Below are 144179 nucleotides of genomic sequence, written 5' to 3' on the forward strand. Positions count from 1 at the left end.
TTAGGAATGTGCTTAGATGTGGTTAGGAGACATTCTGGGATCACGGTTCAGCTCACCTGTGTCCACACTACGTTGATAAAACACATCAGCTGTTTGCTGGCGCTGGGGGATGGCAGAGGGAAAGGGCTGCCTGTGGGACCCAGATTGCTGGCCCCAGGCAGCAGGATAATTTCTCTGCTTGCTTCGCACACTGTGAGCTACAAGACTGTAGCCCCAGGAGGGAGCTGCCTTTATACCCCTGGAGTCAATATCCAGATGTTTTGAGACTCTTACTTGTGGAAGTTACATGGCTGGAAACACAGTGGGGGATAAAGGGCCGAGCTGTCATGCACGTGTTTACATGCTTATGTACGTTTAACATGCTTATTTTCTTTGAGATTTGGGCAACCCTCTCCTTATCAGGGATCAGACAGGATTTTCCTGTACCTTCAAGGTGGGTATACACAGCTCATGTAAGGGAGGGTGATGGACTGTGCCAAGCCTTTCACCTGACGCTGTGATTAGGCTCGGCCCCGCAAGAGCAGGCGTAGGTGCGGCTCTGGAATGGGAGCTGGCTCTGCGCAGTGGCAGCGCGGAGCCCGGCTGTAGCAGCCTGCTACAATGAGGGCTCATTAAGTTACACGGCTGTCAGCTACGAATGGCCTCGGTGGGATGCTTTAGCCCAGGAAGGCGTCTGCACCCTCTGTGTGTGTGTGCTCCTCCCTGGCACACCCCTCCATCCCCGTGGGCAAGGGCCACGCGGAGGGGAAGCCGGAGCTGCTGCCTGCAGAGCACAGCCTGTGTGTGCTGCCCTGGGGAAGCTCATGGTGATCAGCCCTCACCTGGGATCAGGGGTGCGGGTGGGAGCGGCACACGCAGCCTCTGCATCCCTGTGACTGCCACTTCCATGCTTTTTATGGCAAGGGAACGAAACATTTCTTCCCATCTTAGAGAGGAGCTGGGAATTCATATGAATGTTATGAGAGGAGGACAATGATGACATTTAAGAAAAAGAATTCAAATAGAAATAAGTGTCATGCCCTTCTTTGATTTACATGGTGTTGCCAGGAGGGAAGGAGCAGTGGGGGATGGGCTGGGAACTATGGAGTTTTGGGGACAGGCTGCTTGCGCATGAGATCTGTTTGATCTCCACAGTCTCTGTTTTCCCCTGAAGCAGAACAAGATTGTGGGCAGATAAGAAGGGGCGGTAGAGAAATCCTGACTCATCTTACTGGTGGCTGTTTTGTAGAGGGGGATCTGGCATCAGGATCCTTCCTGTTAGGAAACAAAGAAACACATCTGCCATCATGGAAAACCACTTCAGGCTGGAAAAAAGGCAAGGGAGGGGTACTCTTTGGGCCCCTTTCCTTCTTTGCAAAGGCAGCAAGACAGGGCCAATAATTATTCTAGGTGGGTGATTTTTTCCTGATCCCTCCAGGAAACTGCACGCAAATATTGTTGTGCCCTTCCTCTTACTTTGTTAGGATATAAATAACTGAGGAAATGGCTTTATTTATCACTGTCACATAAGTGTCCACCGTTTAACTTTGAACTTTAGATAGATATTCAGTAGTTAGTGAAATTTTATACTATATCCTTGATTGCCTTGTATCATCATAAAAAGCAAAGACAGTGATTTGCACATTTAACTATATAAATAAAAATTAACTTGCAATAGGGATAGATACTTGCAACCAGGAACAATTCACCCATTGGTCCTCTGCCTTCTATTTGAAAGGAGCAAGGACATTTTCTCAACACACAAAACCTAACCAACCTGTGCTAGATTTAAACCAACAGCTTACAGTATTAGTTGGCTAGTCCAGGACATGAGTCAAGGAATTTGGAGGGAATGTTTTGAGAAATGCCTGTAATATAAATATTCAGCTTATTTATTTTTAGCAGGTTTATGTGACATTATATATTATATTTCTCTAGTGTGCACATGAAAACACAGAACCTACTGATAAAGTTTTATATATCCTGAGTTTGGGTGGGTTCCTAATTTCTTCTTATGTTTCCAAATGTCCCTTTTGGAGGCTAGCTAAACTACACTTGTTAAAAGGGAAAACAGTGCTATTCCCTTAGCTCTGAGCTTGATATCATTCCTTACAGACTCTGATTTCAGATGCCTGCCCGTTTTCTAGTACAGATTCCCAGCAGCAACTTTCTGATTCCTGGCAATGATGCCAGGTAAATGTGTCCTGTGCATGTGTGACCTTGTAAAGGCAAGAAAGGACTCGCTGCTATCTATATAAGTCACCAGAATTATTTTCCCTTTTGTTATTAATGAGAAGCCCATGAATAGTAAAATTTGGAATCAGCTGGCACTACGAGCTAGACTCCAGTTGCCCTGCCAGCAGCAGGTATCTGTGCACAAAAGCATCCTCAAAGCAGTGCTGAGCAAATTCCTAACACTTCACAGTTTCACCTTCTCATTTGCTGTGCCCCAGTTTAACCACTTGGCTATCACTCTGATCTTTGTACTCTCTGCTGTGCTTTCATTTCCTGAGTCCATTGTCAGGTTCAATTTTCCAGGTAAGAATTTCTTTAGAAGGGCAGAACCTCCAGTTCAATTGTGCAAGATGCTCTTTACCAAAGCCTCAGAGCTAGGTATGACTTTTCAACTGGTTTATGGCAATTTTGCTGACTTTCATATATTATATTTGAGCATAAGAATTGGACAAGGCCAGTGACAACCTTTACTCATTGTGTCCTGATGGGTTAATTTCTTTCAGATCAGAGAGGTTCATAGGTAGATCATAAATACTTGGTCTGTGTTCCTGAAATCAAAGGTCACTGCATTAAAGCAGTGAGGTGAATGTAGGAGTGGATCCAGTGGAAGTCATTCTTCAGAAAAACCAGCTGCTGAATGTCAGAAAGGACTTCCTCCAAAACTGGGTAAATCAATTTTTTTCATGTTCTTTGATCTTTTCTTTTCTTCTCTTGTAATGTACCACTATGACTAGTTTTGGCTCCTAGCACTGTTTATGCATCCTGCAAATGCAGATAATCTATTGTAGATGTGTCTTTTAGGTAACCATCTACCCAGGCAGGGAGCATTTCTAACTTGATGAAACAGATGAGCTGTTATGTGAGGCAGTAGCTCAACAAATAATCTTCCTTTTTACCTAAAGGAAACCAGTCCCATCATTATTCAGTGTTTGGATAGGAATTCTTAAAAAAAAAAAAAAAAAAAAAAGAAGCCTGCAGATGTTCTGAGAAGCACTTGGCAAACTCAGAAGCGGCATTATGATGTGGATTATTACATGGGAGTGAGCTAATATCACCTCTCCAGCAGGGAAAAGCAATTCTTTGAATATCTGCTCTTCAAATGGAGAAAGCAGGCAGTGCTGAACTAGCCCACAAGATAAGAAAATGTTGAGAGAATGTTCTCCATAATTCTATTTCAGATTTTGCTAAATTCTTCCTTTAATTAGGCTTTCATCTACAGTCATGACCCTTCCCTGTGTGGTTGCTGAACCACCAGGCTTCAATGCTGTCCCTGTTCTGAGGAAGTCAGGCTCTGAGGGTTAAGAAATTTCTGCCCCAAAAAGAAACAACAAAAAATGCAGTAACAAGTCATTGCTTCTGCACTTTCCATACCTCTTAATATTGTAAAATGGCAATTTTTTTTTTTAATACTAATCAGAGCATGGAAAACTATCAGGTAAGGGCTTTCCCATTTACAGTGGCTGCTGTTGCTGGTTCTCTGTTGCTGTCTTCTCATGCTAGGACAGATAAAGTTTTCTTTCTCAGTATTTTATGTTTTATGATTAAGCGGGTACAAAGCCCATAACTGTTCAGAATTTTGCCTTTGCAAAACAAACATGGAACTTTGGGAAGTATGTCACACTGCTCCCCACTCTCACTGTTTCTCAGATGTTTTAATTTTTCATTCTCTTCTCTCTTAGCAGTGGGTTGACAGCAGTAGACACTTCCCTCCTGTCCCATCACTACAACAGGTTTCTTGGTTTCCCAGCCAGGCTGATATCCAGGTAATATTTATAATTATGGCAGTAGTTCAAGCTGATGATGTTTGGTCACTAAAAGTGTCTGTAGCCATGAATCATACACTGATTTTTCTTTTTTCTTTTTTTTTTAAATAATCCTCTTACCTTCATAACAGCAAGGCCATTGCTGTTACAATTTACAAAGCCAAGTGTCTCCAAAAGAGCTATTCAGCTGAGCTGAAATCCAATTTATTGTGTCACAAACTCTAAAGGCAAGACTCCTCCTTTCTAATCTTTCTGAATATTCATCTTGTGTGCTGTGAGGAATTACAAGCCTGACTTTTGGATGAGGTAGAGAAGAGCAGGGAAGAGGAATAATGCTTCCTGACACTCAGGCTAGGACTTCTTCATGTGATTATGGGCCTGTGTCACCATCCTTACTATGACAGATGTGCAAAAACTGAGCCCATGAGAGGAAAGAAACAAGTTGGTTCCATTTCCTTTCTAAGCAGCTGTTTGATTTCTTTTGGAAATACTGTGATCTGAAAGCAAGGACAGAATCTCAACCAGTCCTCAAAGAACACAGCACACTTTTTCTTTTTGGAGGTGATTAGCAGATTCCTCCTTCTGGTGGTGTCTAAGATCAGTTCCCCGTGAGGTGCTTTCGGCACACCCAAGGAAGTTATTGATGGCTTTCAGGTAGAGGTGGTCCTCATGGGATCAAGGAGACTGGGTGGAGGCTGAGAGCAAGAAAATAAAGCTCCATAAATACATGTCACTTTTTCATCCTGTTAAAGGGTGAGATCAAGCCAGTTAAAAATAAAGTTGGTGAAATTGAAGTGCAAAGTGCAAGCAAAAGGAAATGAAGGTACTACACTGGGTGTGGTATTGAATCTTGTACCTGTTGGTGGGTTTCCTATATACACTGGGCATGTGACCGGTTTTTGTAGGTGGCCTGTCAGATCTCTTCAGCACTCAGCAGCCTACTGAGGTTTCTGGCTTCCTGGGTGACCATGGGCACTGAATATGAAAAAGATCATATCAAAAAGCTGCAGGAGCAGCGCATGTCCATGCAAAAGAAAACCTTCACCAACTGGATGAACAACGTCTTCGCCAGGAATAATGTAGGTAGCTCCTTCAATTTGAAGATTTTTCTGGGTTTTGTTTTATTTTATTTTACCCACTGTATCCTTTTTGATGTTATTTTTGATGTATTTTTTCCTGCAAGCAAGGAAGGATTTGACTAACCAAAGTGCTCCACCCTCTATCTTTTACCTCACATCTGTCTCCTTTGTCCATGGTATCAATCTTCTCTGAAATCAAGATTCATTTTGTAGACTGCATAACCCCATCATATTGTGATGTCCATTGTACATTGGTGATTGTCTCAGAGAAAAATCCTTATTTGCTTATTTTTCCTGTAAATAAATTATCTGCAGATGTCAGGGTTTCCCCAAGCAATGCTCAATTCTTAATTGTCTGGCCAAAAATTCTGACTTTGTTCTTTGCCTGATCAGTTCAGTTCGAGTTGCTGCTCAAAGGATCTGAAAAAGTAGCCTTAATTTTGGGAATTTCAGACATACTGCCATGCAAGTACAGACCAGTTTGTTTTCTGTAGCTCTCAGAGTTCTAAAAATCTTCAGAGCCAGTGTGCAGTCGATACATGTGTCAAGGTAATGCCAGCATATTCCAGTCTCCAGACTTACTGCAGATAAAGTTTCAGGCACAAATGATGTAGCTGTGGCACAGAAAGGAATGATGTCATCCAAAAGAATTACATTTTCTAGAGTCTGTAGTAGGTAGTAATGAAAACTGATGTTGGGGACACCAAGCAGGACCAGGCCACTGGGTCCACTGTAGCTCTTCACTGTGTTTCAGTACCAGATAAGTTTTTTCAGTGTAATGTTTTAAGTTTGTGATTCGTACAAAGGCAGCTGCAGAGCACAACAAAATTTCAGATTTATTTTTTGTAATGGTAGCGAACAAATGCAAAACACTTGCTTGTTTTGCCACCTGCAGAAAGTTAGGTTTTTATGGTGTAGGAAATTCGTTCTGTTTAGCTGTAGACATATATTTTCTTATTTTAAAAATGCCTTCAAGTTCAGAGATAAAAATGCCAGTCTGAAGTTCCTGCAATGTACTTGTTCACGTATCATAAGTGTCTGGGGAGCACAGCCTGCGAGAGCTTTCCAAGCCATATACGGTAGAGACGGCCAGAGCTTATCTGGGCCTTCCTGGCAGCTTAGTCCCAGCTTCCCAAGGCAAACTCTGAGGTGATTGGATCATACTACAGGACACTGCAGTGCTCTCAGTTGTACTGTTGACTACTTCGCTTTTAGCACTAGGGATGCTATGGGATTGAATTTGTTAAGCTGTCTATGACTGGTATCTTTGTGAGAAGAATAAGGCAACAAAGCTATTAAAACAGCTGGGTGAGACATAAAGCAGATATATGAAGCCTGTCTTTTTACAAATTCAAATTGAACTATTCTTCATTTATAGAAATGTCACAGAATATAACAGTTTTAACTTCTTTTTATTTCCGTATATCCTAGGCAGAATTTTAAGTTTTATTAAATATGCAAAAAGGAATAAAGTTGGCAACTAAACAGGGAGGTTTTTTTATTGAGATAATCAGTGGAGCAAGTTGTAAATCCTTGTGCCATAGTAGAGATTTAAACACTCTTAACTTGTTTTTTACACTTCCAGTGTTTTTTTCTTTCTCTGGAGAAAAGATTTCTTAAGCTAATTAGTAACTGATCAGAAATTAGAAGTACATGCCTATTGTCCGTCCTTTCCCCCCTTAACTTGTAAATTAAAAAAAGATAATAGCTTCTTTCTCTCTCTTTCTCTCTTTCTCTCTTTCTCTCTTTCTTTCTTTCTTTCTTTCTTTCTTTCTTTCTTTCTTTCTTTCTTATGAAAAAGATTTTCATAAGAAAGAAAGAAAGATTTGTAATTTCAAAATCACAGTAATTTATTCTTAGGTGTGTGGTATGGTTTTAATGTCACTTCTAGATGGCAAGTGGCATAAGGCCAAAAGGAAACACCCAAAGCAAGTTCTTGTTAGGTCAGAGTACAGACTGTGTCATGTTGAATCACCTAAGCACTGGGTGACCTCATTACTGGCAGCAATAAAGTACATTTTTGTAAATGATACTAACCTTTCACTTAGTGTGAGACTGGCTAAAAATATGGAGACTTTGGGTGGCAGTGCAGGTTTAAGCAGGACGTGGCAAACTTTGTTGAGACTATGGAGTATAAAATGAGTCATTGAATGGGATTATCAGCTCAACTTTTAAATGAAATGCACAGCTCAGAATAAGATTATTCTGATAAAATGAAAGATTCACTTGAATTGGAATAAAAAATGTCAGCATTTATGAAAGATTTGATTTTGAAAATGCTCAATTTTTTTATTTTTCAAAATCTCCTGCTTTTTTCTTTTTTACTCCATTGTGGGTTTGCATTTTTGTTTGGTTGTTGGGGGTTTTTAACTTCAGTCTACTTTCATAATTAATGTAAGTCCTCCTGCAAATCCATTTTTTTTTTAATTAAGACTCACCACTCTGTGGATATATGCACTGTCATAGAGAAGACTCAGTGAAACATCAAGAAGGTGTTTGTTTGTTTTAGAAGTAGAGGGTTCTCTGTGCCAAATGTTAAGCTGGAGTCTGTATTGCCTGGCTGTTCTTCGCAGGTAAAGATTGAGATAGAAGACATTTACACAGACTTGAAGGATGGCATCCCTCTCATGCAACTCCTGGAGCTGCTTTCTGGAGAAGCTTTGCCCAAACCAAGCCGGGGGAAGATGAGAGTGCATTTTCTAGAGAACAACAGCAAAGCCATCACATTTCTGAAATCCAAGGTATTGTTGATATTAGAGATCATAACAATTTATATATGTTATTAATTAATTATTGCATCATGTTCATTGTGGTTTCCCCCTCTAGTATACAATAGCATATCCTCTGAAGACAGGCCAGGATTTTATTAAAAGAATAAAAATTGATCAAATTTTAATTTCTTTGTTATTTGAGTTATTTTGTTATTAGAAACAGCTAATATTCCTCTCCTTTGGGGGAAAGAAATGTGCTCCTTTCCTTTCCCTAACCACCAGTTTTCAAAAAACATGTATTGGAACTTCACATTTTTGAGACCACCATCCCTTTGCCAGGCTTTTGCTGAAATTCATCATGAGCTGATACAGGAGCTTGCAGGCCTGTGGGCTGATGAAAAGGTGTAAACATTAAACCTCTTTGCTTAAGAAAAGGACTTGAACATCCTCTCCAGTAACAGTTTGTTACACTGAGAGCTGGACACGAGCACATTTATGCTGAATAGATACTGGTTTATTAGCAGGTACAAGTAAAAGTGATTGGCCCTGAGAATATCGTAGATGGTGACAGAACCTTAATCCTGGGCCTTATCTGGATCATCATACTTCGATTTCAGATTTCATCTATCAAACTTGATAAGGTAAAACTGTATCTTTGTCTTTTTGCTTGTGCAGTTGTGGGGTTTTTTCTCAAAGGGACAAAACAGTGACTTGGAGATAGAAAGAACATTCATGTTCTTCACCATCTTCTACAAATTTTTTATGGACTCTTGACTTCCTGTTGAATTTCTCTGTCAATAGTTCTCTCTAGATTTGAGTTCCATGATGCTGCTCTGAAGGAGCACATGTATTTAAAATTATTTAACATGAACTCTAAATACATGAAAAACAAGGTTTTATAAAGAACCTTCTATTATGAAATCAATCATTTCTAACAGTAGACCTGAATACATCACATTTTGTTTCTGAGATCTATTTCACAGCTAAGGAAGCAAATAAACTGAACTTTCCTTTCTGCCTGATTTCTACAGGCCTTACAGAAGAGAAATATTTTAAAAATTTCAGCACCTGCATTTCACCTTATAGTTTCTGCATTCATTCAAATCACTTTTTTCAAAATAGAAAACTTCTATTTTCATGTTAAATTTTTCTACCTTTATGACAGATACAGTCTGCAAGTCATGACTTTGGGGCGACCTGTGAATTGAACAAAAGTAATACAAAGTGACCTTTGGGAACATGTGTAAACTCACTGATACTGTTTTCATATATTGCTGACACCAATTTTTCTTTTCCCTGTTCTCTTCACAGGAAGAATTTGGAGGTAGAGCTGATGTTCTATTTGCCAATGAAGCCTTATTGCTATGGTGTCAGCATAAAACTGCCAGCTATTCCAATGTGAGTGTGAAGGACTTCTCCAAAAGTTGGAGTGATGGGCTGGCCTTCAATGCACTCATACATGCTCACAGGTAAGATTTCATGGATCAGTTCAGGCAGAGTTTCTCATTGCTCTGACACAAGTTGTTCCAGGGTCTGAATTACCAGGTTTTGTCAAGAAACTGACAGATACTCTCTGCCCTTTCTCACTGAAGATTCTTCTTTCTTAAATGGGTATTCCCTCTCTCCTTGAAAGAAAGGACCAAAAGCTCCTGCTTGGAAGTTCCTTTAGTTGGGTATAATATTGAATTTCCAGGGCAATATCTGAACAATACTGCCCATTTGGTCTCAGTCATGTTCCCACTGCTCTTTTTCTAAATTTTTTCTTTCAGGCAGTGGTTTTATTGTATGAACTTTAGAGCATGTGTATCTTCCTGTACAATTGTAATACAGTAAGCAACTTCTCAGTCTCTTTTTTTCTCCCTTCCCTGTCCCTTTGACAAAGAGTGAAGGAAATGGCCAAAAGAAGGAGAGAGATACCACCTATGGTAACCTCAAACACTTCTTTGTCCTCAACATTTCTGCTGTATCTTATAGGAGATACCATAGAGGGATGGTGGAGCTTCCCCAGCTGGGAGTCATCTCCCTTCTCACAGCTGTCTCTCCAGTGGGCTTTGGTTTTCACCCATTGGGGAAGAGGAGAAATAAGGGCAGACGTTTGCTGGGAGTGGTGATTCAATTTCACAGAAGACAATTTTCTTCCTGCTATGTAGGCAAGGGGCAATGCTCTTGAATGAAGTTCAGGGTCAAAGCAATTCCAGTGTTAATGTCACATAATATTAACAGATATGTGACTATTATCTTAGTCTCATAAACAGTTTATGGTTTATGATCTGAAAGAACTTACTACAAACATAAATCTTCCTTCATCTCCATGCCCTCTTTTTCTCCTTGCCCAGGCCTGATCTTATCCACTATAGCTCACTGCGGCAGGACCAGCCCATTAAAAACCTGAACAATGCCTTTGATGTTGCTGAGAAAGAGTTTGGAATCAGCAAACTGCTCGATGCTGAGGATGTGGCAGTGCCCTATCCAGATGAGAGATCCATCATGACTTACGTGTCACTCTATTACCACTACTTCTCCAGACTGAAACAAGGCCAGACAATACAAAAGCGACTTAACAAAGTAAGTGCATTGCTATCTTTGGAAGTTATAAGTTAAAAATGTAAAGCTAAATTTAATTTGGAAGTGTGAGGGGTTTTGTGCAAGCTCAGCTTCAGGATCATTTGAACTGAAAGCCATCTGAAAGACCTGGTACCTTGAGACTTGTACCTGGAGCCTGTACACTCTCTGATCTCCAAGAGGGTTGCAATTATCTCACTGAAAATCAATCTCTTTTTGACCTCACAGTTTCTGTTTGAGAACTGATATGGTTCCAAGGCAGCTTGAGGCATAGAGATCTCAATAATATTGAGAGACAATAAAGACTAGGCAAAAGCAGACCTAATCAACAGTTTTCTCATTTAATAGGAATGACGATCGCTTCCTCTATGGAACTACTTTGGATTTTGATTTCCTTTGAAAATCCTCATCCTTTCTTTCTAGCTCCTTAGGTGGAAAATGAAAAACCCCAACCAAACAAAAAGCCCAAACAAATGAAACAAAACCAAAACAATTTAATACCACCACCACCAACAACAACAACAAATAAAACTGAGAGAAAGCTAGCTAAATTGGCTGAATTTTAAAATTTTTATTTGAATTTTTATTAATTTTTATTAAATTTAGCTAAGTTAAATTTAGCTAAATTAAGGGGTTATTTTATGTTTCTACATACAATTCACCTCACATAAAATCATGAGCTATATTAAAAATTTCTTGTATCCCAATGATGGAAAACTAAAGGAATTTTGTAGTTGTTCCTCTGAAGACCACTTCCCCTGAGAGAATTTCTCTTCTATCTCCAGAGAAGTCTATTCTTGTCTTGAACTACCAAAGAAGTAGCCTGCAGAAAACCTACACATCCAGGATGGGTCCTATGAACATCTGGATTTGGAGAACTGCCTGTGCAGTTGAGAGGGGGAATACATTGCTTAGAGGGAGGAACAAAAAGCCACACTGAGGTTTCCCTGGTGATGACAAGGTGAAAAGGTTTTGCAAAGTAGGGTTTGGTCAGCTAAAAATGTGGTCTGGGTCAAGGATCAGATGATCCTGTAACATGGCTCCCCACAGCACCGAGCCTGCTAGTGTGGAAGGAGTGTCTGGAGGATGCTCTTTGTCAGAAAACCCAATGTAGTCCTGCAAGGAGCAGGGAGTTGGACCCAATGATCCTTATGGGTCCTTTCCAACTAGAGATACTCTAGGACTGTATGTATGAGAGCAGCATGTTCTCCAAAGAGATGCATTGGATGAGAGCAGGACTTGGAATTCAGTCAAAGTCTGGGCATCAGTGAGGAGAGTGGGCAGTAGGACTTCATAGTTCTACACATGGGTCACTGGATTTTGGCCAGGAAACATTATTTATCTTTTGATAAACATGAAATAGTCCTTGACTCCACAAGCATGTATTAGAGGAACTGTAAGGAGCAAGCAGGTCATAACTTTTGTATTTTATGAATAAGCAGTTTGCTTACTCTGTCTTTTTTCCATTCTCATTGTGCTCCACTGTGTTTTCCATTTTTTCATTTTTTCTCTCTCTACTTACCTACTTCTTTTTCTCCCTTTGACTCTTTCCTTACTTTTAGCCTGTCTCTAATATTGCACTTCAGACACACACCATCAGAAGGAGAGGGAAACAGGTGTTAATCTCTTCATGTCCTTAGTCCCCTCAACTAGATGGCTCTGAATGTACTAATAGGATTGGGAGGGAAGTCTGAATGTGTCAAGGAAGCCTTTGAGTTCAGACTAAGTGTGTGACCAGGATGTCAGAGAGAAACAGCTCTGGAAGGCAGCTCCTTTCCCTCTCCCATCTGAGGTAACCATGCATTTGCTGGGATCTTTCAGCAAGAGCTGGGTACGATGGCAGAGAATTCAGAAGGGAGCCCTGATGTCATGGGCTGCTTTTCCTGCACTGAAAGTTGGTGCTATTTTACTGCTCTCACAAGACTGCAGCACCTAGTGATTGCCAAGTACACTTTCTGGTAAGCAAAAGCAGATTACCACTTGGAGGGACTGGGTCTTTTCTCAGTGCCATCTCCCTCAGTAATCTGCCTGGCTGGGGCAGGCAAACTCAGCAGAAAGATGGAGACAGACAGCACTGTTCAGCACTATACCTGACATTTGCAGTCAATGAGACTGGTAAAAAAAAAAACCTGGTTTTTTTCGATTGTGAAACAAAAAATGTGAACCATGCTGCTTATTCCAAAATCCTTTCTTAAACAAAAACTGAAATGAAGCATTAAATAATATTGTTTTATCTGAGTTTTATGGAAGGCTGCTCTAGCATTTCACCTAGCCTCGGATGTGAACAGCTATCAGCACATCAGTATAAAAATGTGATGACTGCTGAAGACACTTTCTGCTCACCCACCGTGCTTCATTCTGTTTCTTATGTGGCTTGTCATTTTATATTCCCATCACAGATTGTGTTCCTCCTGAAGGAGATAGATGACTTGAAGCTTCAGTATGAGCAGATGGTCTCTGACCTCCTGAAATGGATTAAACAGAAGGTGGTGGAACTGGATGACCGTCATTTCCCCAACTCTCTTCAGGAAATGTGGCTGCTCATGGCCAACTTTAAAACCTTCCGCACTGTGGAGAAACCCCCCAAATACCAAGAGAAGGGCATGATTGAAGCTCATCTCTTCAACATCAGGACCAAGCAGAGAGCCAACAACCAACGGCCATACTTGCCCCCCGAGGGGAAGATGCTGCAGGACGTGGAAAAGCACTGGATCATCCTGGAAAAGTCAGAGCACAACCGTGGAAAAGCCCTGCAAAAGGAGATGCTGAGGCTGGAGAGGCTGGAACAGCTAGCCCAGAGGTTTCTGAAAAAGGCAGCCCTGCGTGAGTCCTACTTGGAAGACATGAGGAAAGTGATCGGGAAGCAGGACTTCTGGCCAGAGAGTGTGGACAGGATGGAGGCTGCCAGTAAGAAGCTGGAAGCCATTGTGGCAGATGTGCTGCCCAGGAAGGAACGCTTCTCAGCTTTGGATGAAATGGCCACCGTTATCAGCCAGGAGAACTATCATGGCAAAGATCAAATCTTGCAGAAGTGAGTGATGGCTGAGAAACTCTGTAGTGGTGGAGGTCAATATTAGTTGAAATCCTGTGGTGTGGTGTGGTGGAAAGAAATTAATTATAACAGTGAATCCTATCTTTGCTCCTCATGAGTAGAACTGTTAGGAATTTCTTCTACCTGTGAACAGTTTCAGCAGATAAGGCAAACACTTAATCTTCTTCAAAATTCTAACTTTTTTTCTTGAATGATCAAAGCCTTAGACCAATTTGGGGTGAAAAATATTTTTAAGGTATTTTTGTTATATATGAAAATGCACCTACAAATTTCTACCAAATATTCTATCTGCCATAAAAAATGCTTAGAGAGATACTATTTTTTTCCCAAATCAATACATTTCTATTTCAGTCTGCAATTTGGGGAGATGGTATCCTCAGATTAACCCCATTTTGGAGCAAATATTGAGAAATTATAAATTCTCTAATTATCTCAGATTATTATATAACCTGGTTTGTGGGTATTTAAGAATGCCATACGAATAACTTCTCTCATGGTATTTTAATGCATTTAGAAATTCAGACAAAATCAAGACCCTCTGTGAAAACTCAGGAAAACAGTTAAAAAAGAGTAAATCAAACTATGAGATCAGATTGTGACTCATTATAGGGTTTAGATTAATGTTTTGCTTTAAGCAACCATTTAAAGAGCACTTCTTTGTTTCCAAGCCTTTCCACTGTATCAAGAAAAAGCACTGTAGCAAAAAAAAAAAAAAAAAGATGTTTTATGAACATCCTTAAAAACAACTTCTAAATTTTAAGAAGTCAATGACAGTTGATGTCTAGTCAAGATTTCTGTAATGACATTTTTTTGACCTGTTTTGTGTTCCTGGCCTGTCCTCTTACACTGAGGTCAAGAGTCATGTGTGTTCATTTGGCTCCTCTGAAGCTGCAAGCACTGAGAATCCTCCTGTAATGCCAAGGTATTTGGTCCAAACTGGTAATTTCTTTCTCTTCCTTTGCAGGCAAAAGAGCATTTCCAAGCAGTGGCAGGATCTGCTGGATCAGCTGCAGAGACGAGAACAATCCTTGGGAACCATGCAGGAAATTCTGGGCCTCCTGAGGGACATAGATGCCATTACAGAGGAGCTGAAAGAGCTGCAGGTACTGAGTCCTCTCCAGCAGCAGACAACTTGCAGTGCTGCCAATGTGTGTCCCTGTGTTCCAGGGACTGGCTGGTGCCAACAGGAGATAAGTCTGTCAGCTATAGAAAAAAATACACAATTTTTACCTAGATGCCAAATTGAGCATTTTGGCTCATCATCACAGATAACTACACAAGGAAAAACAGGCTTTGCTATAGAGGATTTCCCTAATCAGAAAGCCAGGAATCCTATTACATGGAATGTACCACATGTTCAAGTTATATGATAATATAAAGATGTGAAATAATATTTTCTAAATTTTCGAGTGCAAAAGCAAAAGTGGAATAGACACACTCCTGTTTCCATTCTTCTGAATTAGCTTCTGGAAGTTCCTGCAGTAATTTTACAGATGGGAATTAGCTCAGGTTTACAGCCATATAAGCTCATGAGAAAGAAAAGTTCCACTGTAAATGCATTGTGGTGGTTTTAGCAAGGATTTCCAACTGTTACCAGAGTGTCAGAGCACAAACTCTTCAGCATGAGAAATAACTGGGTTCATACTGATTATGTAATGGAAGGAAGTATGTATGCATTCTTTGCCTTGAAGGCAGAAAAATCCTCATGACTACAGATTGCTTTGTATCCAAGCTGAAAGAGTCAGCATGCTGTATGAAGCTGCAAATTTCAAATTAAAGATAAGAGCTATCTCTAAGTTATAAATATTTCTGTCCTAGTGCTAGAAGGCAAAGAATATCTAATGGTAATAGTGTCATTGGAACAGCAATGGTCTGAGAATATGGGAAAAGATTGGTAAGGAGAGATAGTACCCTAGGATTAATAGTTGTATCCATTGATACAATTAGGAAAAAGACTGATAAGCACTTCTCATCAGTCACCAATTAAGTACTGTAAAGTAATTCTTTTCATTATTTACCTAGACTAATAGACTCCACAAACAGAAGAACATTGCAGTTAGAACATATTATAGAATGGGATATTGTGGGATAATTCTTCAAATGCAGACTGTAAATCAATCTGCCTACAGATGGGTCTACAGCAGAGATAATCATTGCACCCACAAATTCTGAGACACTGAGTGCTTAATCAGAAGAAATATCTTAGGTGCAAAACCAGCTGCCTATTTGATGAGCCCATTATTTACACTGCAGGCAGCAGATCAAAACTCTGGATTGTTGCCATTAGCTTGTGGAATTGAAAAAAAAGTATAATTTCTCTAAATAGGCAAGTTTTTAGCTTTACCTATCTGACATTCTAGGACATTTAGAAGCTATGAGAGACAACAGGAATCTTTCAGCTGATTTATTTGCACTGAGACCCTGGATGGACTCTCTGAAATTGTCTGTTTTTTTCTTCTCACTTTGTAGGTGCTGGTGAATTCCCAGGACTGTGGGAAGCAGCTCCTTGAAGTAGTAGATTTGCTGCAGAATCACAACTTGGTTGACTCGCAGATCTCTTCCTATGATGACAGATTGACGCACATCACCCAGAGAACAGCAGAAATCAACAAGGACAGCACAGTTAAATCAGAATTGCTTTATGCAAAAGTTCAGATGCTTCGTCAGCTGTACCAGAACCTCACAGCTCAGAGCAAGTCACGGTAGGGCTGTGCTTGTGGCTCTGTTCTTCCTATTTAGAATACCCAGTGTGCCGTTCTTTAATGAGAAGGCACAGCTTCCCAGCATTTGAAATTTTGTCATTTCTCCACTTCTAAAGACATAAAGACAAAAGCAACTCGAGTGTCTTGATTGTAATTGTGAAAAGATCACTCACTTTCATAGATGAAGAACACATTCACTCTTAGCATTTATTATAGCTTGCTGTATGAGAAGTCTGAATAGCAAATGGTTATCTCCTCATCTCCTGGAGAAAGAAGGAAATGTGATTTTGTTTCTTTTGTCTTATTCCATGAATAAATTAATATATGACAAAGAGGAACTAAAGGCATTCAAATTCTCAGTTTTTAAATTTTTCTTTGATCAATCAACCACTGCCTTCATGGAATCTTAATTCTGACAGTCACACGCTGTTTGTTTCCTTGGTTCAGTAAATCTCAGCTAGAAGAGGCTTTGAAGCTTTTTGAATTCTTCCGTGACTGCAAAGAGGAAGAATCATGGATCTCTGAGAAGTGGAAGCTGGCAAGAATGACAACATTAGGGAAAGATGTCAGCCAGATCACAGCCTCTATTCAAAAGAACAAGGTATCTTACTTTGCTGCTGGTGCCTTATCTTTGTATTAAAGCAACGTTTTAGAACATCCATGTCTTTCAGTTCAGTCAGTGCAGCATTTATAAGAATGCTGTCAAACTAATCCTTATCTTAAGGATAAGATAATCTTTATCTTATTTCAGAGTTTGGAATTTTAAAAAAATGTATAGAGTAGGCATTTTTTTTTTCCATACTGGACTAGAAGTGGGACTTCTTGTGAAGACATTGGGCTCCAGATTAGCTAACTTTTGATGGGCAAAAAAAAGATTGCTAATTTCTGTGTTTCTCACCTTCTTTTTCTGTCCAAGAGAGATGAGGGTAAAGAGAGAAGTGGTGAAAAAATCAGACATGGGGCTCTTGGAAATGTCTGCATCTCAGCAGCAGAGGGTAGGAGCCACTCTTTTCTCTTGGCTGGTGGGGAATGAGCTGTGCTGACATGTTTCCTGTTCTTGTGCTAGGCTCTTGAAGCAGAGTGCAATTCACACAGGGCCATATGTACAGAAGTGATGAGGAGGGGCTGGGAGCTCAGCCAAAAGAACCCCATGCGCCAGGATGACATTCTGAGGCAGACAGACAACCTCCAGAAGCTGTGGCAGCAGCTCCAAGACGAGGTGGCTGATCGCAAGAGCCGCCTGCAAGCAGCAGCCCTCATCAAACAGGTAAGAGGGTTCTGCTGGGGTGTGTGGTAGGTGGGACATGGATGTGGCTCAGTTCTGCCCCATGCCCCCACGTGGAAGACAACAGTGTCAGAAAATACTTCATCTGTTGGTCTTCAAAAAGATCTCTGGCAGTGAATCTCAACCCTCCTGCAAGCTGAGCACATAGGAGATTTGAGCAGCTGGGAGATGCTCTAAAGGTAAAAAGGCTAAAGGAAGTAACTCACATGACAGCACTAGTGCAGAGTTTTTTTAGAGGGTGGATCAGGTAGCTGTGTGACATATTTCAAAAATGAAAAAAATTCCAAAGACCACACAAAAGAAAAGTGTTGTAAGACCATGGACTTCACAAATCCTGCAAAGCGTTTCACCCTTCCATTCTGACCTACAATTTTACTCCCACAAACATTCACACATCTGCAAATAAAGAATTTGTATAAAAGCAACATTCTTAAAACATATCACATTATCTCAGATATTCTTATTCTCCCCTTCTTAAGATTTTGCTCAGTCTGTTGTTTCTCTTAAATGTTTGAACAAAACTGAACAGATTTTTCCTTCAGAAAGTCTAAATTCTCTCTTCTCTCTGTTAAGTTTGACACCATTATGTTGTTTTTATTTTTATTTGTACCTCATTACTATAGGCATTCTTTTTTTCCTGTTGTACCTTTATTCTATGTGTCAAACTCTTGTTTTACTCTTCTACAACCATACCCAGGCAAACTGAAAATTCCGGAAAAAAAGTAAACTTCTGTTGTAGACCAAGTTCTTTGCTTTTTCCTTAAACAATTAGAAAATATCTGTTAGTATTACATAGTGATGTCTACCAACATCATACATTGTGGGTTCCTTTTATAGCTGCTGTTATGTACCATGAAGTTTTAGCTTGTTAGGAGTTTTTAAACAGCTATATAGGCAATCCTTGAATCTCTTTACTCACTATAATTCTGTGAATTAGCTGTGTTGTGAGCATGAAATACATCACGTGTTTAGAGTTACCATATCCATAGCTGTCACAACATCTGGAAGTAACCTTGTGGCTACAGACCTAATGGAATTTCTCCTTATTAATAATTTTACAAAGAGCAAGGAGCTGGATATGATACTTCCAGCACGAATCCAGGTGTTTTCCTCCCTGTGTTCCTTCAGTACTTTGCTGACATCGATGAAGCAGATTCGTGGCTGCGAGAGAGGCAGCCCCTGCTCGCCAGCAAGGACTATGGCAAAGATGAATCAAGCGCCGAAGCACTGCTGCATCGTCACCTGCGCCTGGAGAAGGAGATTGCAGCCTATTCCTCCGAGATGAGGCGCCTCAAGGAGCAGGCTGACATTGCAGCACAGCAGGCTCCAGCTGCAGTAAGTAGAGGAGGGATTGTGTCACACTGTGTTGAAGAATGTAAATGAAATGGTTTTTCAATTATTTATTTTTTATTTATTTTACCCAAATAGAATATTCCAAATTAAGTTTTTAATTAGAATTAGGGAAAATTTTTAAGCGAAAACGAAGTTCCTTGTGTGGTCATAGCACATCTAGTTATGACAAACTGAACATTGGCTCTGTGATTTGTGTAAGCTCGAATTTTCCACGAATTCACTTATACATCCTAGATGGAAAACACAACCCCGAGGCTGTCATAAACCATGCTGTTGGAGCCACACAGGGCCATCCTGCCAGCTGGGAACCGCTGGAGCGTGCGGAGCACCGGGGCTGGGGCAGGACTCAGACCCAGTGGATGCACTTGTCAGAGGGGCTGTGGTGTGGGAGCAGCTCCAGCCCTTCCTGGGGTGGCTCGAGCCCTGGCTCAGCCCAGTCAGTGCAGGACAGGCAGGAGCCAGAGCTGTGTCCTGGCCAGCACGCCAGCTCTGGTCGGTTAGCTAGTATTCTTTGAAGCGCTAGAAATACTCTCATCCATGTTAGTACCCTCTACTGGTCCTCAGAAATACATTCTCAGTCTTTATTCTCATAAAATTATTAGTTTCAATAATCTTTTAAAAGCAGGCATTTAATCAAAATATCCTTAAAAATTCTTCTGGTACCCTAATGTGGTGAAGAACTATCCCACAACTCCAGGAGCAAGTCATACCATCCCTTATTTTTAAGGCAAATGAGCTGAAGTCAAGCTCTTCAGATGCCCCTCTTTTTCACTGACTAGAAAGGGGACTTTTGACCTGAGATCAGCACATTTAATAGCAGAATTCAGGGGAGGTGAATGAATGACACAATTCATAGTTTGCTTCTTTAAACGTCTATATTCACTCAATGTTTAGCCCAATACATTTGAGAGCAATGGGCATCTCTTGTGGTCTTTCCTTTACCTCATCAATCCAACATTAGAAAAATATTTCATTACTTTGCTATGAAATGTGAGAAAGAGGATGACAAGATGGTGTTGATGCACAAATAGAAGTATTGATTCACTAGGGCACTCAGACTTTGAAACTGGAAGTGTTCAGTTACTAAAACATCACCACAAAGGGAACCATGAGTATAGTCAGTTGCCTTGCTTTGTTGGCACTTCTGAAAACAAAAAAGCTCCTCCAACAAAACAACTTTGTTTTGGGCAGAAAATGAAAAAAATTACTGTATCAATACATTTTAAAATCAGCTGAATTAAATTTCTTCTTTAAAAAAAAATCAAAATATTTTTCAGGTTTTTAAATTTATTTTTCAGAATAAAACAGTGGAAACAGTTTCCAAAAAATACTGGAAGTTTTTGGTTTAAAGGGTCAGAATGCTGTGATTTGAACTGGCAAATCCAAATTTTCCTTCCAAGTGAAATTTTATCCAAATCAGAAATTCTTATCCATTTATTTTGTTAAATTTTTCTTAACAGATGACAAAGAGGGAAGCCCCAAGTGACTTAAACCAAAAGACGACTAAGCTACCATTCAGTCGAACCTGGGCAACATCTGAAACTGCATCCACTGGAACCTCAAGTCTGGATGATCATTTTCTTCCAGAGAATATCTGGAAGACCCAAGAAGAAATAGATTCACTTTATGAACATCTACAGACCATGGCTGAGGTATAATATTCCTTTCTGCTGTGCAGTTCATGAAAAAATCCTAACCAGTGAAAAATTGAAATTAAGTGCTTTTCTGGCTTCTGCTTTTCAGTTTAATAATGCACCTCAATCCTGTTAATTCCTGTAGGACTTCAAGCCTTGAGATTATCACTGGAGTTTTGTAACAAAACAGATTCTATGTGGGCAAATTTCCTATTTATATTCCAGTACTTTTAGTCCATGAAGAGCAGATTCTTTTGTGTAATCCTTTCCTTTTCTCCCCTTAATGTTTGATTGTTGTAGCTCCTAAATCACCAAGCTGTCTTGCCTGACACCAGAAAAAATAAACTGCAACCTGCATTTTGTTAATATGCTGCTCTTCACTCACACCTGCTCTAATCATGCTCTAGAGACTGACACAGACATGTTGTATGTGACTTTTACATATTCTAGAGACTGCTGCCTTATGTTTCAGCGAGCAGCAGCAGGTAACACAGCAGCCTTCCTTACTGCCCAGAGGCTGAGTGCTCTCCAAATGATTCTCTTATGCTTTTAAACCACTGTTGCTCTGGAAGAAGTATCATGATCTTAAAATTTCATGTTTTGTGCTCTTTCAGCAGTGTCTGGGGAAACTGCTAAGCCACTCATACTAAGAGTATGGTAGCTTAAATGGAAGGATCTTTTCTCTGTTCCTTCAAATGGTAAGGAGTTACTACAACAATAGTTAAGTCTTCATCTCTCTTACAGAACAGAAAAAAGGCTCTGGAGGAGATGATTGGATATTATCGCTTCTGTAGCTCTTGCGAAGAATTTCAGTCATGGATGAGAGATAAAGAGAACATTTTCCGCACTCTTCAACCTCAAGCAGACAATGTGGAGGTCATGCAGCAGAAATATCAGGTACCCCTTTTTCCTCTTCCCAGATGACACCTTTTAAATCAATTTTACCTTAAGAAAAATGATAAAGTTGAGAAATGATGTTTTGAGAGCCTTTTCATTAATTTCAACTTAGAGAGGCATGCATAGGCCAGATAATTCTTTTGACAGAGTATGCCAAATTACTGAAGCTGATGTGACTGTGTCCCTTTTTCTTACTGTGAACACAGTATCCTGTACAAATATCATGGTACACAAGGATTCTTTCTGTCATTTATCTTGCATCACTTTAAAAAGGTACCAAATTATTAAAAAATCCATCAGTGCACTTGCATCCCAGTGGAGTGGGACATATCTGCACAGTGTGCACACCAGGGAGGTCAGGGGGCTGCAGGGGAATTGTGTGCACAGGTGTGCATGGAGTCAGCAGGCAGGCAAGGGGAGAAGCCACCTGTGAAAGAGGGATATGAGTGGATATAAGAGATTATTGAGAATTGTGGCCCCAGAAATGGAAAAACCTCATGTTCTTTATTCTTGTATTTTTCCATTTTAGAGATTTTTAACAGAACTGGCTGCAGGCAAAGGCCAACTGGAAGACATTGAAAACTTAGCTGCTAAATATGGGAAGATCAGTCCCAGCAAATATTTTGAGATCCAGACTTGGATGGAAAAGATTAACATCAGGTAAAATGCTGCTGATAAGCAGAGGATTGTTTAATGGGCATAATTGGAGAGATGACCATTCATATCCCTTCTTGACAAGAGTGCCACCAACAGGAAAGGGGCAGCCCTCAGCTGACTGTAGGCTGGCCCTGAGCTCAGTGTCATGTCTCCTGGACTGAGGGGGGCTCCTAGGACCCTGGTACCAAACTGCTTAAACTGTAGAAATTTGTGTGTGCATGTTAAAGCACAATGTGAATTCATCCACAGGCGACGATGTTGTGTTCAGAGCAGGTCTGCAGCACTGCAGCTAATTTGGTTGCTTAAGCATCAGGGTGAGAACACACTTCACAAATGTTGAAAGGAACATCAAACCATGTTTGACTTCACCGGGAGTATTTAGTACCTGTTCTGAAGGTATTCCTGCTACTATGTCACTCAGTGGGAATAGGCAGGTCCTGATTTTGACCAGGGTTATTTAATTGCATCGTGTTCAGAGTGTTCTGGTCACCTGAGCAGGTCCCCATTTTTGAGATAACACTGATATGAACTTTGATGTTGTGAGGGAGTGCTAGTGCTCACCCCCACCCAGCCCAAACATTTAAGTCCTGATTTAGTCTTTATACAAGAATTTTTCTGAACAGAAAACAGATACAGTTCATTTATAACAATGGCTACAAATTGTTGTCTCACTTCAAGGTGGCAATCCATGGAAACACTGAAGGAGGAGAAAGGCTCTGAGCTGATTGGAGTGGCTGATGTGAGGACATTTCTTCAGGACTGTCAGAGCATAGGAGTGCTACTGCAAGACAAGATGGTCCAACTCAGGGATCTGGAACCAGGGAATTTGCCTGCTGGACTGGAGTCAGACAAGCGCAAACTGTACACAATTGAGAGAGAGGTCCTGGTGACAGAGAGGAAAATTGAATACTTGAGGAGTGTTGCAAAATCGTAAGGAGCCTTCTTTATGCTTTCACTTTCTTTGCTAGTTCTCTAAGATCATGCTGTAAATTATGGCTGTAAAGAGAAAGAGCAGCTTTTAAAGTTTCTCTTTCTAGAAATCCAAAGAACTCACTTGCCTGCTGGACTGAGCTGATTTCTCTTGAGTGTGGCTGGGTGACTGGGGGGGTATTTGTTTCTAGATTTTGCAGTTGTAGAAGGATGAATACCACAGGATTGTTTGTGGCTCTAAAAATCTTCTCTGCTAATGTTAGTTACCTACTTCAAAATGTGGAGGTATCACTTAGGTCCTAAAAGAGGGTAATCAGGGGAAGCAAGGGAGATGGTAGGAAAACAGCAGATAATTGTGAAAAGGAGTTTAAATTTGAAATATTTAGGTTTTTACTTAAGTTTTCAGTACATTCACAATGGGGATATGTTGCCTTAGCTGACTTTCTTTTTAATGGGAACTCTAAATACCCAAATCCATTCCTTTTAAAGAGTACTGGTTCAAGCTCTAAGTAAGTGTTCATACAGTTGAATGTATTTTATTGAAGGATCAAGGACACCAACCCTGCAGAGAGCAGGGCCATCACTGAGCAGGTAGAAAACATGGAGCGGCTTCTGGCAAAGCTCAAGCTGGAGATCCAAAAGAAGCGGGACATTCTGCAGTGGGCCCAGAACCAGCAGTCCTTCCTGCAAGACAGCCGTAGGCTCCTACTGTGGGCAGAGGGCATTCGGGAGAAACTGAGCAGTGAAGAAATGGGTCTGGACGTGGGATCTGCAGAGCAATTGCTGAAGGAACATCAAGACCTGCTGATAGAAATTGGCTCTCAGAATGAGAGGTAGAGACATTCTGGCAGGGTGGGCAGAGTGGGGTGATATGACAACAGAAAATGAAACATGTGAATCATGTACATAAATTGTGCATGAAGGTGATACCAAAATTTTATTCACATGCACTTGAATCTGCAAGACAAAAGAGGACTGCAAAACATAAAGTCTTGTCAGCTTTTGCATACTTATCCTGAAGGCTGGGGGAGGGGGAAGAAGGAGCTGTGTGTTTGCAGTAGTAGAATTCCAGAAGCTCTCCTGACAGTCTCAGAAAGTGCCATCTGTACTTTATTCCAGTATCCCATTCCTTCTCAGGCCTTATGCTTCCATTTGCCATCATTTTCGGTTCTTCTTCTGCACTGTTATGACTTTCCAGATACTGTTGACCCTCCTTTCCCTTCAGTGTGAAAGCCTGCTTATGTGGGCTTTCAGTCCAGATGGGGAAATCTCACCTACTGCCTCCAGCATGTATCCCTGAGCAATAAAACAGCTGCACTTTGTAGTGCATAACCCGCAGGGAAAAGGTAGTAGGGAGGGAGGGAAACTTGGTGTATCGGTGCTGCCAGGAGAGCAAAGAGCTGTGACGAAAGAGAATTCATATTCCCTCATGCAGTGAGGTCTCATTTTTCTTTTTGACTCTGGGAAGATTTCTGCAGCTTGAAGAGCTTGGGCGCAAAGTAATCCACCAACAGCCCAGTAACAACAGGAGCAGAGATGTCCACCAGACCATGGAGAGACTCGCCAAGGAGAACAAAGAGCTGGAGGAAATGTGGGAAAAGCGATGGAAAAAGCTGCAGGATGGCCTGGAATTGCAGAAGTTCAATAGGGAGGGAGACCGTATCAATGCAGCCCTCTCTGGCCATGAGGCCTTTCTCCGGGGGGATGACCTTGGGGTATGTACAGCAGCTGGTCTTGTTTCTCCTGCTTCTTCTCCCCATCCAGGGAGTAGCAACAACCTTCTTTATTAGAATGGCTTCTTTATTCTTCTGATCACAGCATTTCCATGCTTGGGAACTAGACTTTCAGGATCTTATTAACATTCTTATGTTCTTACTCATCTTAATGAGAACAAAGCTCATTGTCCCTCAAAAAAAAAAAAAAAATAGCTAGGGTTGTGATTTGTTGCTACTTGTACATGTCATATGATTTATATAAAATTGACTCATCCATTAAAAAATAAGGTTTCCACTTAAACATAATAATTTTTTTCAAGTAAAAATATAACCTTTTAAAAAAAAATCTTTTTCTTTCATTAATTTAAGAATATTAAAACATATGAAGCAAAAAGCAAATGCAGACAATATTCACAAAATCAGTGAAGAAGGAGGTTGTGGTCTCTCACCGCCTCTTATGTTCTCAGCTGAACCCAAAACATTGACACTTTGGGATCAACTGAGTGGAATAAAATTTTACAAGTTAGTCTTTGGTCTTGCATATCCCTAGATGGGCCAGAGTGGGGGCATAAATTTAGAATGCAGATTTTCTTAAAAGGTGAAAATGGAACCATAATGGAAACATAGAACAGAGAAACTAGATATGGTGCAAACCTGCTGTTTGTTTGTAGCCCTGAACATCCTTGGGCTCATGAAAAACTTACACTCTATTTCCTGCCTGAGAGAAGGAGTAAAGTAAGGTCCAACTTTTTTTTTTTTTTTTTTTTTTTTTTTTTTTCACTGCTACAGAAACAATAAGAGCAAGAAAAGTCCTGATCAAATTTTCTTTTTCAAATGCAGGACCATGTAGATGCTGTTCGAAGCCTGCTGAAGCGACATCAGGAATTTGAACAACTGCTGATGGCACTGAAGAGACGAGTGGAAGCACTCAATGAAAATGGGGTGAACCTACTAGAGAGGAGGCACTTTGCATCTCCTATGTGAGTCCAAACCCACTGCTTTTTTATTTAGCTTTAATAAATGATCCAGGGTGGTCATGTGAAATGAAAAATTTTCTCTGAGGAGAAATTAGTTGACCTGCAATCCACAATTTGATGGATAAGGGAGCCAAAGGTAATTATTTTCAAAAAATAGATTTCCTGTGCTCTTAGGACAAAGGAGCTTTAGGTTAAATGTGGCATTTGGTAGAACACTAGAATAATTTGGTTTGTATCATAAATTACACATAGTGATGAAACTTCCTTAAAGTGAACTCGTTAAACGCCTGCAGGAAAAGAACTCCTTAATTTGTCAGTATCACATATTAGAAATATGATTTGCTTTCAAAAAGTTACTCTAGACTTCACAAGCAAAATTCTTCAGGAGCAGCTCCTTTGTGTTTTTGTCCAAGCTGAACTATTACCTGTAATTTCTTTTTCTGTGCTAGAGCCACTAGGATCTAGTAAGGGGACTCCTTTGCAAACAAGAATTAGAAATAGAGGGTTAGAATGGACCTCTTGGATCAGAAGACTGTGTTCTTATGATCATAAGTGATAATGTCTTGAACACTCCATCCACAAATTTATAAAACTGCCCTTAAGATGTGATTTCTTGCCAGCACTACTACCATTAGAAAACCATTCTAAAGCCTCATTGCACTTACACCAAAGTGGAAGTTATTAGTTAATTATAAGTTATATAACAATACTGTGGAATACTGGGAGCAGAGGGAGGCCTCAGTCTTCCAGTGTAAGGCTGCAGTGCACTAATGTGACTCAGCCATACAGGAGGAAAATCCAGAGCAGCTGGCAAGCAATACCTGCTCTCCAGGTGAGCCCAACATGGGGATGAGACAGGGCCATATATCCCTTCTTCCTGTCAGCAAAGTTGTACAAACTAGATTACATTTATATCACAGTCATGACTGCAGCATAAGCAAGGGGAACCAATATTAGTGCAGAATTACACTTCCTGTTTTTCTTATTAGTATTGAAGAGAGGATGGTCACCCTGCAGAGAAGGTGGGAGCAGCTGATACAGAGCAATGCCCAGCGAAAACAGAGGTTGATGGATTCCCTACAGCTACAGGTAACCGATACTGCAGATTTGGTCAGGCATCTGTGAATTTGGAATCTTACACTTTATCTTAATATAAGACAAAAACTCAAACTGCTGAGCATTCCTACTACAGCTCACTTTTTCTTTGGCTGTGGGACAGAGCTTTGTTTTCCATGGAGCAGATGACGCACTGGCAATAAAACTTATAAAGCTATAACCATAGAAAATGAAAAAAAAAAAAAAAAAGGAAAAAAAAAGAGGAGATTCTGAATGAAAAATATCAACAGAATGCTTTCTCTACTGGTTAAATTTATTCTGCTCATTACTTACTATTGTTCTGGGCCTTAATAACTTAATACAGTTAATCAAAGTTTTGGCACCAAATTTAGTTTCTATGCTGAGATATGAAATTATACTGGAGGATTGGTCCTCTTCTGCTTAGAATATTCTATCAACAATGTAAAACTTCACTGACAATTACAGGCAGCATGTTAGTAAACATGGTAAAAAAGGGACCAAGAGATATTATGATGGCTTAAAACCTCATCTATAGTTCAAGATAATACTTCTTCACTAGTTAAATCAATTCAATCCTGTTTGTTTTCTGTAAGGAGTTTAATCGTGATGCTGCTGAGCTTTTGATATGGATGGAAGAGAAGTACAAGATTGCATCAGATGAATCCTATCGTGATCCAACAAATGTTCTACGCAAGCTGAAGTGGCATGAGGCTGCTGAGAAGGAAATGTTGGCTAATGAGGAGCACTTTACAACACTGATAAAGGTGAAGGCAGCTTTGGAGCTGTTTTCCATCTTGTACCAAAATTCATAGATGCTGACTGCTAATAAAGTGATGCACTGTGTTTCTCCAGAAAGGAAATAAATTGATTCAAGACAACCATTACGCTGCAGTTTCTGTCCAGGAGAAGATGTCAGAACTTCAGAAGAAGTGGAGGGAATTATATGGCAAGATGATAGAGCGAGGTGACAAACTGAGACAAGCTGGACAGCAGGAACAGCTCATGGAACTGCTGCAGGTCAGGAAGTCATGAGGAACAGAGGGGAGGAATGGCCTAGGAGCCTGGCTCTTCTGTTGTGTGGACAGCATCCCAATTGAAGTGGTTTTTAAGGTCTCCATTTTGTCCACAGTTCCTGGAAAGGAACCCCAATATTATACTGTCCAAGCTAACTTCAAATTTATGAGCATGATAACAGTGCTAGCAAAGCATCAGGCTGTTGAACTCAGGCTCAACACTGCATCTGTGTGGCCATCCTGTACTGGGAAAACAACCCAAACTCTGTAGGGGTCAGTGCTATACAAACATAGCTGCTTGTCTGGAGGCAGGCTGCAGGCGTGGCACTGTATTAAGCACACAGTCATCCAGTCAGCTTTTATAACAATGACAATGTGCTGTGAAGCTGTTTTGAGACCATTATGAATGGAAGTGCTGTTGAGTTATAGCTACAATCTGAAGTCTTTGAAGATTGTCTGACTCTTTTTATATGTTGCTGAAGATATTTCAAAGCGACTGTTTTCAATGATATGCTTTAGTGTCTCAGAGAGAAAAGTACTCCAAAATAGTGTGCAAAACAAAATATTCCCAGAAGATGTCTCTTAGAGACATCCAGACATCATATTACCAAGAAAGGACAATGGGATTTTAAAATTGTATCCAGGAAGCTGTCATAGGAGGGGGTGAGTGTAAGAAAATGTTGTTGAAAGGACAGTATGACTGTGTTGTAATTTTTTTCCTGGCAGGATGCCAAAAAGAAGATAGAAAAAATTGAGAAAGTTCTTCAGGAATCTGAGACAGGCCATGATTTGCGCTCCAGCCGTGATCTACTCAAGCAGCACAGACAGCTGGAAAATGAGACACGTGAGCTGGCAGAGAAAATGAATGCCATTGTATCTCATGCAAGGAAAATGGCCACCAATCACTTTGACTCCCAGAGGATTCTGGATGAAACACAGAAATATCTGAAAAGGTACAGCGTCCCTCTGGTTTTTGTCCCTGCCCACCTCTTTTTACAAATAGCATTTTTTATTCTACCTTCTAAAAAATTCTCTTTGTTGATTAAGTTTAACCCATACTCAGAAAAGGTTTTTCCTCCCAGCTGGAACACAACTGTGCTTTGATCTGCACCTACACAGCTGCCTGTTGACCCACCTCAACCTTTATGACTGAACATTGCTCCTTGCCTGCTGCACTCCTCCTCTAGTCCCTTTCTTATCCACAGGTCATCCACTGCTTTGTAAGAGGTACAGTGATCCAGTATTCAATACATCACAGGACAAACCTAGGACTTTAAAAGTGTAAATAATTTTTTCTCTGCTTACATTTAGTGTTATCATATAGGTCTGCTTGCCAAGGGATCCTTATATGTGCAGCCAGTACTAAACATTGAAATTTAATTGCAAAGAAGTGTCCAGTGCTTCAAAATCTCCATGATGGTGTGTTGTAGCCTAATTCCCTTGGCAGAATGAGGATAAAGCTTTGTTTTAACATATATTTAATGGATGACCCCTAGGTTTGAGTCTTTGCAAGCACCTCTTTATGAGAGGCGTAAGTTGCTGGAAGCTGCTGTGGATCTTTATGAGTTCTACCATTCTCATGACATGGAACTGAACTGGATCAATGAGCGCTTGCCTATTGCCCATTCCACCAACTGCGGGAAGTCCTTGGATGTGGCTCAAAACCTGTTGCAAAAGCACAAGGTAACTCCTTTAATCAAGTGCTTTTTAGCATGGTTACCCACTGCACTTCACCTCAGCCTACAAACCTGCACCGCCCCTGCACAGTCAAAGCTTCCAATGAGTACATTCACTGATCCCAGCTCTGGTCCAGCTAAAATGGTTCAGTGGATCGACACAAATCAGCAGAGTGGTGATGATTTTCAGAACAAATACAACATTCCTGTGAGAACTTCAACATTTGTTGTACTATGGAGTATTATTAATGTGAGAAATTGCATAGCTCTTCCCATTAAAAAAGAATAAAAATACTAGTGCATTTGAAACTACATAGAAAAGAGTAAATGAAATGAAACTATTGTAGTTTTCTGCTTATGGCTTCATTATAAATTCTCTATTGAAGTTTGTGCGTACTGGATTTTCTAGGAGAGCATGTAACAGGCATTTAGCAATTATCTTAAATCTCTATAGATTTTTAAATGGTCTGAACAAGCTACAGTTGCTGTATTTATAAGGACAGATTAATATTCATTTCTGGGGAGTTTGATTCTTTGCAGCAGCTCCTCACAGCCAGAGTGGTACCTCAGGGGTCCTGCACCAAAAGCAATGCTGGATTTTGCAGCACCTTAACTGCAAATTTCATGAGAACATTTATAAGACCAGTGGGGAGGATTTATGGAGCAGTAGTCCAATAGTTTTCATGGTAGTGATGACAGTGTCTCTCTTTGCATCATTCTCCAGTGCCTTCATCGTCTTGGATATTTTATTTTTCCATCACCAGCTCAGTATTTTTTTTTTCTGATTCCTCCAGCTTTATGTCTCATCCTGTGATCTGCTCCTTCTCCAAAACTCCCTGGCTGCTGGGCAGGGGTAGGGGCAGGAGCCTGGTAAAAAGAGGACTTTGGTGTAGGGAAGTTATGGGATGTGTGCTGCTTGCTTACACACCCTCCCTCCTCCCTTGATGGCAGTACCAAGAGCAGAGCATCATGTGTGTGGGGCTGGCACCAGGGACCGAGGCTGCAGGTGTGGTAGAAATAAGACAGTGCTGGTGTCCTCTTGCTGTACTCTGCCCACTGTCACCAGCTGCCAGTTTTGCTTAGGATTAGGAGCACACAGAATTTTCTTGTCCTCACATATCTTCCTTTATTCCTATTTTTTCTTTTACCTCATTCCCAGGAACTGCAGGCAGAAGTGAATGCCCACAAACAGCAAGTCCAGCGGGTCCTGGATAAAGGAAAGACAATGATTGTAGGCCAGCACCCATCAGCTCAGAAAATAAGTGAGAAATGCCAGGAGCTTCTGACTGCCTGGCAGGGCCTGGAGACATCCTGTGAGGAAAGGATGAAGCAGCTGCAGCACTCAGTTGGCTTCCAGGAGGTACAAATTAAAGCAAAGCTTGCACAGTAGCTTCTTCAGACAAACAAGAGGACCAAAATGTTAAAGTGAATAAAAACACCAGCTTTGCTGGGACTGGTGTTTTCTGCAGCTGCTTGAGGCCAGACTCATGGGAATGGAGGGCTGGACTGCACAGTTGAATGCAGCCCCCACTCTCAGCCTGCTGCTCTACGGGTTCCCTTGGGATCTATACCCATCCCATATGGCTGTGCACAGAATACACGTCTCCTTGCAGTAACTCCTTTCGCTGTGTCTTTACACTGGCTCAGGCTTCAACTTATTAATGTAATGAATCCTGAACTGGCCCTTCATACTGGAGAATTATGACATGGAAATCAGAAAAGAGGGGATTTCTTGTGCTATCCATTCTGTACCTGCTTCATGCAACAAGTTTCCAGGCAATAAAATGATACTGAGGAACAGATGCTCTCAGAGCAAGTTGGGGATTTTAGCTTTAATCTTTTCAATCGGCTTCTGGACCTTCATGCATAGCCTGTTTAAAAAAATAAAATTAAAAATTGCATGCAAATATTTATATTGATAATCCAAATTTTCTGTCATTGGGGGTCATTTAGGAGTGCAGTTACTCAGATAATACATGCAGTTTTGTAGAAATAAACAGCATTTGCATGGAGTTCACAGGCCCAGCTAAAGTATATTTCCTGGGGTATTCGATCATCTGGCCTTTATTTCCTCCATATATGAACACACTTGTCAGTACTGTAGGCTTTATGAAGCCTGATTCTTACAGTGATTTGAACTTCTCAGGCAGAGGAAGGAGAAATGTTCCACTGATATTATAACTTTGTTATCCTGCACTGAAGTCTTCCATCTGTGATCTCTTCATTATTTTATGGTTTCACAGAGAAAAGCAAATTAAATATTTAATAAAACATTACAGTAAGCCTTACAGTGCACCATCTATTTAGAATTTATTAGGTAGGAAAAAAGAAGTCATTAACGTTTTGAAAGTTGAAGCTCTTTTGTTTTGTCTTTAACTGATAGTTTTTGATGAATACATCAGACCTGGAGGCTTGGATAGCAGAAAAATATCCACTTGTGACAAGCAAGGACTATGGTAAAGACGAAGATGGAACACTGAAACTCATCAAGAAACATAAGGTATTTATCTGCTTAGATTCAGTAGGCTAGCCCGATCTTTTGGTCCCTCTGCAGTCATAAAATTGTTTGTCTTATTGGTAGTTGGGTGCCCAGCCATCGACAACATTTTGCATTGACATACGTGTACATATGGATGCATTGATAGAAGAGATCAGTGCAGTTTGCTAACTTGGCTGGTAAAATGTAGTTTGGGGGAAAAAGAGGATGGTAAATATTCTTATATTCCTCTGAGGCTAAATCTGACTATCTGCTTTCAGTTCCAATAGATGCATGCAGAAGCCTTGTAATTGTTTCCTAAAATCAAAGATACAGATAAAGTATTAATCCAGGATTAATATTCCATCAGGGAATTCTAATTGTCTTTATTCATTTAATTTGTTTGGATTTCTGTACAATTTTTTTAAATGTTGCTAGAAAATAATCTAAAATTAATCAAGCCTTGGAAATGTCATGTCCTTCCCAGAAATATTTATTTTTCAACCACTACACCCTAGGCTGTTCACAGAGAGTGGCTGTCTCAGGCAACTGACTCTCAATTCACTGTTTTTCATTGTCAGGCACTGGAGCATGAGATTGCCATTTACCAAGATTTGTTGAAAGAACTGGGTGAAAGTGCCCAAACTCTTCCTCTTGTGGGCTCCATCCAGTATATTGAGGTTGATGCACCAAAGGAACAAGTTCATTCAAGGCTCCAGGAGTTACAGGAGCTAGCAGCAGCAAGGTATATACCAGAACTCCCCCTTGGATCCAAGATTAGATTCAAAGTCTACTGCAATCCATACAGGATATCTCCAGTTACTTCACTGGAATTTATATTCATTGTATTATAAATAAGTTATTCATTATAATTATAATGTTGTTGTTGTTATTAATTTTATTTTACTTCTATAATGTTATAATTAAATTATATTATCTCCTATTTTTAATTATAATTAGGAAATTGCTTGTTTCCATATTATAATTCTGTGCATTTATGAGCTTTTCATTTTACTAAACAAGACATCTGCAATTTATTCAAGGAGTTTTGCTACATATTAAGGATTTGATATTTACCAATTTCCTCTTTGTCTTTAATCATCCTCCTGTAAAGTGACTTGAGGTCCCAGATTCTGGCTTGCATTTGTGGTATTTAGAATCTGCTATCAATAGGAAAAAATATTATTAGAATGTTCCCTTAATGTTACCTGAAAATTACTTGATTTTTACATATTGTAAGGGAGACAATAATGGATACACTTATTTGTATACCCAGTGACTGTGCTAGTATAGGAAAGCTTTTACTCTTGAATTAATAACTTACTTTTAATGTCACTTTCTTGCAGTTATTATTACAGCAATATATTTACACCACAACAGTTGTATATATTTACAACACGACAGTTGGCTTGTACCAAGGGCTTTAACACTTCTAGTTTGTTTTCAGAAAGGAAAAAATGTATGAACAACTTAGATTTTTTCCCCACAAAAATTTCACTCAGAAAAGGAAGAGGGCCCTGCAAGCAGAATAACAAATCTGAATACTAGAATAATTAAACCTAAAGAAAGTGTTGGTATTTTACCTTTCATTTTTAATCTTGTTTACAGCTGACAAAGTAAAATCATCTCTAGAAAAACCTGTGAATGAAAAGTTCAGAAAAAGAAATAATCTAGAAATATCAAAATACATCTGTGTGTTGAACACAGAAACATTTTGTTTTCATTTTTCTAAGTGTTAACCTGGGTCTTGTGGTGCCTTCTTGGTGCTCTGGTTTGCAGCTCTGATCTGCATTCTCTTTGGGCTGGACTCTTAACAAGTTACATCTCTTGTGATGAACATTTGAAATTGATTTTTTTTTTTCCTCTGGAAGCCCTGTAACATGTCTGGCTGAATTATAAAATAATCTAGACCATTGGAAATATGTAACAGGTTGGAGCAATTCTACCAAACAAGCAATATGAGAATTGCATCCAAAGGCTTTCATAGCATCTGCTTTCCTGATGCTCAGGAAATATTTCTTTCTCATTTTCACAAGCAATTAAATTATCTTTAGAAAGACAGATCAAGACAGAGCTGGAAAAAAATAAAGGGGATTCTTTCTCATGGAAAGAAAAAAAACCAGCAAAAACAATAACAACAAACCCCAACTAAAATCAAAACCAGAGCAGAGAAAGAGCTCAGATAGGCACAGTGCTCTTCTGGGAAATTCAGCTCATGAGATGAGCATGACCTGGCTGACAGCTGTCATCCTACAATCATAATTTCCAAATTTGAGAAATAATCATCTCTTTCATTAGAGAAAATGAGTTTGGTGGTGAGAGGTTTTGGGCATTTGTTGAAAGAAAGTTACTGATAGCCCTTCTCTTACATTATCAATTATATTATCCTGTCTCCTTCCCACAACAGAGGGAAGAAGCTGGATGAAACTCTTGTCTTGCATGAGTTTCTACGAGAATATGAAGATCTGGAAGACTGGATCACTCAGCAGAAACAAACAGCCAGCTCTGAAGGCTATGGAAACGATTATGAACATGTTCTGGTGAGTATTTTGAGTAACAGATAAAAAAATCAAATAAACATTATGTAGTGAGACTGTAAACAGATACTAAAGTTGTCCTTGAAAACTTAAAAGAAGAGTAAGAAATAAGTATAACTAATTGGGAGATGGGAAGAGAAAAGGGTAAAGTGGATGGGAAGAACTGAAGAACAGGCAGCATTGCATCGTTACCATGAGGGCTGAGCTGTCTGAAACAACTGCATGCTAAATGTCTACGCCTTCAGAGAGCAAATATTTTCTATTTTTATTAAGTAGATATTTCAGTATGGTATCCATTTAGGGTGTTTTTCTTTTTTTTTTTTTTTATAATTATGGTTGCTGACATACAGACCTCTCTAGGTATACCTCTTCACATGGCATTGAAACCAACCCAATGCCAGCCTGTTAGAAATCACTACAGTTCAGCTGTTCAGAATCTTCATTTTTATAATTTATTTCAAAATAGCTTGTGTCCTAAACCTTAAAATCAGACTACATTATCCATTTACAGTACTGAATACACATTTGTATTCGTTAAGTAAAACCACATAATTTTATAATTGAAATTCATTGTACATAGAATGTTTATTTCTATCCCCAGTAATAATGTTTATGCCTCCCATCTGCATCCCAAAACTCATGTTTTGCTAAGAGTTTGAAGCTCCTCATGGTCTTTGAAGATAGAATCCAGTCATTCTATGAAGTTTCTCCATCTCTAAGTATTATCAGCTTATTACCTGTTTTTTGGCTGTGTTCTGATGAGCAGGTATGTTTGGGAAAAGAGAGCACTCAAAAGCGGTTTTCTCATTTTTCTTGTTGTCCCTTCTAAAGCAACTTTGTGCCAAATATGATACATTCCGACATCAGTTGGAAGCAGCTGGGAAGAGAGTTGTGGCTTTCCAGGAGCTGGCAGACAACTTGCTGAACCAAGGGTATTCTGAGGCCTGGGAAATTCGACAGATGCAGAAACAACTAAGGTAGGAGCCTTGTGTTAAGTATAGAATGCTTTGTCCTTTCCATCTGCTCTCCAGGAGGAGGAAGTAACAAGAAACTAGGAAGGGATAAGGCACAGCCTCCTAATTCTCTAATTGCAAACTATGTAGTTTGCTCACTGATACAGAGTTGCTTCCAGCCTCATTTAAAAATAAACATAATTGACTTGCTGTTTTGGCTTCTTGTAAATTGCTTTAGAGGCGCTTTACAAGGTGAACTTCCTTTGCCCTTTGAAACGGGATTACCAGCTGAGAGGCTTGGAGTTTAGGTGCTTTTTATTGCTTCTTGATTTTGAGTATGAATCCCATCACTCTGCAGAAAAACATGAAGATGCTCTGAGCTTCTTAGTTCTGGCATCAGTCCAATGGCCCAAAGGAGAAGTGTGTCTGCAGGCAGCTGTGGTCACCACAATACAAGAGAGCTATTAAGCTATTAGAGAGTGTCCAAAGGAGGCCATGAGGATGATGAAGGGCCTCAAGGGGAAGCTTCTCATATGAGGAGGGGTTGAGGTCACTTGGTCTGTTCAGCCTGGAGAAGACTGAACCTGTAGTGAGGCAAGACCTCACTACAGTCTGCAACCTTTTTGTGAGGAGAAAAGGAGGGGCAGAGGCTGATCTCTCCTCTGTGATGACCAGTGACAGGACCAAGGGAATGGCCTGAAGATGAGACAAGGCAGGCTTAAGTTGGGTATTAGGAAAAGTTTTTTTAGCCAGAGGGTAGTTGGGCGCTGGAACAGGCTCCCCAAGGGAGCAGTCACATCACCCTGAGTTCAAGAAGTGTTTGGACAAGGCTATCAGATGCATGGTGTGATTCTTGAGGTGCTCTGTGCAGGGCCAGGAGTTGGATTTTAATGATTCTTGTGGGTCTTTCCAACTCACACTGTTCTATAATTCTGTGACTCAGTCCTCCAAGTACCGCATATAAAACCTGAAAAGTGCAATTGGAGGGAGAACTCTTAAATAGGACCATTTCTTTAAGTTCCTGGAGCAGACAGGAGGACAGAGTAGGGTGAGAGACATGCTGCCATTCAGAGAATCACTCCAACAGAATTTAAAGGCAGGGATTAAAAACTAAGCAAGAACAGGTTTTGTTTTCAGTATTTCTTTAGACTGTTGGTCTCCTTTATTCCTAGATTAAATATTTTACATTGTTCTTTTCCCTATTCTACCTTGAAGGAACTCTTGGGAAGAACTGTTGGAAATGACCAGATTACGAGGTGAGCGGCTGAGAGATGCCGAGGCGATTCACAAATGTTACCAAGATCTGACAGATGCTCTGGCCCATATTGAGGTAAAAATTCATAGGAAAATCTCATATAATGCAAACTTTATTTCAGCTTGATTACCCATAGCATTAAAAAAAAAATCCTAGGTAATCCTTAGACACTTGACTGGTTACCTTATGAGAACCATTGGTAAAACCAGGTAGAGCTGGAGTTGCTGATCTGTGGGAAAAGCTGAGAAGATCAGGGCTTGCACTAAGGTGCCCCACAGTGCAATGCATACACTGATGTTGTTCGCAGTCATCAGGCCTGAGAAACTACTGCCTTACCATGGTGGTTCTTTGTACACTGTTGTAGTTTTATGTGTGCTGAAGAGCTCTCCTCTGAAAAAGGCATTTGTTTGGATTACAGTGACCATTAGCCTGGAAAGTTGTCAGGCAATCATGTGATCTGATGTGAAAAGCTGAGCCAAAAATCTTTTCCTCTCATTCCAGTGCCCAGTACTGGCAATAATTTCAAACAGTCCCAGCAAGAAAACTAGGGGGAGGAATCTCCCGAAAAAATCTTCAGCCTTCTGTTTTATCTGAACATCCTGAAGAATTTCACAGAGAAACCACATCCTTGCTGTAATGAGAGGTGTGGTTTCCCTAACGCAGATGTTTACAGGAGGCAGTGATCCAAGGGGTTCCACTGTTTGCAAGGCAACAGGCTTTGTTTGGTTACATGTGATGAATTTTCTTGTTTGTGCTGGCAGAGGCTGCCCTATTCAACCATGTTATTCCTTTGCTTCCCCTGTCATGAAGAGAAAATCAAATGTAATATTCCACCATTTACCAGCTGAGCTTTTCAGAACCTGGTGCTTATTTAACTTCAATGATGAAGTAGTTAATGCTGAGACAGTGCCAAGTAATGGTTCAAAAACACTTCACAGACCAGCTGCTGGTTTATCCCCATGCTGAGTTTGGTCCAGGCAACCACTACACCCTTCTTGCAATGCATTTTGTTAATAGCTTCACACCAGGGAGGGAGAGCAGTTATCTTATCCATCCCTTCCTGTGTACCCTGGTCAGAAGCCTACCAGGGAAAGCTGTTCTCAGAGGAGCATAGTAGTAGAAGATCTGCTTAAGTCACCAGCTCCGGTGCCGTTGTAGTATAGGCAACTACAACATGCATCTCCTTTTATAACACCTTACCAAGAGGCATTGTTGGTATCCCAAACTAGCCTATGATTCTGTTGCAGAAATGCAGTTCTTCAATGGTAAGAAATGTTCTGCTAATTTTCCTTAAACTGACCTGGAACAAATTTCTAATAATTTTAGCAACAGTGCTGTTGGCCAGCTGAAATGCCTTTTCTTTTTACATGCATTTCCAGTGCGTGTCTGGGTAACAACTACATCCATTCAGAACCTTTTCTTAATTAATAAAATATGTACATTTCCATTAATGCCGTGGTCCCTCCATTTCTCTCATCTTTACAGTAATCTCTCTTGTGCATCTATAACCAAAATTTTATCAAAGATGGTTCACAGAAAGACCACCTGTATCTCAAAGAATGGACTGGAACTGTTGCTTGTTAATGCTACTTTTAAGAATTCACTATCCCTGCAGTAGGTATTCAAGACTAATTCCCAACACAAAGACTGTAAGAAAAATTTTCTTGTATTGTCTGATCAAGGAAAGATGCAAACCTTCATTTCTAACAGTCCATTTGAATAGTTTAGCCATTAAGATATTTAGCAGTGAGTTACTAGGAGAGATTTTTCTGGCTTCCTTTTATCTGTCATAGTTGAGTAACTCAGAATGTCCTCAAGTGTGCAGTATGAGTTACAGTATCCAAAGTTATTTAATGTAGGCGTGTAGTGAGTTTTGCTTGGAAACAGGAAAAAAATCCTAAACTTTCTCTGATTTCTTCTTTCTAGGAGAAGTCCAAAAGTATTCCAGATGATGTTGCTAAGGACATGAGAGGTGTGCAAACCCAGCTCCGGAACCACGTGGCCTTGGAGCATGAGCTCTCTGGGAATGAGCAGCAGGTAATGACAGTCATTTGTGGTCTTCAATGTGTAGCCAATGTTCAAGTGTCCAAGATAAGCATAATAATCATTTGGTATTGTGAACCAAATTATTACAGTCTCTCACAGAAAGCCTGGAAATCTGAAAGCCTGGAAAGTGATTTTCCTTCATTTTCTGGCATTTTTTATATAGTCAAGGTCTGATGGCAGTGATAAAGTAGGTAATTAAAACTTTTCAAATAAGGCACATACTGTAATAACTACTGACTATTGAAGAGATTCACAGGGATATTTTTGATCATAGTTTCAAATGTAGGATTATGCCAAGCTTTGTGATATGCGTATTGTCTTCTTCAAAGTATTCCAAGTAATTACAAGGAAAAATCCAGAATCAGTTTTATGTGCAGAGAACATTAATATCAGTTCAGATTGGACTGTGAGGAAAAAGGATGGAGCTCACAATACAAATATGTAAATATAATGTAAATAAATGTCAATTTTACAAATATGTAAAATTTTATGCAAACAGGTACCTTGTATATGGGAGACCTGGTTGGCTTCAAGAAACCAATAAAACTAATATGAGTTTTCACTCCTTTGTTTAATACATGTAATGTTATACAATAGTATATACAGTGTAAAACACAGCATGAGATTACTGAGATTACTGAATTTATCCCAGTATTACTTATCAATGGCCTCAAATATTTTGGCCTTGGGGCAGTAACATTAGAATTGATCCCATCAGCTTCTCATTAATTTTAAGGGTAAAAAGGCACAAGACTTGCATGAACAGAATGTAGTCATGGTTAAGCTATATAGTCAATGAGGAAAAAATTGGTTTGCTATTACTTGCATTATAATAGCAATTATAATATTACTTTCATTATTCATATAATAAATGGTGTAGTAAAAAAGGGAAAACAAATCTGCCTCTGAAAAATCACTGTTGTGATGAGCCTTGGCAAACACTGGATGTCACTATTACTCCACACAACAGACATTATAGAAGTTTTTGTTTAATATGAGAAAAGTTAAGTCAGAAAATGTTGCTTGAATTGTATTTTCATGTACAGGAAAGACAGCCCTTATCAGAACTTTTCGAATATTAGCAGGATCTCCATGATGCTCTCCTTCTTACTCTCTTCTTTCACCCCTGTGTACAGCTGCAGGAGCTGATCCACTCTGCAGATGGTGTGCTGCCCCATTGCTCCCAGAGGCAGGTGGAAGAGCTGAAGGCAAAGCAGCTGGCAATAGTGACCAACTGGAAAGCCCTGAAGGCCAAAGTGGAGCAGCGCAGGAGACTCCTGGAACAAGCCTACAAGCTGTATGGGTTTCAGGCAAATGTGAGCACCTCTGCCCTTTGTCCCTCACTACTTGGGGAAGGTTGCCTGCAGTGGGTGTGATTCAGAGGTGCACTTCCAAGCTGGAAAAGGCTGCAAATGCTTTCTGTGTTGTCTATCAAGCATTTGGTGCTCATGGATATTTAGAAAGGTGTTAGAGGATAAGGATCTTTTTTATAGGATAAGGATTTTTTACCTTCTATAAGAATAGAAGCTTCCATTCAGAGGTGTAAGGAATAATTGTCAGCTGTCAGAAGCACTCACTGCTTTGCAGGAGTAGCAGTAATCTTCAATTTCCACTGAGTAAGAGTGACAAAAAGAGATGTTACTCTCCCATTTATAATGCATAAAAGTTTGTTCTCTCTCTCAGGGCATGCAATAACCCTTGGTTAACTTACTCACTGATTTTTGCACTAAGCTCTCAAGCTGCTCAAACAGTGACATGGATGTACCAGCATAGCATCATAAACAGCAATGCACAGTATCTTTTTCTCCAAAGAACTCAGCAGGTCACTGAGCTGTGATTTGCCATGGAATACTTTGCAAATGTAGTCTCAGTGAAGGTAGTTGAGCTACACCACTGCAGATCATTATTATTGCTGCAAGCCCTGTAGGTGCTAAACCAGCATGAGTATCCCCTTACATCATGAAGGGAGTTGCTAATGCAGATTTCAGTAATGCATTTACATTCTTTTATTCTTGACCTGTTCCAAGTAACGATTGTGTCAATTCAAGATACTTCTGGTACTTCCCATTCTGCTTCCATTTTTAGTGGGAAGCAGGGAGTGTCCAGAGGATGTTCACCTGGAAAAAACTTGCTGCAAGTTTGTCTTAGGGTTGTGATCTGGGATCAAGACCACAACAGAGTGTACATGGTTGTTTTTTTTTAGTATGAGAGGCTTCTGCACATTCAATTAATCCACTCTTCTAAGTGTTTAAATCAGCATTACCTGTCATATTTTATATGGACTGATAGGAAGAACAAGGCAAACTTTTAGAATGTATTCTTCTAACATATATTGGATTCTTGAAGTCTTCAGCCTGGAGGCATTTTCATCAGGAGGTGGATCTTTGTGGATTTGACCATTAAAATGTAGTCACTCAGAGTTCACTTCTTTATTGATTTACTTCATAACTTACATCACAGATTTAGTTTTTGACTTCAGGTAAAAAATGTCAAGTTGTCCCCATCCTGTGGGAGTGTTATTCTAATTTTTATTCCCGGAATGATGCAAAACACCTTTTGTTTGTATTTTGTCTGAAATGTGTGATGCATCCTGTGATCTGAATGACAAGTCTATAGCTCATGTCTTGCTCTGCCAGTGTGTCCTTTGATCTTCATTACTCTTGACATCATAAAACAAAATGACAAAGCCATGTCACCATATTTTATGCCTCAGGCAACTCCCTGTCTCTTTGATGTCAGGCTGATGGCAAGAAGTATTCCCAGTCCTCCCAATTTTCACCTCCTTATGTGACAATAATTCCTGAAGTGAAAAGCTGGTTCTGCAATTTGGTAAGCCTGTCTTCCTGCCCAGATGGGGCAAGGCAGGATCATGCAGCCATGGCTAATAACTGTAAGAATTTCTGAAACTCTACAGTAGGTTAGAGCAGCTTTGCTGCAGAATATCACCCAAACTACTGAATGCAAAGAGGCAGCTTTGCCTTTCCTCTTTCAGCTGTGCCTTTTTCATTAAAAAATATACACAGATTAAGTGAAACAGACAAACAAAAAATCAATTTCCATAAATTCTGAGAATTCTGCACAATCATTTAGTGTATCTCCTCACACTTCATCAACTACAATTTTAATGTGATTAAATAGCAGAGCTGAGCCTAACTGGCAACACACAGCACAGCAGAGGGCTTCAGATCTTCCATGGAACTTTGTCAAGGAAGATGAGTGTAGACACAGACTCAAAGTATTTCTGAATGATCTGAGGCTCTTATTGTGAATTTGGGCTAGGAGCTGCATGATCAAAGTCAGGCTCTGCTTTGGAGTTTCCTGCAGACTGATGCCTACTCTATCCTTAAATATTGCTGGCAGTGGTAGTCCAGTAACCTCTTTTTGGCTCTTGACTTGTTCCATGGCATTGTATATCCTGAGGCTTATGGATTTTTTCCTAATGCTTAGCTCAAAGTCTCAGGGAGTTTTAGACATTTGCAGTGCCAAGTGTGATGTCAGTGTCCACAGTGACATCCAGCTGTGTGAATGAATTAGTTCTACAAAGGGAAATGATGCCAACATGTGTGCACTACCATGGGCCCCTTTAAAATGACCACAGTCTCTTTAAGGAGTCATTTAGTAGCTGTGTTCACTGGCTTTAAAAAAGCAGTGTCATGCCTTTGAAGGCTAAAGTCAGGACCCCAGACTGGCCAGTTTCAATTTTGTCGTGCTTTTCTGAATTTTTTTCCTAGCTGTCTTTACAAGATTTTCATGATGTGAACAAAAATCTATGGGCAGAATGGAGCAGCCAAGAATCTATTTCCATTACATAGTTTCCTTCAGTGAAAAAGCCAGCAACCATTTAAAAGAGAAACAAAAAAATTTAGTTTTCGGCAATGAAAGAGAATTTTTATTCAGCACTTACTATAAATAATAGTATTTTAAAATACATTTTATAAACCTGAAAGACCATTTACTACCTAAAAATTTAATCAACTAATCCACACTTGGTTAAACTAAAAGAAATTTAACCATCATATATAATCCCTTGTATATCCCTTGCAGTCCTAGTTTTCATCAACTGACACATAAGAGCAAAACTCCTACTGCAGATTCAAATAAGATGCCTAAAGTAAGAGAGTGTTGAAGATATAGAATCAAATGGAGAAAAAGACATACAGAGAACATAAAATTATTTTTACTTGCACAGTTTTCTTCAATCACAGTTAAAAAAATAAACTTCAGGGATTTGTTTTAGCATTTTCATGCTCATAATTGTTTCAGACATTTAAAGTTATTGCAAATGTATTTATTGGTTCATCAGATTTTGAAAGTAAACTAGCATGACATACTTGTTCCTCCCAATCTCAGTCCTATAGTCCCACATACATTATATGCTTATGCAATTTCTTCTGATCTGTGATTTACCTTTTTCCACTTCTATTAGAATGCATTTTTTTTTCACCTGAAAATTCTCACTCTTGTTTTAGAATATGTGCATAACCTAATTTTCAAATAGACTTGTATTAGCCAAAGCTTTCACAGAAATGTAGGATGATACTGGTTTATCCTTTATGAGGGAATAACATCAGAAAATACTTTAATAAAGATGGATTTAAGGGCAATAAACGATATTATGCTGTCACTGATGTGATATGACAGTTTGATTATTACTACAAACCGTGTAACAGTATATAGGAATTTCTGCAGTTGTGTTATCCATCCTTATAAAATTCATAGAAATACTGCAAGCACTAATGAAATATTTTATTTATCTATGATTTTATTACCTATTATTCACTTAAAGTTGAAGAGTCAGCCTTAGATTTTCCTGCCTGCTAACCTAAACTTGAGCTCTAACCTGAATTTTCATGTTTTCTGGGGTTCCAGGTGTGGGATTATTTCTTATGGACAGCAGAAATAATAAGGGAAATGAGAGCCAAGGAGTCTATTCGGGACATATCCACTAGCAGCCTGAGACTCACCCAGCATCAGCAGCTACTGGCAGAGATCGAGGCACGAGAAGAGAAGTACAGTCATGTTGTACAGCTAGGACAGTCCCTCTTGCAAGATGAGGAAATGCCATCAAAAGAGGTAATTGAAACTCCTCTGAGCTCAGTCGTACCTATTCAGCGCCGGACCCCAATGTAACCGTGATTCTGTTTTGTATCACAATGTGAGATACAAGGGTACACTTACTTGTCCCTCTGCATGACCCACATTTGTCTCAGTATGTGACCTATCTTAGACACAAAAACATCTGTTCTATTTCTAACTACAGCAACAGATGTGTGGAAGCATCTCCTGAAGGTCCCCTGCAGCAAATCTGGACTTCTTCAAGAAGTTCACCAAGTTTTGAGCCCTGGAGTCAATTCTGCCAACTTCCCAAACTGGATTTTCACACAAATGCTACACTTTGTATTACAGTGGTAGAGCCACACCAGGGCAGTCTGATCAAAATTCTGTCAACCAAAGAATGAGAACACTCAAACATATGAGAGAGTTTAAAGATTGATTGAAACATTTTGTAGAAAAAAAATACACAAGAAAATATACACTACTAAAATATACTCCCTAGAAATGAAAGATTTAAATCAAAATGTCAGTTGACTCAAGACAAATAGCTTCTAAGATTCTTACAGCATTTATTTCTTTTCCAGTACCTACCACCTCATTTCTCACCTGATAATTCATTGACATGTCTCTTGAATACCTTCAGAAAAATGCAGAGTTTCTGCAAGTTACTCTCCCGTCTCACCAAGCTGTTTCCTGAAAAATTGCTGAATATTGCACTGTATGACTATGGTAGCAAGAAATCTTGATGACTTTAAAGTCCTTTGCCTGTAGAAAAAGGCAGGGAAAAAATCATTCATAGAAGGCCTGTGGATATACAGTGTTTGAAAGCTGAAGTTGTATGAAGTCCAGCCTTGTGGCATGAATTCACTGACTAGAAGGATATGCTATGTTGATAATTTATGTTTTAATATCTATATTAAGATATTATAAGTGCTGTAATAGCACTCTTAATGGTTAAAGATAATGAAGAATTATGATCTAATTCTAGAAGTCATACTTGAGAAACAGTTACCTTTCTTTGCTCTTGGTTTGGACTGCTATATATGCTGTAAGAAGCACTTCTCTGTTGCAGAAATGAGGCAACTCTGATTATGTCCTTGCCCAAACAGTAGTGCTAGAACTTGTTCTACTTTTTTTTTTTTTTTCTGTTTAATAATTTTGTAGCAATTTAAAGGGATTATCCACCATTCCACTTAATCCTCTCTTCTGTCAACTTACCCAGATCATGGATATAATGAACAACACAAGTTTTTAATTGGAATTTTTTTTCAGATTCAGCAGAAGCTACAGGCATTGTTGGAAGAGAAGAAAAATGTATACAATGCATGGAGACAGAAGAAGGAGTGGCTGGAGAAAATACACCAAGAACAAATGTTCTACAAGGATTGGGATCACCTTGACATGCTCCTGAACTCACAGGAGGTGAGCAAATTATAAACTTGAAATAAGCAGTTAAAACTCTTCAAGCATGTAAATTCTTTCAAACTAAAAAGGGTGCTAATGTTCACCTACATCTTGAAATCCTTGTGCCTGTGTACAGAAAAGACAGTCTCTTTTATTGGTATTGTTTGTGTTGTGGTATCACTTGGAGACTGTAGCAATGTGTAAGAAGCTCACCTTTCTCATGGGGCTTAGGTGTGGAACAGAAACAAGTAGATGATCCTTACCTGAAAGATAATTCACTGTGAATATACCTAAGATGGATCATATAAGCATCACAACAGAAGAGGGAGACAAGAGTCCAGTATTGGTCCACTTTAAAAACAGATCTCAGCTTGCCATCTGCTTAATCACTGGCAAATTTGGTAGGATTCGAAGAGAAAGAAAATTGTAAAGTGGGTTTGAAGGAATTTTACTTTGCAGATGTTGCTGGAATTCTCACTTCAGGATGAGAATTATGCTGGGAAAATGCAACTAGTGGAAAATGGATGTCAGCAGTGTGAGTTAATATAGGAAAGTGAATTGACTTTTCGATTCTGCAAGGGCATTGATAGGAGTGTGTAGAACAATGAAAGAATTTGTATGGAGTATTAACTTCTGTTTGATGCAGTTGAGAAAAATGAGCTAGTGAAAAAGGCCGTCTCATGAAAAAAAGAGGGCAGATATAATCAATGCAAAGAGACAGAAGGATGTTCTTATTATCAGCATTTTGCAGCTCTTGAAATAGTTTTCTTTCCACCATTATTGAATTATATTTTGTCTTTCTTGCACTTTCTTTGATTCATGTAGCTATTTCAAAAGATTCCATTTCAAGGTCTGGCATTTGCTATTACAAAACTGAGTGCAGTCACTCTGAAAATGCATGAATTGATAGACCGCTGCAATTGTGCTGAGACTTGGCATGCAAACCACATCAATGGGTTGCAGGTTGCCAAACTGAAGGATTGGTGCAATGCTGGAGGAGGTTGCAGCTCTGGGTAATTTTTCATTAAGGAAAAATAATTCTTAATTCTCCAAGACCACTCAGAGCAAAATATAATGGCTCTCATTTTGCACTGAGCTCTGTTTTCCGCCAGCGCTTTGTCACTGGCACTAAATCCTTTTGGAAACTGACTCTGACCTGGGCCATGCAGTATACTTAACCCCTTGTGGCACATGGGCCTGGAGCTTTCTGCTACTCCTTCCTTGAAGGAAATGCATGTCTGCATAGTTCTTTATAATTGGTTCTTTTGGTAAGTGTGACCTGCATTCTGGATTTCATGACATGAAGCAGAGAGTTTCCCCTAGGTGTAAAATATTGCACAGTTCTACCCACTATTTGTTGCTTATATAGTAAATGACATGATTTGCATTATATCTAGCTCAATTCCCTACCAAGCAGTGGTACATCATTGTTAAGCTCCTGCATAGGACCTTATCAGGAAAAATGTAAATGCTACAAGTTTGGCAACTGTATTTTTTTCTCTTTTCGTTAAATGGATATCAGCCAACACACAGAGAGACGCACTATCACTATAGCATCTGCTTTTCTCTATGTAATGCAGGCATAAATGTGTAGGAAGCTACTGTGGGTAGGTGATTTTTTTGCCCCTCACTTGTGAGTCCTGGTTGCAAAAGTCTGTATTGCTCATAGGTGAAAGGGTAATGCATCTGGCATTTCTGGTATGGCCCCAGAATTTTCTCTACAGGTCAGTGGCACTTCCTATTACTACTTTGTTCAGATGAATTTGCCATTGCCATAGGCTGTCACAAAATGGCTGGATGTTCATCAGAAGCTAGGTAAATTCTCCTGGTGGGATCAGACACCAGAAGTCTGTTCAGTCAAAGCAAAGCCTGAGAATGAAGATTGTGACCTTGAGGACCATGAAGAGCAGTTCTGTTATCAGAATCTTTTTCCCACAGTATCCTCTCTATGAACTTCCAAGGAGTCTGGTGCTTAGTTTTTCTCACTGACACTAAGCATCCAGAAGGTGGAACAGTAAAGTGAGGATAGCTGGCTGTCCCTTCCAGCAGATCTTTACAAAGACCACACTTTACAGTCAAGCTGTCTTTTGCAGCTGCTGCCATCTGCCATGTAGATCAGAATAAACAATTTGACAGCAGAGTGATGTTCCTTAGTCACTACTTGTATTTCACTTTTCTTCAGCTGAAGAACTCTTGGGAGAGAAATCTATTCCTTTTGGATTGAACTCTGTTACTACTACATAGAGTTAAAATGTGGCTGCATAGTGATACAGACAAGCAGGATGATAGGAAAGCAGTTTTTTTCAAACATGTTTTTTAAAAAGAATTCAGCCAGGACATCAGCTGAAGACTCTCAAACCATTTTCCCAATGGGAATTTCATCATTTGCTGCTTTCAGAAAGGACAAAAGCAAACACACATTCAAAAAGAATTCCTATCAGGCAAACAAATGGAAGCAATCTCTCTGCCCTTTGCGTTTCTTCTGACTTTTGCATTTGAGTCAAGACTGTTACGTGCATTTCACTTCTTATGTCTGCAAAATGTCTGTGTAAGGAAGCATGCCATAATTTTTCAATCCTATTTTGGCTGTACTTCATATGCCATAGACCAGAAACAAGAAACAGGGGAAGGAAGAAGGCAACAGAGGAGTATTTTAAACTAAGAACTACTACTAAGAATTGCTCTTTCATTTGCTGTCTGTGCCACTGTGACAGGTTTGACTTTAAGCCAGCATCTTATATTACATCCAAGTTACTTAAGCCTTCAAAGGATTTCTGCAGAATATCATCTACCATTGTTCTGCGCTAAAGAAAATAGAGCACATGTGAAGAAAATTAGGCAAAATCTATTTTTTAAATTTTTTTTGTTAATTCAGTTGTGCCATCAAATGGAACTTTTGTAGGGATCTCTTGTAAGAGCTACGTACTGAGATCTCATCATGCAGAGTGCAGACAATTAACAGCTGAAAAAGGGAAAGAAGGAAAAAAATTATTTTTGCTTTGAGCAGAAACTGTGTCCAATACTCTTTGCTCTGTTCTGATCTTTTCACAGCAGCAGATCCACTGCTCAGGTTAGCTGCTTTTCTTTTTTTCACAGATGAAATAACAGTGAGTTTGCAGGCTGTCTCTGGCAGGCACTTTTGGCTCCCTCCTACTCTGTCTGCAGTCTCACTGTCAGAACACTCAGGGAGCAGAGCCGTATGCTCCGTAATTTATCTTTCAGCCCATCCCACACTCATATCTCTTTGCAGACATGACAAGCGGTGGTAGCAGTTTTAGAAGAGCTGAGATTTTTTATTTTGAATATGGATTTTTTTTGTTCGCATTTTTCTTCCTGGAGAATGTTTATTCATCTCCCATTCCTTTGCTTCAGAGGAAGAATGGAAATTTCCAGTGCCAAAGGAAAAAGGATTAGGAGTTGGTTTTAAGCACAGGGGGGAAGGCAAGCTCTGTGGCTTTGAATTTTGCATCATTTAGGACTAAGCTTCAGAATGCCATACAAGGACCGTTGCTGCAAACCTTCATCTGCGACCTACATCTCCACTGTGGAAGTGCTGCTCTCTTCCTGTAGAATGACCCCACCTCCTCCTTTTGAATCTGCCGTGCAGGACAAGCCTTTTCAAAAGATGCCAGTGCCAGCTTGGCGTCCTCCCACTGGTCAATCAGTTGCCGAGCTTGCTCCAGGAAATGCCATCTCACCACCCAGCAGTGCGTCTTACTGTTCAAGGCTAGATGTCATCCTGGCACACACAGACCAGAGGAAAGGTTTTGGGAGCGCTAGTCCTCAAAGTGTCAGTCCTTCTGGTGAGACATCCACGTGTTCCAGTGCTTACAAGGATCCTTGGGACCATGGAAATGGGAGGTCTGGCACTCAGTCAACAACTGCATCTTACAAGCAATATTCAAAAAGAGAAAAAAATGGTCATCGTATTTCTCCTGGAAAAAGTGATCCCTTGAAGCTTGCTCTGTCTTTGCCCTCAGATGTTCTTTCCTGCAAAGCTCCATCAAGCTGGACATCACGCCTAAATGTTGATCTGTCTGCTATTCCAGCTGCTTCTATGCTCCACAGCAAAAATCTGCAGTCATCCCTGGAACCTTGTGATTCACTGTCACACCAACAAGGCTGTAGCCAGTGCAATGTCCAAATGTCAGACCTGCACACTTCAATGAAGCTTTACATTTCTACGTGCAGCTTGATGATAAAGCCTTTTCAGGCAGATTCCCATGGAAGCAGCCATGCTCATTCAAGTCTGCTCATGCCACAATTAGAGAAGGTGCCTGAAAATCCCTCTGGTCTTCCAACACGAACCCAGAAACCAAAACAAGGTTTCCCTTCAGGTGGGTCACCAGCCCTTCAAATCACAAGATTTCATGTGGCTTCCTCCAAGCATCCTGGCCTTCCCCAGCAGACTTTATCCGGAGACATATGGCTGTCCCCAGCCGTGCTGACTGGAAGAGAAAATTCAGCTAGTGGGAATGAGATCATGAGCAAGGATTTAAGTCCAGAGCTGATTGTCTTTCAGAATTACCCCTCATCTAGGCCAGAGTTTAGGAAGACTCCATGTGATGGTCTAACACCTGCTCACCACAAAGTTTCCAAAATCACCTTGATACTTGCCACTCCTTGGACTGCTATGCCTATCCAAGTGGTAAGAGAATTTAGAAGAAGCCCAAATCCAACAATCTTTATCAAAACACATGATCCAGACAGAGCTGCTCCACCCTTTCACCCTGTGGAGATTGGGGCTGGCCTCTCTCTGTCAGTAAACCCTGTTTGCTGCTCAGGATTGCTTTCTAGCCACTGGACAAGATCTGGTTTGAGGCCTTCCCAGGAAACACGCACTGTAAAAAGTGTATGCCATGACAACCTTGTCACAAACATACCAGCTCACACCCCAGCTCCAGCTCACAGAGGCACAGTGCGTCCCCGGTGTCCATCTATCGCCGTCAACATTGCATCCTTTGCATCTGGGAGGAGAGTGGTGAAGATTTGCATTCCATTCTAGGAGCATTTGCAAACAGAAGATCTAAGTTGTGTTTAACCAAGCCATATGCATTTCTTTTTGTGTGCATCCATGCCATGTTCCAACTCCCTAGAGATGACTTGCAAGACAAGAAAGCCACCTCGTGTTCTGCTGCCACCAAGGCTGCAGCTACAGCTTGATCCACACGGAGTGAAGATGAGGACTCTGCTCTAATCCAGCACTTAACAAGAGTTTCATTTTAACTATTTGAGAGCTGTTGTTAACACAGCAGGCAACTGCTTACAGACTTTGCATAATTGGGCCATAGGATTCAAGACTTTAGAGCCAAGAGCTGGTTTTCTTCTCTTCTAGGTTGGACTTGATGTTCTCAAAGGTCTTTTCCTACCTAGTCAATTCTGTAATTCTGTAGTCAGTCTGGGACCTGGAAAAAAATCCTCAGTGTAATTTTTCTTAGTTCTTTTCTGTTTCAGTTTTCATTTCCTTACATGTCAAATTGTGCTATATTTCTAAATGGTTAATTTCTGGGTTTGTAACTTTAAAAGTAAGGCTTGTTTTCAAAAGCCAAAGCATTTAAGTATGTAGGAAGAAATCACTTTTTTTCCCTTCTTAGAAAAGGAGAGGTACCACCCTTTCCTGAGGGAAAAGAAACAAAGAGAATTTAATGTCCACAGCACATCAAATTTGGATATCCCAGCAAAGTTTCTAGCAGTGAAACTATGGGGAGTTTCAGATTAATTTAGTCTGCTTTCAGACAAATGTTTCATAAGTAAATATTTAAATGATGGTGTTGCATGGGTGTAAGATTCTGGTCTAACACCTAATACTAACAGGGTAGGGATTAATGCTGCAAATTTTGAAGAAGGAAGAAATAGGTATGAGGAAGCAACCATAGCAGTTAGCAGAAAAACAGCAGTTTTATCTCTGTGGTTTTCCCATATGTATTTCCAATATCAGATAATTATATTCTTATGCCCAGGAGACAGCATGCAGTGGGGGGAGGGAAAGAAATTTTAAATACATTCAACATTAGAATTTTGCATATAGATGGTGAGGACAGATGCCAATGATGTCACCGTGATAGAAAAAAAATGTATGTTTTGTTTTTATAGGCAACTTGAGTGTCTTTTATTCCTCTTGTGGTTATAGTATGATACCTTCTTATAACTTTTACTGAAATGAAGCATAGTAAAACATTTTTGTGAACATTATATAGTCATGGTATCAAGAACATTTACTTACTTTGCTAAATCAAATTTCAGATTATTTTCATTATTATTTTTAGTATTTACTTTTATCAGAATTAAGTCAAACCAAACCTTATTCTTCTCTGTCTTGGCAGATAGCGTGGACTTGCTTACATGCTCTAAGTGAAGGTTTTTAAAACTGATAATAATTCAGTCTTTTAGTACATGGTTAGAACAGAAGGATTTTCTGTGGTTTTCCAGCAATCTCAGCAGCAAGCCCACGACAGGCAGTGAGGGGCAGAATCTGTGGAGTTTGTTATACTTGGAAGGGCAAAAGCAGAAGAAGGAAGTGGATTTGCACAAATACCTAAAATATATTTTATTCTAGAGAAATAAAAACTGCTCTTCTTGGAATACAAATTTCTTTTGGGGCTGTGTCATTTTCCAGTGCATATAAATGTGAAGTTGTGGCATCCAATTTCAAGTTGGAACATAGTTGTGATAATGAGTGAAATGTTTCATTCAGTATTCCTCCAAAAGCTAGAGCTGGCAGATGCTGTCACATAACTATGTGAATAGTATTGGTTTATTTTAAAATACTTTTTTCTTAATTGGACTTTGCTTTTAATTCTGCATTAACTTGTGCAAAAAATGCAACAGCTATGCAAGGAACTCAGAAACAAGGAAAAACTCCAGTTCAGTAGGGTTAAAACCTCTGTTTCTATGCTTTGCAGTGTTAGTAACTTGAAAACTTATTGCAGAAAATCTCAGAAATCTCAAAAAACATTTTACGCTTTTAAGCATCTTTGCAAGTCTTCACTTAAAAACTAATGTGTTTTATAATGAGTGGCCAAGTCTTTTGTGCTTTTTGTGGCTGAATATTAAATTCCCAATGATGGGCCATGATTCCTAATAGAAACAAACTTGAAAGAAAGTTCATACCTGCTGTACTCTGTGGGAGACCCCAGTAGGTTACCTGAGAAGAGCTATGCAATGTTTTGTACTTGAAATCAATGTGTCTCATTCAGGGCAGGAGTTAGGAGACCTGTCTAAAAGTGTGGCAAAATGTGACGTAATTGGTGACAGGCCAGCACTGTGGCATGGGAGCCAATTTTTATTCTGTTTTCAGACTGGTATAACAATTGCTTAAAACATTGTGGTTCTGACTATAGCAATGGCTGTTGTAAGCTTACTGTGTAAAATACAAATGGAATTTTTTTGCCTCAGCAGCTGTCCAGGCAGCAGCACTGTTGGTGCTAGAGAGGCTGCTCTCCTCTGAGCACACTGCCCTTGCCACTTCCCTTTTGCAGCAATTTTCTTTCTGAGCCCCAGTTTTCCTACTCAGTGTCAAAACTTTGGTTGCCAAGAGCATTTGCACAGACTTCTACTTGGGGGACGTAGTCCAAAGCTTTCAGTAGTCAGGAGGACTTTTTCCCAGTGCTGTAACGTCCAAAGGAATTGAGCTTTGAATGCCCAGCGTCATTTGCGCTCAGTGGATTTCAGTGGGAGCAAGGCACTGAGCTCTCTGGTGGCAGCTGCTTATGAGTCACCACCCCACACCCCTGCTCTCAGATGTCTCTTCTCTTTCTCTAAGGAAAACAACCATCTTTACCAGTAGATGTCCCTTGCCTTTTTCTTGCATCAGAGGTATACGAGCAAGAAAACTAATAGCTGACCCTTTCTTCAGGTATCAGTTTCACTGCTTAAGTTACAAAATAAAAGTCCTGGAGATAAATCTTTTTTAACCAGAAATGGTAGATAAACCACAAAATGTATCAAGAAGCTACAGTATTTTTAAAGCAAGATTTAAAACACCAAAATAGAGCTCTACCATCTGGCTCTGTGTCTGTGCACCCCAAACAGCAGTGGGTTAGATTCAGCTGATAACTTTTTGTTTCTGTGTTAGCAGCAGTGGTGTAAATACAAATGGTAATTATAAGTGGTTTAATAGAGCATTTCAGTACACAGACCTGGAGCCCACACATTTTTCTTCAAAAGAGAAAACTAAATCCAATAACACTGAAAAAGTGATCTCTCATCCTTTCATACATTTGATGAGTAGGCTAGATCAAAATATTAAAGTTTGAATGGCAGAGCATCTGCCTGCTGGTGGGGCTTGTGTGAAACACAAGGCATAGCAGAGGCATTAATGTATTTCTTTAGACATTCTGGTGGTTTATGAGCCAGGCTTACTATAAACTTAGGCCAGTTGTACAGAGGCCTTTCACTCTTCTTGACTGCAATTGCTGTGATGGGAATGGAGTAGCACAGAACAGTTTGAAAATCGGGTCTGGGTGTGATATTCACCTGTGCATTTTTCTATATATGCAAAATATTCACAGCCCAAAAATGGGCCAGAACATCAGGCCAAGTCTGGCTGTCAGTCCTCTTGTCCACAGCCACCAAGGAGGGCTGAGTGGTGGCAGCCGTCAAAAAGTCCATTGAGCAGCTGAAGATCAAGCGTCAAAGCAAGGCAGTGGCTGAAATGTGGGGTCTGTCCAAGGGCATCAGGGCAGGATCAGTGCACCTCAATGCAGCTCAGGAGGGACTGATGTTCAGGGCTGAGCATCAGAGAGATTCCCAGATGGGAGCAGGGGTCCATCCAGGGCCTTTTTAGTGCAGTCAGACCCTGGCAAGTAGGTGTGGATTACCCTGCACGTGTGCTCAAACTTGGGAAGCCTCTCCTGCAGAAGGTGCTCTGTGGTGTTAAGCAGCTGTCCAGAGAATGAACATCATGGCTGGCTTTCTAAAGTAGCTTTCATAGAACATCCTTGCCCTCTTATTAAAATGCACCCTGTTAGACTGCTACAGGATCCTGATGTTTTGCAAAGCAAGAGTGAGCTCTCTAGATGGTTTTTGTTCCTGTGCACATCTATGGCTTAAAGGCACCCATGTCCTTTACTAGCCCTTTTCTAAAACATTTTGCATTTATGTTGTTTCGCAGATTCTGTTTCTTTCCTGCCTCTCTATCACTGATCTCAAATTCTTCTTCCCTGTCTGTTAATTGCACTTTACCCAGGCAAAGTTACTGATTTGAATTTCTCATCCTTGTCCAAATACTTGTGATTCCATGAGCTCACAAAATGGATTACACATTACGCACTGCTGATAAATGCCATCACTCACAGCAGGCTGATTTCCCAAAGTCTGTCCAGCCATAAACTGGTGTGAACTTCAGTGTGAACCTTACCCATGAGTAGTCTTTGCACATGTCCCATCAGAGCCTGTAATTGGGGATTTTATCCTGCTTTTGTCTCATTGCTGAACAAGAAAAAAAGCCTGTGGGCAATTAACCTGCATAAAAGCATAATTTTTTCGTGATAATTTATAACTATGTTCTTTATTCTTTTGCATTTGCAAAACTGATTATAACAGAATGTATGGGACAAGTAATTGGGCATTCATTTTCCTTAACACCAGAACAGAGTAAGGGAACACTGCAATGCCTTTGAAACTTGTGTGAATTAGTTGAAAAATGTGCACACTTGCACAGTATAAAAGGTGCAGAGGTCAGATTCTTTAAAACCACATTTGTTATTTGTTATTTTGGATGCAGTCTTTCTGCATCAAATTGGCAGAACAGACAGTAAATAAAATTAATGCAGATAGTTTGAAATGGTGGCCTGAAAAAATGACAGATGTAATGCACTTGGTACAAATGCAAGCTATGACATTTTTTCAGGAATGATCAGCTGCATAAATAAAGGATGGGGACAAGCTGGTCTGACAGCACTTCTTCTGAAAAGTTTCTGGAAGCTCATAGTAGATTGCAAGGTGAACTTGAGTTCATGGTGTTGTATAAAAGACAAGTGCTATATACAGGCACATGCTGAAGATTGCAGCTCAAAAGTCACTCTGTTGTCTTCCCAGCCTTCACTCTGGTAGCCTTATTGCTTGTTGCCACTTGTTACATGAAGTCTCAAAATAAGTGGAAGCGGAGAAAACCCAGAGGAGAGCAATAAGAATAATCAGAATCAAAAAGACACAGCAGTTGTGGAACAATTAGTCATATCGCTGTAGTTTAACCTTGAGAAGACAGAAACCCCACTATGCAGAAGGTCTATAAACATGCACAAGGCTGAAGCAAGCATAAAAGGAATGATCTCCTGAGTGTGGTCAAGAGGGCAGTATGTAACAAGGTGGAGCAATGGGCTTGCATTTTCAGGCTAGATGTTTGGAAAATCCTGCTAATGGTTGAGGTAATAAAGCACTGGTGACAGGCTGCAAAGTCTCTGTTTTGTGAACTCTTCTAAGAAGGAATTATATGGACATCTGTCAGACATGACAGTGATCTTGCTTGGGATTACAAAGATGGCTTAGACTTCTGGAAGTCACTGCCTTGTGACTTAGTGATTAATAAGGACTGACAGGTCACTTTCCTTAGCTAGACCTGTTAATGCTTCTCTTTCTTGCTCAAGACCATGGACTTCTAACAATTAATTTCTAGCTTCTGTGGCCTCCTGTTACTTTTTTTCCCTCTCAAGTGTACTCTCAGCAACAGAGTTAATACCTCTTCTCCCATTTATGAATCAAGATTGTGGGATAATTAATTAACTGAGAAAAATAATAAACTTTTTTTATAGGTTTATTTGAAAAGCAGTGACCTCGGAAGGTCTGTAGATGAAGTAGAGCAACTGATAAGGAAACATGAGGCTTTTGAGAAGCTTCTGGCATCACAGGATGAGAAGGTAAAAAAATAAACAACAAATATTCTACCAGCTAGAATTCTATGAGCTAAAATTATATATATGCTTTTTTTTTATTGTGGTAACACTTTGAATTGGTGACAGGTATGAAATGCCTGATAGGCCTGATGTGCTTGAACAAAAGACAAAATGGGTAAGCTTGGGGAAATAAGAGGCAGAGCATTGAGAACAAGTGTCAAAACACTCTATTGCCCAAGTCCTTGCAACAGATAGGAAAACCACTTTGTAAGCAGAATAGGGGGACTTAAAAGAAGAAATATTTAAAGCTGGCCATATTGTATTATAGATATCAGAAGTTTCTGCTCTTTTCATTTAAAAAATAATGACTTTTAAAGCAAGTAAAATAGAGTAGGTATTTTACAAAATGCAGTAGGTATTTTGACATTAAGAAAAGTTGTCAAATTACTTAAATATCCATTTGGTGTACAACAGCTGTACCAAACGAGCAGCCTCTCTGCACCTTTGAAATAGCTCCGGAATTGCTCACCTGTGTGTAAAGGAATCTACCTGGCTGGTGGCCACTGCTGTAACTCACCCAGGCTAGGGCTAAGCTTAAACCTGCAGCTGTGCCTGGGTTCCCCAGAATGAACTCCCAGGACTCTTGCCAGCTCCCTGCCAGGCTGATTGCTCATTTTGAGAGCTACATTACAACACCTGGTTTCCAGAAAGCAATAAAATCTGAGCACTCCTGGATGTCATGCTTGCTCCATGACTCCTTGCACTGGATAATCAGTGGCATAGGGACTCCTGAAGCTAACACTTTAACTAATTTATGTAGCCAGGATGCGCCATAGAGTCCAATGACACTGATGTCATAGAAGTAACATAGTACAGGGTGAGGGGGAATGCTGGTTAACCTGTTCTCTTCTTGGTTCATTACAGAAAAAATAGAGTATTTTAACTACAAAAGGAGCTTGATTTTGTTTCTTTCACACTACTTGGAAGCATAAAAGTAATTTCAGATCTGTTGCCTCCTTAGATGATGTCTCTTCAAGAACAGGCAAGCAGATTGGAAAAGGCTGATGGACTGGAAGGGCAAAAGATTCAGCACAAACTGGATGTCATTCATGAGAGGAAGCGTCAGATCAAGGATCTATCCCACAGCAGGAGAGAGAAGCTGCAGACTGCCCTTCTTCTGGCACTTTTCTACCAAAACTTGGAAGAGGTAAGAGGGTTTTAGACCAGGATGGGGATGTAAAGCAGAGGAACTGCCTACCTCTATTGGATGAAGTGCTCACTCTTGCCAGGCATTATTGGGTGGATGGATGATCTACTCTGCTGTGGCAACTCCTGCCACACTCTTGCAGAAAGATGCTCCAATGCCATTCCTCTTACTGTACTATTGTTGTGGCACTGTGCACGTTACAGCCACTTCAGTCATCAAAAGCTCTGCTAAAATAAAACAGTTGAAAGGAAAACTGCAAGCTAACACATATTTTTCCTTTGGTGGGAAAGAAAATTTATTTCAAATCAGGATGAGCACACATTATGGCCTGGGCACCAAGCTTTATTAGTGGTTGTTCATTGAAGGCCTTCAAAGCACTGCTGTGGCTCAGCACAGCCCTTGAGCTACTGTAGGCTGGCTCTGCAGAACATGCTGGTCTCTGTCTCCTGCTCTGGCCTTGGCCCTGTAACTGAGTAGCTCTGCTCTGTCACTTGTTGGAAAGACAAACTAGGTCAGCCTTTCAAAGGGCAGCACAACATGTGTGACTGAGAGCTGTGCTGGCATAAACAAGAGCACACAGACACAGGGACACATTTTTGAGCACTCTTGCCGGTCTGGTATCCACCCCTTCTGCTGCTGTGTCCCATGAAATGTGGTTTACAAAAGCAGAGCTATACTTTTCTTTCTCTTTTTCTCATTTTCTTTTTCTTCTTTTTCTTTCTCTTTTTCTTCTTTTTATTTTTCTTCTTTTTCTCTTTTTCTCTTTTTCTCTTTTTCTCTTTTTCCTTCTTCATTCTTCCTTTTTTCCCTTTTCCTTTTTTCCTTCTTCCTTCTTTTTTTTCCTTTTTCTTTTTCTTTCTTTTTCTTTTCCTTTTCCTTTTAATAAAATTTAGCATAAGTTATTTATACACCCAAACATTAGCTTGTATTACTTGGTTATACTTTTACTATCCCGTGATAGGAAAGTAATGAAAATCCACCAGTAATGGCCTGTCCACCTTTTGGACTAGCAGAGGGGACGGGATGGTGCACTTCACAGGGGTTATAATTTCAAAAGAGCAGTTTCCCAAAATCCTCTTGGTAGAGAAATTGTCAATGCCTTCTAGAGATACAATCAACCCATTAGTTAGGAATACTTAGGCATTTCTTTTCATCTCTCTGTAACTGTCAGATCAGTGCTTGGGCTGGGGTCCCCCTTCATTCTTGAATCACACACTTAATGCACAAGATTTGGCCCTGCATAGAAGAACATTTCCCTGTCCTCATCCACTTTCTCCACATAAATTCAGCCAGGAGTTCTTTGGGAAGTTTTTGCTCTCAGGTTGCATGCTCATTTACCTCACCAACCTAGAATTATTGCCTACTGCTGTAGAATGTGAATGTCACCAAGTAATTATAAAACAAAAATCTGACTCAAATCAGTAATATCTTTCTTTCTCTTTGTTGGATAGAATGGAATGTTTAATTTAATTTTAATTCTATTCTGGATGTGTACAAGTTTATATGTGACAATGGTCCCCACAGGAATGTTAAATTCGGAGGTGAGTTTTGAGTTTGGCGTTGAAATCAATGAGGTCATTGCTTATTCTTACTTATTAAGAGAACAAGACCCATAGCTCAGGCCTCACTCCCCTGAAAACTCTCTGTCCTACAAACATGTTAAATAATTTCTATTGACCAAACAGAATTTTTTGTGTCAGCAGAAATTAGTGATCACTATCATCATTAAAATTCTTCTAGTTACTCTCTAGAAGCAATGACATAGAAAGCTACACATATTAGTACAATGAGCCACAATCATTAACTCAAGAGATCACATGAAGTTTACAAAATAACACTCACCCTTCAACAGTAGAAATCGGTGCTTTTGTCTCTCTCAAATAAATGAGATGGACTTACAGACTACACCTATTGCAAAAAACTCTGTAGCTCAGTGTTAATCTGGAAGGCAAATGAGCAAGTTGCTACTTAGAAATATGTGTATTTAAGTTGTTGCAGAGGGAATATTATAAAGCTAAAACTTTGACTTCTAAAGCTGGCTCTGGGTTTTAATGCTGACTTTGAAACTTGCTCATGACATTAGTAGTACTTCCTTTCCCTTTCACCCTTTACATAAGAATATAAAAACCATTCACATCTTTGTCTCTGGGGAGTGATAGAGAGAATTAGTTGTTATCTCTACTTGTCTGAAGTAGGTACATCCCTTTATATGCTTTGCATACTTCTGTCATTAAGAAATCAGAGTAATTTATAGTTTGTACTCGTGAGGTTACAGTAACTGATATTTCAAACGAGTAAGATTCAAAATTGGTGGTGCCCACATTTTTTGTGACTCCCATAGAAATAAGTCTAGTCTTGTGCCTATACTGAGCATAACACTAGTTTTTCTGCTGTCTTCAATGCAGTGAAAATGGCCGTCCAGACAACTGTTCAATCTTTCCATAGAAAGATCTTGGGAAAACAGATCAGCTTTGCTTCACATCTGAATGCGGGCATGAGATCAGGAGCAGGATCCCTCACTCTCTAGAGCCATCTTTAACAAGCCTTAAATAAACCAAGGCACTAAGAGTGCAGATGTTCAGTCTGTCATTAAAGCCACTGCTTTCAATTAAAAAGTAGGAGAGAAACTGGCTTTAAAGTCACTTTATCCTGGGGATTGGTTTGTTTCCAACTGTATGGATGAGCCTGTCATTCAAATGAAGAGTCGCTGAAGTGACACTGAAGCACGAGTGTGTGGCTGGGAATGGGATTAGGCCATCAAGGAGGGTGTTGGAAATGCAAGCAGCACAGGGCAATGTGTAGCCCTGGGCAAGTTGGACATGGCCTGTTTGAGTCTCTAACTGGGCTTTGGAGGGAAACAGTTTCTGGAGAGCACGTTGCTAGTGAAAGCTGTTTCTGTTTTTGTTTATGGAATCTCAGCAGCTGAAACAACATTTCAAATCATTAATTAACAGAGAAAATCCCCCAGCTGACACGTCTTGTGTGCACATAGCGCACTGCTCCACAAGGACAGCCAAGATATTTTGAAACTAATAAAGCTGCTCTTCAATTTGCAGCTCTTGTGTTGTCAAAACATTACGTTACTTCAGTGCTCTGAGGACAACAGGATCAGTTACAACATTATGTCAAGTGTTCAGTACCCAGTGTTTAGATGGATAGAAAATATTTCCTTCTATGCTAAGGGCTAAAGTTCAGCAGAACTTGAAGAAAATTGTGGAAAACTTGTTATCATATTCTTCATTTTATTCTGCATACTTTGAAATCCCTTTAAAAAATAATTTCCTAAGGGAAACACATAACTTTTGCTTTGTTAGCTCTCATAAATCACCTGCTTTTCTGAATCTGACATTCCTGACCAGACCATTTTGAATTTTATGAAGTATAAAAGCAAATACATTTGTATTTCCTTTCAAATCATCTGACTAGTGCTTGGGCCCTGTCTGCAAATCTTTATTTGCGTTGCATTTTCCATTTAGGTCTCACAACACCACTGACATGAGGAAATGTTAGTGCTGTTTTATAGGTGAGGCACTGAATTCTAAAGAATTTTTACCCAGTTTGCAGGTAGGTCAATGGCAGAGATACCAGATGAAACTCAGAACCCTAAACCCCCAGAATCAGTTGTCATAATCTCATTTTAAATATATACAATGCTAAGGCTCAAAGATTCTCTCTACATAATCTAGAAGACTGTATAATCTGTTAATGCCTTGTGATAAAATCTGAGGTATTCAAGGAATTTGTCATTACTCCTGTGGTCAGATAAAAATTAGTTTCATTCCTACCTGATTTTAACAAAGTAGAATGAGTTTAGAAACTGGAGATCCACCTCAGCTGTGAGCTCGCACTCAATCTATCCAGCCCAGGTAGAGACACTTGGAAATAATAGAGACATGTCCTGGGGGGAGGCCCCAGGATCCCAGGTAGTTGTTGTGCTAACTCGGGTACCTCTCAATGCTGCAGGCAGAAGATTGGATCAGTGAGCGCATGCAGAAGCTGGAGGATCCCTCCATACAAGACCCCAGCAATCTGCAGGACAAGATGAAGCTGCTGCAGAAGCATCAGGTCTTTGAGGCAGAGATTCTAGCAAATGAAGAAATCACCACAGCTGTTAATAAGGTGACCCTCTCACTCTGTTACTGTTTTTACAGATAATTACTGCTCATCCAAAGACAGACAGGTTGATGAAATGTAAAGGAAGAGCAGCTTGGTCATCACTTCTGCATCAGTTATTCTACTGGTGCAACAAGAACTCAGTTGCTTTGCCATGGAAATGCAATGCTGTTAATTTACAACAGGGAGATACTTTATTTGCTCCATTCAGGGAGCTTCCATCTTTCCTTATAGCCTAAACAGGAAAATATACACTGACTTCTTCCTTGCCTGACATGGTTAATTCTACAAAAGGCAAATAGGATTTCATGCCCAATTTGGGAATATTCTTGTTGGAACTGAGTGAATCATATAGCTAAAGGGCACAGTCATCTGTAATACTTGGTGCTCCCATTCCATTAATATCTTTCTTGGCAGGGAAATATTCAAATCCCAGTTTTCTATGATTCTAGGTTCCCTCCAGATGTAAGAGCTTTCCAGCTGGCTTTATCATTTGGGTGATAAGAATTTATAGTAGTAATCTGTTGTTCAATCCAGTTTGGGAAGGTGAAAATCTCCTCCTAGGAAGGTCACGCAATATGGTAATCCCATTAAAAATTAGTGGCAACTCTAATTTCTAATTTCCTCTTCTGAATGTGAAGAAAGGAGAAGCCCTGCTATCAAAAGGCCACCCAAAATCAGGAGAGATCCGTCGCCAAGTCCGCATGCTTCAGGAGCACTGGGAGAAGTTGAAGAGAGCTGTCGCTGCTCGTGGAAAGATGCTGGAGGACAGTCGGGACTTCCTAGAATTTCTTCAGAAGGTGGACCAGGTGGAAGCCTGGATCAGGGAGAAGGCAAGTGGATTTTAGTATTTAACCCAAGCGGCTCACTAAAGACTTGCTATTTAGTAATGACATTCTGATAAATGTGTCATCTTCCAGGATATTTGCCTAGTGATTTTTGTCTCGAAGAATCATGACATGTTCTACAAGCAATATGAAAGGAATGATTGAACAAATTCTATGGAGTCTGTCCATACCAGAGTCAACTGGGCAGTATTAGCACCTCTTCTCATGTAAACTATACCCACAAAGAGTTTGTGATTATTTGGGGCCATCTCGTGTGCCTCTACTGAGAGAGAGAAATGAAAGCAGATTAGAATGGAAGAGACTTGAAGCATTTGGCAGCTGGCCTTCACTCTAATTGTATATCAAATCTGAAAGTTTCTCTTTGTAGGAGTAAAGAATCACTTTCATCCAGAGGTTGTTTCCACAGCCAGTAATAAACGGAAAATGGAGTTGTGACCAAGTCTCGTAGTTATCTAAAGATCAGAAGAGACTATTTCAGAAGCTGTAGGTCGGTGATTTATAGACACACCACAGAACATATTGCATCAGGTTAAGCATTGGGAGTAACTGTGTTCTTGTACTCTTCACCTACATATTTGTCTGCTGCTTATTTCCCCAGGAGGTCATGATTAATGTGGGTGATGTGGGAAATGACTATGAACACTGCCTGCAGCTCAAGAAAAAGCTGAATGAGTTCCGTGGAGCAACATCTGGGGTAAGAGGTGTTTTCCATGCTCATGTCTTGCAGGGCTGCAAGCTGCAGGTAACTTTTCAGTCCAGTTAGCAAATACAGTTCTAGTGCTCTGAGGAGGTGCAAGACCAAAGTGATAGGAAGCATCACTACCTCAAAAGTCATTTAAAAAGACAGAATTTTCTCTTATTTTGCCTTCTGCTTTGAAGACGTCTAGGCAGAGCTGTCAGGCACTCATGACACAACATAGCATTTCAGACTGCATTAAATGACTGGAAAACTCGCTGTATGAGCCTGACTTTGAGCACATTTTGTTTGGTTCATGCGGTCTGCAAAGTCACAGTGATTTCCACCCAAAAGTGGTTTAAAAATGGTGGTTTCAGCCACGCTTGTTTGAATCTGAGAACTGATCTGGACCTTCCATGAATAAGCCTATAAAAAAAAATACTGTTTTTTCTATTTCTATCCTTTATTTCTCCATTTTCCTCCTCTTGAAGAATGGTCTCATTCTCATACTCCTTCATCCAAATTTAGCACATAAATCTGAGGGCCTCTGTTTATACAGCACACGTGGTTACTCATGAATCATAACATTAATAACCAGACATTCAGTAAAACAGAGCTTTGGATAACAGCCATGTGACAAGACAGCTGCACTCTTCACCTTTCAGTGCTGAGATCTCTGTCCCTCTTTTATGGAGCTGAGTCATACCAGCTGCCTCTCCTGCCCCCAGTGAGATGTGCCAATTTAGGCACCAAACCTGAGCAGCAGGGCCCTCCCTGTCATGTGTTCAGCTCCCACCACGAGAGCTGTGAGGCCATATATTGAGGGGATGCATTTGCAGCAACCTCTTGTTCTCTCTGTGTGAACTGCTACAGATGAGGACTAAGAGGTCTGTGTTTCACACAGGAAAGATTACTGTGCTGATTTGCTAGTCTGGAAATTGTGGGGAAGGTCTGGAAAGAGATGTGTTATGAATTTGTGAGTGATGTTTATGTTTACTCTAATTTAGTCTCCTAATATTCTTTATCCTTAGTTTGCCTGTTATCTTTTTGCTGATTCTTTTTATGGCAGCTCCCATCTTCTGCTTTTGTTGCCTAGTAGCAGGAGGAGACAATCCTCCTTTATGCAAAGTAACAGTGTAGATATGCCTGACGCCGGGGAGAAACCCTGGAGCTCCTTATTCCAGAGCCCAGCAGAATTTCGTGACAGTGCATTCACGCTGGGTTTGGACAGAGAGCCAAATTATTTGGCTTCAGCACCAGGGAATTAGTAGATTGAAGAGACATTCGTTTTACTCACCAGCTGACTATGAGCTAAGGGATTGAGCAAGGGCTCTTCTACAGCTCGTACCAGCCAAAAGAAGGATGATTAATAGGGCAGAAGCAACCCAGTGCTCCAGCCAGCATAAGCCTCTGAATAGGAAAGTTTTTCCATCAACTAAGGTAGATCTTATGTGCCACTCTTGAAACTTTTGGCCTTAGACAGTATCAGCTTGTAACCACAGCTCTTGTAGCACTCTGAACATAACTCCTGCAGATAAAAAGCTGGGACAGTTATGCAGCTGTGCCCTGATAGCTGATGCTCAGTTATGCAGTGCTTCCTAGGGTGATACAAAGAGAAGGAGGCTACTTCTGGCACAGTGTGTGCATCCATCCAGCCTGGGTTTTCCCACTTGAAACATCTGAGATCAGGGTAGGGAGTAATCCTCCTTCATTGATGGCTGCCAAACTTTCTATTCATTGTGCTGCTATTATTTCCCAGGACAGGAGGCTGCAAGGTTTCTGAAGAATATCTGACCATCTGCTGGTTTCTCTTGTTTACTTTATGGCTGTGCATGGTAGGAAAGCACAGGTGGAAGCATGCATATTGGTATGGATGCAGCATAAACAAAACACACACTGCAGTGAATTATTACACTAACAGTGTGCTGGCATCTTGCAGCTGTGCTTCTTTACACCAGTAATTGTCTCCCTGCTAAAGTTGTGATTTATTTGTTCCAGAAAAATAAAGAATGTTTTTGAATCTTGGAGCAGTGTTCAGCATTGGCCATCTGTAGTGCTCCAAAATAAAAATCATCCCACTGTACTCCAGATAATATGGGCAATGTGCAAATATTATCCCTTCTATGGTATGTGCATGGGAAGTGAGTCTCCCAGAAGACTTAGCTTTAGAAGAAAACCCAGTAGCATGGGTTGTCTGGGATTCTCAAGGCTGTATGGATTTTGAGGCTGTTGTCTACAGAACAGAAGGCACTCTAGGACAGGAGGTCACATAGATAAAACAGCCAGTAGGTCCAGGAGCCCATAGGTCACTACCTGTCTGAGAGAGGAGCAATCTGCCACACCACACATCAGCTCTGTGTAACCAGCAACTGCATCCGTGTTTCTCCACCAAATGAACCCCTACTGGAATATCTGCCTTAGAAATGAGTGTCTGAGGGCCCTCACCTAGACCAAGATCACTGTTGTATCTAGAGCCATTAATGTTCTTTCTCGCCTTTACTGTCTAATCATCAGGCACATGGTAACACCAGCAGCTGTAGCAGAGCAAACTCCATGTGTCTGACATGTTAGTGGGGTAAAACCCTTTCTTGTTGCTGCTTGTGTTGGTTTTCACACCTCACTGGAAAACTGGGTCACAAGCAATTGGAACGTGTACTTTTGTTCCCTTTCTCACTTTACAGGAGTCAACAGTGGACGATGCTCACATCAGGACTATCAATGCCCTGGCCATGAAACTGGAGAGACAGAACAAGGAAGAGACAAAGACAATCTATGAGCGCCGAAAGCAGCTCAATGAGAAGTGAGTATGCTTTCAAATGTTCCCTGAAAAGCAAAAACAAGAAGGGAAAATTAGGTGTCTTCGGCTGAGATAAATGGAGGAATTGGAACATTTGTTTTCTTCTTTAATATCACAGCTACTGAATATCAGACAGTGGAGTTGTCTTTCCAAACTCCCAGAGCAGGTAGCTTAGAAGGATTTTTAATCCAGAAGAGCCAAAGTCATGTTTCTAGCCTTGGAGTCAAATGCTTTGTTTCGCATCACTTGGCACACAAGATTCATGAACCTTGGACACTTCCGTCTATTCACACTGTTGTCCTGGTGAATTGCCTTGTACTTTTGCTGCTCCGCAGCCCCCTATTTAACAAACAAAAGCATGAAGGTATCGATTGTGAGATTACTGAGAGTTTAAGGAAACTGGATCAGTGCTTTTTTAGCTTTTAAGCCACATGGGCATCCTAAAGACATGGAATAAATACAACCAGTTAGTCTTCTCAGGCTAGTGCTTTTTCCCTGTGATGAGCCCCCTATTATGGAGAATTGGGAGATCAATACATGAGGTAGTTCAGAAAACCTGTGGTTTTGTTTAAATATGAGCATCGTGAAACTCAGTTGTGGAAATGCTTACCTCTGAAATACATCTCTAAAATATTATTTCCAATTAAAGGTGGAACAGTTTTCATGGTAACCTGAATGCATACAGGAAGAAGTTAGAGGGAGCCCTAGAAATTCATGCCTTAATCAGAGAAATAGATGACATCACAGAAAGAATTACTGAGAAGGTAAGTTTTCCAATTTTGATTAATTGAAATGGAAAAATGCTCTATCAATCTTATTCATTCAGAAAATGGAGGTAAAAATGCCAATCCTGAATTATAATTTTGATATTAACAGAAAAAAAAAGCTATATAAAAACTAAAATTATTTCATCAATGTAAGTAATTATATTTATTTAGTTATAAGTCAGTAGGCAAGTGGTACTACTTAAGGTTACAAGACTTTTGGCTTAAAATTCTTAGAACAACTTTTAAAATGTATTTCTTCATTTTATGGGATTTAATTTCTTAGGATCCCAAGGGTAAATCTTATTTTTTATATTTTCATAACACAAACCTGAATTTCTTTGCAACAATTTATTGGGAAATATTTTTCCTGGTTTGGTATATGAAAAAAAATATTAAACAGAAAGATTGAGAAATACAGGCAGGCACCATCTGTCTTTGTTTTCATGTGAATGGCCAGCAGCACCTTAAGCAGGATTATGAGTGTTCAAAGAGATTTGGATTCTTGTTTCATCTCTGCAAGGAGAGCAGACAATGTGCTCTATTGATATTTAAAAAGACAATAAGAACATTTAGATGGCAATGCAAAGAAGTGAAGGAGGAGGCTTTTTGAAATCATTAAGATACAGATCCTTTTGTTTCGTGTTATCTTCACCATTTTCACATCCCAATGCCCTCTCCAGAGTGTATTGATACAAGCACTGGATTATGGAAAAGATGTGGAAAGTGTGGAAAACCTCATTCGAAGACACGAAGAAATGGAGAGAGAAATCAGTGTTATTAAGTCCAAAATGGAGGTAAGAAGTACAAAGGATACTGACAAAATTTCACTTTTTCTTCTTGAAAATATGGTGCAAAAATCATTGTTACTCTTCAGATTGATTCGCAGGAATTTTCAGCAAAGCAAGAGCAGCATAAGTTTCTTCTCATGAAAATATTGTGCTGCTTAATCCTACTTTATCTTATCAAATATTATTCTTCCTGATGCACAAAATCCAAGAATAAAAGTCCTTTTTTAATGTTATCTGGGTCTCTGGCCCTCCCCTATAAGCCAGATCTGTCCTATACATTTTGGAAAGCATGGGCTCCATCTTTCCCCCAGTTCCTGTACTCAGCTGAACCAAAACCACAACTCTATTTCTGTTCAGAACTTAAATGCAAATCCCATAGTGCCTGTAGTTTCCTGACACAGACATCAAACACAGAAATTCTAGGTTATAATTACCTGCCTGATCCACTCTGGCTTTTGTAAAAATTGGTCAGTTTGCATCATCTAGGGCTAAATTAAATTGAGCATTAAATATGGGTCTAAGCTCATTTATATTTGTATATTTTTACTAAAAAGAAATATATCCTGTTGAACAGTAATAGAAATCCAATTACAACCTCTCACATTTTTTCACTGTTGGCCCTTTCATATAGAAAAAATGAAAAACTTTTTCTTTACAATACAGTATAATAACTGTACTTTTTTAAGGATTAAACCCAGCCTGGCATATTTTCTGTTCTGCATAATTAAAATTCTTCATTTCCATCAACTTGATGGAATTTTGCGAGAAAGTTTTCAGCTTTAAACCTGAGTTGATGAGCACCCATCAGACTGCTAATATAAGTCAGAATTAGCACTTCATTTTCCTGTTTGTCCATATTCTGCAAATTAACTTTTGTGCATACAAAGCAATGTCTGCACATGGATGTTTGCTCACAAATGCATGTGTATTATTTTTTGCATATTACATATACCTTTGTATATTTTGTCACTGTAATTTTATTACCTGCCTTCGAGAGCTGGGGTCTTAAAATGAACTATTTTTCCTGAAAGGCAAACTCAGGAATGAATGTAAGTATTTGGCATAAATTTACCCCACTATAAATCTCTCCCCAGCCACTGGAACTGGAATCTTTCCGCCTCTCCACAAGGAATCCATCCATAAATGACAAACTGACTGTGAAGCAACAGGAGATGAAAAACAACTGGCAACGACTCCAGGGACAGGCCAAACAAAGGTGAAGTCTTAGAGTTGTTTGAATAACTCTCAGCAGGAGCAAAGCTGCTCCCTGGGGTCTAAACCCTACTTACCAGAGGTCTTTTAAAGTTTTTTAAGGATTTTTTTATGAATTTTACATAGGCAGCTAAGACACCTGCATTGGAAAAAGTGTAACTTGATACAAAAGAATTTCCACTGAAGTGACTTTGGGAAAACTAATACAATGTTCTTGTGGTTTATCCCATTAAATAATGTTACTAAAATGTCTCCAGACTATCAAATTAAATCTATCATAAAGCCTTTGTAAAAGATTTATTTTTGGAGGGTTCTTGAAGGTTTTTTTTTTTTGTTGTTTTTTTTCTTCTTTTCTCAAATCTTTCCAAAACAAGAAAGGCTTAATCCTGAACTGTAATCATTGCTGTAAGCAACAGATATGAAGGCTTTTTTACCTTTCTTGTGCTAATGAACTGATGTAAAAATATTAGTAAGTATGTTGTCTCCAAGGCAGTGTGCATCTCCTGTGGTTTTGGTTAACATCAGGAACTCTTAGGAACTGTAAGAGAAAGCTTGAATTAATTTCATTTGGCTTCTGTTAAGATACTTTCCTCTGCAAATGGGGAGGGAGAGGCGACTAGATGATTCCGTGTCCAATGATGCTGAACTGCACCTTGTGTGGCAGGAAGGAGAAGCTGGCAGCCTCGTACCAGCTGCAGAAATTTAACTTGGAGATGAAGGAGATACTAGACTGGGCCCAAAACACCAGAGCTTCAATGGAAGCAGGGGGGCTGCCTAAAAGCGCAAATGAAGCTGAAAGTATGATAGAGGAGCACCAGGAAAGAAAGGCAAGTATCTTCCTTGGCTCCAGTTGCACATACGGGGAATCTTTCTGTGTGTACAGTGTGTCTCTGTCAATAACATGTTAAAAAAAACTGTTTTCAGTACCAGGCTGGGGATAGAAATCACCTACATACTGACAAAACTGTCCCATGGGCTGTTTGGCAGCTTGTGTCTTTGCAAAAACGCTCAGAAGCCCCATGAGCTCTCACCTCTATTGCTGTCCCAGCCGGATGGTGAAAAACAGGCGCAGTCTCACATCATACTCACTGATCATCTCCTTATTTGTATTGCTAAAGAACTTAATGCCAGTTAATCCTTGCTCCCAGCTAGATTTTTTTCATGTGAACTTAATTTACGTGAGAAGGAAATAAAACCAGCAGTTTGTTTCACACAGCAAAGCAAATTACCAATGAATGGTGCTACACATTCAGTTCTGAAACATTTCAAATCCCAACAATAATTACCTCACTAATGTTTTGGTGGCTAATTTGGCTAATACTTTTGGTTTCTTTTCTGAAAGGACTGAAATTTTAATCAACATAAGGAAAAAGTCAATATTTTACTTTTTCCCAAGAATCATAGCTATCTTTCTATGTGTAGCTGTTGTGCTACATTCTCTTTGCAGTTACTTTACTTCTTCTAAAAATCCTGTTCACAGAATAATTACTGATACCCAGTGCTTTGTGGGTCCCATTATTAACACAAACAGTTTGTAGATTCTGATTCATTTTCTAAACCTGGATTTAGGAAAAATTCTAAAATTTTTAGAAAAATTTGAAAATTTAAAAAAAAAAATCCCTGAAATCCCCTCCTTCTTTAGAGTGATCCAATTTAACAATGTTTTCTCCTATCACTTAACAATGTATTTGCTAATAATTCTTTGTCATATTAAAAATATCACAAACCACTGATGTAGTGTGCTCCAAATTTAAATGGTGGCGAGATCTAAGTCTTTAATATCTGTTAGTCAAGGAGCCCAAATGGCTCTAAGGATACAGTCACAAAGAAAAGGAGGAATTCAGGCATTATATTCTTATGCTGACTAAACTAAAATTACAGACAAGGCAAGAAGGAGGGGGTTTTCATTCTGTTTAGTGGCTCAAACGAAAATCCATAGGAGAGACTAGAGCTGAACACGAGATGCTAATGAGAATTTTAAAAATATTTGAATTACGATTTTATAGATACGAATGGGCAATGCCACCATCCCAAAAATCTTTAAAAGCAGCAGTTCTAATTTCAGAAATTTAATAGTACATACATGGTATTATTTCAGTCCATAGTTATTTTCATTTTGAAATTGCTTACATTAGAAATTCCACATTCAGTTTTCAGGGGTCATAATTGCTTTTTATGCTTTCACATTCAGGATTCAGTATAGGGGTATAATTCATTCCTCAGACCAGGTGCAAAAGTTAAATGTGTTTCATTTTAACAACACAAAATTAAATAAAACTGTGCCTTTAACATAAAAATCTGATGCAGGCTTCTTTGTCAGGAGTAGAAAAATTCTAGGCACTGTTTCTTAAAAGCACCACTTTTATGTAGGAAGACTGGGGGATGATATTATGGATGTTTGAAATTGTGTTCATTAATATCTCAGCATTTTCTAATCTGTTTCTAACTAAATATCAATTTTCATTTGTAGGAAAACAGTTGTTCCTGGACCAATAAAGTCATTTATTATTTACATTTGTTCTCTCTTAGGCAATTCTATGCCTTTCCAGTAACATAGCTCAAAGATGAATGATTTTCCATGCAAATATTAGTGCTGGAAAGTTACAGCCCAAACTCTTCCCCTTAAGGCTTGTATTCTGAATAACTGGCTTTTCATAAACCCTTGACATCAATCTTAGTAATGTATTTTAGGAGGAGATTGAAGCCCGAGTGGAAAGATTCAACGCTCTCAGTGACTATGGTAAAGAACTTGGCAATTCTGGTCACTATGCAACCCCAGAGATTCGCCAGTCCCTCTCCAGACTTCAGCAAGCCTGGTCTGAGCTGATCCAAGCATGGAAAGAGCAATATATAAAATTGTTTCAGGCACAAGATTTACAGGTGAGTAAAATGACGCTGAAGAGAGGATGCACATGCTACTGACAGTTTTTCTTGATATGAACAGCAAATTTATGAGATGGTAGGATGAAAGATGTGCTAATAGTACCCAGTGTTTCATCTATATTTCACTGGTTTCTGGAAGGCATGCTGAGGGCCAAGCACATTCAGTGGTGACAGGACTTTGAGAAATTTTTCCTCTACAAATCATAGAAATTTCTGTGGAATATGTGCTAATATGTTTTTCAAAGACTGTAAAACTTAGCAAATTTTGGTCAAACTCTCATACATCTGGAAAGAGACACATACTTATAACACAACATCACTATTCTTCCAAATTCTATAACCTGCCCAAAAATACATGGAACCAGACAAGTATTTAAAAAAACTGAAGGAAAATTTAGTATGGATGAAATAAAGTATTTTTTCCTGGCTTTTTTTCCTTATAAAATAACTATTTTGGCTGCAGTTTTCCAGAAATACTTCTCTGTAACAGTCATCTCACTTTAAAAATTTCTGCTCAAACAGAGATTCTACAATGAAGAATGTTAAGTACTTTAAATAAGAGCTGGGCTACTAATCCCATCTGAAATCATCACATATATGAGAACTTAAATCTTATGGTATGGGCAGTGTCAATGCTGTTTCATGTATTATGTTAATTTTTGAAATAACCATGAAAGTTTGGTTTTTTCAGTGTACTCTGCTGAAGTCAGGTTAGCTTCTGCTTTACAGCATTTCAGCATATAGTCATGTTTGTGAGTGTTGGGTTTCTTCCCTACACAGAAATTCTATGGCTACGTGGAACGGATTGAGAGCTGGCTCAGCAGCAAAGAGGCCTTCCTAGCTAACGAGGACTTAGGGGTACGTGCTCTGAGAAATTACAATTTTCTCTGCAATCAGGCTGGAGGAGCGGGGGCTGTACAATGATGTGCTCTGAATCTTCCTGTGCTCTTTCTCCCTCTGAAGTTACTGCTCTGCCCTGTTGGTGGTTTAGGATCAGATTTCTTTCCTTGGTACTTTACACAGGATGGAATCTCAGCCCTAAGAGTAATGGAACAATCCAACTGCTCTGAGTATAGCAGGAAAATGAGAGTACATAGAAGCATAGAATTCTAGTATGGTTTGGGTTGGAAGGGACCTGAAAGACCATCCATTTCCAACTCCCCTGCCATGGGTGGGGACACCTCCCAGCAGCCCAGGTTGTTCAATGCCCCATTCATCCTGACTTGTCTTATCTGACCCAAATACATTTGCCAGCAGTGTGCAAGTCATCACTGCTGTCACTGCTGGCATACCCAGTGTAGCTTTAAATTACCTACCACAGGTATCAGTAACGCTGCAATACTGAAACTGCAGACTCAGGCATGGGCTGCAAAAGCTGTTCGGGGTGCTGGACATACGTTCTGACACTTAGCTCACCCTACACCTTGTATAGGTAGTGCTACTAAATTAGTTGCCTCTGCTGGGGCTACAAAAACATCTCAGAGTTCAGTGTATTTGCAGTCCTTTCATTACAGTATATGAGACTTAGAAGGACTCATCCAATCATATTTAGCTCAGTAATGTGCAGACAATGCTCTGTGAGTAATTTCCCATCCAATGACTCATGTAAGAACACAGAAGTTTGGTGTTTTTTTCTGACCCATTTGATGTGAGCTTATTGCTTCCTTTAGAATAGTGGAGAAGCAGAGTTTACTGGGATAACAACATTTTGACACCACTGGTTCTATAATTAAAGTGCAGAGAGGTGCTGAAAGGAGAACTCTGAGTCATTAATCTTGGGATTCACAAACATTACAAGAAGTGTTTCTCTGCAGATTAACTGTAATGTCAGACTCCAATCCTCAAATTCAAATCTGGATCTGAGCTCTTCCAAATTCCATGAGTTGAAACTGAGACTCTAATTTTAACCTCTTTCTGTGACATATTTTTTCACTTAACTCTGATTTCAGTTTGGCCTCCCACATTTGCCTTCAACATGGCATCTGTCTTAAGACTGATTTAAAATTAGGGGATGATTCTTTTTAATTCTTCAGAAGTTATGTGTTCTAAGCAGCACAACAATATGCATGAGAAGCTAAGCTTCCAGCACTGAAATAATGGCCTCAGACCTTGCATGGAACATTATTTATGTCCCAAGTGTCAGATCAATGCAAATCAATTCCAAAGAACAATAAATTTTCTTGACAGCTAGTTTGCAAATGTGGGCTAAATGCCATTTGCCTTCTGGATTATCAGTGTTTTGGATGGAAAAACTCTGACTGAAAGCAGCTTCCCTTTGTTGAATTCTATCCAGGACTCAGTGTCTAGTGTGGAGAGCCTGCAGCGGAAACACACACAGTTTGAAAAAGCCCTGGAAGCTCAGATGGAGAAAATCAATGAGATGGCTTCATTTGCTCAGCAGCTAACACAGAACAAGCATTATGACTCAGAAAATATCAGCAGCAGATGCCAGGCTGTTCTGAGGAGGTGAAGTCAGATCCTTCCTATGTCAGCCACCAATCTCTTCTGCAATGAGACCCTCCTTCTGTGATCATTACCTTTAAATTATTTAAGAGAACTATATGCTGGTTTGCATTTGTTCAACTTCATGCTTTTGACTGGGGTCTTCCCAAATTGGCTGTATTTCATTAGTAGGCTTCCAAAATGCAACTAAGTGGAGGGGAAGCAGGATTCAGAAAAAAGGCAGTTTGTCTTTAATTCTGTATTCTGGCCTGGCCGTAGGGACAGTGCTGCAAACAAAAGGCCTGCCATGCCATTAAATACTTCATTATCATTAAATACCATCAAGAAAGGTCATTTCCTAGACAACTGCTTTTCTCTGCTCTAATGGGGTTGATCTTTAAGCCCCACTCAAATTATCCATTAGGGCATTTGCAAATTTTCTGATCAGATCTTGCCCTCTCATGTGAATTACTTTATTGCTACTAGCAATTTGCATATTGTTCATCTTAAAGAAGCACTGAAGTAAAAGCAGTTGTATTCGCTGCTGTGGTAGATGAAAAGAGATACATAAAAGTTATGAAAAAAGACTGGAGGTCTCTTTTGATTCAAGTGAACATACTGATTTGTTAATGTTGTCTAATTTGATATGATTTATTAATATCTCACATCTGCATTAACATGAATAAAGTACTGCAGGTAAAAACATTGGAAAAAAAAATTAAAGGATGGTGTAGCTTTAGTTTATCCATGACAAACACCATCACATTTTCAGGATTTCCATATAAGAAACGTGCTGAGTTTATGTTCTCTTGAAAGGCAATAATGGTGATTTCTAGAGGCAGATACCATATACACAGAACTTGTGGGTAGTTTAACCATATCTGTCAGCTCACAATATTTCCTACAGTGTCCTGGGCATCTTCTCTGACAGCCCAGATCAAGGGAATCTGCATATCATGGACATTTCCCTCCTAGGGAATGGAGGATTTGATCATGTGTGTTTTAGAGGTGAAATTTTAAAACCCTTATCTGTCTAATTCACTCTGTGACTTTTACCTCACACGTCTGTCTTCATCTCAGAAAACAGAGACTGCTGGAAAATGCTGCTGCTCGCAGACATTTGCTAGAGGAATCAAGGCTTCTGCAGAAGTTCCTGAAGAATTCTTTTGAGGTACAGTTACACGGGATTCATAATATTCTGGTTTCTTAAAACATGCTGTGCTGCACAGATCTGAACGCTCAGACAGATTTACTGTGAGGAAATCAAGGAACTGAGCCTGGAATGAGATTATGGGAAGGATGAGGACAAGGATGAAAAGATATTTTTTTCTTCTTCCCTCTCATTTAGTGTAGTAAATGAAAGATCTACTGTACATTGGACAACAGCAAAATGCAGAAGAAATAAATGCATTAAAAGGGAATGTGCTGCTGTTAAAAAAAAAAAAAAAAACAAAAAAACAAACAAACAAAAAAAAAAAACATAAGAATTAAAAAATTGGTTCTTTTTTTGTGAGGTACTAATAATGGATTAGAAATAGGTTGATCATTGTCTATGCACCCCCATGCACACGTGTGCCCATGCATTTTCTCACTGCATGGGGGCTATCTATCTGATGGAGACAGCTCTCTTTCCAGGCAACACTGCTCATAAACAAACATATAGGGGTGACTTCATGAAGGGCAGGAGAAGCTATGGGAAGCAGAACCTCAGAAGGACAATTCATTTCAGTCCCCACTTAACATTCCCTGTTTTATACATATAAGAGGAGAGCCTGGCAGGCTGGAGCTGAAGAAACTGAAGAAACACTGAATGTTTTGTTTACTTCTTCTTCCCTCCCCACAGGTGGCTGCCTGGATTAACGAGAAGAATAGCATTGCCCAGGATGATAGCTGGAAGGATCCAAGCAATCTGCAGACCAAACTGCAGAGGCACCAGGCTTTCCAAGCAGAGATCATGGCCAATAGAAATCGTTTGGACTCCATCAAATCAGTGAGAGAAGCAGGGTTTTGGGCAAGGGTGGGCAACTGACATGAAAGACTCTGCAGACAGTGTGAGTTACAGTGATCTCAACCAAGGGAGGGGTGGTCGCTGTCCTCTCACTGGTATTGTCCATGTTGTCTCTGAGTATACTGAGAAGCTCATTCTTTTAGTCCATCAAGAATTTGTTGTGTCCATCTCTGTCTTCACTCTCTCACTTTCTAGTATGAGCTTGCTATGCATATTCACTCTGCATGCAATGGAAACAGATGGGGGCCTGCAATAAAAGATTCAGTCCACTGACTTTAGGGACATCTCTCTGGGTGAATGCCACTTTAGAGGTATCCTTGTTTATTTCCAGCAGAGAACCTGTCTGATTGGAAGTACAGCCTTAACAAGACATATGAGATGTATCCAACAAAAAGGACAGAGTTTTCAAGTTGTTCCTCTGCAGAAACACGTTAGTAGGCAAGATATGAAGGAAGCCTGACAAGACTTGTCAGATATTTAGCAGAAGCTGTGATCAGATGATAAGTTTGGAAGGACAGACTGTAACATGTTTATTAATTTTATTTTCAGCACAGTGCTTACTAGATATATTTTGCAATAGATTACTATATTAAAAGTAGATTGCCCCCTCCAGATTCACCCACACCTTAGAAAGACTGCCCATTTTCTTTTTTTCCCTTTTTCTTTTATCTTTTCTTTCTTTTCTTTTCCTTTCCTTTCTTTTTCAATCCCCCCATTTGCAGACACAACAAGAGGGGGCTAAAGGGTGGAGTTACAATTCTCAGTAAAACGATCTGTTTTTAAATACTTGTTTGCACAATCTCTTTCACATTATTTCATGATGCCCTGCCTTCTTCATTGGGAATAGTCCTAGCAGTTGCTCTTTAGAACACCTACTGACCTGGTATAGCACCTTTCACTTGCTGTACCTCTTGCTTCCCTTGCTATGCAGTTTCTGCCCTAATTTCAATAAGCCTTTTGTCTTTATTAGATTTTTCTCTGTCTCTGCAATCCTTCCATCTATTATATCAGGAGGTGAAGGGTGCAGCCAGCCCTTTACATAAGTGCTGGTAGACTTTGATTATGAAGGCAAAAATGATATATTCTGATGCATTCAGCAAAGGAAGAATATGTTGCCTGTTTCTTCTGATATAGGAAGGGGAGAAGATGCTTCATGAAAGGCACTATGCCCCAGAAGCCATTCAGTCCAGACTACAAGAAATGGAAGAGCTATGGGAGGAGCTGCTAGCAAGTTGCCAGGATAAATGGACCAAACTGCAGGATGCTTACAAGGTAATGCCAGTGGTTACAGGGATTCCAGTGGCTGGATCTTGGTGTCTTTTCCAGAGATAGCACAGCTGCCTTGCTACGTGTCTCATCTACAAGTGTGTCACTTGATACAATCCAGCCTGATTCCTCAAGACCATTACTGCAAAGAATCTACTAAGTGTGGACTGACTGAATGGAATTGGCAGGATAATTGGAGGGAAGAGAATTTGTAGGCTAGGCTGCATTCTGCTTTCTGCTGCTTGTTTAGATCCAGATTCCAGAGAGAGTTTCTGAGGAAAAATATATTTGACTCATATGTGTCAACTCTGCATCTGTCTCAAGGGCATCTTTTCTTCAGCACACTGGGAAAGAAACCTACAGCTGCTTTTCATTCTTCTAGCTCCAGGCACATGAATTCTCATGACTACCAGTTATGCTTGCTTGGGCTATCAGAAAATCTGTGGTTATAAAACAGAGCTCTCCCCTTAAATGTTCTTTTTTTTTAAGATGCTATGTCCATAATCTGCATTTGTGCAACACAAGTAAGATAGGCTACTGATGTTTAATGCATCTGTTCTTGTCTTCACCATGACTGAATTAACTTCTTCATTTGCACCACCATTGTGTATGGGAAAAGTTCACTGAGCAGTGGGAAGGTGCTCCATGTTTGTGTGCAATCTTTACTGAAAGTGACTGAGATTTTCACATCACATTATCTGTCCTAAAGGTTTAAATTATTTTTTCTTCATGCTTGTTCTCAGGGTCTTCATTTTCAGCGAAATGTAGAGGACACAGAGAAATGGTTGGAAGGTGTGGAAAATGACCTGAAAGCACCATACAATGACAATGATCTGGTGGTTTTGAACAGTCATCTGAAGAAACAAGAAGAACTGGAGGAAGACATTGCTGCCCATAGGGACCGGCTGCAAGAGCTTGTGGTCACAGCTCAGCAGTTCCAGAAGGAGAAACATTTCCTTGCTGATGAGCTAGAAGAGAAAGTGGATGAACTGGTGCAGAGGTGTGTGAGTGCCTGGCCTGTCTTCTGCCAGCTTTTTTCCTCCCTGAATATTCTTTTTTCTTTCCTTCTCTACACTATTCTGAAATTAGTGTTTTGCATTCGTTCCTTATCAATCTGTAGTCCTGACTGGATTATATTTAAAACCTACAGATACAAAAGGCTACATGATCCTCTGCAGGAGAGGCGGGGAAGCCTGGAGGCCAGCAGACTTCAGTACCAGTTCTTCCGAGATGTTGACGAGGAGTTGGCTTGGGTTCGTGAGAAGCTCCCCATGGCTTCCTCCAAGGATTATGGCCAATCCCTGGTAACCATTCAGAGTCTACAAGAAAAGCACCAGGTAGTGTCATGTGACAACCATTCACAGTCTTTAGAGTTAAACAGAGAACGCTGAACTCAATTTGTCTCTAGCAAACTTCATCTGCTGTGCTTTGGCTAACAGGAGTCAGGATGCCAGGGATCACTTTTATCCTTTTCTTTTTCAAGGATATGTCCATGACTTCGCAAAATGGAGGATGTCATCCTGCTTACCATTGCAGTGGTCAAGTACCACACCACAGGCCTTCTGTGGACATGTTGGCTCTTTCTGTGAACTGAATTCAAACCCTGACCTTTTCAATACAAAATAGATTTGACAAACTTGTGCATATTTTCATAGGTTCTTTGGTCCTAAAAAAAATGCTTTCAAACTCAGTACTCCATGCTCAGATGTCTCAGAATGAGCGCCCAGGAAAACATTTTTCCCCAGTTTTTTCTGCTCTGATGGAAGGGAGTTAACAGGGAATTATTGTAGCTAGCTGACCTTCATTCCAGAGGAAGCTTTTAAGACAGCTGCTGAAATATTTCACAAGGTTCAGATGGGCCATCAGAGAGAAAGCAGTGCCTGGAATACTGTCATCTCAAATACCAATGAATACCATCCTGATAGTTCTTTAATAAGGAGCACTGACTCATTACAAACACAAGGTGGAAGAAAAAATATTCCTGCTAAGATTTTCCAGGAGCTATTGGTATTTGATATTAATATTAGCATATGACATCCCATTTAAGTGCCATGTCAATGCCTTTTGGAGAAATCTGTACAAGCTGCATTAGGATTGGGAAAGACAGGAGATCCTATAAATTGTCAATGTGTGTGATACACACAGTCAAGAAAGAGAGAAAGCCAAGGAACTGGTGCTATCATTGTGAAACAGTAAGAATGAAAAGCTTGTTTCATCATGATTAATAGCATAAATGTTGTTTTGTGTGCAATTACTCCTAAAATTTATGAGCTCATTGGCATGGTAAGAAAGCAATTAAGTTCACAGAAGAAAAGAATGCTTGAGCTAAATTAATCTGAGAAAATATATTAAATAACTGAAGGAACAGTGGAGATACTGCTTTAGGCTATGATTATTTTTTGTTAATTGGCTGTCTCAAATTTTTTCAACTAACTGTGAGAGTGGGAGATATATGCCATAAAATTAGTGAATAATAAAATTCTCTGACATTTTACTTACTATTCTTCTGGAAACAAGATTAAAATATAAGCTTTTAACTCTCAACGTGTTATTAGCTACAACCTCTGCACTTTCTTTTTTGATGTTGGTTTACAAGCAAGCAAATGTCAGAATTAACATAACAGTCAAGAATTGAATATACTGTTAGTTCCACCTCCACTGTTTGTCCTAATGAGCCAGATTTGCAAAATTCAGTCCTTGGTTTGTTACCACAAAAGAGATTGCGAGTGAACTGTATTAACCTTCTTCCTAAGGAAGAAAAAAAAGCCGCCTTGCTAAACAGCATTTACACACAAATATATTATGCCTTCAAACAGCTGCTTGGCTTGGAACACATATGGTGCTGCTTTTCAACAACATCTTGAAATCAATATGGGGAAGTTAAAGGCAAGATTAGAATCAGGGTTTTTTCCAGCCAAGTTTGACACTTGGGTTGAAAAAGCAGCTCCTTTCCTCATAGAGGGCATCTCTTCTACATTAACAGAGCACTGCAGTCTAACTCTGAACCTGCTTATTCATAGCTGTGAAATTAAACAGAACAATGGTCAAATTTTGGGGCTTGTTTGTGCTCAGGGTGCTCAGGCACAGTCAGCCAAAGACTGCCTGTATGCTCACAGGAAAATCACAGCATGGGCCTTGCCTACTCAGAGTAGAGCATATGGAGGGATGCATACAGTTTTAAAATCTACCAGTCTGCAAAAGTTAATTTCAAGTAAAGCTCTTGAGAATTGGTTGGAGGTGATTTTCTTCTTTCCTTGTCCTGTTGGGTGCCTGGCACTCATGTACCTACAGTCTTTACAATGGCTGCTATGCAAAAATTCATCTTCTACAAAAGCATTGGCAAGTGATAAGTAATAATGTGCAGGAAAATTGGTCATTCTTCTCTAGACATGTTTTAATTCAAGAAATGCCATATAATGGAATGCAACTTGGTATATTTCAGTGGAATCTACAAATAAGAGGTTTGTCATTAGAACCTTTTCCCTCTAGACTCTGAGGTAAATAAACATCAAAGTTCAAACTTCATGGCTAAATTTGATTTCTATGATCACTACTTCACCCCAAAAAAAGTCCTCCAATCCACTTCAAGCATGCACTCAGACTTTGTACCTCTGGCCCACCTTTGTGAATGGAAAGCAAATTTATAAAGGAATTGCATGACGACATTTTATGGCATAAAATTTCATAACTTCAATTTTCTATCATTTTACACTTTACTCTTTCCAGAACCTGGAGAATGAGATAAACAGTCGAGATGCTTTGACCAAAGCAGTGATCAATACAGGACAGAAACTGGTAAGAGGAGGCCACTCAGCCTCTCGCAAGATTATAGAGCATCTGAAGGAGCTTGAGACATCTGTAGAAACCTTGAAGGCAGAGGCTCAAGAGAGGAGACAGAGGCTTATGCAGTCCTATGAGGCCCATCTCTTTCTAAATGAGGTAAGGAACCCTACCTAAATCTCTCCTGAGATATTTATTTTGGCCTTTCTTTTCTTAAAACAACTGACATCTATATTGTTGAATGGATGTAAGTGCTGAGAAAGGAGCAGAATTCACACTGCCCTGATTTTTCATATCTGGTAAATAAGGATACAGTGGAGAAACGACAGTTATGTCCCCAACAAATGGCAGTGAGTAACATGTAACTGCAATTACTGGATTCTGAGTACACATTTTTTTGGAACATGCTAGTGTCTGCTAGATTGCATTAGAGGAACACATCTAAGGTGCTCTCTGTTTTCACTGATGTGTCAGTGCACCACTGCTCTCAGTTTTCTTTGTCTTGACCTACATCAAGCTGTGCTAAGGCTCATCCCTATATTTTATACAGCTGCTGGAGGTGGAGGCATGGCTGGCAGAGAGGAGTTTCATTCTGGAGACCTCTGATTATGGGAAGAATGAAGAATCCACACAAGTTTTACTTCGTAAACTTGAAGCTACCAAACTGGACATGGATAGTTTCAGGTTGAGGATCGAGAAAGTACAGGAGACAGGAGCCAGCTTAATAAATAAAGACAGTCCAGAGAGGTAGGAAAGTAAAAACAGGTTTCTCCTCCAGGTCTGACAGAAATGCCCAGAGAAGGCAAATAAAGAAAAGTTCAGCTATGTTTGATGGCTCATTCAGAAATAAGATTTCAGGGATCATCCATCCCTCCATCATCATCATCATCACACACACTGAGCTCCCCAAAACCTTGATGATTGTTTTAATGTTTTCATGAGATTTTTTTTTTTTTTAACAACAGACCATTTAATGCAGGTCAGCTTCTTTGTCCATTGTCTATTCCCAGGAACTTTAATCTAGTTCTAATTTACCACAAAGGTTCAAAAAACACTGTGCATGGGAAAGGAAATGAACATTCCTGACAGTTCACTGTTTTTCATTGAAAGGTTTTTTTTATATCTGGAGAGGAGGATGGGAAAAGAGCAGCCATTTGTATGATTTACTTTAATTTCCTGAGCTTGCTGGATTTAATGGCACAGCATAACTCACTCCATGATGTTATCTGGTTTATTCTGTGTTTTAAAGGTGTTGCAAATTAAACCTGTCAGAAAAAAACAGTGTTTAAAAAGAATAGTAAAACAAAGACATACTTTCTGCTTCTTATTCTTTGCAGTTCAGTAATACTTTCAAAGCTCCAGGGGATCCTAGCAGACTATCAGTCTCTCCTACAGAAGTCTGACACCCAGAGAAAACGCCTGCAGGAACAATTCCAGCTCTATCAGTTTGAAAGAGAATTCCAGCTGGTAGATGCATGGCTCTCCAGTAAACTGTCTGTAGCAGAGTCCGATGACTATGGGCAGGACTTAGATGATGTAGAGGTAAAAGAAAATAAAAACTATTGCATGTATTGTGTGGTAAAGCAGGGATATATTTGCTACGATTTGTGTGTAGCTGCTGACAGTGAAGCATGTTACAATGACCAAAACTAAGCAGAGCTCTTATCTCTACAGCAAGAACTCAGACTGGCTTCTGTCTGCTTTGACAGGCTTGCTGAGGTAGCATCCTCCCAAAGAAAATTAGATGTATCAGAAAGTTAGCTTTTCTTGGAATAAGGTGAGGTCGGCACACTCCATTGCTTGCCCTACTTATAATTTGACAGGACCTAAAAGATTTGACTATGGTCAAAAGCACTGGGCTGCAGCGCTCATATCTCTTGCTGCTGATTTCAAGGATAAATTTCTCCTTGGGGCACACAGTGCAGAGAGGTATAATTAGTAGTGTCCACTCCTCCTAGGAACTGCTGCATATGTAGACAAGTTCTGTTTATTAGCTTTTGATCTGAGCAACTTCTGCTTGTCAGCATGTGGTTAATTTTTCTCTGTGACGAAGAATGTTAAATGAGTGAGACAACAGATGTCTTCTTCTGACTCCAGATCATTTGGATTTGTCAAACAATTTGCACTTGTAGATTGCAATGTATAGCTTGTGTGTTATACAGAACAGAGAAAGTGATTCCTTCTGCCTCTCTCATGGAGGTAGGCAGAAATTCTTTATCTAAATTTGTGTCCCCATTTATTCTGCAGGTGCTGGAGAAAAAGTTTAAAGATTTTGTAAATGAGATGAAACCTCTGGGACATTCCAAAGTTGTCTCCTTAAATGAGTTAGCATCTAAACTGGATAAGGAAGGCCACAGCAAGATGGATGTTATCCAGAAGAGAACTAAGCAAACCAATGAAATGTGGGAGAAACTATGCAATGCCATTGAGATAAGGACAGAGGTAGGAAATGCATGAAAAACCGAGGCACTGATTTCCTCACAGCCTCCCATGCCCTTTCTTTCCCAAACCAGTGCATTGCTCATGTTGAAACACAAGGTTTACAGGGGCAATGAGTACATTTTGTTCCATTTTTTCTAGACTCATTTCCCTTTATAGCCACTGCTTACCCTGATGTTCCTGGCAAGGCTAATACTTGAAAGATGCTTATCAGCTCCGGGTAATTGTTTTCCTTAATTCACTTCTAACTCCAGTTTCCTGAAAAACAAAGCCAGTCCAACAGTTTACCACCACTAACAGGAGTCTGGCTCTGCCACTTATCAGTCTCTTTATGGAACTACTTATGTAACAGATCACTTAACATGATCAAAATTCTCCAGGATTTTTGCTAGGTTAATGTCTTGAAATCAAAGAAGGCATATGGAAGAGAATGTGAAGGAGGACACAGAGCCAACCCCCCACCTTTAGGCAGCAGTTGGGTGTTAAATCTGCTCACTCCCTCTCAGGAAACTGCAGTCACAGATATGTATGGAAAAGCAGAGGTGACACACAGAACTCAACATTTTTGTTTGTTTTGAGGAGAATATAAAACATCAGATGTGCTCAATCCTTTTTTTCACTACTATTGCCTGACCTGTTGCTTATGAGGTAGCTCTAGACCATATTTTCTGTTAGCAGAAATAAATGCATGACAATTGTTACTGTAGAGTTTGACTATAAACTAGTATTAGAATATTTTTTTAATCCTCTCATTTCAGAAAAGCATTATTTTTGCTCAATTCCTTATATTTTCACTCTTTGCAGTGTGGACTTTATTCCAAGAAGTATTTCAAGACAACCTCTGTGGTGTAGAGAGCTACTTTTTGAGGGCAATTCATGCTCTCCATTTTGATCATTCTTCTTATGCAGGGATAAATTGCTCTTTAGAGACATCTGTTTCTTTCCATTGTCCAACAGAACTTGGTTAATTAGGTTGACACCTCACTTTCAGGTGACTTACTGGGGAAGATGTTTCATTCCCTCTCAAAATCCCCAGTGATTTTGTACTGCATTATGACATATTAGGCTTACCTTTTTTCATGTTGTAGACACGAAATGCTGTAATTTAATTACCATTAAATTACTTTGTTATTCCAGAACCTAAGAGCAGCCCGTCAAGTTCACCAGTATGACCACGATGTGGATGAAGTAAAGGGCTGGATGCAGGAGAAAGAGGCAGTGGTGGATATAGAAGATTATGGGTATGATCTTCCAGGTGTACAGACACTTCTCAGCCATCTTGAGGGAGTAGAGGTAAGAGGATCTGTGATGAAGCAGTAGCAGAAAAGCACAGATGGAAAAAAAAAGGTGACTGATTCTTGACTGATGCCTCTTAAGGGCCTTACAAGACAAATTTATTGCACCCTTAAATATTCTTTGTGCCTCAGAGAAGAGGGCCTTTTCCTCCTGTTTTTAACATTGGGATATTATATTAATTATGCTTTTGCTTTGAAGGATGAACTTCTCTTCTAAAATCTGTTATTATAATTGCAAAGGTGTCAGCTGAACCATAGGAAACTTCAGCTCCACATTTACCAAAATAATCTGTCTCATGTCTAAAGAAGTTTCTTTTATGTTTGATGATGAACAAGGCATTAAAGGAAAACTGAGAAGCATTCATATTTCCAGCCTCTGTACAGCCAGAGGGTAGAAAATACATTCATTATCATTAAATCCACTTTTGATAGAACTGAGTAGTGACTTGGTCTTACAATCCATTCTGTCTCCATTGCAGAGAGATCTAGGAGTGATCATGAAAGAGCTGGAACGAATTCGAGGAGACGCTTGGCACCTCAGCCGCACATACCCTCAAGTTAAGGAAAACATCATGGAGAGACTCACAGATGTGGATGAGTGCTGGGAAAACCTGGACAAAAAGTTTCTGGAGAGGAAGGCAAGACTGAACCAGGCAGAACAAGTCCAGCTCTACTTCAATGACTGCAGGGAGCTGATGTATGTATTGGCCCCTTGAGTTTGGCAGTGGGCCTTATTTCTTTCCCATATAGGATTTCCTAAATTATAGTTGTTAGTTATTTGATTCCTGCCCCAGGTCCTCTGCAGCTTGCTTTCAAATCTCTTTGAACAATAATCCATGGCATCTCCTCAACAGCACTTCACATAATTTACCAGATATCAGAGGTGACCATGATGCCTCAGTACAATGTGCGTGACAAAGACACTTATTTTAGACTAATTCCTAGACAGTCCTTAAACAGTCCCCGGGACGGTTATCCATCCCTGTGAATAAATTTGGTAGTTTCACAATTTCAGTTGAAAATACTGTTGATTCTGTAGGAAGGTAGGGTTAGATAGTGAAGTAATTGGTACACCTGCATAGACATGAGTGCCCCTTTTTCTCAAAGCAGCTGCATTCAAGATAATCTCCTAGAATAAGTAATGGAAAAGTTCACCTATAACAGGAGTAGAAATACAAAGACAGTGGAATGGTTACCACTGACTATTGGACATTTACTATGCTAAGGGATAGATCCTGAGCTCAGGTAAATAATGAGTAAGTTTGTGCCAATTGAGGGTTACGGAGTAGAAAATGTTTCTTAAAAAATATCTATCAATATGTTTCTTTCCATGAGTGCTTTGTGCACATGAAGTACTTTCTTGTGTGGTCCTTTACAATGTATAAAAATACTGTTAAACTGTGTAGTCTAGACAATTGCACTTGGTTCTTTCTGAGGATTTGAACGCACAATGCTTTGGTGCAGATCTACATCTTTATTTTTAATAGGCTATGTATGGAAACAGCACTGGGAATATTATAAATCCCCCAGATGTTTGAGTAAACCTTCACCAAAGTATTTGCATATTGCTATGGTTTAACCCCCCATTCAGCAGCTAAGAACTTCCACAGCCAAACCACTCACTCCCCCAGGTTCCCAGTGGGATGGGGAGGAGAATCAGAAATTAAAAACAAGCAAACAAACAAAAAAACCAACACATTTGTTGAGATAAGAACACTCCAGTAACTGGGAAAAAAAAAAAAAAAGTAAAATATAATAATACTAATAATGAATTTATTCTTCTTTTTTTAAAAAAAGGAAAGTAACCCTCCCAGAAACTATTGATGCACAATACAATTGCTCACCACCCACTCACTCAGCTGTTGAGGCGAACTCTCCGTGTGTGGAGACACGAGGCTTGACTCCATTTCAGAAGGCTGATTTATTATGTTAAATATTATATTAAAATGCTACATTAAGACTATACTAAAGAACAGAGAGATCAGAAGGCTACAACAAGAAGAGAACAGAATAGAATAACAAAATCCTGTGACTGCTCACAGCCTTAGCACAGGTGGCTGTGATTGGTCATCAATGGAAAACGATCCACATGGACCAATCACAGATGCACCTGTTGCATTCCACAGCAGCAGATAGTTATTGTTTACGTTTCTCTTCTGAAGCTCCTCAGCTTCTCAGGAGAGGAAAAATCCCAGCAAAGGATTTTTCATAATATCATAACTACACCCAGCCTGTCCCTAAGCAGCCATTGGTCCCTCCTGGCCATCTCCCCCAGTTTACATACTGGGTATGATGTTCTATGGGATGGAGTATCCCTTTGCCCCGTTCAGGTCAGCTGTCCTGGCTCTGTTTCCCCCTGCCCGGCTGTTTGTGCACCTCCTCACTGGGAGAGCCTGGGAAACTGAGAAGTCCCTGGCTCAGGGTAAGCACTACTCAGCAACAGCCAAAACAACAGTGTGCTGTCAACGTTATTCTCATACTGAATCCAAAACTCAGCATTGTACCAGTTACTAAGAATAGAATTAACTCTATCCCATGCAAAATCAGGACAATATTAATATCTTTTGTGAACAAATAAAAGTCTGTATACATGTATCCACAGCCATGGGATGTGTGCATTCCCAAATGTCCAGCAGACTCAGATTCCTTCCCTTTTTACCCTTTGTCCCTGTTCTGTAGGGCCTGGGCCAACGAGATGCATGCTCTGGTGATATCTGAGGAGCTGGCAAACGATGTCCTGGGAGCGGAGCTGCTCATCAAGCGCCACGAGGAATACAAGCGCGAGATAGAGAAGCAGTGGCTGAAATATGAAGAAATGCAGCGGGCAGGAGGTGACCTGATGAAGAAGGGACATTTCATGTCTGAAGAGGTGTGTTGAAGAGTTAAATATTTCACAAACAAGAGTGAACAAAGAGATGAAACAGACAGGAAGTGCAGCTTTGTCTCTCAGAACAGAAGGGCTAAATGGGACAATCAGGTTCTTTACTATTAAAAGTTACATTTTTTATGTGACACACAGAGAAAGAAAACTCATTTTACAGTTCTTGTGCTACATTACAATGCAATTGCTTTGCATTGCTGATGTCCCTGAGCTCACCAGAAGAGATGTAATTCTTCAGAAATGTCCAAAGGGGCAAGAATGTAAAAATTTCTGTGATTCTGTTATCTGTGCATCTTTAGACTTTGCCCAAAACACTGTCTGTAGATCCAGAGATCACACCATTGAAAACATCTTCAGAATTCATGCAAGATCACATTACTTCTTTTGTAGAAAGAACAAGAAAACTTTCATAGTTGAAGTCTCTCCATTATTGCCTTGCCATAAATGCATGTATTTGTTGAACCTCCTGGTTCTCACTAGTTTTATAGCACAAGACGCCTGGATATAAAGTTTCATCTTGGGAAATCATATGGCAGAATATTTGTCATAACAGTATGTGGAATATGCCTAAAGTTGTATTATCTAGCCACACAACTTACATGCTAAATTAATTCAAGTAGAAAAAAAGAGGATTTGGACATCTTTTCTAAATTATGCTAACACCACAAAATTATCTAGAGATCATCTTCTAAATCATGAAGGCAGATTGGTGACTGCCAGATAGTTGACTGTCATGTGAAAGTCTGATTGGATTTTTCAACTCCTGGCATTACAAATATTGTTTTTCTAGATTGAAGAAAAACTGTTAGAGCTGTCTGAGCTGATGAAGAAGGTAAAGGAGAGCTGGGACATGAGGAAAGTGTTATATGAAGAAAACTGGGAGATCCAATTGCTCCGCAGAGAGCTTGAACAAGCAGAAGCGTGGCTGGCTGCCAAGGAGAGCTTTCTTTCAGACCCATCCTATGGGGTGAGTAACAACCCTGCAGCACTACTGAGCACTCTGTCCTCTTAGCATTTGCAGAGGCTGGCTCATGGACCAGCTCAGGCCTCAAATTAATCACAGTCTCAACAGCAATGCACCCTTGAGATTAGAAAGGGCAGGAGCTCTGTCCTCTTGCAGAAGTGAGCCCAGAACAGTTGCTGCATTTGACATGGTGATGGGCTCCTGGAAGTGGTGGCTTCCAGCAGGTGGTGGAAGTCTTGGAAGAATTCCAGATCATTTTTTGAAATAACTTGCAGAAGGTTCAACCTTCCTTGTATTGCTTGAATCCCTGTTTCAAAAGGAAAAAGGGTTTATCCTCATCTTGTAGGGGAAAAAAAGGGGGCTTTTCCCACCTTGTTCTTCCCATTAAGTGGCAGAATGTTTTACACAGGCACTTTTATAGCTAGCTTGTTAAAATTTCTTTTTAAACACCAGCATCCATATTTTTGTTTTGCTGGGTTTTTTTTTTTCTCAATGTTGACTGTCTTCTGATAATTTATAAGACTGGAAAACAAAGCCATGAACTTGGGTGTCAGAAAGAGGACATGAAAGAAGTCTCAGATGCATTTGTTGTAGGGCAGGAACAAACTCTGTGTCTGGCAAAAGCCAGAATCCAAGTACTCAATCTGCACATAAGCAGTTATAGCTGGGAGCCATGGTACTACATGGCCTTGCAGAAAAGAGAAGGCTGGTATTTCAGCCCTTTTTCTCCTGCAGAGCAAACAGACTGCAAGATACAGACCTTTTTTTAAAATGTAAATTCAGATTTTTTTCATACACAAACGAAAAAGTTCAGACATCCAGTTACAAAACTTTCAGAACCCTCACTTGGCTATATAGAATGGATCAATCTGAAAATCTTAGGTATAATCTCTTCTGATAGACTTGATTTTGGACTTCTGTATGTGGCAATTTTTCCATTCAGGATTCAGTGTCTGAAGTAGAGGAATTATTGAAGAAACATCATGATTTTGAGAAGATGCTTGCAGCACAGGAAGAGAAATTTGCTCAGCTCAGCAGGAAAACTAAGGTGAGCAGTAGAAGGCTGATGAGCTGTGCATGAAACAAGATGATGTGGGTCATTGATTGCTTGAATGTCACTCTGTGTAAGAGATGGGGTAAATGAGAAACCAAAGCTGAAATATTTCAGACATAGCAAGGTCTATACATGGAGCAAAAGAGACCAACTGATGAAAAAGCTGTAGGGGAGAAGTGGAAATTTTCTTCTGCCAGGACCAGCAAACAGGGTGTGAGAAACAGGATGATCCCTTGCTACACAGATGGAGAGATTTTGCTTCACTCAGGATTTCAGGGAGCTGGAGCCACCTGAAAGTGACAGGATAGCAAAGGGCTGAAAATAAATGGAGACCAATGCACAGATAGGCCTTTTTCCTTCTGGCTTAAGATTTTTACAAAGGATTGTGTTAAATATCAAAGATATTCAGTGAGTCTCTCAGATTCTCTTTCATTGTGGGGGAGGTTTTTAAAATTATTTCCCTGAAATAACCAGAAAAACATAGTGGTTGTGTTTGACTATAGGCTGAAAATTAATATGTCTTTTGTTCAGTGAATTGCAAATTGGCTAAGTGAAGGGACAAAGGCCCCTCCCTCTGAAATTTTCCACAAGAACAGCCCTGGATACTCAGTGTTCTTACAGAAAACTTAAAGAAGCAGTGACACAAGAGAAAGAGCACAGTTTCTCCTTAGCTTATTTAAAAAAAAAATATATATCAGCCTCCAGAGAACTTAGTAAGGGCAGAATTCACCATACTTGAGATTAACTGCCACTAGTATTCATGATTTGGACAACAAAATAATGTTTAGCACATGGCAATTAGATTCAGATCTAACTCTAAAAATGCCAGTGGAAGTACAGACCTTAAGATTCAGTGCCAGAAGACAGTTTATTTGGAAAACTGTTCCTGCTTAAAATAAAATAAAAAAAATCTTAGGTAAGTATTCATGAATGCATGAAGGTGATTTTAAAAAAAATTAATACTGCTGTCCTACAGAGAGAGATGAATCTTCTGAAACAAGTGGACACAGAAGAGAGTGAGCAGAAGGATAAAGGCAAAGTTGTTCGGGTTCCATCTCTGAGAAGAAAACCATCTGACAAAAGGAATGCACCACCAAAAGTGACAGAGACAAAGAGCACCACGCCGCTGCCACCTGTGCCCGCACACAGCGTGTCCTGGAGGGTCCCACTTGAAACTATTTTCTCCCCCATTGAAAAATCTCCAACAAGGTTCCAAGAATTCACTTCCTCAGAAGTCCCTGAAGTGCAGAGCAGCAACAAAACAGAAATGAAAGCTGAGAGAAGGCTTGGTGAGATTATCACTCCAGCTACACCAAAGGCGGTGGGCCCACAGGCTGCGCCTTTGGAAAGTCGCAGTTCTTTAGGCTCTCCTTTATCTCCTACTCCTATAAGCCAGCAACACAGCAGCAATTTGTCAGAATCACAAGCCACAGACCACATATCTCCTCAGGAAAAAGGTTCCATAGGCTCTTCTTTCTCCAGCCTGCAGACCAAACCAACAGCAACACCAGCCGGCGTTGAGCCTGGACAAAGGTCACTAGATAACTCACCTAACTTCCTGCTGTCTAGCTCCTCTTGGGAGAGATTTAAGAATACGTCTTCGGTAAGTCCCAGGAATTTCTGGTTCTCTCCTCACAAAACCAGTACCCGTGCTAGTTAAAGTAAGGCAATAAGAGGAAGTTCTGTCTGAAAGTCACAAGAGCACCATACAGTGGCATTCTGGTGGATACACTCCTGGATTCAAACAAGAAGCATTTTATATGTCTTTGCAATTCAAACACCTTCCACAAACACAGTTGACTTAAGCAACTATGTGCAGCTTAAAATTATTTTAAATTTAGTAAGCTTTATAACCTATGTCTTAACAACTATATTGGTTTCTGTCTTTCTTTTCCTGAACTAGAGGCAATTCCTGCTGCTGAACACTCAGCAGAGCACTTAAAAACAGATGGTGTCTCACAAAGAGGATGATTTACCTACAGCCTCTGAGTGAGGTGGCAGTGCTTAGTGTCCCCTCTGTTCAGAAGTCAGAGAGAGGCAGGACTTCATGGCACATTTGTCAAAGAGCTGACCAGGTGCAACACTAGAACCAACAACTCCTGTTTGCTCACCCTGGCAGGAAATTCACTGTTAACTCATTGGCAGATAAAATTGTTTCCTTTTGCTTCTCTGCTTTTGAGAGGAGCATGCTTGTCACCTACCCAAGTGTACCAGTACAACACTATACATTGGTGTAACTCAGTAATTGTGGAGGTGGTATGAAAAACTGGAACAATTTGAGTTGTAGAATGCATGCAATAATATAAAAATAATATTAGTTAATTAACACACTAAGAGAAAATTCCATAAGTAAATTGTTTGAGAAGGATTTGAATTCTCTTCTTTTAGGTGGTCTGTCAAAAATACAATTGCAACCTAGTGAGGATTTCAAGCTGTGCTGTCAATGTAAAGGCTAGAGGAACCAGAGATCAGTTTCTTTGCATGAAGTTTACCTAAAAAATACCTTCAGAAATTTAACATAGGCCTAAAGGCCATTTTAAAGTTAAGTAGCAATGTTCTTGTATGTCTCAGGTTTCTGCAAGTCTCCAGAACATGGAGGGTTTCCTAGAGAAGAGAGACCAGCTCCTTCCACGAAGACAACAGGTAGAAATAAATACCATCACTCTGGGTTATTTCATTGCTCCTTGAGTTATAGTCCAGATCTGCTCTGACTTCTTCAGGAAAAGCTCCTGCTGAAGAGGAGCTCAGTAGTGTGGGTTTGCTTCAGCTATCCCTAAAATGCATGAGAAAGTGTCCACTGGCTTGGGTAGTACTTGATCTCTCAGAGAAAGAGACAATGGAATTTTTGCCTGGCATGGGAATCACACAGAACAGGATCTGTCTACAGTTAATGAATTTATAAACCAGAGTCTAGACTGTATGAACATGTTAATTACAGTTTCCTAATAATAAACAATATAGCAACTGTTTCAATATTTCAACTGAATTAGGGGGAAAAAACCCAAATGAAACAACCCAAAAAAAAAAAAAAAACCCCACAACAACAAAAAAAACCCCACCATACCACAAAAAACCCTAGAGCTTTATGATCCTGTAACAGCTTGTGATAGTTTGTCAGCAGTGGAAGCCCTCAGTCTCATGCTCCCAATATTTGTAATTTCTAACTGTGCCAGAACAGAATTAAGGTTCTGCTTATCTTTGAAGAATTGGTTTGTTAAATACAGGTTTGAATGAAAGCGAAATCTGAATGCTTATCCTGGGAAATAATATTGCTTCAAAGCAGTAGCCTAATGATCATGACAGGCCAGGAAATTTTCTACTATTCACCACCAATCTACAGACATCCATTCTTGCTGAGTGTTTGCACATAAACAAGTTGTCTCGGATTATTTGTCCCATAGAATATTTCCTCTGAAATTTTTAACCTGAAAGACCTCTTTCAAAAGGTGAATCTGGTATGGACTCCATCTTCTGGAAGAGAAATTTAGTTTTTCTTCACTTCTGGGCACACAGAATTTAGTGTTCAGAGATACTGAACTTCCATACCACCCAACAAGAAAAGCTCTGACTTAACCTTCCTCAGAACTGTTTCCTTCCTTTTCTCTGAATGACCAAATTGTCAGCTTTATCCTGGCATAACAAAATATGAATATAAGTTAAGGATCCTTTATCAAGAAGAGTCTCATGGCACTAGGCTAAGTTTCTATGGTACATAGTTGGGCTTGGAAACAGCTGCTACTTTTGCACATTGCTCAGTAGCATTCCACTGGGGTTAGTTTAGTAAATGAAGAAGAATTCAGCAGCCACATTAGATAGTAACACTTGATAAAATTAGCCTGTGACCAGCAGGCAGGGGCTGGTGTTCCAGCTGGGGAAAAAAGTGGAGTTTTAGTGGCTAAAAATTAGACAGAACTTTGATTATCCATCTTCAGCAATGTTACTGACCACATAGTGTAGAGCCTGCTTGAACCAGATTAGGTCATTGTTCAGTTTTGATTCATAGAGACCCTTTCTTGAATCACTCACACAGAAACCATAGCAGGTCCTGTTTTTCTAAGAGATAACAATGACTGAACTTCTGTGATCATAATATCAACAGATCCTGGCTCCCTGTGGAAGCTGCATGTGAAAGATTTCACTACTCCTATAAAATATATACTTCACAACTGAATTTTATTACCTTTTATATTCATGTAGCCACAGTCAAGGTCGTGGAAATCCTTCTATGTAAAACTTGATGGATTAAAGCTTGATTTCTACAATGATGACAAAGAAGCAACTAAGGTAATTTAATTTTTTAATCTTACTAGCAAACTTTTTGTCTACATATATAAAAATGAATTTTAAAATGTCACCTTTGGTTTGGGGCTGGGGTGATCTGTTCCCTTTCAAATGTGAGCTGAGTGAAAATTCAGCAATTATTCAACTGATACAACTGAAAACAGACTGATAAGCTTACAGAAATTTTCAAAGGTACTTCTTTTAAGGCATATCTTATTCAAGTATTGCCTTCAAGATACAATGCAATTGTCCATGGTTCTCTGTGGTTCGCCCTATTCAGTGATCCTAGAATTAAAGTTAGAAGCATAAAGAGATGGGTGTGTAGTCTGCCTGCAGGTTGGCATGGAATTGAATCCTAGCAGAAAGGACATAGAAGAAATTTTGTTTTAATTTTATCCCCCTTCAGAAAATATCCACAGTCCTGTCCCTAAGCATTTCTGGAGCCAGATGTGAGAGGCTGGTGAATTACACCAGGAAGGAGAACGCCTTCATGCTGCGGTGAGTCTTACGGAGAAGGGCACAAATAAAAGCCTGTGCAGCTCCCTGTCCACAGTCACCCAAGGCTGTATGTTGTTAGGAGGCATAACTGGAGTGTCTCACACTCACAAGCACAGAAGGTATAAGGCAAAACTGACTAGAATTCACCTTTCCCTATCCTTATTTACAGGCTGAGAGATGGGGCAGAGTATTTCCTTGCAGCACCTTCTCAGACACTGATGGAGGACTGGCTGCAATCACTACAGAATAATATAGGTATGTTCTCATTTCCTTCAAGAAGGAGCTGTGCTTTTAGCAAGTGATGGTAAGAGAAAGAGAAGAGGAGAGAATGACAAGATGTCCTTAGTTTGGAGCATTTTGAGCCATCCTTTTTGTCTCTTGTTAGAAAGCAATACACAAGTCACCTGCTACCTGTGACGTAGTGACCTGGCAGGGCAGTGTCCAGGGTGACCTGCAAAGCAGTTTTTCAGTTGTACTGTGGCCAACATCAGGTTATTCTCTGCTATGGGTGTGGTATCTGTCCTTTTATTAAGGAGCTGCTTTGGATCTTGATCAACAGCTTTTCTTCTGAATCTAGATCTCTTCTGGACATCTCTCTAATAGTGGCTTACTGGGAAGGAAGCCATAGCATAATTATAACTATGATGGTCAGAGAAAATTGTTATGGACCCAGACGTGGCAAACTCTACCTCTAATGTTACTTTTTCTTTGGTTGTTGGTTTTTTTTTACTCTGTAGGACATGGTAACAGATCCCATTCTACAGTGATGGCACAAACTTTCATTTCAAACACAGAGACCTCCCAGAAAAGAGTGTGGGATTTTCCAGACAGGGACTCTGCTGAAAGACTAAGCAGCAAAAGCTCACTCCTGAGGTATGGGCTCTGTGCTGCAAAGCAGAACAGATGTCATTGCTGTTGGTGCTCAGGTAGCAGCCACCTACAAAGAGTCTGCCCTGAGGTCAAACAGTCCTGCTCCTCTGTCACCAATGTCACAAAAATAATGCAGCCAGCAGGAGCAAGGCAATGATTGCCCCCCTGTACGTGGCACTGGTGAGGCAACGCCTTGAGTGCTTTGCTCAGTTCTGGACTGCTCACTTCAGGAAAGCTGGATCGTGTCCAGAGGAGAGCAATGAAGATGGAGAAGGGTGTGCAGAACACGTCCTACCAGGAGAGGCTGAGGGAGTGGGGTTGTTGAGACTGGGGGAAGGAGGCTCAGGGGAGACACAGGCAAGGAGAAGACAACTACAGCCAAATTCAGAAACCTGGCCTGTTTAAATAATTTTTCTTGCATTTGGAGTCTGTACAAACCTTACAGGCTGTGATGTGAAATCCTAGTTCCGCAGCTGGGCAGACTTTTGCTGCTAAGCTAGGCACTTAATGAGTCCTTACATATATAGAAAGACTTAAACTCCTCTAGATTATACCTGATTTTCTGATGATGCAATTTGTTTGTAGGAGAACACCTTCCTTCAAAATCAAACCAGAGAGAGAGTCTGCAGAATTTTCCAGAGATTTTAAGGAAGATGGACCTACAGTGACACAAGCCACAATCACTACCCTAAGCCTAGAACAAAGTGGAAATAAAACAAAACGGCTTCCCTCTCTACTAAAAGGAGGAAGAGAAAAATGACATTTGCCTCAATGAACTCCAGACAATTATAACTTAACTCAGCCCTCTTGAAATGTATTAATATATTTTAAATTAATAATTTCCCTCTGAACTTTTAAAATTATGTATTTAATCTCATAAAATCTTTAAATATAATTAATCAGGATTGCATCTGGTATACCTTTGTGTGTACAATGACTTTGTCATTTGCCATTATTACCCAGTGTTATCTACTCCAAGGTATTAAACCAAAGGGCAGGGGGACCTTTAAGCCAGACTGCTCACATGAAATGATTCTGTGAGACAGGAATGGGGAGCAGTGAGCAGAGCATGAGGTGCATCTGTGAGTTAACCACAGCCATGTGCAAGTAGATTTGCAGATACCAACAGAATAGATTTATGAGGCTTGGGTGGTCTGTGCAGCCAAAGATAATGTTATATACTTCCTACAGCACTTTGTGGTCTCCACAGTCTTTTTTACAACACATTAACCAACCATTCTCTATTTGCCAATTCTTTCTGGATGAAGCTACCAGGAAAAAAAAAGTCCTGCAGTGTTACTCATTTTTAATGGAAACTGAAACTTAAATAAGGCATGAACAATAAGTGTTTCAGTGTAAAAGGAGAAGAAAAGTGAGATAGCAAGAAGGAATTATAGTCCCCAGACAGGAAGCTTCACATGCTAAGGTATAGTGTAATCATAGGGAAGAATATCTATATTTTCCCCCCTACCTATCTGTTTCTGAGCCAAAGAAAAGTTACATAGCATGAAGCTGGAGAGAAATGGCATTTTTTTTCCCCCCAGGACAGTGTAGGGCTGGCAGCTCTTCCCTGACAGGTGGAAGCCAAAACTTCAAGTCCTTAACTCCTCTCACAAGGACTTCAGCCTTCATCCCTTTTTATACAGACTGAAGCATCACTCTTGCTCTCTGCTTGCAATCCTCTCCTCTGCACTGACTACTTCTCCAGTGGTAGGGGAGGGGAGCACTTTACACTGAGTTTATGTAAATACTTTATGGGCACGTGCAACGTCTAGAACTTAAATTTTTGTTCTGTCTGATTCAGATCAGTCACAGGCATCCAATAGGTGAACTAATAATTTCATTTTTTTGGCTAGTCCATCGCTCTCCTCTGTTTACCCCAGCTGGAGCTGCTGCCTGTCACGAAACACAAAAACCCAGCACATCAAAGTAAGTAATGGGAAACCGATGCATTTCATTATTGTTGACCATTTTTAACTGATTAAAACCAAAAAAAAAAAAAAAAAAAAAAAACCAAAAAAAAAAAAAAAAAACAAACCACAAAACAGCTTCAGTATTTTAAACTTACCATTTAATTGAACAAAGATGTGCCTTAGCTGTGGCTCAGTACAGCTGTCTCCCCGCCTTTTGCCAGTCCACTGAAAAGGGTATTACCCCAGGAGATAAATTTTGTTCCAGGTTCTCCATACCTTTGTAAGCCAGCAGATCTTCTCCCAGATTTCTTCCATTCAATCTTGAGACCACTGAAAGCCCTGTGAAGTTCTCAGCAAGCATTTAGCATAAGTAGAGCTCATACACCTGGAAAAGCCTTGTTTTGTGTTTAAGTGCATAAAGACTTTCATGGGCCTGGTGCTCTTTTGCAATATTTTATTTTTAATTAATATATTATTAAACAGTTACAAGACACAAGCAAGCGATTTCTATGAAGAGTAGGTAATAGTCATAAGAACAGTCTCATTTCTTTTGTGTTTGGCAGCAGATAGCAAGCTCTGTATTTTTGGGGGTTTTCCAGCAAAATGTTCATCAGAGAGCAGAGATCTGGGGTGCATTTCAGATAAGGTTTTTGGCAGGCATGCATCCATCTTCAGTGGTTAAGCAAACACAACACCAGACCAGCAAGGCCTGGTTTATAAGTATGGCATGTGCCTTTTTTTGGTGAGATGCAGAGAGAGGCAGCTTTCTCCTGGAAGTGCCTGCTTTGGTTTGCATGCACTCTATTCAATCACAGCACAACGTGTGGTACTAGGCCAGGCAAGAATGGGGCCAAGGAAAAAAACAAAACCATAGCCTCTGAGGAACAACCACACAAAATTTCAGAGGCTCTCAGACTCCATGTTTTCCCTACAGGGAACAAGGACCAGTCCTGATCAGCCTTATGAAATTACACCATGTATTTCTGTGGTCTGTGTACAGTGCAAATCAGCATGCTCAGAACCCGAGCTCAGGAGTGCTTCGAGGGAGAACCTGTGCCAGCCACCACTTCCCACAGACTGCACAGAACAGACTGTGCAAGGGGTAGGTCCCTCCAGCTGCAGAGCTCTCCAGCAGCCTCTGTCCTCACAAATGCCCTCCAGGTCCTCCTACTACACCATCAAGCCAGCAACACACTCCTTCTCCTTCAGTGTCACAGAATCACAGAATCGTTTGGGTTGGACCATCCAGTCCAACTGTTAACTCAGCACTGCCCTGTCCACTACTAAATTGTGTTCCCATATGCCATGCCCACATCATGTTATAGAAAGTAAAAAGCAACCAAAATGAAACCAAAAGGCTCTCTGACGGGCAGTGATACAGCCCTCACATAATTTCAGGCTCTGAAATGCAAAAATATATTTGAAAAAGCTATTATAACTTAGGGCTACAGAGGCACCACAGGGGGCACCAAGGAAATGAAGGGGCACATGCCTGGCTGTGCCCCTGGCTGCAAGATTAGACAGCAGTTCCCAACCTGATTTTAAGTGTTGGCAAAACCTCTGGACAGTTCTCCCAGCAGAGTCACACCACTGTCCACACCCACAGCTCCCTCTCTCCCACCCTCCCTTTGCAACAGGATTTAACAGTCCCTCAGAACAGTAATTCCCCACCAGCTGGGGGTTACCTCAAAACCTTGTGGTTTTGTGGCTCCTTCACATTTTACTGGGCCTTTCTCATTGTATCAGCAGCACTACGAATGCACCAAACACGCTCCAATTATTAGTCTGTGGAGCATTTTGAAAGACCCAATTTTCTCAGTGTGGCTGAGCTGCCTTGCTGCTGGGTACGTGCTGCCAGGGTTCACAAGGGTTACACATTGTTCTCTGTAGCCCATGGACACAACAGCAATACCTTTTTGCTGCAGCAGAGCTTTCTAGGAGCAGCCAGAGGAGCATAGAAATGCTGCACACCCCGTGCACGTGTGTGTGCACAGAGCCATGTGGGCTTGTATGTGCCACACAGTGCTGGGCCAGGACATGCTGCTCTCCTGTGCAAAGGTAACAGATCCAGCTGGATCAACTCCCAGCTCAAAATGGCTCTTTATGTTTTGTCTTGCAGCCAGTATCTGATTAGTTCTTAACTTCTCACGATCTGAATCCCGAGGTAAGGTTGCATTCCAGCTGTTAAGACTCCTCAGTTCTGGATGGTGTTCAGCAAGTAAACATTGTACAAGAAGCATTGCTGAGCCTCAGCCAGTGCCATTGCAGCAGAAGCAGCATTTAGTAGATGCAGGCTTCGGGCAATCAAGTATTTTGTAAATGTTTTCTCTTTGAGCTTCAATATTGTCTGTGTATACCAAAAAGACAGACCCCCTCTTTCTCATTCTTTGTTTGATTTTCTATTTCAAGTACAACTAATTGTAGATCTCAAGTAAATTTCCAACGCAGAAGAAAAATGTAAGATTTTCCTTGGAAGTCCTGAAGAATATGTGTTTGGAAAAAATAATCCAGAAGCAGATCCAAATCCTTCAGTGTGAGGAAGTCTGCAAACTTCTCCAACTTCTGTGAAGCTCTGTTTTATATTGCTTAGCATCCCTCCCTATGATCTTTTTAAACTAGTGAAGGACTATAAAGATGTTCCAAGCTTCTAGCTCAAGGCAAAGTCTCTCACTGCATTCCAAAGCAAATGAAAACCAGGTGTCATTTTCCAAATATTTTCCACCAGCATGGAGGAACATGTGTGTCCTATTTTTTAAATTTGTGCTCTATTTTATGTAGCACCTATTAAAAATACTTTGCCTGTGATGTTAGAGGTAGAAGACTATAAAGGGAAAAATCTTCTGTGTGTGAAAATACAATGGCTCTGCACTCTGTTGATGAGTTATGTTGTCCTACATTCAGTTTACATCTGTAAGGAGAACCAGTTTACATCTCAGTCATGATCACTAAATTAAATGTATTTGAGTGTATTCTAATTATTCCTCTCAAGCTTCTGCTATGAAAAACTTGTTTCAGGCTCTTGACATTTTAATCCATAATGGCACTGCTGATGTAAATCACTACAATCACATGTGCTTTATGCAGAACTTTTCCTGCAGCCAATGCTCAAAGGAGCTGTGCTCAGTCACTGCTGCTACTGCCCTCTCTTTTGAAATGTAACTGCCCCCTTGGTGATAGCCTGGAGCAGCATTTCTGTGCCAAAATCTTGCAGGGGAATGGAAAAAAGAGTAACTTCTAAATCAGCAAGGGGAATAGGCCAGACAGAGTGCAATTGTCCACACTCCAGTTTGGCTGCTTTTCACATATATATGCCTGACTTCAAAGCCGAGCCCACCAATTCAGTACAAATTCTAGTTGCTCAGCCTATCTGAAAATCTGGACATCACTGAATGCAAATGGCCAGGACTTGATCTGTAATCAAGTATTGAAAGGACACCAGCAATGGGCTCAGGGCTGAAGGGACAGGCTCATACAAAGACCTTTCACCACCACCATATACTGTAACATCAAGGAGATCCTGCAAGGTCTCTGCCTACCAGGACCCTAATTTCTTAACAAGTAAGACCACATTGTGAGACCCTTATGGTCTGAAAATGTGGGGGAAGGAGATAAAATAAACCCTTCTGAAAGCTGGGAGCCTGAACACGGCAAGGTGAGAAATGTACAGGTTTTGTCAGTTTTTTGCAAATGATGAACACTGTGATATGTTGTAACGTGACTGTGGTGTGTTGCAATGTGCTGCCATAGCCTTCAGAGGGGAACAGTGCAAAAACCCAGCTTAGGGGTATCCATAGTAGCTGGAGAAATTCCCAGTCCTTCTGCTTTTCTTTCGTTCTACAGCACTCCTGATTGCCTGGAGGAGCAGGTCCTTGTTATTGAGGATGTTGTATTTGCTCAGGTTCACAAGTTTATCAAAATTTTCAGAGGAGTAAATTAGCCTAATGAGGTAGTATGGTGAGCAGTTGTTCTCCAGATTTACTTTGCCTTCTTCCATCTCTGAGTGACCACGCTTAACCCCTGCAGAGAAAGACAAAAGCCACCACAGTGCCATGATTCTGGAGTACAGTGTTGAAGGGGACTGATCTACTTGGCAGGACCCACTGTTAAAAACAGCCCCCAGGAAATACTGCAAACCCACTCCATGGCTTCAAAGAGCCATTTCTGGTCTATTTTCCCAGTTACTCCTCTTTCCCCTCCTGCCAAAGCTCAGACCTGGAAATCACTCAGCAGAGCTGGCTCAAATTCTTACATTCCTCCTTGTCCTGCCCCTGCAGACATCATTCCTAGGCAGCACACCCATGGGTACACATCCATTCCCAAACCCTGTAAGTTTGATTCTCAGACAAAGACACACACCTGGAACACTTTTCAAAACCCATGACTGCCCCTGGATTAGTGGTGACAAGTGCATGTCTACCAGCTAGAGTGAGTGGACAGCCTAGCACATACAAGGAGACCTGGTGATGCCAACCACACAGGACTGCCTGTTGCAGAGTGCAGAGGGACCACAGCATCCAACATCAAACTCTCAGCAAACTCCAGCCTGGCCTCAGGTTATGCCTCTTGGAAATGGCGACATCTATACACCCTGTCACATCAATACTTTTGCTTAGAAGGACCCCCTAATTACCTGTACCAAGGTCTTTGGCAGTCTCATATTTACATTTCTACAAAATTTTTTGCTTCATTTCTTTGCTTTTTTTGCCTATCTCCTTGCAGAGATAGGCAGATGGTCTGAACCAAATATGCCCAAAACACTCATGTAATGTGAGATGGCTATCAGCAGGGCTTCAAACAGACTGATGATCTATTCCTTATGATTTCAACCAGAATCTCATGAAAGACACAAGGATTGTGCTTGAGACACAGCAGGTGTTTGTCTAACCTAGTGGTTTCTGAACAGCGTGATCTCAGGGTGCTAGGCACAGACTACTGCAAGAAGTGGCTGAATTAAAAATATCCAATGTTGCTTCACTGAGCCTCGTAATACTCAGACAGATGTGCTATCTGTGCTGTCCACATCCAGATAAAGCTGCATCTGCCTCAAGCACACCAAAGCACAGTCTGTAACTGCTGCACTGCAAATGGGCATTTCACAGGCTGAGTCCCTTTAGAATTTAAATAGTTAAAAACAAGAAAAATAACTACCCACATTCCACAAGATGTCTCTCATCCCCCTAGAAACAAAAAGCTCCACTGTTGAACTTGAAATCCATGAGAGCACGTTGCCAAGGATCCCCTCCTCCAACCACCCACATCAGTTGCTGGTTGTCAGCTTGATGGATGAATCAGCGACTGCTGAGACACGCAGGTGAGTGTCAGAGCTCACCAGTTTGGGCCTGGAGCACAGAGAACTGGCAACAGCTGCTCTGCTCTGCAGCATCTCATCTATTTTTCATTCAGAGAGATTCCAAAATCTCCACCTGCTTTACCTGCCACCCACTGCTCAATGGTTGGATCTCACCCCACATTGCCATTTGGACCCTTTCCAGTCTCTACTGAACAAGCCTAGCTCCCTCTACAGAGCACCTCCTCTTTTCATCCACTGAGTTTCTGAATGTGATTTTCTTGATTTAGCTCTTACTGTACATATTCACTGAATATCAGAGCAGAAAAGTACCTTTACTTTTTGCTGCTATTCTTACCTTTCCCAGATGCTCCCTCAGAGACTTCCATTTTGCTCTGGTCACACTATGGGCCCCAATAGAATTTTGGGTAAAGCTGGAAGGAGCTCACCCAGGCACCTTCCTCTCCACCACAGGCAGCCTGGGGAAGACAGGGGTGCAGGGCCAGCTCCGGGGCTGGATGGCCCAAGGGTCAGCTCCTGCTGCTGCTTTCCAGCCCACCAGCAGGTCCTTCATGAGGCCCTTATCTCCCTGTCCCCACAGCTCTCTGTGCCTTTCTTTACTCTCCCTTGTCCCAGTGCCAGAAAAATTCCAGCACTCTGCACATCCCTCTTGGCAGGACATGGCATCAGGACATGCCCAGGACTGTGTCCTCCATGCTTTTCAAGTGGAGAACAACCAGCGAGATTATGGAGGCTGCTCTTCTGCCTGCCATCAGTGGACATGTAACACATACCAGGGGTAGAGCACAGTGCACAGTTCTCTTGACTGCATTTACCTGGCTCCTTGAATTCCTTAAAGGTGTCATTCACCAAGGGAAAATGGATTACTATAGGCGCTCTGGGGTCCTCTGCATCCGCAAATATGTAACATTCCTTTGGGTTCTTCTCTTCTTCTGGACTCAGCTCCACTTTGGGGAATGGGATATTTTGTATCTTGCAATATTTGTATGTCATCTCTAATTGCTGTGGACACAGAATGCCATGGAGTTAAAGCTCTAAAAAAAGAATCAGGTTTGCTCAGGTATCCTGGAATCCAATGGCATCTTAACTCGTTCCCTAGAAAACCATGAAATGTGTAGTGCAGTAGAAACACTATGAATGTGTAGTCCAAAGCAGCCACAGTACAACCTTACTTACACCATTCAATGCAAGTCAGACAATGACACTTATCACCCTGTAATGTTTTTTACAAGCCCAAGTGAATAATCCAAAGTCACGCTCAGAATTCATCATGACAGACCAGGAGAGGTCACAGGCATGTCTCCAGCAAACAATTGTTACTGCAATTCCCTGAGGATTCAAGGAAGTATGTATTGTAATCCCCTACAGAAAAAAGAGCCTAACAGTTTCTATAGGTCTGTTATTGAAGGAAGTTTCTTTCCTCCTTCAAGGCATGGTGATATAGGATTAAGATTTAGACAGCCATTTACTTAGAAGTTTTAGTAAGACAAAAAGAGTTTTACTCAGCAAAGAGCAGAGTAAGTTAATCTTCTCACCTTGAACACATGTCCCAACCCATAATCAAGGGATATAATGACATCTACATTCCTCTCTGGCTTGAAAAGTGCTGCACCGCTGGTGTTGATGAAATAGCCAACATCTATCAGACAAAGATATTTCTGCAGTGGTGTCAGATTGTTAGGGAAACCATCCAGCACAGTGTCTGAAAAACATTTTAATATAGTTAGTGGTGCATTTTTAGGAAAGAGTGAGTAATTCTGTCTGTGCTACATGCTAAGAGCAGCTCCTTGGTTACCCTCCAGACTGGGGTCACCTCCCTCCACAACGTGAGCCCACAAACACGGCCTCAGGAGCATGCCCTTCCAACTGCACATCTGGACACACCTGGCCTGTTTCCACACTCTCCCAGGCACACCCACAAAGGCAGGCTGTGGGGCAGCCAGACAGAGGACAGGTGAGACACAGACTCCACTGACCTCACAGCTGCTCTGGGGAGTCATTTTTCACAGAATACAGACTTCAACAGATTTTTTTTTTCCCCCTAAGAACTGGGAAAAATGCAAACAACAAAAAACAATTTCACAGTGTAGCAACACAACTAACAAATGCAATACATAATTGCACTTTTGCATTGCTCTTTTTTTGCCTTTGCCTTCTCAGGGTTTGCTTTCAACCCCTCTCTCAGGTTGAAAAGTGTGACTTCAACTTGCTTTCAGTGATGTCATATGAACTATCTTAGCCATGCTGTAAAATAATACCATGTCATGCATACAACATCACCTACCAACAGCTTAAAATACTGCTTTAATTAATTAAACCTCACATTAATGCCAAAAGGGGATTACACCAACTGGTAAGTTGAAATCTAAAGCCAGTTTCTGATAGCTAGAATCTTACTTCTCTGCTAGCAACCTCACCAGCTTGCCCTGTAGACAGCAAGTCCTTTATTGTTCCTCTAGTACACTTTCAGTCCCATGGAACGGGGAACATTTTGCTATGGTTTTAAATATCAAAATAGTGGTGTGAGAGTGCTCCTCAAGTTCACAAAATGAAGCAGCAAAGCCCAGAGCAGAATACTTGAGCTTTAAATAATTGTGTTAAGGCATTTTAAGTAACTGTTGATCACAGAAATACTGTTGGTAAGTTTCAGCATTTCAATTCATTCAATTGCTCTGCTTCCTTGGCCTCATTCTGTAGTGTTGATTTAAACCATGCAGAGTAAATCTAGCTTGTTCCATAGCCTGGAATGTTTCACACCAGCTTGAAGTAATAATTCATAATTTTTCCATTCCCTCCCTGTCAAGTCTTTACAAAATGTGCTTATTTTAGCATTCAAGGCTGCTGAGAATTCACAGATTCAACTGTAATAAGAGACATTTGCTTGCAGTCCCTCACAGAAGAGACAGAGTGTACTTTTTGGTTTTATTTGGCCTGGTGAACATTTTTAGATGAAATTCCATTACCTCTGTTTTCTTATCACAGAGATGGAACTTTGCAGCATTTATTCATGACTGTGTATGTGAACTACAAGAAGACACTTGTCTTGTGAGAACCCCCTCTTTCATCCCACATCCAAATAGAGATTTTAAAGAAATCCTGTCTCAGAAATATCCTTGGAAGCCTGAATGCTACTGTAAAGGCATTATACTAATTCCAGACTATTAGTTCAATTTCTCATCAGGAAAATTAGGCATGGAAAGTCTTGTTTTAATATGTCAGATAACCTGAGCTGCAGGGAAGCCTTTAAAACAAAGCTCTATTCTCAAGACTTCATCTGCCACAAGATGAATTTCTGCTCACAGACCTGGCATCTCCTCTTACTCCTACAGATGATCCATACCTGGGTTTAGCTTGATCTTACACAGGCAGCAAAAAGAAGATGAAAAACCTGATAATTTTTCTTACTTCAGACTTTCAGTTTGCCGTTTCGCCATCTGGATTTCATGCTTTCCACATATTTTACTTTATTTGTAGAATATCTACCCTGAGATAGTCATTAGTGTTCCTATGCTGCCTCCCTCAAAATCCTCCTTGAAATCTGCTTCTATGCATTTGTCTTTACAAAACTGTCAGCAAATATAAGGACAGTTATGTTTTTTAACATTTACTGACTAACAATTTTATCCTTCATCCACTTTCTGAAGCTACTTGCTTGCTCCTTCTCTCACCCACCCTTCTTATGCTGCTTGGTTTTTCTCCTTCTTTCATTTGTTTTCTTAGTGCAGACCCGTTTAGAACACAGACATTTTGCTTACTGAACATTTTAAAAGCAGACAGCACACTGTGGGCTCTGTCTTAATCCACAGAAAAGCACCACCATCTCTCACCATTGTCAGCAAACCGTGTAGCAAGGGCAGAGAGGGACAAAACACATTATAACTTGCCTAAAATGGGAGAGAAAAATGCAACTTGCCAAAGAGAAGGGCTCAGAGAAGGCAGAGAACATGAGCTTTCTTGCTGAAGTCAGATTAACCTCAATAATGTGGGGTCCTCCCACATTGCTATATGTTCATGGAATAAATGAAGATGCTGGGATTATAGGAAGGTTTCTGATGCAGAAAACCTCAGCTCCATCACCTTGCTATCATTTTACAGATTGTTTCATAAGTTTTGAGGTAAAACTATTGCTGCCTGCCTACAGAGCAAAAGTCATAGAAATTTACTCCTCAATTTTTAAATCAAGTCTATATATCTGTTTGTTTAACATTTACAGTCTAAACCTAGATGACTTTAACTTTCTGTAGCTGGATTTTGGTATTTCTGTTTCTGAGGGGTTAAAGACAGGTCTCTGGATGGATAATTCATTGGGCAGAAACACCAGATATATGGGCAACCACATGCTTGCAACTAGTCCTTTCCTTCATCTGATGCACATAATAACCTGTCATTTTATGTTTCTGGTGTTACCTTTGTTTCTTGACCTCAAAAGATTCTGCCCTTCCTAAATCTTTTGACTACTACACTTATGCAGAGTGACAAACTTACTGTAGAAAAGCACTTCTTGACTCAAATTACAGGTATCTTTTGGAAGTGAAAGAGCAGTCCATGGACTAGTTAATTTTAACCTGTTACCCTAAAGAAACAGATACCATGAACATAGGTCCAACTCAGCCAATTTCCAAACCCTGAAACAAATAAGAGTTTTCCAAAGTCTAAAAAACAAAATCTGAGATGTTACCTGCACAGTGCAGCTAACTCTTTGTTGCAGTTACCTTTCCATTCAATAAATTTTTTCTGATGGATATAATCCTTATGAAACTCTAAGCCTCTCAGGAAGTTATGTGACTTTCCCAGTAGTGGACGCTTGGTCATAATGTCCTGAAACATTTCATACAACTTTCCTGACAAACAAGATGGAGGCTCGATAACAGTAATGTCTTCCTCAGGAGAATGTTTTTCTGAAATAGAGAAGAAACCATGAAATAGAGAAAAAAACAACAGCAATCTGCCCTGCCAGACACCTCTGCTGGCTAGCTGCCCTTGTCTTCCTGTGGGTCATTCTCATCCCTGTTTCTTGCAGGCTGCTGGAAAACATGTGCACATGACCCATGTCATTTACCAAAGAGATATTTAGTTTTCTTTAAAGCAGGCACAGTTTTTGTGTTTTACTCTTTCAAATGGCATACTGGCTTTGTACTTTTGCCCACAAGTAAAAGCCAAGCTTCTTATTTGCAGTAACAAGCAGAGTCATTTAGCAGGCCACTCAACTTCAAATGAAACTTTAAATGAAAAACATTTGTACTAACATGAAGCATGCCTCTGGGGAAAAGAGAAGAGAGAAGAGAAAAGGACATAGCAATCATTCTGACACAGATTAAAATCATGCTGGAAGATCCACAGTGAGGTAACACTTTAGAAACTCTTACCTATATCTACCATATCTTGGGACCATCGTTCCCAGAATTCATTTGAATTTGAGGACCAGTACAAGCCATCCAGCAAATTCCTAGTAAAGATGTTCGTCCAAAGACCTGCAAGTCAAGCCACATAGGAAAAGTATTGCACTGCCACATGTTAACCACTGACTATTGCAAATACCCTTGCTACACATTATTAGCCCACCCAGCCTGACCCCATCATGACACAACTTAAGCAGCAGTTCTCAGAGAGCTCAAACACTGCGCTGTAAGCACTTCAGTGCTCTTTCTCAGGAGGTAACTACACACAGAACATTCACTGCATAGTCCAGAGTAACAAAATAAGAGGTATCAGTCACCCAAATGATGTTGTAGAAAGTTTCCTGTGTACCTGTGAGAGAAAGTAGCCTTTGAAAGCATGGTGAAGCCATGTAAGCATAAAGGCCTTCTTTAAACTGATTTATTATTTAAATTGACCTAAGACTAATTTTCTTCCTTCCAGGCATATTTTGTTTCTGTGGAGTGCAGCTGGTCCAGGTTCAAAATAGAATTGGCTCCATATGTGAGTCTGCTTTTGGAAAAGAACTATCCTTCCTCATTAAGCTCTATGGCAGGTACTTACATGAGGAACAAATTGAATCTCTATCAGACTCCACAGTGAGATAAATATGGGGTTTTATCCTCTAGCCTTGTTTTTGGTATCAAAACTAAAACATTTATGGGGATTTAAAAACTGCCTGGGACAGATGGGTTCCTCTGACTAGCTGTTTTTTCCCTTTCTTCATCTTTGGCAAAATGGCCAGTCAAAGTAGTTGGAGTCAAAAGTAGTTGGAGTCCTTCATCCTTATGAGCAGAGAGATTAGTGACACCATCCTCAAGCCACAAAGCTCAGGTAGCTTCTGCCTTTGTGGCTTGTTCTAGATGGCATATTTTATTCTCAGCTCCTTCCAATTCTACCCCAGTAATTCTTTGTATAGAAATATAGTTTATGAAGTTGAAGAGTTGGAAACTGATCAGGGAAGGAACGTTTATTATTTCCTCAACTTGCCTCTTCCACCATCTTGTTTGGTTTGGACAATGGAACAGGAACCATGCTGCAACTTCCCCAAATCTACCCAGGTGAAAAGGGAGGACAGGAGGATAGAAGATACACAAGGATCAGAAGTGTATGAAAGGGGTAAAAAGCCCATTGATTTAAGACCTAAATCAGAAGTGCTGGCAAGGAGTGTTGTGCCTGTGGCAAGCAAACATCACACTTTCTACAATGCTGTGATTAACTACATAGCACTGCTATGTCACCTTCCAGATAGCAGATCCGAGATTCTGGCAGCTTCTTCACTCTCCTTCCCATGAAGAACTCACTGTCAAAATATTCTGAAGGAATTGAGACTCCATATTTTGGTATAGCCACTTCGTAAGGAGAGAAATCTGCCCACTCTACAAAGAATTTACATGAGGCATGTTTGTTGCAATAAAAACAAAACCCCAAAGCCTCCCCAAGGATCTTTCTTGTCTCAGCAGCTCTGTACTATCTGCACATTTGTACTGCAAGCTGCACTACTTCCATACAGAGATATTATTTGCAACCAAAAGGAACCAGCTTTTTCAACTCAGAAAAGCTCTAACATTAGGTTCAAATGCTTAGATATTTATTTCTGTATCAAGATTCTGCGATCACATTTGCCTCTCTAAATCAAGAGCATCAACTGTACTTCATGCAAGAGCTGTGTGAATTGCAAGGAGTGACTGGCATGAAAGCTCTGTTAACCCAAAAGTGCCAGTCTGCAAGATATAACAAAGCAGCCTGAAGACACATCAACATCACACTAGAAATTACAGTGTGGCATGGATGTGCAGTTCCTGGCTCAAGCTGTCATGCACAGGCATTACAGTAGAAGAGTAGCTATAAACCTAAATAAACATAAGGACTAATTGTGTTTCTTTCCAGTATCTACTGCTCTTAACACCTTTTGTTGAATGTGGCCTGTATCCAGTCAAAGGAAGTCATATCACACCCACCACAGCAATCATGTTCCTCTCCATTTTCAAAACCTCATCAGCGTCATATTTAGGAAGTGACAATTACATTTCACAGCACGCCTAGAAACTAAGGAAGCATCAAAGCCATTTTATAGGCATGGCAGGAAAAGATCAGATGATTTGCTCACACTCTGTCACAGTGCCTATTGCAAAATTAGGACTTCACCACTGATTTTTAATTAATGTCCTGTTTATGGCTTAGGATGTTATCCAGCAGATGTGCTCTTTCTAACCAAGCAGTTTGCAAAAAAGACAAACATTTTATTAAAATATGAATACTGAGTGAGGGCAAGCAACTGATGTATTCCCCTTTTTTTATTCCACATACGCACACCTCCCTCCAAATCCTCTTTAATCCATGCCCAGAATCAGAAGAAACTCCCCAAACACATACCTCTAAACTTGAAAGTACCAAACTTCTCCTCTTTCACATTGAGGACTGCATAGAAAGGCAGTGGGTTTTGTCCATGCTCCAATGCCTTGCGCTGGTCTGTGAGTTTGTACTTTCTTGGCTAATCAGTGAGATAAAAAAATCACAGTAAACCTCTGTAAGAGCACAACACTGGCACAATCTACCCAAGTAAAGATTTAAAGATTGATAACAGATATTTTACAACACAGAAGAATCTGTAAGTCACATTTTTTTAAAAAACCTTTTCCTTCATGTTCTGCACTTTCCTTCCTGGTTGCCTTTTGGGTACCTAATAACTTCTACATTAGAATATCCAAGTGCCTTGACTGCCCGCATCCCACAGATCTTTACTAAAGCTGAGATTAATGTTCACATGAGGAGAGATAACTCTAACTTTTAAAAGTCAAACTAGAAGCAGACTTTAAAAATCTGACTTTTCAAGGAGAGTGGGAGCTGGGAATTCCTCAGTTCTTTCTGGGAGTTTGCCCACTGAAGTCACTAGCTGTTGGGCACCCTAGGCCAGAGGCATGGTGCTTCAAATGATTGTCTACTCTGAAAAATCCTGGCTACAAGATCCTCTGTCATAGTTTACAAACCACATTGGGATGGCTCAGTCTCTTTGGATTTGTTACACACATTACATCATGCCCTCAAAAAGTAAGGCTCTAAAGAAAGTGGTGTTTCCCAAATGTGTGGCAGGACCATGTACCTACCCGCTCATGTAAGAACATCTCCTGAACAAGTGACCACAGAGTTGTAAAAGATGGCACATGTCCTGCCTTTGCCCTTTCAGCAAGTTCCTTGTGATAATACTTCAGATGGTCTACAGACATAAGGTTGAGTTTGCATTTTGTCACTTGTTCTTTTACTGCTTTAAGTGGCCCCTCCAGAGACTTCTGTGACCAGTCAGCATGCTCATACAGGTCTGCTAGGGTCCTAAGGAACAGAAATGTTAGAAAATCACCCATTTATTTAGATGATTTTGGAAAATTGATACATTTACACAATCACTTCAATCAATTAAAGAGAATCAGTGAGCCTGATTCTCTTTTCAAACTGAAGTCATAATTGAGAGCCAACAATAAGAGCTTCATGAGGGAATTATGTTCACTTGTTAACAACGTAAGTCTGAAAGAGATGCATCTCCCACTGTGGGGAAAAGTAGTCACATTCCAAATTCCAAATCCAGTCTCATTTTCTATACTCACCATGTTGAGCCAGAAGCCCCGGTGAGGTAGGTGACACAGTCCAACAGATTTAGCTTCTGAAGGGCTAAGAGGTGGCCAAACATAGCTGACATTGCTCTGAGACCTCCGCCTGTTGCCATAACAGCTATTACTGGGACCTGTCCAAAGCACAAGGATTATTCTCAGAAAGTTACTCCCTTGCTACTTGGAAAAGTCTAATTACAGCTCTCAAAATTTCTTCAGCAGATTCATTGGAGGGCAGTGAATTAAATCACCACTTAGCCAATCTTTACCAGTACCTTACTGAAATTAACCTCCAGAGACTCTGAACCCCACTGCTTGGGTGAGTTTGAATATACAGTCATTTTAACATTCCTTCCTACCTTTACTCCCTATAATTGGAATTGCAATGATTGAGAATAGATAATGATATAATTTTATTATAAACAACAACAAATTGCAATAAATGCAATTAAAATGGATTAAGGAAGATTTTTGAACGCTGCTGATTCTTTGGACAGCGTTCATTTAACAAATATAATTCCAGTAAGAAAATAAGTTTTCCCTTAAAAAGTCACTCTGGATCTGGCAACAAAATATACTTCAGCTTGTTATAAAATGTTCTAATGTTCTTTCTTCACCACAAAAAATATTTACTTTTTGTAAGAAGTGTTCTGAGAATGAAGGAAAAAGTAAGCCTAAAGAAGTGATGTTACACTGATTTAATACATATTTATGTGAGGCGAATTTCCAATACTCTTGTTTTCCTGTTGGTTTGGGTTGCCTTACTAGGCTGTATCTAACACAACATCTCATATCTTGCTGACTTGCAGCACCATACTGTTGGGAACTGTGTTTGAAGAGTGGTATTATTACATCCTTGTTCTTTGGCCCATTGAAGAGACTGGAGGGATGAACACTTGAGCTGAAATTTTACATGAGTCTGGGCTACGCCACACTGAGAGCCTCAGCTCTGCTGCCATTCAAATCAATGGGTTTGCTAGCAACATGCAAATATTACTAGAAATTTCGAGGGGAGTTGTGCCAATCCTAATTCAATAGACCCACACCCCATGCTTGGATTCCAAAGCACAGACCTCATGTCCATGTAGATCTCTTTCCAGATGAAGAACCCTTTTCAGGGCACCAGCAACGACTCTCTTCCTCTTATGCAGGAACTCCTGCTCTCCTTGGCACAGATCATACCCTAAGCGCACATCTAGTTTTTCTGTGCTGCAACAAATAAATCCAGAGGCACAGGATTGGTGTTTAAAATGCATATGGATCTATTTTCAGCAACTGCAACTTAATTAATTAATTAAAAATCCTGATTCTTTGTTCCAATTTTTACAGAAATATATCTTTCATTTGCAAAGAAATCAACTTCTTTGCTTCTACATGGTCTCTTTATGTTTCAGTGTAAGATTTATTGCCAGTTAAGGATAATAAATATGAAAAACAAAGAAGGGCTTCTTTGACTTTCAGAAGCTTTGTAAGCCAAATCCTTTCTATTTCTGCTTCGTATGATTTCTGAGCAAAGGATGACTTAAACCTAACAAAGTCTTTCATGAGCATTTGTACTGCAGATTTATACAGAAACTGTACAATGAAAAACATATTCAAATAATTTCTGTTTGTTTCTTGTCTGACACATTACTTTACAATGTAACATTTTGTCTTCCCTAGTTTATACTTCTTTCTCTTGATATCACCAGAGCCACAAGTCTGTTTTCTTAAGAGAACATGTAGTTTGGGAAATATATGGACTCTGATGTTTCATTTTTTTCAAATTCCCTTTTCCCTCTGCCTTCTTTCTGAGCTCCTTTTGAAGAAGCCTCCAGTGTTAGTCTTTGATTCTTTGATGCAAAGAACATTCAGTGACTAAGTTCTTCACCGTTTGAAACTTTCACAATTTGTTTGCATCTTGGTGGGACCCTTTGCCCCGAGGACATTTAGCTTTCAACTGCTGTGGTGATTTTTTAATGATGACTTAAATGACGTTACATTTTGTCCCTAGTCTTGTGCATTCCTTATATCTAAATAAAGGATATTCTGTTCTAGATTTCACAGTTTGAAGAGCAATAAAACCTTTAGAGAAAAAAAAAACCAAACCAGTTCTCTTACCAAGCATTTAGTTGAAGGTACAACTGTAGTGGCACATTCTGTAAACAAAGAGATGAGAGCAGGAACGTGAGTGGAGAGAAAAAAAGAAGTTTGGAATCCAGATTTTCAGTCCCTCCTGAAAAGTCCCACCACTGCCACCCTTTTTGGTTGTTGTTTTGGGTTTGGTTTTTTTTTAAAATATTAATGTGTTAACTAGTGAGGGTTATTCTACTCTTCTTTCTAGACACAAATTATGAAACACTTACATGTCTTACGGGAAGGGTTACTTTCACTTTATGTCCAACAGGGAGAAATTTCAGAGGTACCGTTAAGGTGTCACTTAAATTGCTGTTGTCATCTTCCTTATCAGAAACTTTCTATACAAAACAAAAAGCATGGGTTGTATCACAGAGCAGAAGCGGTGCAGTTCTTTGCTGTTTTGGTCACACAGAAGTAAGCAAGCAGCATGAACAGCAGCGCTGTGGTGCCCATTACCTGCAGCCTGACTTTTAGAACTGGCTCCCAAGCCTTCACGCAGTGGAAGTAGAAAGTGTCGGTGTCCTCTGTCGTCTTCTGCGTTCTCTCATGAGATGCAGGCACGGTAAGCACGAGATTTTTACCCTCTAGTAAAAACAGGTTTGTTTAGAGAATAATACTGCTGTTCAGGCAAAAGAGCTAGCAAAGTTGGCAAACTTTCTAGAGGAGTAATTTTCTGTGGTAGCTCCTCTGTAAACTACCGCACCGGCAAGTCTCCTACAGCACAGGACCTGGTACTCCTTCCTTACCCCCATAGCTTGGAGTGCTCCCAGAGTCAGCATCTGCTCTTACTTCCACCAGCAAAGTCTACTGTGCCCAAACTTGATAGCTCCAAGGAAAAGACACAGAGACCCGTCCAGGGCAGTTCAGGGCATTTCAACGCATTGCATTTTATTATTTAGATCATATATCACTACCTGTATATAATTTAGAACATTCTTAGTTGTCTCTGTACTCTAAAATGCCTCCATCTGGGTCTGAATGACTATAATAGGGTTGGTTTGGTCACGTCCTCAGTTCACAGAGAAATTGCCATACCTTTCAAGTATTTCCTGCTTTCATTGATGTCCACATGCACTTCCAAGCAGCAAACCTCACGGGACTGTAAAAGGCAGAAATGGAAAAGGGTGAAAAAAGCAAACAACACATCTGCTGCAAATAATGAAACATCATGCAGACAACCACCACCTATAATACTGAGCCAAATGAACTGGTCTCAGTGCTGGGAGCGATCCAAGAGAAAATTCAGAGCTCATTATTCCAGGACAGTAGCCCAAGTTGCACTGTGTCAGAGTGTCAATACAGTGGTGCCTTGTCAGATGTTGTTAACACATTCAAATTATCCCAAAATCAGGAAACTCTGTACAACACACTGTTGCCCAAACACATATATCTAATAATTATTTGGGAAGGGTGGGGGAAAATACCTGATGATGAGTGTCTGTGTATTGTGGCAGTGATTAGCCTACAAAGCATCTTCTTATTGGCCCTGATGTAGGGAAATCATGGATTTATTCCACCCTACCCTCCACCTGAGTCACTCCAGTTCACCTTTAATAACTCATGCCAGGACAGATTTCCAAGTCATTTCAGGAACAATGCATGCCAGTCATTGCAACTCTTGTGCCTCACACAGAAAATGAGGGGGAAAGAATAGAATATGTGTTACTTTGCCTCAGGGGTATCAAGGGCTAGCATCTGGGAACCATGCACAGGCTTGGAGGAGTTGGCATGAAGTCCTTGGTACTCCTTAGCTGCTGGGCCAGCCCGAGGAGACAGGTAATGTACCACATGCTGACTAACACCATAACAGGGCTCTATGTTTCAACAACTGAAATAACTCTTTATTAAAAAACTCATTTCCCAAAAAGCTGTTACATTAGATACCCTTCCAGTCATAAGCACACTGAACACCTACTATTGTCTTCTACAGACATTTCATAACCTTTGTTTTTCCTGTCAAGTGCCATGCTGTGTCACGAGAAACACAATCAGTTTTCACTCTGAACACCAATAAATATGGGGTTCTGCAAGAGTAACAAACCACAGCTTGGCAACACATTGACATCTGTAATAGCTGAGGACTTCAAGGACTCACAGCTGCTGGTTTTTTTATGGAGAGGGCAACAATGGAGCTGTGTATGGGACAAGGGCACTGTCCCATATCTCTGACTTTAAAATGCACACTGTGCTCTTATCTGTCATGGTAGATTGTGTTCTTTCTACAAAATGGGGGGGGAAGAGGAGAGGATCAAAATGAGGGAGATGTCACTCCAAGGTAAATTCTCATGTGAACCTTACCACTAGGACATCATTGGTAATGAGATGCTCTGGAGGACCAGGACTGAAAAGACAAAAACAAGTAACAAACAAAAAAAGCTGTGTGAATAGCTGGATTTTGGTGTGTTTTGTTTAGTTTTTTTAAGTAGCAGTTATAGAACCTTTCCCACTTAAATTGAATATAGGTAAGTTATCACAATTTGTTTTCTAAGAGGCAAAATACATGATCCCATGCTAAGCATGTGAACCAAAATACAGCAGCCAAACAAAAAGAAAGACAGGAAAGCCCATAAAAAATACTAATGTTTAAAACTATATGCTAAGTTACAGGAGAACAAAGGCATATTGGAATATGTGGAATCATGCCCTGCTATTAACAAGTGACCACACGACCTGGGGAAAGCAAAGACTACTATTAATATGTTCTGCAAACATTTATTAGAAAAAACATTTCTGACTAGTTCATATTATAACTTATGGCTGATCACAAATGAATGGTAAATAAGAATTAGCTCCCACTGTGCTATATGTGTGACTGCAAAACACAGAGGTAAGCAATAAAAAGTCTTTGTCCCAGATATTTTACCTTTTAAGACCTTGGTCTGTCACTGAATGGATGTGGTTTAATTACATGAATAATGTGTAGAGTCTACTAACAGCATCTTTCACTGAGGCAAATATTCCAACACCTCTATGTTACACACATTCATAAATTCTTTCATATACCTGAAAACGTCATTGAAATTACCTACTACATAACCTTTGTAAGTTCAGGTTATTTTACCAAACACCATTTCCAGGCTTAAAACTTCTATTTCAACTGTACAATGTATTTAAATAACTAGGTTTGATTTCTAAGGATAGTCATCTCCCAAATGCCTTATAACTTGAATGATGAAAGATGTTCCTCTTGTTTCTAGTCTGAATCCAGTTCCCAAGCACTGCTTCTCATTCTGACCTTTCATGTGACTGACTGTCACTGCTTCCACAGTTGCAGGAGATTATTACCATCATCATATGTGATACCATCTCTTAAGGTACCTCTCACAGGTAAATCAAATACATTTTGAGTTTCACTGTGGGAGAAATTAACCAAGAACACAAATGATTTTTTTCTGCAGTTTCCTCATGTTTAAGAATAAGAAGTCTTATTTGTCTTGCTTACAGTTCCTTCCCCTGATCACGCAAGTTAGCCAGATTTTTTCACTGGACTACTTTTTTTTTTTTTTTTTTTTTTTTTTTTTTTTTTTTTTTTTTTGGCTAATGTTAAACTCAAATATTCCAGAATGTGTAGTTTAGGAGGTTCCTCTTCAACCAAGGCTGTGATAGGATTTAAAACACAGGTAAAGTTTATCTTATGGGACTTGTTCTCCTGCAGACAATGCTGATTACCACTTTGAGGGGGATGGTCTTATTTTCATTATTTCTTGATTTGTATGTTTCTTCAGTTTAGCTAAGCTATTGCTAAATGGATGACTTTTCTAGTACTGTCTACATAACTCCACGTATACATTGTTATAATAATACAAGACAAATTTTATGGTCTCTGAGAAATTCCACAATGTTCTAGGCATTGTTCAGTTAAGATCAACAATTTGAAGAGCACTCACATTAAGTTTGACATGCATCTTGTGTAAAAGTTATCACATTGACAATTTTATTACATTTCCAGGATCTAGATATACATGTCCAACAGAAGTTTAAGATTTGTATGAAATATACTGGAAGGTGGAATTAGCTAGAGATGATAAGGTAAAAAAAAAAAAAAAAAGTTTGAAACTGTAATTTAGGTTCACTGCTGGGAGAAAGAGCTGGAAGAAGTTTCTCATCCTTGGAGGTATCATTACTCCCTGGCAGATCTATACCTTTTAGCTTTGGAGTTTTACTCACACTCTTTCCATCCAGAATTCCACTTCCAAACTTTCCCATTTCTTAGAGCACCTCTCTGTCTAAACAGAAACAGGTAAAATAAATACAGATTATTGAAGGCCGCAAGAATTTGGCAGCACAGATTCATCTAAAAAGCACTTCAAAGCACTGACATCTCTTCTGCTAATGATACCAAAAGAAGTTTGGTTTTGTGTCTTTCCAAAGCTGAAATACAACAGAAACCACAGACTTGTGAAAGTCTGGCACATAGAATCAACAATGTCCCATTGTGTGATATGTAGAATTATACATATTTCCTTCTCTGATTGAGAGGGAGAGCTTGATTGAAAAGGAAATATGATGGCTCTCTGCAAGAGAATGTGCATGGGAGAAGGGCATCAAAGCCCAGCAACAAATGTCACTAAGACCAGAGACATTTTCACATACAAACCACTTAAAGCACATATGAACTGAATGCAGGAGAGATGAATTAGGCAAGTGACTGAAGTGGTTATTGAATCATTGTATTTCCCAGTGACTCACTCACTGGCTGAGAAGTGCACAGCACCAGCCAGCAGGGTCAAAAGGAAAATCCATGTTAACAGCTTTCAGCATGTGGGAAGTAGCTGTTTTTATGGGCTGTCTCCCTCCTGTAATGAGAGTGTAGCAACACCTCAGCAACAGCTCAGACAAGCCCAGGAGTTGTCACAGACCTATCCCAGCTTTGTTTACTGGGCAACTCTCTTTCATGGGCTCCTTAATAAAATACCAAAGATGTTAGCAGGACAGATGTTTCTTTGCTATGAGCTAGAGGAATCTGAATCAACTAGAAGGAAACCCAGCATGAACACCAACAGGGAAAAAAGCCTGAAAGAACCATTTAATTCAAGTAATGAGTGAATTGTTTTCATGTTTTTAATAAATAAGTTGCCATTTATGAGGAAATTTCCCTGAAGCATGGCAAAAGTGGGATAAAGCTGAAAGGTAAATAAGTATTTCTTCAGATTCTAAAAGATAAAAATTATTATTTACAGATGCCTCCTGTCAAAATATGTTGCCCTGAGAGAGCATGAGACAGAAGCTGCTTCATTTTCTGAATTTGTAAAAAGACATTCATGATGTCACAAAAATACAGCAAAACTATATCTGTTTTGATGAGGTATTGATAATGACATATAAGGCTACCTGTTCATGAAGATCCAAACCCTACCTAACATGGATGACAATGTGGACAATGAGGTCTTGTCAATCTCTCCCTGTGTTTTTTTTCAGCCCTTACCTCTGATTTCAAAGCAAATGTCTCACGGATTGTCTCCCCAGGTCTGATTCTAGCAACATTAAAAAGAACTGTGAACTGCATGTCATCTTTGGTGAGTGCATCTTCATCACACACTGCCAATTCTAAAATATTCTGGTAGCAGAAAAAATGAATAAGAACATTTATTAAGCTTCTGTTAGGCAGAAACAAAAAAAAAATTATAGATTTTTGCAACTGTTTCACTAGCAGAGCAGTAAGAATAAAAAAGCATGTCCTTTCTTTCAGTAGTCTGCTAATGTAGAACATTATTACACCCAGTCTTGGGAAACTTGTGAAATGGAAAACAACCACCTACAACAGAGGTTCCTCCTCTCCTGAGACAGAAAAGATACCAGTGCTCTGCACCCCACTGATAACCCACCTGAAGAACAGACTTCGTTTTTTCATTCTCAAAGTTCTCCAAATGTCACAATTTAGGGAAGGATTAAATTTGTTGTCTACACCACAGCAACTTCTCTACTCTTCCCTTAGAACTGGTGGAGGGAAAGCTCTTTCAAAGTACAGAAGTATGCAACAGTAGTGCTTATTCCACTCAGGTGACAACAAAGGGATTCTGGACTACCTTAGATACAGGCATTTACATCACCAATGTCTGTAAATAACTGAGCAAAATACTACTTCTTATGTCTACTGTTCTCTGTGCAAACCAGTCTGTTAAGCAAGCATTTGCTTAAATTATTTAGCACAGAGCATCAAAATGGATACTGAGGATTCCAAGCTATTCAAATTAGTGAAAATTCTATTTTTTTACTACCTCAACTTCCCTCTGGATCCTAAAGTAGAAAGTCTCATTCCAGACAGGGTTGTCAGAATTCCTGATGGTTTTGGTCCGAAGCTTTCCAGGTGAAGCAGACGGCAGCCACAAGCGTACATAGCAGTCTGATGCCGTCACTGCAGCAGAGAAAAATTAAAAACCTGATGCCAGTGTTATAGAGGAACAGTAGGGCTAGGCCTTAATCCTGGAGATTAATAAATATTACTACTTTTTTTTTTTTAATTAGTAAAGAGATCACCATTTGGAAACAACCAAGGAACACCATCTAATTACTGAGAACTATAAAATGCAAATGTACACATGCACGCACAAAGTACACTAAGAGCCACGTTTCCCATGTGAAGAGAAAGAGGAAAGTGGACTATGCCCACTGACCATTCCTCAGGCATAGTCCTCACAATTGCAGTCAATGATGTTAAAAAGTTAAACTGAAACTACAGCTGGTTCCACAAAGGGCTGTTAGGATGATTACGGGAAAGAAGAATGCATATTACAGCAAAGAACAGAGTCTGCCTTGCTCAGCTGAGTCACACAAGCATGCGGAGGGGACGTAATGGCTGTCTAGAGGTGTTAGGCGCTAGGCAAGATGATCTGCTGCCGCTCAAGGCCAACGTGGGCCCTAGAACTGGAGGGCACAAGCAAGTCGGAAATCTTCATTTCACTTCCATCCTACATCTATTCCTTATGGTTAGTGCAGGCAGTGCCTCGAGCAGCCATCCTTTGGGGAGAGCCAGGGTGGGGAAGAGCATTTACTTTGTGAAGCTTGGCAACGGTGTGAAAGGAAATCTCCCAGTTGATGTCTTTCAGAGCTGGAGTCAGGACTTGATGGAAGATTTCTACTGCAGCCCGAGATGCCTAAATACTTCAGACTGGTATCAAGCAGTGAATAACATTGCCCCGCAAGGTTTTGACACGAAAGTGGAACTGTCCCTTCAATAGAGTAGATAGAAGAGATCATTGAAACTCAGAAATACAGGCCTTGCCACACTAACACCTTTCTAGTGTCCCATTTGCCACGGGAGCACAGGAAGCCTTTGGCAGGCAGTTATTCAATCAACAGGGCATTCACTCCCTTTGATCTCCCTCACATCCAGGCTCGGCCCTGCATGGCAAGGCATGGATGGTCTCAGCTGTAACTCGAGTAAATCATTGCAAAGTGATGGGTTTTTTGCTGAGTAAGTAATTTTTCGCTAGAGGAACACACAGGCTAGAAGTTTCAAAACTGAGAAAAGGCAGCTCAATGCCTCTGTCCTAACTGAGGAGCTCATTGGAGACCTCAGCAAAAATGGCAGCTGAATGGTTGGTCCACAGCACACCTGGAGAAGGAGACAGAGGAGGCTGTGAAGGGGAGATAATGAGTTAAAGACACTTGAACATAAAAGTACACATAAAAGTCTGTTTTGCCTGCATGCTCAGCATGGGCTTAGAACTGGATCTGCAGAGGTCCTCCTTAAACAAAACTATCAATATAATTTATTGTGACTGGTCAGCAAATACCCTGAAAGATAAAGTATTTTAGAAGGCTTGAAATTCTCTAATTCACCTTTGATTATTGTGTACAATTGGTACATTTCAATAAAAGGTCCCTAAGTTCACAGCCTGCGTGGCAAAAATCCTGCCCAAGGAGATTCATAGATTGCAGTGTCCTAATGAAGTCTACCTTCCCTGCTTGGCCCAGAAAATTAATCTGGGTGTCTTGTTTTTTACCAGTTCCCCGAAATGCCACTAGAGATGTACTCCCGTCTAATGATACCTAAGACATTTGATCTAATTATAACCCTGGCATTAATATTTATATTGCTCTGCTTTACGTACGTTACTTGCATACCTGCAGAACTTAAGAATATTGCTCACTGTGTAAACTCTGGAGATGACTAAAAACACAATCAAACCACAACTCACACAGGTCTCTTGACTTGATGTTCTTAGCTTGTATGATTCTTACAGAAAGCATGTGGATGGGGCAAAACTTCATCTGCAGAGAAAACAAATGCAATAATTTGATCAGCTCAGAATGCAAAAAACCAAGATGTATTTTGAACAGTACAGGGGACAGTCTGCCCATGTCTGCTTGAAGGGAGGTGACCACCTTCAAGTGGCAGTACACCATGCTGAGATGAAAGCACAGCAGCACACTGGGCTGTTTGCTAAGGAGCTCGAGTAAATGAAGACTGAGAGAAAACACGGGCTCGGACAATGGTAAGGAAAGCTTTCCTTGTCACCCCAGAGGCACTTGTTTTCAGGCAACCTGATGCACAGTGATGGTTGTACTGCCAACACCCCAAGGGTCCTGTGCCACCCATAGGTCAGAATGGGGCCTTTGGAAGGCGGTATTAGGAACTGCAGCTGCCTGCCCAGGTCATGGCACAGCTGACCTACCTGGGCCAGGACATGGTACAAAATGCGCTACAGACTTCTGACTTTGTATCTGAACTAAGATTAAATTTCTGTGATGCTTGTAAGTACAGCCAGCTCACCAAGTGGCCCTGCTCACTTCGAGGGAACAGACCACAGGCCCAGCAGAGACCCTTCAGACAAAATAAAAACGGCTCTGCTTTGCAGGTATGGTATCACAGAATTCCATATCATTGTGTATCCTGAAAATACCCAATGGAAATGGAAGCACTTGACTTCCAGACATGAGATTTATTTCTATCACAGGTAGGCTATAATTTTAACACTATTTCAAGTTACTTGTTCCTAACTCTTAACAGTCACAGCTTTCCAGGGTAAGCTAATCAGAAAATACTTGTCATTTTCAAAAGATGTTCTGAGAAGAATGAATGAACACATATATGAATGTAACAATCTTAATAACAGAAGCAGGGAAAATATTTTAATATTTTAATCTTTAATCTTTTTTAAATGGATACATTTAAATTTCCTTTTAATTTTCTGCTAGGTTTTTTTGGTTTTGTTTTTCTGCATGCTATACTAGCATGGCTTGTCAGCAATATTAAGAAATAATAACATACAGTTATTACAGTCTCACTACCACTAATAAATTAAAACTTAAAGCTTAAACTACCAACTAAAATAATATCTCTATTTGCCTAAACAGAGAACCTCATTACACTGTCACTAAATAATTTGACAATTTTATTTTTAAAGTGAGCACCATGACTAATTTTCCTGACAAGGAAATTATTAACTCTGTAGATACAAACTGTTAAAGAAGGAGGAACCCTTCTACAGAAAGAGCCACTCACTACAGTTAATCTGAGATTCTTTTAAAATGAGGTGAGACTATTATTGGACATGTTTATTAGAGATGAGAATAGCCTGCATTCAGTTTCATTCAGGCTTGTTTAGAGCTAAATCACATTACATAAGATGGATATCATCTGCACTGTGAATTAGCATGTTCAAATAAAGGCCTAATATTAAATTTTATTATGTCGCTTAAAGTTACACACTTTTTAAATTTGGATTTACATTTAAGAGCTGCCCTGACTGGAGAAACCCTTGTTAAACCTATAAAATCACTTTAGTCTGTCTCTTGGCTTGATAAAAATTGCAAAGCAAATTTGTTTTTGTGTGACAAGATCTCTTTCTAGTATGTTTTCCTCCAAATTTAAAACTGACATATTTAAAATTTCCTTAGTTTAATGCATTGTGGACATTACAAGTTCTAATTGGGACACTTCCATGTTATTCCAGTTGCCCGCTGAAAGAATTTGACTTCAATTTTCCTGTGCAAATAGTTATTTATCATAGAACAACCAGCTGGAACACTCACTCAGCATACTTAGTGGTTTTCATTTACGTGAATTATTGGATTATGTAGACAATTACAGAGGTGACTAGTTTTAATTAATATGTTAATTCTTAGTCATTTTGTAATCAACTTCTCCCTTGCTCAACAGAAGCCCAAACCATTCACGGAATCTGCCTTCACTGAAGAAACACATGTTGGCATAAATTTTGCTTTGAAATTTTTCGTGATGAAAATTTCCTAACTACTTATAAAAATGGTTCATCTGCAGGTCATCTTCAGAGTACTCTCAGATGTGATAGATGTCATGTTTTCATCCTCTGCCACTTCAGCCAGAGTGCCTCACTCCTCTCCCTTCCCCTTCAAACAGCACTTTCCTTAAACATGTCAACATTTGCCAAATGATGGAAATATCAAAGGTGACTTTTCACTCCTCCTGATTCAGTGCAGTTTAGTCCTGGTGTTATTGCAGGATAAAAAGCAAACAGATTCAGATGGGAAAATGTGGCCATAATAAACACTGAGGGCTCTGTAAATCCCACAAGGAAGCCAGAAACCATCCCTCTCCCAAGATTGCAGTTACTCCAATCTGTGATAACCATTCAGAAGCGGGCTAATTCCTTTTTTCATCAGATAAAGGCAGAGCTAATTTTCTTCAACAAGAGCCCAGAGCAGACTCCCAGGGTCTGATTTGTGTGCTCTAAAATAACATCTTTGCCTGAAAGTGCTGGTACTCCAGAATACCCTTCTACAAAAAATAATGACAGTTAGAGGTACCATTTGCTATTTTCATAGCATGAAAAGCAACATGTAACTTCACAATTAATGCAGCTTGATGAGTGCAGACACCCTATCCAGACAGCCCTTGACAGGTTTGCAGCTACATTGATCTTGTTGGTTTTAATTCACTTCCTTGGGAGAAACATGGTTTCTTGTACAGGCATGCAGAGAGTAACAAAACCCCTCTGTAAACATCCAGAGTCGAAGGCAGCTTTCCCAGAAGCACATCATTCTATTTTTGCTGGGAAATTACTAGTGTGACACTGGGGCCAACAACATAGTGCAGGATTCAGCTACCTGTGCATCGCTGCATCCTAAACAATAACACTCCAGGCCAATAAATAGTAGCATCTCCAGAGTACCAAAGGGAAGTCTAAAACTTGGGGGGGAGGGGAAAATAAAGAATCCAACAAACTTCTTTTCTTGACAGTATTTAGCATTAAACTATATTTCTGTACTTTCAAACCAAGCTTTGAGAGTAATTTCTGTTTAAAATACAGAAGAGTCAGTAATCAGGAGATAAAACTAGCATGTCAGAATTGCCACAGCTGTACCAAACCTTAACAGACTGAAAATTCACATCAGTTGCCACAATCTCATTGATTGTAATAACACATGCTCACTGACTTCCTTCCATAGGAATGTTGATGAGCCTTGGAAGGACACATAAATCTTTTGTTTACAGGCAGTTTAGTCACTTAAGGTTTCATTCCAAAAAGACAACTTTGAGCATATGAAATCTCAAAGCTCATAAATATTGAGGAGCCTACCAAAACAATCTGTGGATGGCAGCAAAAGAAGAAAAGTCTACCAAGAGCTCATATGTTTGATTTCAGTATTTATTGTCCCTCTATGCTGCTACTAGAAGATGATCTCATGGCCACCTTCATTAGAAAGTCAGTATTCTAGGGAAGTTTCTGCAGTCTGGGAACCTCATCCCATAACTCCCTGTTTTCTTTTTTTTTTTTTTTCTAGGAATAAGTCCTTGGTTTGTACATGTTGGAAGGCTGATTGGAATGTCAGTGTTTCACTCTTCCTGCACCAAGCTTAGGCAGCTCTCTGAGCAGTTATCACCACGGGATAACACCAAATCATATTAAGCTTTGGATGAGGATTTTGCTGTCTTCTGACATTTTGAAAATAGCTGTAGGATTTATCACTCAGCTTTATACATATGTTTCAGACATGAATAATTAATTTCTTTCATGGATTACTTCTTTCTCCAGTGGTGTACTAGAAGCTGTACAATATCTTGCCCACAATATCTCACACCAAATGTAATTATCTGGCATATTCATTCCATTCTTTTATGTTAGATACTGAGGATTTGGTCCAACTACAATTTGGCAATTTATCAAATTGAGATTAAATCTATAAATGTATAAACTATAAGAAAGTTTAGTTACCAGCCTGGTTCTAAAGTACTCTCTTCCACTAAATCCTCTAACATCTAGTATGGGCTATTAGCCCTTCCATCAGTTAGAACGCTGCTAGAAATTTGTCCTTCCAACCAGCTGCCTACTTTCATTAAAATTAAAGGGATGAAAAGTTCTAGTGGAAAAAGTGACTCACAGAAGAAATATAGAAAACTATGAGAGTCTTATTTTGCTTGGGAATCACAACTGTCCCAAATTTTATCATTGGAAGTTGAACAACTAGTGAGGAAATCTAATTCACCTTACAAACATATACTGTAATTTCATGTAATCACTGATGGATTACTTCAAGAATCATTGTGGATTTGGGATGCATCTCCTGTTCATATATATCAGTCACCTCTTTATACATATGAGTGGGTCCCTCAGGGCTTTGTATTGACAAAATTTCTGAGTGTTTTGCCAAACGAAAATTATTCCATAGTCCACAAAATAAAACTTCTAAGGAGGGATTATTCTTGTCTGAGCAGAAAAAAAAGACATTATTAGGAATATGAGAAGTTGCAAATTAATACTGATAATCACTTCTGTGTCAATTTGGTAGTTCTCTTAAAGTGCAAAAAACTAACTGGGAGGTTAGCAGGTCTTCCTAGATAGTTCAAAGTATCCACACATTTCTAAACATGTGGGTTTTTTAATGGAAAAGAAAAAAAAACCACAAAACCACTTTGCTCTTATTTCCATATCTATTTACCAACTTATACACACTGAAACACGCACTTGCCTGACACAGCAGCAGAGCTACCTGCAGTACTGAATTATTTTCCTTCCTTGGGAACAGGAGCTTTCTGACCTGAAACTACACTTGCACTCAAACCTTTTGGCAGTGGTGCCTATTAACCAGGAGTCTGTCTGTACTCATAGAACAGCAGTTGCAGCATTGGGATAAAATGCAAGAATTCTGTCACTGAAACTTTCTAGATAAAATTATATCTGAGCTATGTACCCATCTATCAGCTCCAGAACTGTCTTACTAGATACAACATGATAGATAATATTCATATCTACAATCGAGAGATACATCTGGATCTAACTGGTAGATGGACTAGATACAAATCTTATCCAGAAAGTACACAGCATTTACAATTTATTTTCTGTCTGAATGTTTGTATATTTTTAATCTTGAGCCATCCCTTGAGCCATCCATTCAAGTTACTGATATTTTTCTAATCTTTAACTTTGCCTGCAAATATTACCATGGCACAATTAATGATCTCCATAGGCTGTAGCATGCAACATTGCTTCTCACTATATTTGAAGCCCATGAATGCCCAAAGTTCTTTTATTTGTTGCAAAATTTGATGAAGGGTTTGATACATAAAGAATTATTATCTGTAAATAATCCATGCCTTGCATTCAGACACCAGGTCCAGTATTTTTTAAAGATACACATGAGAAAAGAATTTTCAGCTAATAGTTCTGTTGATTTATACTAAAAGCCATCAGTTAAAATCTCTGAATGGAACTTATTATTCAAAAACTCAAGTCCAGACATGAAATACTTCCACTAGAATTGCACAAGCTGTAAACATTACATTAAAAATAGTTAGATCTAAACAGGTCAAACAGGTCATTAGATGTCTCCCCTGCAGCTAAAGTAATATAGATTATGCTTTGTTTCTAGATAAAGCTGTTGGTTTATTTCAGCTGGGGCAAGCAATGAACATGTGCTATCCAAAGAAAAGCACACAGGAGGGCTAAAGCAGTCTAATTTTACGGGAGGTAAACTCTTCAAGAGCAGTCCCCTCCTTCTTCAGGGACTTCACTGCGGCATGTACACAAGGACAAAGCAAAGCGCCCCGTTTGCTCTGTGTTTTCACTGAAGCTCGCTTACACATCAGCTGCTGTCAGGCAAAAGAGGAAAGCGGTGAGGCTGCAAAGCTCAGGATGCCCCTGCCACACCACAGCAGCCTGGGCATCCCAGGAGATGCACGGAGGAGGGAGTTTGCTGGGGAGAGCTGGAGCACAGAGGCCCAAAGCGAGGTGCCCGGCCACAGCGGAGCGCGGCGCTGCCGCTCTCTTACCTTGGCTGGTGGGCTCCCCATGGCACTGAAGATGGCGGCAGCGACCGAAACCCCAATTTGGTTAACAGATCTGTCAGCTGACAAACACACTGGCAGCTTGTTGTGCTGCTGCTGCTGCTGAAATAACCTGAAGGACACATATAATTTATACAGGCGCCGAGCTCCACCCTCTGCCTCCTCTGTGTGGAGGAGAGCCTCCTACATCTGAGAGGGAAAGATCTGCAATGTCAGAGGTGAGAGGAAAGGGTGACACTTTTAGTATTTCTCACAATTTTCTATTGCCCCAGCATCCTCCCACCAGGTTTTTGGGTTGATTCTGACATGTTCAGAAAGTCTTCCTTCACTCTCACTTCTTCCACATATCTAGTCAGAAGACTAATTTTCAGTAGCTTTTAAGTTCTTCCACAGAATACTTCACCAAAATAAATAAATAAATAAATAAAAAAGCCAAAGGGAATAGTGAACCAAACTTCACCTATTACAATGTCTGGTGGGAGACCAACCCACTTCCAAGCACTCTTTTCCTACAATTGGAAAAAAACTCCCAATATATTATTGGGAATCTTTCTGAAAAACAGTAGATCACGACTTCTCAACTGGAAGTGCCTACTTGACTGGCTGATCACCTGGCCAAGTCAGAGATGCTGGTGAAATTGAGATTAAATATTGGTAGAGAAAGGGAAAGCTGCATGCCTTCTGGGCTTTTTCCCTCTATCTGCTTCTTATATGAATATGAAAACTTGACATTTCCCAGCTTCCCATCCTGTTCCCCCACCAACTTGCTGTTGACAGTGCTGGGTCCTAAGGCATCCCTGAAGATGGCAGAGGCATGGCTTCCTCCACTTCTCCCATGCCTACTGTGACCTGCTGACAGGGTTCCTGTCAGGACATTGCTCCAGGCAACCTGCTCTGTCTGTACCTTAATCCACACTTGCAATTTCATGGTGTACAGACCCAGACTTGGAAAAGGCCTGGAGGCCACCCTAAGTTTTCAGTAAGGTATGTTCTCACTGCGGCATAGTAATACCAGATAGGATCAAGCCAGTGGACACACACCTTAAACTAATGGAGAATGTCAAGAGTTAACTTTCTTCAAATAATACTTATGAATTTGGTTTTTGACAAGAGAAAAAAAAAATAATTATAACCACAATAGTTGTTTAGAAAAATAGATATACCTGAAATCTTTGGCTTCAGAATTTTCATGAAAGTCAGATACACACTGTGGATCATCCACTTTGTAAAATATTTTCCACAAAAAACTGTCACCAGTTAAAATCAGTTTTAGGCAGATGCTCCTGGGCTTCTGCAAGTGACAATCAACCACTCAAATTGACATTTTGCAGACTCTGCTCTGGAAAGCAGCACCATGTTCACCACCAGTGAGGACTAGATGCACTAGGTTGAAATCTTTGAACTACTAAGAAGAAAGATATCTGAAATAAAGGTCTGGTACATCAAAGAGCAGTTACAAAGCTCAGGGGAAAATCAACCAAAACTCATTTGAAAGCAATGTGGAGTTCAGAGCAATTAACTGTGTAAGCCTGCAGGACTCCTGCAGTAACACTGTTTTAACAGCCTCACTTGGGCATTTTCATAGGATCAGATAAGACTGCAGTGCACACACTTCTTGCTTCCTTGGACACAGGAGTCTGTAACATCCCATTTCCAGAGATAAGGAAAAAAGGCAGAAAATAAAGGAAAAAAGCTCTTATTCAGAGAGGAGTCTTGGTTTTCCACTTTTGTATTGCTGTTGCAGCTTTGATCAGACAGTCTGCTGCTATAGTGAGCTGAGAGACCAAAGTAGTACATGGACAAATTTACCTGCTAAAGAGAAGGCAAGTGGAAACCAGCCAGAGAACAATGAACTCCACTCAAAGAGTGGTATGTCTGCCTGGAAACAGAGCAACACATTAATAGCAGAACAGCTGTTTTAATGCAGGGACACCCATGTCTTAATGGAACAGGAAAGAAGAAAAAAGCTCCCAGACTGCTTTCAAATAAAGGTGCAAAAGTTATTTCGGAGAGCTATGAAACTAATTTTTCCAATAACCCCTCCAAGAACTTAATGTTTCCAGTAAATGAGCATGGCCAAAATACGTAAAATGTTTTGTGTTTCTTGTCAAAAAGCATGCTGACAACTACTACATCCATTTCCTCCTGGACATCAGGGAGGTGGACTATGTGACATCAGGGCTTGCTGCAGACATTAAAAATGTACAGCATGTGGAAAGTAAGACAAAGTCAACTGCGTAAGGAAGGAACAACAAAACTAAAAGGCTAAACCTGAAGCGAAGAGGGCACAGCAGAATATGTCAGTGAACTAGATAATAACCAGGCAACCACCTCAAGATGGTACAGAATGTCCTGCCCCTCTCCTTTTTAGAGGGAGGACATTGTCATGCCAGGCTTCTACTAGTGGAATTAGACTCAGAAAATATGATACTGTACCTGCAGCATCAGATTGTAAAAGACAGTTCAGGCAATAAAGAGAAGAGCTATTCTAGAAAGATTTTACTTGTTAATTAAGACAGTCTCATTCCACATTTGTGACTGAATCTCACTTCTTTTCCAAACTACTATTAAGAAAGTACTAGGAAATAAGCTGGGGTGGGGGAAGAGATAAAAAGACATACCAAATTACACTGAGGTTAAATTGATTCATACACTACCTGTTGGCATTTGGGTAATGCACACAAGAGACTGTGAAACAAAATCAGAATGGAAGGAATGCAAGCCCATGCTGCAAGCTCAGCATGAAAGAAATTAAAGTCAATTAATATAGCGTTCAGCTACATGCAATTTACCCAGTGGGCTGCTCACTAACTGCCCCTTGCAGGAAGCTACTGAGCTGCCAAAAACCAAGCAGCAGAGTGGCAGCAACTCCAAATGATTGTGAACTGGACTATCCTACTGGAGGCATAAACTGAAAAGCTATCAGGGACAGAACCTACAAAAGATACAGAAGTCTAATTCAGTGAAGATGATTACTTGCCCCAGCAACGGCACTGCAAAATTTCAAACTCAGCTTTGGTGTACAAAAACTATGCTCACTGAGGCACTGTCTTCAGAGTCCTCCCACCCTTGGTCCCAGCAGCTTCATGAGGAAGGATGGCAATTACCAAAGCACACTCCTATAAATACAAACCTCCCATGACTTTGTTTCAGAAAAGTTTTTCATTCATTCATTCCATAAAAACTTTTAAACAGAGATAAGTGATGGCTCTTTCTAGGCCTAGATGCAGCCACACCACTGAGTAGGTGGAGGTGGAAGACTGCGCATTTTGCAATGTATTGTTTTGCCAGACAGAGACAATGGGAGATAACAGTCACTTTTTTTTTGCCTCATAAGTCAGTTTATAGCTTGTTTAGCTCAGTGGCTAGGTCAGGAAAATTACAGTTACCTAAGAAAATAAATGTGTATAGTCAAATTCAAACCACATTTTTTTAAATGTTCTCAGAAATTGAGAAAAAAAGTATTTTTTTCCCTAGCTCACCCCCAAAATATTTTTTCCATATTTGTTTTCTTTAGCCACTGTAAAAAGTTAATCCAAACAAAACCAAAAACTTTATTAAAATATATCTCAATTTTTCAAGTCAAAATTACCATGTGAAACTAGGAGCTATGAAGCACATTTAGGACATGTAACATTTAACTTTGAAATAAAAGCTTTATAATTTTTCACTGTTTCTCCCTTGCCCCATTCTAAGCAAACAACATAGCCATTCTGAAATTATTTTAGATCTTTGAATACTTTCTGAACAACCATTTTCAGTACCTGCTGTTAATGAGAACAAAACTACAGGTTGTCTGTCTGAGCAGCAATCATTTGTAAATGAACTGTCCTTCTGGCTATCAAGATCCAGTCCTGTTTCAGAAAAGTAAAAGGTGCTATATCCTCTTACCTATCTCCTGAACCACTGTTATCTTAAACAAAGACTTCATACAGTAAATCCAGTATCACTGGCTCTTTTTCCTGGCCAGAGTAAGGGAGCTACTAATTTCCTTAGGTGCTTTGCAGGTGTGGTTGTAAATATGGCCAGATAGTGATCTTTGCAGCTTCACCACGGGAGGAAGCTGCTTATTACTTACCTGGGCTATCTGAGGACTGCAGTGTTACCTTTCCAAGACACGTCAATGTAAGCCACACATTGAAACCTACTGTGTTTATGCTTAGAAATTGTTCTTTTATTTTAAACCAAGTGATTGCAGAGCATCTAATTGAAATAATAGTTGAGTAAGACATTTCAATGTCATTCCACTCAAGCCAGTTTCTGAAACCTTTATCTTTAGATCTTATTCAAATAGTCTGACACTGATGTCAGTATAAAATTGCTTGTGCAAAGACCTCAGAAGAGTTAGGTAAGTATTACACTTGGCTGACAGGAACACTTGACTTATGGTTATGGTATTCAGCTTCAAATTATCACGAGAAGGGTTTCCTTCAAGAGGTAGGGTTGCCACCAACCTCTTGTATTTATTTAATGGCCACTTTTTTAGAATCAAGAGAGTAACTCTTGCTTTCTGTTATTGCTTTTCAGTCTCTATGACTACATATTCTTTGGGGCAGGATCTACTAAGGACATGTTTGCTACTGAAAGTTATTATACTGGGCAAGAGTAATTAAAACATAAAGGTTGCAGTGATTGTATGACACATACAGCAGCATTTCCTTTCTGTTTCTGTCCAATTCTCTTTCAACTCTGTATGTGGGTTTTTTTCAAGGTCCAACCTTTATCTGAGCATAACCCTTAGATGTTGGCTGAGAAAGAAATAAAATATATACAGTAATTTATTCCAAACAATATGGAAGTCATTAAGGGTTCAACTTATGCATTCCTGACAGTAACTTATTGTCTAAGAAGCCCTTCAAAAATAGCAAGACTAAAATAGTAGCAGGCATCCTCACTGTGCTATTCTGTAGGTTGGTATTGCCAATGGGTAGGCTTCTTAACTAAAGCTAGCATCAGCCAACTAGCCAAAGCTAGTCCTGGCCTAGGTAATCTGGAAGACTTTAGAGAAGTGCAAATGTAAGAAAACCACTGAATTGAGCATAGAGGCAAGACAAAGAAATATGGAAACAGCCAACTCAGGGAGAACGCATTGAATGCATTCAAGTACATGACCAGTAGCTCTGGAAATACCTGCAAAGAGTGCCTTTACAGAAGCACACTGATCACTACGAACAAGTGAATGCTGACACAGAGTCCTTGATAAATATCCGAAAATGCTCAAGGCTTAAAAATACCTAACGACAAAGTTTCATGTTGCAGCAGGAAATGTAAAAGCTAGTTGCTGCTAGAACAGGAGTTTTTGTTCCAGTCAACTTCCAAGCTTAGAAAGCCCTGCTCCTACTTCACACTATTGGCTCTGGAACTCCTCTGGCAAAATGCTGAGCTCATTTGAGAGGCTGAAGCAACAGAAAACTACTCTTCTCCTTTTCCTGAGGAATCTCCAGGGCTGCCCTTCTGTAGTGGCATGCAGCCATTACCTCAGCTTGAGCCCAGTAGAGGGAATCTGACCATGGACAAGGAGCGTTGTCCATAAGAGCTGTCTAAAGCATCAGTGCTCCAAGGGAAATGAGCATCAGAGGTGGAAAACACATTAGACAATTCAGTGCACACTCCTGCACATGGATCATTACCCTCCACTGATCACACTACCAGAAAGTCACAGGGCTTTTCACCACCTCTTTGTAGATTGTGTAGGTCTTCTAAGTTTACTGAAAGACCGCCAATTTTGAAAACTGAATTTTTTCCTTTCTTCACTCACATCCCTTTTTTTAAACACAAAAACTCTAGACATCAACCAAGCTATATGAACAATTCAAAATAAAATAACCAGAGTTTGACTTAGTCATTAGAGTTATTATGAGCCTTGCAAGCTTATTTACAGCAATTAAGAGCCCTGTGACTCACTTCTGGTGAATTATAACTTCTGACAGCAGAAGACAACTTCAGGGGTTCTACAGAGGATTTGAATACAAAAGTTCCTTCTGCATTGATGCTTATCCCTGTAGAAAATATTTCTGATGAGAAAAATTTCTCACTTAGGCGTGTTTCTCTTCTTCCACTCAACTTGTATTACTTCTGTGACAAAAAGAAGTCAAAATGTTCCTAATACAGCAACTGGGAATTTGCCTTGCTGAAAGCGCTCTCATCTTAATTCCAGTGGTATGAAAGCAGCTTTCTGCCACCTGCTCCCCTTAAGCCAGCAGAGAAAGCAGACAAGTGTGAGCAGACAGTGAGCATCTCAGCGGGTCTCAGGAAAGCTGCTCTAACCTGTGCCAAGGCAGAGTCATCCACGGAGCCTGATATTATCTCTGAATGTCTCTGTGCATGCATATTAGGTCAGGGTTAATTCCTCTGTTTCAGCAGCACATAAAACATGACACTTGCATAACACTGCAATTTTAAATGCTTTTGGTCTAGTAGAAAAAATATTTTTACAGGCACAAATCTTATTTAACCTCTTAATTTATATAATACCTTGGGAATTCTGAAACTCTGAAGACTATTACAAAGTGCTTCTTGAAACCTGAGAACCTAGAATAGAAAATCATGCCAAAGCCAAGAGAAATGTATAGCCTTCAGCATCTCAAGGAGCTAGGGTGATTTAACTGTAGGCCTCCCACATTCATGGTCTATGTGGCAGGTAAGGCATGACATGGCCAACAATAGAAAAAAAAAATTGTGTAGGCCATGAAAAGCATTGAGTCTGCTCAGAGCAGAATATCAAATTAAGCTACCTGCACTGCCTCATGTGGCAGAGGATTCCAGACCTATGTGCCAAAGGCCCAAAATTAGATCTCCTGGCCCTAGCCAGGAAGAGTCTGAGCTGGGGGAGCTGCATTCATTCAGAGATTCTAGCTTCCAGGGGCAGAGATCTGATGCAAGACAAGATTTCAGACGATCACCTCTCCCATAAACAGCTCCAGGAAGCTCACCCACAGCCTGCCAACGCAGCAGAGCACAAACCACTGCTGGTGCCCTCCCTGTAACACACACAATTTGTACTCTGCAACCCTTCCCCATGCAATAGACACATTGCAGAGACCCTTGCTTTGTATGATTCAAATCCACTAATTGTTGGTCTTCCCTCCTGTGTAGTTACACACATACTGAATGCATTTGTCAGCCAAGTAGTAGCAAGCAAACTGTGAACCACAAAAAGGTAAAATGTCCTGCACCAGTGCTGGGAACTGGAATGTTCATCCCACAGAGGAAATCATGTTGGCACAACTCCCTAAAAAGATTTCATTCCCATATACAAGAAAGATTTTGAAACCTTTCAGGGTTGATGCCTCAGCTGCCATGCCAGGACCCTGCCTACACAGCTGTTTTGGCTCAGCAGCCCCCTGGGCACACTGGGCGCTTCACAGCTAAGAGATCTAGGAAGCTGGAAGCAAAGGAATTGACCTAAGAACAGCCTAAGAACATCTAATGGGCATCTCATTCAGCTGCTGACCAGCCTAGGGGGTAGCCCCTGGCAAGTGGGAGAAGCCAGCAGTGTCCTGTCATCTCAGAATGATGGGTAGCCAGAGGAACAGGCCAGGTGGGTCAGCAAGGACAGCTTTCCAAGCAGGTTTCCATAAAGCAGGAGAACCAGCCAGCCCAGCAACACAGAACCCAATCAACATTTTTAAACAGAGAAGTGTTGCATCAGAAAACGTATGATCGGCTCTGTTCATCAGACACCGCTTCCTCACGTACGCTACATCTGGGAATGGCAAGGACCTGACTGTTGATAACACACTGCATATTTCCTCCTCCTCCTCAGAGATGATACACAAACAGCTGACAATGTGGACAGATATGTGGAGCATGGTATACCTTGTGCAACAAGTTGCTTACAGTAAAAAGAGGAGAGAGGAAATAAGATTTAAAATTATAATGTACCCCCTGCTCTTTGACCCTGTCATAAATCCTTTGTACATCTTAGACAAGTTGGTGAGAAATTTATTGTGAAATGGAAGTAGCTACAGCCAGTTCACCTGAGATCACAGAAACTGCTGCAAGCCAGAGGAAAGACAAAAAATATTGTAAAGAAAAAAAATTATTCTGTTGTTGTAGAATACACCTTCCATTTATGAACATAAACATTATACATCGAGAAATTGAGTGTATTCCCCATCAAGTATCTATATTTTGGAAGGCATCAGTTTACTCAAGGTCCAGAGAGCACCAAAAGGTCCACTAGTCATGGCACAGATCAGAAATGTGTCCCACCCTCTGAAATAATACTTTAAGGTGCCTCTCTTCCACATTGTTTAACCTTATGTGGCTCTGAATCAAATTAAATGAATGGTTGCATTACATTATTACAGATGCAGCTAAATGCTCGTCACTTGTCCCAAGCAAAACATTCTTCAGCTCTGGGGGGAATAACCTGGAAGTCAAAAAGTTAATTAATGGTTTCACATGGCACCAGGGACAGTCTGTAAGAAGCAGTGAGCAGGGCAGCTTAATTTTCATTCAATATACTCATGTACTAGGAAGTCTATATTAATAACTCCAGCAGAAGATACTATGGTCTCCATTGCAAAACCAAGAAACAAAGATACTGTAAAGCAATTTGATGCCTTCCTAAATAGGAGTACATCTCAACAGCTATTAACAGCCCCTTTCATCCCCAGCATTTGAAAGAAGAACTGTACAGGTGAATCCATGCAAATCCATTTCAGACTCTCATGACAGATATATCTATTTGATATCTTAATTCTAGTTCTGGTCATGATCATTTGAGCTCCACTTCCTTCCTTCTGATATGTGTAGTCATCGCCATTATGTGGTCTGCCTGTGTCAGGACAGGGTTTAATGAAAAACATTCTAACAACAGAGCATCTTGGGGTTTTTATTGCTAGATGTGTAGAGCTCAGCAGAAGTAAAACCCTCATCCCCTGCACTCTGTCTCCTGTCCCTCACCACTCCAGATTACTAAGGGGAGCTAGTCAAAATTCAGCCAGTCAAAAAACAACCCAGAGTAAAATGCTGAAAATTCAAAGCCATGTCTTTGCTGTTGGAAAAGATGTGCAAAAAGAGTAGGAGACATCTTCCTCATCTGCAGCTACTGGTAATTCACTAGGAGGTCTTGTGCTTAGACAATTCCAGCTTTTCTGCTATCCATTTAGGAGTTAACATATGCATTTAAAAAGCCAAAAGCTTTGATCTTCTCAGACACTTGCACACATTCCTCTCAGGAACAGTCTAATTGATATTAATAGGATAATTCACAGGTAAAGTGCATTTCCCCCTCTCTCCCCTCTCTGCTCCCTGTGAAAACCAAATGTATCACATTTTTTCATAGGTTTCATTATTGCTAAACTCCTGTTCCTCCTATTCTTTCATACGTGTTGGTGTTTGTGTTGGTGTTCATGCATTCCATTTAGACTACAGATCTTTTTCAGAGCAAGTTTTACAGCTTTTCTGAGAACTTCTATCACTTTTAACAAATCACTTCTCTCTTGATTTCGCAGTACCACAGTGCCACAAATGTCAATAAATTCTATTTCTGATCTTGAAACCTGTGTTAAAGCTAAACTATGTATCTTCCCTCCTACACCTTCCTTTCACATGGTGACCCCTGACTTTTCTCAGCCTCCACACCACATTTCCCCCCCATGTGATACCTAAATTTAAATTAAAACAGGATTATTCTCTTTTATGTGTAGCTCAATCAGACATGAGGAACTTGATTCAGGCATTACTGGGAAAAATGCTTACATTGGGTAGGTCCAACTAAATAGCCATAGATGGCTTTTGTTTTTAAAATCTCTTTTTCTTCCATATTCAATATTTTCCTTATATATCAAACATATTTTAGAAACCTGTAGTTGACCTATATCCACAGACAGTAATGGGCTCTGTGCTTCATAAAAAGCTTCAGATGAAGACACAAGATGCTCCCTATTTCAAGAAGACTTGCTTTTTAATCTAACAGTGTTAGAAACTAACACTGAAATGCCCTTGGCACTGATATACAGTGCACCTCTTCCAAAAAATATGGAGTACTAGAGCTTCCCAGATAATACCTTGCACAAGACAACACAAATGTTTCCTCAGAAGGAGACTTGGTTCCAGGGCCTAAGGTTCATAAAACCACAAGGGACGGAAATACCCATCCTTCCCCTGTTTTACAGCTTTCTTCCCTGAGCAAACATTTGGAAGGCAGTTCCTGGAGACAAACCTTGAAGGATTTCCTCAGCCAGTTTCCATTTCTTATTGGTATTCCTACAGCAGAGGCATCAACCCCTCATTTGCATCTCATCTGTGTCAGAGGGTTTCAGTCTTTCCTGTTTATAGTTTATACACCATCATGGCAGCAGTGCCATTAGGATAATTATAGTAATGTTAGGACTCCCCTGCACACTACCAGGAGACGCTTTGTGTCTTAGATAATGAGGTCAGCAATTTCCAAGATCTGCAGAACAAGGACAAATTGTTTTGGCAATACGCCCAACTTACTCCCAAGCTTGACCTACCACCTTCCCCTACAGGAGACCCCATCTGCTCTTCTGCATTACTGCTCTTCTGCGTTTCTGCTTTAGGCTCTTCCTCCAGGATGAATCATACCATGTTTTATCTTCTTCAGAAGCTCCCATACTGAAGGCCACACCAGCAGAGAGGCCAATGGAAAATTCTTCCAGTTAAGATAATCACAGAAGCAAGGGTGAGGGGGAAATAGAAGAAATCATAGGCCAAAATCATATCTGAGTAACTTTTTCTAAATAAACTTCAGTGGAACCTACTTCTAAGCTGGTTTTGCATTGCAAGTAGCAAGAGGAAACACAAAATAATCTGCTATTCACAAATGCACACACAAATGGACTCACAGTCTTCCAAACCCTCCTGTTGCACTGTTGCTGCCTCTGCAAGGAACAGGACATCTCAGCTCCACTGTAGCTTGTGAGACCTGACAGTCCAGGTTTTATGTAGCATTTAATCTCGGGTCACATTCAAGGCCAGCCTAACACAGCTAATTCCTTAATTCATACCATTGCATTGAAATTCATACTGAGGCACCTGAATTTTCAGATCACCATGTTTTCTAGACCTAATAATTCTAAACATTACTTGACTGTGCACTTAAATTGAAGATATGGCCCTCAAAATAGACATATTACAAGTGAATTCCTGGTCCAAACAGAATTGGTAGCGAAACTATCACTAAGAAATACACATCTTAAACCAGCGCTATCGCTCTCAGCAGCTCTGCAGAGAGTAAGCTCCAAACAAAGCAGAGCAGCTGGCTTAGGGAAAGCATTGCAGCTACTTAATGTGCTAACCAGCAAAACAAAGCACCATGCACCCTCCGTGGGTGTTAAGCCATTGCCAGACATGTATGCTTCCTATAAAACAATCATCCAAGCCACATGGTCTACCGGGGTGTCAGCACAGGGCCTGCTACCCCAGGCTCACTTGCCACACTCACAGAAGAAACAGTGCACCCCAATACTTAGCACTGCAAGAGATTTTGCAGCCTTTTGACACACCCTGGGCCAGATATCATCTCCTTGGCTGAGGCTTGTACTGTATCTATACACAACTGTTGCTCTCACTGTTGCTATAGCTGTACATTATGAAACTCCTTAAATGCGCAATACATCAGTTTTTGGCACAGCTCTCTTGAGCAGGTGTGTTGTGCAATGCATTCTTCAGAGCTAGCAGGGATTAAACAGCATTTTGTGGGTCCCAGGAGATGCAGTTTATATCGCTCTGAGCATCATAAGGCCAAGTTTGCTCTATTCAGCAGAGCCAAAGGCTGTTGCAAATTCAGATACACAAAGAAGGAGAAAAGAAGAACTATGACTTTAATTTAGAACAAGTTCAGCACAGACAAATTTTTAAATTTCCAACTTGCAACAAGATATCTTTTTAAAATAAAGCTTTCTATACAAGCATGTTCTAAAATGCAGACATTTGGAGAAAAAGTGCTTCTGGGCTAAAATTTTTCTGACTTATTCCAGGGAAGGTAAAGGAAGCTGAGAAACAGATGTTTTGCATAAAATATCTTCCTAAAACTCTCCTACTGTGAAGCTTTTGTGACCTTGTCACTTTTGCTGAAGTGTCTCCTTAGATAACACCACATGACTAGGATACTTTGAAAACATGGAATTGCTAGGCTTCATTGCTAGAGGGTTTGGTGCCTTCAAACACAGTGACACCATGTGGCCAATTGCTCAGGATGGAAACAGCACTGATGAAAGGGCAGTGTACCATTTTCTCATTTTTCTTTGGCTTTACTGAATTTGTCTTAGGCATGCTTGAAAATATATTAACTACTGAGAGCAAACTAGGTTAGAATCTTCATCTGGACAGGTAAACAAAGCCAAAGCCAATGACCATTTTGGATTTCAACATATGTTCCAAAGTCTCAAGTTTGCAAAATTGTCCAGTAAAACCTATCTGTAAGTTCAGCAAGTAGATACCCAGAACAGTTTGCACGTATGTCAAAACACCATATTGACTTGGCAGATTCAAGCAACTATGATTCAACATTCTCAAAAAAGTGCATCTGAAAGTCGCACTTAAATATCTATGGTTTACTTCTGCAGTAGTATCACAAAACCTTGCAATTAATTTAGAAATTGGAGATATATTTGGCTTGCTCTCATGGCTTGTTTTTCTTTCAAATAGATGTAGTTACCCCCACTTATTTTTACAGATATTTCTGCACCAAGTATTTAAAGTCACAAGTGGGAATATTGCTGCTAGGAATGTTCTCGGTAGATTTGTTCTCACTCTGCATTATATAATATGGTGACTGATGTGATGAATCATCTCTCCCTAACACATCTCTCCCTTTTTTCCAAATGAGGTGCTGCACATTGGAAAGGTTCAGCTCATGACAAATGGTAAGAATGGGCAGATCTCTTTGAGAGACACACACGCACAGAGGCAGGCAAATAGGCAGATGAAAACTGAATACAGAATACCCCTCAAACAGAAAGAGAAAAATATATTAATTAACTCTTCACAGGGAACATATTCACTCAGTAGGATTAATGCTCATTAAGAAATGTATATTTTGAGGCAGTGTTCAGAACATCTTGCTCTCAAGGGCAGAGAGGAAGTGAAAAATACAACAGTATGACTCCCGGTTGCACAGGCTTTGCAAAGTCATTGTGCCATCAATGCTGCCTTTTTTGCTGATTAGTTAGATAACATGCTGGTGTCATTTTTCCATTCCATATTGAACTCCTGGTGAGCAATTTATGTCAATACTATCACAGTGCATCTGAATGTAAATGAAATAGGTTAGTTTGAAAGGTGATCTAAAAGGATTTTCACCTACATATATAATAGTTTCACCCACATACATAGCAGTTAGAGCCTAGGAAGCACCAGCTAGTCAGACACAGGGCTTTCTGACTGTTCGAAACAGGAATTTGAGTTGAGGAAGATTACTGACCTGACCCTTCAAATTTTGCCACGCTGACTGGTGAGATTATGCTGCCATCTTGTGACCTGTAAATTTTACTCAGCTGCAGGTGACAGACTTTTTCTCCTAGACTGGGAGGACAGTGCACATGATCTCCCTGGTACAGAGGTGCAGTAATGATGCTTTGAGCAGCCAAGCCTTCTTTTGTATTCAGACCCACATTGTCTCTGCTTAGCTTTCTTATCTGTCTCCCATGGGCTGCACCCTTCAATGTCAACATGGTTGCTAAAGGAAGTGCTGTGCATGGACAGGCCAGAGTAGAGCTGACCCTGCAAAGGAGATGAAGCCCACAGTTTAAAGGACTAGAGGTTTGTAAAAACTCTAAAGAATTAAAGAATGTCCCCCTGCTGCCAAGAGAATCATATGTGCTGGAAAGCAAAACACAAACTCAGCCAGCAGTAAAAAATTACAGTATACACTGAAAAAAATATAAAAAAGACATATTCTTTACAGCTGGGAAGCATTATTATAAATTATTACATAGTTTTGTATATTGAGGATAAAATTTTCCTCTCCATCTTCTCAAGTGTAAAGTTTGTATACTCATAGCAACATTTGTCTTGCTTGAAAGAAATGGTGTTACAATTCACTGTATTCTGAATCTAAATAGGGTTGTCCCATCCGGTCACATTAAATAAAATAGCTGTATGTCAAATGGATATGCTGTTCCCTGAACAATATAGGCTTCAGCTGTGCAATGACTGCTTACCCAGCATTTTGAAATACCTGGAAAAAGGTTAGTGTGGCTGCAATCACATTGAAAAGCAAGCTGGGATCCCCTCTCCTAGTAACGCCCCGTTCTTTCCTTATACCCCAACCACATGTGTTTCCATCAGTGTGTACTCCCACAGCACTTCTGAACTGAAGACACAGAATCAAGCCTTGAAGTGCTGGGAATACGAAATGCATGGCAAGGCAGGAGCAGGCACATACCAGGAACAAGCAGGTTTGAGGGCCCTGAGCCAATAAGGCAGCTGCTCTGAGCTCAGACACATTGCTTGGGAGAGCCCACAGACAGCATGCACAGCTAAAAGGTTCCCTCAACACCTCTACCTGGAAATAAACCATCAGTCTTTCCTCTCTACCAAAGCCTCAACCACCATTACACACCCAAATCATATTTCCTTTCAAATCCTTCCTTGCCAAAGGAAACCAAAGCATCCTGCACTCAGTTTCTGATCAGAGTTTCCAGGATATAATGTATTTTCTTCAGGATATGGCATAGCAGAATAAGAGCTCTCAACTAGCCACTGAATGTTATGTTTACCCATACAGTAAACAATGATTCTAGAATATGGAAAGAGGAAAAATGAATCTCTATACTCACCCAGCATCCATTTCTGTAACATGTTGATCACTTTGGCACCAATCTAATATTCGTAGATGTGTAAAATCCCACTGATAACAATCTCAGGTCCTTCAGGATATGTGTCATTTTTTCTCATAGTAATCTCATGGTCAAAAATCTTGGAGACAATGTTCAGGACTCCACCTAGTGAGCTAAAACAAGAAGTCTTTAGAGAAGGCAGATATTGCTAAAGAGACCCTTCCTTTCCTCTGACAGGGGTAGAAGACCAGCTTAAGACAGCAGAAGGTATTCTGTTGTCAGAAAACCTTTATAAATCCAGACTATGTTCAGGGATTGCTGATGTTTTTAGTACTCTGGATGTAAGTCAAGGATACATTGGAAATCCGTAGCTGGCAAGGATACACCCTTTTTCTCTTGCAAACTTAATCCACATACAGAAACGTACAGCCACATATTAATGAAAGAGGTAATGTTTCCCTATAGAAATCCTTGTCATATCAGCATTTGCATCTCCCTATTCTTAAAGACCAGTTCCAGACATACCTGATATTTTATTTTATTTTTAGATGGAATCTACCTCTGCAACAAGAGTCTGCCATTTCTTCCTCATTTCACAATGAGGGCTTAAGAGCTACCAGAAGCATTGAGCAAGCCCTTCTGCCCTGAAGCAAATACAATCTTTAAATCTTTCTAATACATAATCTCCTCTCTCTTGCAGTAATATATCAGGCTCTTCCTCTTCTGATACAGTCTGCTCCCAGAATGGATTCAGGTTGCAGCAGCAATCCAAACAGTCAGTGGGTTAACAGAGGAGTGAAGTCCATATCAGTGCTAAGTGAAGCATGTTGCAGTTTGAAAGGCTACGAATCAAACAAAAGCCTGAGATCTGATAATTAATAACTTTTCTTTCAAACCTATCTCATCACAATAATCTGATCACCTGTATTACAAGAGACACAGAACTCATTTTGCAAAGTTTGTTGAGATTAAGAACCCAACATAAGGCTGGAATTCTTCTAAAGAGAGACAAGAGGAAAGAAAGTAAAGCAGAATTCAGGAAACCTAGTGGAGGAAAGCAAACTCAAATAGGTGGAGAATAAAACAAAAGATCAGGAAGCAATAAACTGCAGAAGCTCAGACCTCTGGTAGTCTGGAGGCAACTGCAGAAGAGAATTTTGGTTTGGTTTGTGGCTCTTGCCTGAAAGTGGAAGTAGGTACCTGCTGTGCCTGCTGTTTCTATGGTACTGGCAGAAGACAGAGCTGAGGGTGCTGCAGAATTGCCAGCCAAGCAAACAGCATCATGACATCTAAGCTCATCAAAGCATTCCCTATTTCAGAGAAAGATTTCTTAGATTATTACTGGCTTTTCAGGAAACAGAGCTTTTTTTTCCTTCTGTTTTCAGCAGAGAAGTCTGTTTGGAGGCACACAGCCACATACTACCACTTTCAGAAGCAAAAAAATATTGAAAACATCCTTAAATATGCTTTCAGATTTTAGACCTCTTCAGTGGAAACCTAAAACCCTAGAAGAAAAATCTTGCAAAGATAAAAGTATTCCTGACTGTGTCCCCATGGAATGTCTCACTGGAGAGCTGGGGACTGCAGCAAGGAGAAACCATCCTTACCATCCACAAACACTCATCTGCTCCCAGAAAAACTGCATTTCACACACTAAGTAACATTCTATCTAGAATCTCCTTGACTCTGGGATCTGTACATGTGGTGACCCTCAGAAAAATCACTCTCTGTTTTTCAGGTGTAGCAGGAGGCTCTGTCCTCCAGGAACACCACCTCATGAGGAGAATTCTGCACTGTTCTACAGACAGAATTGCAGCAAAGCAGCTGAGACATGCACAGGCACTGCTCAAGTAACAACCATATGTACGCTGAACAGCCTGCTCAGAGGTCACAAAAGAAACGTGTTTTACTACATGAGTGCTACATGAAATGAC

At 40.1% G+C, this 144179-nt stretch overlaps 2 protein-coding genes across 2 annotated transcripts; one reads left to right on the forward strand and one right to left on the reverse strand.

Annotated features, from left to right (window-relative positions):
• Window positions 1-4945: 4945 nt before the first annotated feature.
• Window positions 4946-95801, forward strand: SPTBN5 (spectrin beta, non-erythrocytic 5). Its single transcript, XM_041459965.1, has 67 exons — window positions 4946-5056; window positions 7630-7797; window positions 8289-8408; window positions 9079-9236; window positions 10104-10332; window positions 12729-13360; window positions 14346-14484; window positions 15851-16083; window positions 16531-16684; window positions 17150-17350; window positions 18497-18703; window positions 20182-20373; window positions 21100-21252; window positions 21782-21912; window positions 22588-22839; window positions 23385-23672; window positions 24308-24554; window positions 25395-25534; window positions 26521-26620; window positions 27202-27372; window positions 27461-27625; window positions 28348-28574; window positions 29118-29304; window positions 30457-30657; window positions 31681-31797; window positions 32355-32518; window positions 34181-34313; window positions 35142-35287; window positions 36479-36593; window positions 38445-38555; window positions 39701-39880; window positions 43434-43637; window positions 44892-45041; window positions 55775-55879; window positions 56877-57062; window positions 61026-61181; window positions 61817-62008; window positions 62622-62717; window positions 65381-65499; window positions 66146-66260; window positions 66944-67057; window positions 68146-68267; window positions 68928-69090; window positions 70955-71143; window positions 71927-72004; window positions 73440-73612; window positions 74669-74759; window positions 75432-75578; window positions 76731-76868; window positions 77606-77862; window positions 78013-78199; window positions 80589-80801; window positions 81193-81389; window positions 81980-82184; window positions 82890-83084; window positions 84219-84374; window positions 84856-85073; window positions 87056-87245; window positions 88048-88224; window positions 89165-89269; window positions 90252-90878; window positions 91847-91918; window positions 93473-93559; window positions 93963-94054; window positions 94224-94309; window positions 94792-94927; window positions 95510-95801. The coding sequence occupies exons 1-67, from the start codon at window positions 4946-4948 to the stop codon at window positions 95682-95684; spliced, it is 11685 nt and encodes a 3894-aa protein (XP_041315899.1). The 3' UTR covers window positions 95685-95801.
• Window positions 95802-100070: 4269 nt separating this feature from the next.
• Window positions 100071-142304, reverse strand: LOC121349482 (cytosolic phospholipase A2 beta-like). The gene is made up of 22 exons (XM_041459971.1): window positions 142246-142304; window positions 127478-127604; window positions 121425-121497; window positions 120276-120452; window positions 119502-119638; window positions 118709-118840; window positions 117451-117509; window positions 115582-115624; window positions 114319-114382; window positions 113740-113867; window positions 113511-113621; window positions 113266-113303; window positions 112239-112374; window positions 111163-111299; window positions 110668-110890; window positions 109937-110054; window positions 108802-108939; window positions 107512-107616; window positions 106858-107043; window positions 103681-103847; window positions 102961-103147; window positions 100071-100854 (listed from the first exon to the last, which is right to left on the reverse strand). Exons 1-22 carry the CDS (start codon window positions 142254-142256, stop codon window positions 100616-100618), a joined length of 2736 nt encoding a protein of 911 aa, XP_041315905.1. The 5' UTR covers window positions 142257-142304; the 3' UTR covers window positions 100071-100615.
• Window positions 142305-144179: the final 1875 nt, after the last annotated feature.

Source organism: Pyrgilauda ruficollis, unplaced genomic scaffold (genome assembly GCF_017590135.1).
Source record: "Pyrgilauda ruficollis isolate IOZ18807 unplaced genomic scaffold, ASM1759013v1 scaffold14, whole genome shotgun sequence".
NCBI classification, from domain to species: Eukaryota; Metazoa; Chordata; class Aves; order Passeriformes; family Passeridae; genus Pyrgilauda; species Pyrgilauda ruficollis.

What these genes read in the sequence shown, in the direction of transcription:
- SPTBN5 (XM_041459965.1), top strand. Translation starts at nt 4,946, where the DNA reads ATGGGCACTGAATATGAAAAAGATCATATCAAAAAGCTGCAGGAGCAG. An exon ending in TACAAAAGCGACTTAACAAA is followed by an intron (nt 10,333 to 12,728) that starts GTAAGTGCATTG and finishes TTCCCATCACAG; the next exon opens with ATTGTGTTCCTCCTGAAGGA. An exon ending in CAGATGCAGAAACAACTAAG is followed by an intron (nt 35,288 to 36,478) that starts GTAGGAGCCTTG and finishes TCTACCTTGAAG; the next exon opens with GAACTCTTGGGAAGAACTGT.
- LOC121349482 (XM_041459971.1), bottom strand. An exon ending in TGGGGAGCCCACCAGCCAAG is followed by an intron (nt 121,498 to 127,477) that starts GTAAGAGAGCGG and finishes TTTTCTCTGCAG; the next exon opens with ATGAAGTTTTGCCCCATCCA. An exon ending in CCAAGATATGGTAGATATAG is followed by an intron (nt 107,044 to 107,511) that starts GTAAGAGTTTCT and finishes TCTCTATTTCAG; the next exon opens with AAAAACATTCTCCTGAGGAA.